The 109151-nt window shown below is 40.1% G+C and overlaps 2 protein-coding genes and 1 pseudogene across 8 annotated transcripts in view; 2 read left to right on the forward strand and 1 right to left on the reverse strand.

The window, feature by feature from the left end:
* Nucleotides 1–2565: 2565 nt before the first annotated feature.
* GTF2I (general transcription factor IIi) lies at nt 2566–98511 on the forward strand (the record flags this gene model as incomplete). 5 transcript variants are annotated; one of them, XM_082670479.1, is made up of 35 exons in its annotated part: nt 2566–2996; nt 20790–20893; nt 25303–25441; nt 28613–28747; nt 30012–30195; nt 30364–30392; nt 33658–33712; nt 34207–34250; nt 42816–42893; nt 51529–51588; nt 53605–53661; nt 55559–55621; nt 63887–63997; nt 65117–65182; nt 68836–69019; nt 73039–73097; nt 73885–73956; nt 78640–78823; nt 79832–79890; nt 82979–83050; nt 84248–84431; nt 85058–85116; nt 85510–85584; nt 88217–88318; nt 88923–88988; nt 89318–89501; nt 91059–91117; nt 91499–91579; nt 91999–92082; nt 92248–92431; nt 93502–93530; nt 95230–95271; nt 96067–96108; nt 96573–96648; nt 97376–98511. In XM_082670479.1, exons 2-34 carry the CDS (start codon nt 20795–20797, stop codon nt 96629–96631), a joined length of 3000 nt encoding a protein of 999 aa, XP_082526605.1. In that variant the 5' UTR covers nt 2566–2996; nt 20790–20794. The 5 variants fall into 5 exon arrangements, with proteins under 5 accessions (XP_082526605.1, XP_082526607.1, XP_082526606.1 ...); XM_082670481.1 differs by lacking the exon at nt 55559–55621; XM_082670480.1 differs by lacking the exon at nt 51529–51588.
* LOC309832205 (elongin-C-like) lies at nt 59059–63846 on the reverse strand (annotated as a pseudogene). Its single transcript has 2 exons — nt 63843–63846; nt 59059–59413 (listed from the first exon to the last, which is right to left on the reverse strand). The product of its transcript is annotated as an elongin-C-like (transcript).
* Nucleotides 98512–107041: 8530 nt separating the features above from the next.
* Nucleotides 107042–109151, forward strand: part of NCF1 (neutrophil cytosolic factor 1) — a 14420-nt gene continuing 12310 nt past the window's right edge. For both annotated transcript variants that reach the window (XM_082670389.1, XM_082670390.1), the window contains exon 1: nt 107042–107119. In XM_082670389.1, the coding sequence (XP_082526515.1) occupies nt 107048–107119 (72 nt within the window). In that variant the 5' untranslated portion in view covers nt 107042–107047. The remainder of the gene's footprint in view (nt 107120–109151) is intronic.

Raw genomic sequence — 109151 nt, forward strand, 5'->3', positions numbered from 1 at the left:
ATAGGAAAAAACATAGTATATTGAGGGTTCAGTATTATCTTTGGTTTCAGGCACCCACTTAGGGGTCTTGGAATGTATCCCCCGCGGATAAGGAGGGGTTACTGTATGCAGTAGAATGGAGTGTCATGTTATTTGGACACTCATCTGCAGGACTGCATCCACTAAGTTAAAGATTAAAAAGAGAGAAATATTTAAAATAATTTGAAATAAGCTGCAAGATTCTGCCAACTGTTGGCCTCCGTGTACTCATGTCTCACGTGAGCTGGAGCCAAGAGCTGGGAATCTTCTTTTCCTGCAATCTCGGTCTCGGTACACACATCTTGTTATGTTGAATGTCATTCTAAACAAAGTTGAGTGTGATTTAAACAAAGGATTCCACACGAAATCATCCCTAAATACAAATCAATGATTTTTTTTTTTTTAAATTTCTTGCTCAACCCGAAAAACAGCAGTGCAATCCTGTGCTGGAAAAACAACTGGCTGTACTGAGCTGGTATCCAAGTGGCTTGTAACTCTGGTCACCGTTAACATAGCATCTGTACCAATGAGGTGAGGGAGAAACTGGCTAACAAGCAGCAACAAGTGTATCACTAGCAGACGAGGTGGCAAGCCAGGCCTCAGGGAAAACTGAAATTGCGTGAGATTTATGACTGTGAGACATGAATTTGAGGGTTACACCTGCCAACAGCCATACACTGGGCAAAAAGCTTGGTCTCTACACACTGTTCACACCACATACCCTTCCACACACTGTTCATTGTCCCCAAAGGGCCAGCTTTCTGTCCAGAGGCAATTCAAAGCCAGCTAAAGTTTTGGGACCTGCGTTAGGATTTGATAGTTTTAGGAACAGCTTCAACCTCCAAGGAAGCTGGAGTTGTTCATGAAGCAGCAGCAAAATTTCACACTGAGCTGTTCAATTCATAAAAAGTGAAGGGACTATCTCCTAAATAAGTCAATGGCAAGGGTAATCTCGACTAAGTGAACTTTTGCTTTACTAACTCACTTTGTGACACCCTTCCAATGCTACTCCATGGCTCCACCATACCCAGTGCATCCTCCCTTCACTGTCCTCAACCTCCCAGTCTTCCCAAGAATCCGTTCAGGACTCCAGTCCCTCTATAAAACATACTCACTGATGCTCACAGCAGCTGAGTTTGCAGCTCGTAGGCTGGCTGCTCTTAGCAGCTGAGTTGTAGGCTTCTCAAGAGTTAATGTTTGTTCCTAAATATGTCAGTTGTACTTGGTATTGGGAAGACGGAATTTAATTAAATATTCCAAAATGTAAAGAAATATGAGGGCAAAAATTGTCCTTAGGAAAAACTAAACGCTGCGGAGAGACTTGACAAAGGAGAGTTCTAATCGATTTAGGCGAAGACAAAATTACTGTAAAAGATTGCAAGGGAAATGGGAAAAATGTGGAAGTCTTCTGTAATCAGATTGCTTCGCAGGGACCTTTAAATTCTCCATCTATTTTAAAGAAATCCAACATGGACATTCTAGACGAGGCATTATGGGTGCGGTCGGTGGAAGAAAGAAGATGGGGAACGCCAATCTGTGAACCCAAATTCAAAGGAAAGGTTTTGGACCTACATCAAAAGACTAGCTGCTCGGAAAGTTTTCTTGCGAGCGACAAAGGCTGGAAAAAGCGCCGTGGTCGCCACCTACCGAGGAGGAGGGGGAGGGGGAGGATGGCCGGCGGGCCCCGAATCTCCGGTGGGGAGAAACATCACAAAATCACTCGATTTTGTTCTTTACATAAACATCTAAAATCTCTGGGCTCGAGTTTTTTGAACTTCTAACTTGGGTGAACAGTAACGTCTCACCATTTTCGAAATTCACGAGCTAATGAAAGTTGAGATGCAAAAAATTATCGGGGGGAGGGGCTTGAGTGAAATTGCCTAGCGGTTGACAGAACAAAACGGGCTGCAAACCACGTTTTCTGTTCCCCTCCATGGCTTTTCCACTTTAACTTTCTAAATGTTGAGTGAAAGTGAGCAAAGCCTGGGGGTTGGAAGGTGAATAAAAACAGAAGGGTGCCTTTCCCTCGCCCGTGCAAAGTTGGGGCAATAGTCTCTTTTGGCCGATTTTGAGGCAAGCTTTCAAAACTAACAGGAGTTCTTTGTGTTCCGGAGGGTGGTGCAGGGCGGAGGAGGTCCCTTGGCGGAGCATGGAAGGCGGCAGGCCGTCCTGGGACTCTCCGGCCTTTGCAGTGGTCCGGCCTCTCAATTTGCAAGGAATCTCGGGTGCAAGAGTGAGTGCGAGCCTTGGACCGTGGCTGAGGCCAGCTGCAGAGCGGCAGGGAGCAGGCTGGAGCTCTCCTGGCCTGGATTTTCATCCCTGCGCCCCGGCTCCCCTCCCCCACCCGAGCAGCAGCGCAGGCCCCAGGTGCAGCCATGTTCCTCGCTCCCACCACCCGCGCCTCCATTGACAGTCCTTGCCCGAGAGGGCCGGGCGCCGCGCTCGCCGCGTCTTCGGGCTCTGGGCTTGTTGGCGCGAGGCTTCCTGGGAGTCGTAGTCCACTGCCCCCGCCGTCGCGTTGGTGGGGACGAATCAGAGACTACAACTCCCGCTGGGCGGTGTTGCAGGTGCGCACGCGCAGCGCGCCTTCGAGGAACAAAAAAAAAAAAAAAAAAAAAAAGAGGAGGAGGGTGAGAGAGAAGCTCGGAGAGCAGAGGAAAGGGGCCGCCGATCGCCCCCCCGCTTTCCCGCACGCGCTCTCTAGCCGTGGCTGCCCGCCTGCCGCGGTTACCCCGGCCTATCCCTCGGTCCCCTGTGAGCGGATCTAGGCGCTGAGCGAGGCCCTGCCGGGGCGGCCATGCGGCGGTGACAGGAGCTCGGCCGAGACGCTCGGGCCCCTCGCCCTCTCACCTCCTGCCCGCTCGCCAGCCAGCCTCAGCCCGAGGGTGCTCCGCCGCAGCCGCAGTTCGCGCGCGGCCCACACTCGCTTCCCTTCAGCACCCCCGGCCCCGGCGCTGCCTGGAGGCGGCTGCACTCGGGTGAGTCCCTGTCGCCTCATCTCCGGTCCCCCGCCCCGGTTGCCATCGCGAGCACGGTCTTTATTTGAGACTCGCTCCCTCCGGGGCCTGCACTGACAGGGGTCCGGGGACCGTCGGCGGCCGTGTTGGGGGCCACAGGTCCCCCCCATCCCGGCCCGCCGGCGTTGGGGGTGGGGCAGGAGCAGACGCGGTCGCGGGGGACGACAGTTGCACGCGCGCGCCTGGGTGCGTGGGGGAGGGGCGCGCGCGCCGGCGCGGCGTGGGGGGGCCCCTCACGCGTGAGGCCCGCGCGCGAGCGAGCCTGCGGGCTGCGCATGCCCGGCCGCTGATTGGCCGGCTCCGGCGATGCGGGTGCGCGCGCGGTGCCAGGCCCGAGCCGTGGGGTCGCGCTCGGCCTGGTGTCTCCGGGGCTCGTGCGCCCGGGCAGCAGACGCGCCGGATTGGCCGGCGGGCGGCGGGGGCGGTGCCGCGCTGCCTGGTAACTGCGGGCCGGCGGGCGGGCCCCGGAGCACCGCCCCTCCTCGCCGCTGCCCCTGCCCGCCCCTACCCGCGCCCAGGTGGAGCCCGGAGTGGGCTTTGTCCCCGGCCCGGCCGGCGCGCCTGCCCCACGGGGCCTGCTCTTTTGGGGAAATAAACACAATGACCGGAAGGAAAACCTCAGACTGCAGGCTGTGAAAATAAGCCGTCTGGATTCTACCAGCACCCGGTCGGGGGTTCAGGGAAGAAGACAAAACTGCCCTCTTTCCCCGCTACTTGTGCTTATCCAAGTTTTGCCTTTTAATAGCGAGTTTCTTTTTTGTGTTTAATGTTACGGTTTTGCGCTCATTTGCGTCTGAGAATGTTCAGATGTTGGGTCCTGTTGGTGTGGTGCTCACTCTTCGGAATGCGGGGCTCCGGTCAGACTTCTCACCTTCCTGCATTCAACTTTGCTGCAGACAATGGCTTGATGGTCCACTGCATAAAAGTGGTCTCCGGGAGTTAAGGAAACAAAAGGGGAAGTTTGCAAATGAGAGTGCCGTAGAGTGCCCTGAGGAGGCCGGGTGTTCCCCCCGCACTCCTCCCCGCTAAGCCCTAGGATTTGGGATATCCGATTTTATTTCCTACTACATATTTTTGCTTTGTCCGTTTTCCAGCCACTGTAGTCTACTGCTTTGCACTTCAGTTTCTCCCGCTTCTTGGGATCTTGGCTCACACCTGTAGGCTGGAATGACTTTTTTTTCGCTTGAGGCTGTGGAACTCTTTTGCTCACATGCAATTACTTTAAAGCCATATCTTTTAACGTTGGGTCAGAATTTGTTGCTTCTTCATACAATCAACTTGTTTGCCCCTCCTAGGCTGGCGTCTTTATTTCCTCTTGGAGTGTGTTTGGTTATGCTTTAGATACACGTGTCTGACCTAGACACTAGGTATTAAACTCCTGGAGCGGGTAGGGATTAAGCCTTTTCCGTCTTTGTCTTTCTCCCCCTTCCAGTCTACAGCCGTCAAAGTGCTTTGTTTATATTACTAGCGACAGCTAACGCTTGAATAATGTTTATATGCCTGGCATCGCTCTTAAGCACTTAAGGTATGTTTTTCTTATTTAATATTCATAACAACCCCGTTCCTATAGATGAGGAACAAGACTAGAGAAGCTGTGTAATTACCTCTTGGTTACCCAGCAAGTAAACCTTGAATCGAATATTTGATACTAGGCAGTATGACTCTTCACCCCTAAGCCAGTGGTTTTGAAAACCCAAGCAAGCATCATCCTCCCCTGGAGGGCTTGTTAAAACACAATAGCTGGGTCCCACCCCAGACATTCTGATTCTGCAGGTCTGGGGTGGGGCCGGAAAATTTGCGTTTCTAACGAGTTCCCAGGTGCTGCTGCCGCTCCCAGGACAGACGCTTTGAGAGCTGTTCACTACCGGAGGAAGTTAAGTTCTGAGGGAAGTTTATTCTAGATGCTTGTTCTTCATTACTTTAAAATGAGATCTTAAAGAACCAAAAGTAATTCGTACTGCTTACTGTAGATTGCTTGGAAAACTGAGAGTTAAGAATTTTTCATAGTGTTGGTTACAAAATTAAACAGGTCTCCAGTTTATAAAGGAGCCCTGGATTTGAGTACAGAATACAATTAGAAATCTAATCTCGGCTTTTTCCCTCTCTCATTCATTTATTTTTTCATGGCACAGGCATTTATGTCTTTCAAGTGATGCCTAAAGCATCCTATCCCCACCAGAGTCTAAAGATAGGGCCTGAGCTTGGAACTGAGGTAGGCTGGGCCAGGCCGGGGCAGGCAGAGCAGCTGGGGCTCCCTAACTCCACCCTCCCGCCAGTTCCATGCACCAAGGATTTGGCTGAGTTTTAAGAAAATGGCTACAAAGACTTTGTCATTAAAATGTAGGCTTTGGGCTTCTTTTTCTTGGGGCACAAGTCTTGGTGAGAATGATTTTTAGTTTTTTTGGTGTAATGGATTTCTGTCGGAGGAAAGTGAGTAAGCTCAAATCAGGTAGGAGTGGGATTAGCTTACGGTAATCTATCATTTTTAAAATTTTGTTTATTTATTTTTTGGCTGCGTTGGGTCTTCGTTGTGGTGCGCAGCTTCTCATTGCGGTGGCTTCTCTTGTGGGGCACAGGCTCTAGGTGCGCGAGCTTCAGTAGTTGCAGTAGGCGGGCTCTAGGGCGCGCGTGGTTTCAGTCGTTGTGGCACGCGGACTTAGTTGTTCCGCGGCATGTGATCCTGGACCAGGGATCGAACCCGTGTCCCCTGCATTGGCAGGTGGATTCTTAACCCCTGCGCTACCAGGGAAGTCTCTCATATCATTTTTTTGATGATCCATAGATCAGTGGTGTGTTCCAAAACATAAAATATAAAAGACGAGGTCCCTGCTCCGGGTTGTTATTATCTGAAGGAGCAGTAAATAAAACACTTAAGCTTTTCTGTTATTACTGGTGTGTAGCTATTTGCATTGCATTCTACCTAATTCAGTTCTACCATTGTTTCTTTCTTCATTGAAAACATGAATTTTTAAAATATTGCAATCCTTTTCATATAACTGCTGTGGTATAATTAACATGAACTTGTCTTAATCACTGGCTTAAACAGATGCTGATAAGTAATTTTTATGTATATCTAAGGGAAAGCATTTTTTGAAGAGTTGTTTGAGAAGTAATACCCTTTGAGCATGGTATTTCACTTTTCCCGAAATGCATTAGAGGTAATCTACCTGAAAGATAAATACCATGAATTTTATTAATAGCAGTTTACCAAAGGTCATTGGTACCATTTTTCTTCAAAAGTTGTCTACATTTATTTGGGTTAAGCTTATTCATTGTTACTAACTGAAAGAAAGTAGGAAATGCAATTAATCAGTTGTTCATTATAATTGTAGAGTTGAGTTTCCTTGTAATCAATGGGCTTTAAATGGCAGCAGAGCAATATGAAGAATAAAATTTGGTTAAACAAAGTGTAACTGAGGCTACCTGCCTGGGAGAGAAAATTAAGCATTAGGATTTTAGAGGATGTACTAAAAATTATGGGAAAATTACAGAAAAGATCACGTGGATAGATCAGAAGCGCTGAAGGCATTATCTTAATATTCTTCATTTTCCATTCTTTCCTCTTTCTTCCTTTACTATTTACCCTCTTTCTTGTCTTTCCTTTACTGGAATGCTCAACGATGCAGTTTCCCTGTTTTTTCTTTTTTCCTCTTTGTTTCTACAATCCTTGTCTTCATATCCCATGCCTGTCTCTGGCACTACTCCTTTGCTTTAAACACTTAGACCTAGTGGGAAAGTAAGAAAGTTCCATACAACCAGGGACTGTCAGAGTTGATGGCGGATTGACTCATGTTCCTTGGTTTAACTTGATGAAATATTATAGAGGATTTTAAAAGAATTAGTTTATTTAAAAAGCAACTTGAGGCAAAATGAATTTATAATTGAGAGAGAGGGAGTATGGCTTAGTGGGTATAGACATAGGTTCTTTTTTTTTAATATTTATTTATTTGGTTGCGCTGGGTTTTAGTTGCGGTAGGCGGACCCCTCAGTTGTCGCTCACCGGCTCCTTAGTTGCGGCACGCGTGTGGGATCTAGTTCCCTGACCAGGGATTGAACCCGGACCCCTGCATTGGGAGGGTGGATTCTTATCCACTGCGCCACGTGGGAAGTCCCTTTATAGTGATGTTTTAAAAATTGTGGTAGGGACTTCCCTGGTAGTCCAGTGGTTAACACTCCGCGCTTCCACTGCAGGGGCCGCGCACACCATGTGGCACGGTCAAAAAAAAAAAAAGTAGCAAAAAATTGGTAAAATATACATAACACAAAACTTAACACAGTGTTAAGTGCACAGTTTGTACAGTCACATTGTTGAGCAGCCATCCCACCATCCATCTCCAGGACTTTTTCATATTCCTAAACTGAAATTGCCCGTTAAAGAGTAATTCCCATTCCCTCTTCCCTCCAGCCCCTGGCACCTGCTGTGAGGCATGTGGGATCTTAGTTCCCTGACCAGGGATGGAACTGGTGCCCCTTACACTGCAAGCGTGAAGTCTTAACCACTGGACCACCAGGGAAGTCCCAAATTTGACTGTTTTAGGTACCTCATACAAGTGGAATTATTTGGACAGTATTTGTCGTTTTGTGATTGGTTTATTTCATTTAGCGTAATGTCCTCATGGTTCATCCACGTTTTAGGATGTGTCAGAATTTCCATCCTTTTTGATTGTTATAGTGATTTTTAAAGTTTTTGTTTTTATAGTATGGCAAAGGAGGTAATTTGTTTAAAGTACTGTGTATGACTGTATCATGGTATAATTATAGAAGTGGAGAGTAATGAAGAGTTTGATCCTATTTAGGGTATTTGGTTAAAATCAGCCCTGGTTAGACTGAGCCTGTGAAGATTTCTGATTGTATAGGTCCCATACTTTTGAAAATTGATGTGTGTTTTGATTCCATTTGCATACACTGTCTCTAGAGACCATAGTATTTTTTATTATATGTTAAAAATTATTTTCTGATTATGTATTTTTGTTGTGTTGATTGCTTCTGTAAAGCTTTTAGAGTACTTTTTCTTAGGGTATGTTGTAAGTGGGGTAGTCACTTTACCCAACTAGATACTCACTTCATAATTTTTTTCTTTATTTGTAGTCTTACGTATAGGAAAATTAGTTTTCTTTATAATAACAAAATGAGTCTTTGAACTGTTGTTCACTATTCATTGTCTATGTTTTAAGCTTTGGAAAAGAAGAGATCCCTTACCACATTTGGAACAGTACTCATTTATCTACTTACCCAACATATTGAAGGCCTTCTGGGTGGGTTAGGTATTGTGTGATGCCCTCAGAACACAACCCCCAGAACACAGTCTATTTCTAGGAGAATGCTGGTATGGGCAAATTCTGTTGTTTGTTGAGAGCTTCACAATAAAGACTCCTTAGTTCAGTTTGTATATTCAGTCTAGTTTACTTTTTTTTGGTATTTAGCGCAAGGTGACTTTTAAACTTAAATTGTAAAGCAATCTTTGAGGAGTAGGTTTGATACAAGCAAATTTTTATGCTTGTTGGATGTATGCTTTAAAAGGTGCACAGACCATATTTCAAAGCAGTGATTTGTTGTTTATCTTAAATTTATACAATATTATAGGTCAATTATATCTCAAAAATAGCTGGGAAAAAAATAAAAATAAATGGTTAAAAAAAAGCAGTGATTTATTTTGACAACTTACTATTTTTCCTGCCCCATCAGAAAATAGGTTATTTTATTTAGCAGTATTAATTAAAGCAGCTAGTTGGGAAATTTTCATTTGTCAGGCTTGGATTTGGAGAGTTTATTGGTAGATAAATAGGTATTACATATATGTGTATTTTAAAAATAAGTAACTAAAAATTTTTTAAATTTACTTTATTTAAATTTTTGGCTGCGTCAGGTCTTTGTTGCTGTGAGTGGGATTTCTCTAGTTGCGGCGAGTGGGGGCTACTCTTTGTGGCGGAGCACAGGCTGTAGGTGCACAGGCTTCAGTAGTTGTGGCGCATGGGCTCGGTAGTTGTGGCCTGCAGGCTCTAGAGCACAAGCTCAGTAGTTGTGGCGCACGGGCTTAGTTGCTCCGTGGCATGTGGGATCTTCCTGGACCAGGGATCGAGCCCATGTCCCCTGCGCTGGCAGGTGGATTCTTAACCACTCTGCCACCAGGGAAATCCCTAATTAAATTTAAAGTTAAGTGCTGGGACTTCCCTGGTGGTTCAGTGGCTAAGACTCCACGCTCCCAGTGCAGGGGGCCCAGGTTCAATCTCTGGTCAGGGAATTAGATCCCACATGCCGCAGCTAAGAGTTTGCATACTGCAACTAAAAATCCCACATGCTGCAACTGTGGATCCCGCATGGATCAACTAAAGATCCTGCATGCTGCAACGAAGATCCCGTGTGCCTCAACTAAGACCCGACGCAGCCAAATAAATAAATATTTAAAAAACCAAAATTAAATGCTTACTCAATTTATTGAATGCTTGTGTTAAGCGCTCTGCCAGGTACTTAATAGCTTCTCATACCAACTTGTGAGGTAAGAACACATATTATTGTCATTTTCCGGATTAGTATATTTGGGATTAAAGAATCCCACAGTCAACCATATCTAATATTGGAGCTAGGACTTGTATTCAGAATTTGGCATGATTCCAAAGCTGCCATTCATAATAGCTTTGCTCCGTTGCCTGCTTTCTGTACACAATACATTAAAAAGATAAAGATGGAACTTTTAGGTCACAGTTACTTGATTTTCATTTCCTCTTCCAATTCATACAAAGTTAGAAAAAGAACAAGTGAGCCAGCTTATCAACTACCAAATGTTTTTTAAATTTGAAGTAAGGACAAAGGGGCACATTCTTTGTGTATTGGCAGAGAAAGCTGCTACTTTTAAAAAATCTGCACTATCAATTTAAAAGTATAACTTACACATTTGTGAAAAATTTCAAACTAGTGCCAAGAAAAGTTGTGGGTCTTCCTGAATAGTTGATAAGGTGTTTGTTTGTTTGTTTGTTTCAGAGACAGTGTTTTGGCTACTGTGACACTCAGTATTGAACTTCTTTGATCCACCTTTGGGCAGATTCTCTTTCCATGCCTTCATTTTAAAAATTTTATCATTCTTCCCTTCACCTGGCTTTTTAAAAAAAGATAAAATTTAGCTATTTTTGTTAGCTGTCTCAACAGTATTTTGGAAATGGGGTGGAGAGGGTATAAAGTTTTAAGTATAAAAATAAACACACTTGGAGATCATTTCAAACCTTAACCTTTCAAATGTATTTTGTTTCTTCTCGAGAGATCACTTGGTGTTTACTGATAAAATTACCAGCTTTATTTCAGCAGAAAGAAAAATTTTAGTATCTTAAAATGTAAGCATAGCCTGCTATGAAAACTTAAAAGCCTTGACTTTTAAAAATCAATCTTGATCAAAGGTTTGTTTTAGGGATTTCTAATTTTCTTTCTAAATGCTCTCTTTGGCTCTATTTCTCTTGTTTGCTGAGGTGTATATGTTAAATATATGTGTTACCATATTAATATAAATTGTGATACTTTGTATTCTTTTATTAAATGTTTGTAAAATGGAACCTCTGACGAAACACCAACCTAATTTATTCCCTTTGAAAATACCTATTAAGCCTATAGAGATAAACTCTTAGAGATGCATATTAAAATATTCCTCTGTGTTAATAGGCAAGGAATAAGGAAATTCTGGGAGTTACAGGTTCTAGTGTAGTCTCTGGCAAACTGATCTTATCCAAAATATTCTGTCCACTTCTGGGACATTGCCTGGACAAACTAGAGAATATCTTGAGAATGGTGCCGCTGAGGAATATTTTGGAAATCATGTTACAGGTAAAGCACAGGACAAACTGGGGATGCTTGGTTTGGAGAAGAGAATTATGGAGCACGATGCATTGAAAGGGCTCTTGTAGAAGAAGGCTCTTTTAGGAGGCAGCAGTGACTGAGACAGATTTGTTTATTTGTTTTTAATATTTATTTATTTGGTTGCACCGGGGCTTAGTTGCTTCAGGTGGGCTCCTTAGGTGCGACATGCAGGCTTCTTAGTTGTGGCATGCGAACTCTTGGTTTTGGCATGCATGTGGGATCTGTTTCCCTGACCAGGGATCGAACCCAGCCCCCTGCATTGGGAGCGTGGAGGCTTAACCACTGTGCCACCAGGGAAATCCCTTGAATTTTCTTCTTTATCTAAGATTGTAAGTTTTGAGATTGAAATGGAGAAATGTTTGTTGCAAATAACAAAATAATAACACAAAAAAGAAATAAGACATAAATGGAATAAAAGAAGCAAGATCAGTGTTATGGGTCCCCACCCACCCCCACCTCCCACGGACTGAAGTCTGACCTGAACCTTAATTTGAAGCAGAAACACGTTGAAAATTTAGAATATTTTAGAAATCAACATAATCAGAAATATTGAGAATCTCAATTTTTTGTTAGAGTGATGATGACCTGTGTGAAAGTGTTCTAATTTATTTATCTATTTTTGGCTCCCTTGGGTCTTCGTTGCTGCACGTGGGCTTTCTCTAGTTGTGGCGAGCCAGGGCTACTCTTCATTGTGGTGCATGGGCTTCTCCTTGCGGTGCCTTCTCTTGTTGCGGAGCACGGGCTCTAGGTGCGCGGGCTTCAGTAGTTGTGGCTTGGGGGCTCTAGAGTGCAGGCCCTGTAGTTGTGGCGCATGGGCTTAGTTGCTCTGCAGCATGTGGGATCTTCCCGGACTGGGGCTCGAACCTGTGCCCCCCTGCATTGGCAGGCGGATTCTTAACAACTGCGCCACCAGGAAGGTCCCTGAAAGTATTTTAGAGTTCTCTTTGACTCACTGTAAAATTTCTTTTTATTGTTTTGCTGTTCAGCATTAACGGCAAGGATCAATAAATTAAAAGCAAAAGTGTGGTCAAATAAAAACACTTACGTGGAATTAATTATGGGCTTATTTTGAGGTAGAATGGATCAGTGCAGTAAGGACACAGATGAACCTAATTCCTGAAATGGATCTCCAATAAGAAACACAAGAGGATTTTAAAGAATGGCTGGAGTCTGTTTTCAGAGACATAAAAGAAGGCATTGCTTCTATTAAACAGTAGCTGACAGGATAAAAGATAAAAAGATGAAACAGCAACAGGCCAATTAAGTTCAGCTTTGAACTTAAAGGAGAATTAAAATCAAATCAGGGAGACAAAAGATGAAGTCAAAAAAAAGTTCAGAATTGAAGAATTAAGGAAATTGAAAAAATGGGAAAGAAAATGGAACGGACTCTGGTAGCTATTATTTCTGTGTACTGGCACACTTTATCAACCCTTTTCTCCTGATAACAGTGTCCTGCTTTGCCTTTTAACTGCTTACCTTCCTATTCCACGTGGTTCTGGCTAGACTGCCAATAACAGTGTATCCCAGGTAATCTTGTTCTGACTAGCCACGTGGGCTTGGGATAGGCTCGTGGCACAAATCCCCAGAACTTTTGTGCAAAAAATATTAGGAAGATATGATAGTACGCTGCCTCTAGGATCACAGTATAGGTGTGTGGTAAGCATAAAGATGCGTGTGGCCATCATTGTCTTAGGAAAGAAACCCATCTGCTCAAGAAGTGAGGCCTGCAGGGAGGGAATAGAGAGAACTCTAAGGATCTCTCTTGTGTTCCTTGATCTAGCTGTGTATAGAATCAGTGCAATGTTTAGGCTGAATAGTTAAATAAAACAATAAAAATTCCTTTGTTCACTTGCGGTGGTTTGAATTGCGTATTTGTAACCTTGCAGTGTAAGATAGTTCTGGCTAATTCATAAATTGTTCTTGAAAATAGAAGACTATTATAAGTCAGTTGTGGTTCCCAGAGTTGGTGGGACTAATAAGAATGTTCTAGAATTATAAAACAAAACTTTTGTAAAAATACCAAGAAGTTGATAAGATAGGAATTTTGAAGAGCTATTATGAGAAGCTAATATTAAAAGGAAAATGAGGGAGTTCCCTGGTGGTCCTGTGGTTAGGATGCCTCACTTTTCTGCTGCAGGGGGCATGGCTTTGGCCAGGAACTAAGATCCTGCAAGTCCTGCAGCGCAGGCAAAATTAAAAAAAAAAAAAAAAAAAGGAAAATGAGAACTAATGGTAGAAGTGGGAATCTCTTTTGCCCTAAGGGCATCTGCCAATTTCACCATATGAACTTGAGTTTTGAAAACCATGTGAGATGAGAGGCTGAAATCAAAGCCCAGAATCTGCACAAAATTCAGGGGACAGATAGACCCTTCCCCTCAATAAGTTGAGACCTCAAATTGGTTAAGGCTGATTAAGAAATAAGCCAGCTTGCATCCCTATTTGTGGTCTGGGTTACCATTTCTGGGTGATTCGAGGAAACTGAAGCTTTGGATTATGGTGATCCCAGGCAGGTATTGTTCCCAGATAATAGGTCTCATATTTAAAACAGTGTTTTAATGTAAAACGACCAGCATACAGTAAAAGACAATCAGGCATACATGGGAACGAGAACCGTGAGTTTGAGCTAGAACTATGAGAAACATCAGAAATACACCTGCAAAGACTTGAGATTTTTGAATTATCATAGACTGTAAAACAACTACCCATACTATGTTTAAAGAAATATGTCAAGCTTGAAAATCTTTAGGGAGTAGGAAACTTTAAATGTGACGTGGCAACAAATAGAAATTGTATAAATGAAAATTATAAACAAAATAAAAAACCTGATGGGTGGTTTTAAGCACAGAAGAAGGAATTAGTGAAATGGAAGATAAGTCAGAAGAAAGATAAGTCAAGAAGGAAAAATGAGAAAAATTCAGAAGAGGGTCAGAGATTTAAGGATTAGCATACATTTAGTCTGCGTCTCTGTGTAGGATAGGAGGTAGACAATGGGACAGAGACAATACCTGAAGAGATAATAGCTGAGAATTTGCCACTACTGAAAGATGACAATCCTTAGCCCAGTGAATGATAAATGTACTGAATAAAAGGAAATGTACACTACACACACACTATACAGAGTGAAACTGTAGAAAGCCATAGACAAAGAAAACATCTTAAAAACAGCGAGGATGAGGATTGGGATTTCCTTTAAAAGAGATTCTAGATGACTTCTGACTGGCAACAATGGAAGCCGAAAGATAATGAAATAACCTCAGTGTGCTGACAGGAAGTATTTGTCAACCCAGATTCTTATCCTAGTTGAAAGTATCTTCCAACAATAAAGAATTTTTAGCAAACAGTAAGTTTGCCATTAGAAAGAAACTGTAAAGGATTAACTTTAGGCAGAAGGAAAATCTGAGATGCAAGAAAGAATGAGCAAAGAATTTCATAAATATGTATGTGGTTAAATCAAAATGAAAATTAAATTGTTCGAAACAAATAATATTGCATTTAAGAATACAGAATTAAAATACACATACACAAAAGCTGAATAATGAAGGAGCTATGTCCACATAATAGTTATCAGAATTCGGACGGTTTATGCAATGTGCAGCCATCATCAGAGACCAGTTTAGTAACGGGCATAGGGCGCTCAGCAGATGAGCCACTCAGGAAGAGACACACATGATAAAACTACGAAAGTGTTTCTTTAGTAAGCAAAGAATTTCAGCTGCTTTAGTAATAATGAGGTATTCATAGTGATTAGGTCATAGTTCTCCAATATGTTGGTGAGACTGATGAATTTAGTGTTTTTAAACATTTCTGGTAGCAATGGGAAAATTTTAGCATTATGTATTAAGAGGTATAAAGATTTTCATGCTATGTTTCAGTATTAAATTTTTAAAATACAGAAATAAAAAGGCAAAAGCCAATTTTATGAAGATGTTGAGAGAAATTGTATGATTCCATTTCGGTGGGCTATTATGCAGCTATTTAAAGAACTTGTTCTGTAAGAATATGTAACATGACAGGTAGATGATGCTAGTTGATCATTAAGGCAAGGTCACTGTACTCATAGTGGGTTAGGCTCTTTGTAATTTTACTAATTTATTCTGAGAATCTGCATCCCAGATGTCTTGTGTATGCATTTTAACTTTACTATATCATAAAACTGTACCTCTCTGTTCCTTTTCTGTGTTCTTTTTCTCAGGCAGGCTACATTGGTACTCTGTTCTATGGGGATACTCTTGTAGCAATAATCCTTGGAGATTGGGACTTCCCTGGTGGTGCAGTGGTTAGGAATCTGTCTGCCAGTGTGGGGGACACGGGTTCAAGCCCATGTGGTCCGGTTGGATCCCGCATGCCGCGGAGCAGCTGGGCCTGTGCGCCACACTACTGAGCCTGCGCTCTGGAGCCTGCGCGCCACAACTACTGAAGCCTGCGTGCCTAGAGCCCGTACTCCTCCGCAACAAGAGAAGCCACCGCAATGAGAAGGCTGCACCCCGCAATGAAGAGTAGCCCCTGCTCGCAGTAACTAGAGAAAGCCTGCGCACAACAACGAAGACCCAACGCAGCCAAATGAATAAATTAATTAAAAAAAAGAATCCTTGGAGATTGGCAGTGAAGAATGCACACACAGTTGGGATTGGCCTTTGTATCCTGGCTCATGTTCCCTTAAGTTTCTTTTCCATTTATTAGTTCATTCTTTTGCTATAGCTGCTACCGTGGTGGCTCAAGAGGTCATGAGAATTTAAAAGTTTACTCAACATAGTTTAATTTCTATAGCAATATAGTTTTTGTGATAATGGAAAAGTTCTGTATCTGTGATTCTTCACTACAAAAGTCGCTAACTACATGTGGTTGCTAAACACTTGAACTGTGGCTAAGACTACTGAGGAACTGAATTTTCAATTTTACTTAATCTCGATTAATTTCAATTTAAGTAACTACCTGTGGTTATTGGCTACCATGTTGGATAGCACATCTCTGGAGGGATACCTTCCAGCTGTTTCCTTGACTGCGGATTTTCTGCCTTGGATTATGGCCTCCTTCCTTACAAAGAGAGATCCCCATTTCTTTCCACACCACCCCTCCTTTACCAAGACAGCATCAGAGATAAGAAAATCGGGAATAAATACATTGTGGTACAAATCCCAGAAGTCGTTTTCTTGTCTAACATTGGGCTCATCTTTTTTTTTTTTTAAGTTAGTTTCCTGTAGTGCGTGTGTGTGTTTCTTTAGTATTTACTTATTTGTTCATTTTTATTTGTTTTGGCTGCAGTAGATCTTAGTTGCGGCACACAGGATCTTTGTTGGGGCACGCAGGATCTTTGTTGCAGCACGTGGGGTCTTTTTTTTTTTAACTGTGGCATGCGGACTCTTAGTTGCGGCATGCAAACTCTTAGTTGAGGCATGCATGTGGGATCTAGTTCCCCAAACAGGGATCAAACCCGGTCTCCCTGCATTGGGAGTGCGGAGTCTTACCCACTGGACCGCCAGGGAAGTCCCTGGGTTCACCTTCTGAATTGTCTCAGTTCAGTTTTTCTTCCTTCTCTGTGTTTAAAAAGATTAAAAGGGATCTACCATTTTTATATTTACTGTTTTATGAAGGACATGATCATTTTGGTCATTTTCCTTTTTGTTCTAAAGAACTAACTGTCCCATTTTAGGTACTTTACATTTTTGTTTCATGGTCACTTTATTTTTATTTTATTTTATTTTATTTTTTTGGCTGTGCTGCGTGGCGTGCGGGATCTTAGTTCCCCAACCAGGGATTGAACCCGGACCCTGGGCAGTGAAAGCGTGGAGTCCTAACCACTGGACTGCCAGGGAGTTCCCCATGATCTATCTTTCTTTTCTTTTCTCTTCTCTTTTCTTTTCTTTCTTTTCCTTCTTTTCTTTCTTTCTTTTTTTTCTTTCTTTCTACCTACCTGCCTATCTATCTGTCGCTGCATTGGGTCTCAGTTGTGGCACGTAGGATTTTCATTGAGGCAGGTGGGATCTTTCATTGAGGCGCATGTGGGCTCTCTGTTGTGGCACGCGGGCTCTAGTCGAGGCCCGCGAGCTCAGTAGTTGTGGAAGTGAAGGTTATTATGGAAAAATAATACGCCTTGTCCATTTTGACTGAGCCACATTTTACTATAAGTTTACTTAAAACTTATTTATCCAAGAGAAAAGAATAGGACCTAGGCTGTTACGGAAAATAATTTCTATCATCTAACCATTCTCTTGCTTGATACTGCCTTTTCTGTTTTGGGAAACAAAATTCTTTTTGTTAACAGATACGGGGATGTGTCAATTTTTTTTATTATAAAATTTTATTTCCTAAGTATGTATACTTCATTAGTTTTTTGCAGTACACGGGCCTCTCACTGTTGTGGCCTCTCCCGTTGCAGAGCACAGGCTTCGAACGGGCAAGCTCTGCGGCATGTGAGATCTTCCCGGACCGGGGCATGAACCCGTGTCCACTGTATTGGCAGGCGGACTCTCAACCACTGCACCACCAGGGAAGCCCACTTCATTAGTTTTTGATGCCCAAATCTAGCCTAGCAGTTAATTCACATGCTAACACATGGTGGAGCTAGATCACAGTTTCATTTATTTATTTATCTATCTATCTATCTATCTATCTATTTATTTATTTATGGCTGTGTCGGGTCTTCGTTTCTGCGCGAGGGCTTTCTCTAGTTGTGGGAAGCGGGGAACACTCTTCATCTCGGTGCGCCGGCCTCTCACTATCGCGGCTTCTCTTGTTGCGGAGCACAGGCTCCAGACGCGCAGGCTCAGTAGTTGTGGCTCACGGGCCCAGTTGTTCCGCGGCGTGTGGGATCTTACCAGACCAGGGCTCGAACCCGTGTCCCCTGCATTGGTAGGCAGATTCTCAACCACTGTGCCACCAGGGAAGCCCCACAGTTTTTAATAATAGGGAAATCATCCTCTTTTTTTTTAATTGAAATTTAGTTGATTTACAATACTATATTAATTTCAGGTGTACAACATAGTGATTCAATATTTTTATAGCTTGTACTCCATTTAAAGTTATTATAAAATATTGACAATATTCTCCTGTGCTGTACAATATATCCTTGTAGCTTATTTAATATAGTAGTTGGTACCTTATAATCCCTTATCCGTATCTTGCCACTCCTCCTTTCCCTGATGATCTTTAATAATAGGGAAAAGGGGGCTTCCCTGGTGGTGCAGTGGTTGGGAGTCCACCTGCCGATGCGGGGGTTGCGGGTTCTTGCCCCGGTCCGGGAGGATCCCATGTGCCGTGGCGCGGCTGGGCCCGTGGGCCATGGCCGCTGGGCCTGCATGTCTGGAGCTTGTGCTCCGCAACGGGAGAGGCCACACCAGTGAAAGGCCCACGTACCACAAAAAAAAAAAAATAATAATAATAGGGAAAAGATGTACATACATTTTTAGCCAAAACGATTTTTCATGCTAACAGCTCAGCATGTTCTCTAATATTGGGCCTTCAGTTAAGGAACACCCAGATGTCTTTAGTAAATTAACTTATATACACAGATTTATTTTTAGAATTTCTGTTTATGCTTCCAGTCATTAATTTTTTAGTCATCCTTTCATATTAGTTTCATTTGATTATTTGGTCTCTTGCTAAAACCTAGAATTAACCAAATTGAAAAGGGGTACTTTTTAATAGGCATCTAATTTGCATGCTATTTATAGAAAGACAGTTCTTTTAGTAATAGAATTTTTAAAAATTTGCTTTAGGTGCTTCCCTGTTGGCGCAGTGGTTGCGAGTCTGCCTGCCGATGCAGGGGACGCGGGTTCTTGCCCCGGTCCGGGAGGATCCCACGTGCCGTGGAGCGGCTGGGCCCGTGGGCCATGGCCGCTGGGCCTGCGCGTCTGGAGCCTGTGCTCCGCAACGGGAAAGGCCACAACAGTGAGGGGCCCGCGTACCGCAAACAAACAAATTTGCTTTAGGTTTTAGCTTCTTAGAATGTCTTTATGGGATGTATTTTTGCCTTTTAATTTTTAAATTTTGATGAAATATATATGACATAAAATTTACCATTTTAACCATTTAAAAATGTACAGTCCCCCTGGCATTGAGTGCATTCACATTGTGGGTTTTTTTTATTCTATTAAAAAAAATTTTTATACATCTTTATTGGAGTATAATTGCTTCACAATGCAGTCTTAGTTTCTGTTGTACAACAAAGTGGATCAGCCATATGCATACATATATCCCCATATCCCCTCCCTCTTGAGCCTCCCTCCCACACTCCCTGTCCCACCCCTCTAGGTCATCGAAAAGCACCGAGCAGGTCTCCCTGTGCTATGCTGCTGCTTCCCACTAGCTAGCTCTTTTACATTTGGTAGTGTATATACATCAATGCTACTCTCACTTCACCCCAGCTTCCCCCCCACCCCTTGTCCTCAAGTCCATTCTGTATGTCTGTGTCTTTATTCCTGCCCTGCCACTAGGTTCATCAGTACCATTTTTTTTAAGACTCCATATATATGCGTTAGCATACGGTATTTGTTTTTCTCTTTCTGACTTCACTCTGTATGACAGACTCTAGGTCCATCCACCTCACTACAAGTAACTCAATTTCGTTTCTTTTTATATCTGAGTAATATTCCATTGTATATATATATGCCGCATCTTCTTTATCCATTCATCTGTCAGTGGACGTTTAGGTTGTTTCCATGTCCTGGCCACCATAAATTGTGCTGCAGTGAACATTGTGGTACATGTCTCTTTTTGACATTCACGTTGTTGTGTGACCATCATCACTATCTATCTCCGGAACTTTTTTGTCATCCCAAACTAAAACTCTGTATACGTTAAATAATAAATTGTCATTGCTCCCTCCTTCTAGACCCTGGCAACCATCATTCTACTTTCTGTCTCTATGAATTTGATTATTATAGGTAATCTCATGTGAGTGGATTACACAACATTTATCCATTTGTGTCTGGATTATCTCATTTAGAATAATATTTTTAAGGTTCATCTATATTGTAGTATGTATCAGAACTTCATTCCTTTTTAAGGCTGAATTACATTCCATTGTATGGATAATATATTTTGTTTATTCATCTGACAGTGGACACTTTGGTTTCTACCTTTTGGCTGTTACGAATAATGCTACTGTGAACTTGAGTGTTCAAATATCTGTTCAAGTTTCAGTTCTCTTGAGTATATACCCGGAAGTAGAATTGCTGCATCATGGTAAATCTGTTTAATTTTTTAGAGAGCTACCAAACTGTTTTCCACAGTGGATGTACCATTTTACACTCCTAAGAGCAGTGCACAGGGGTTCTCATTTCTCCACATCCTTGCCAGCACTTACTATTGAATGGTCTATGTGTTTGTATTTTTATAGTGCTTGAAATTCAGCTGAGCCTCTTTGCTGATGCAAAAGTATCAGACAGTGTTTTCCAAAGAGAATGTATTATAAAGGAATCTTAGCTCTTATTTGTCCTGTAGCCTATTTACTTCTTAATAAGAAAGGAGGAATTCTCTTCACCCAACCTCAGTCTACTTAACCCAGTCTTGAGTAATCAGTGTGCGCATGGGAGAAAGGGGAGGTTGTGTCTATTTCCTATGTGGAACTGTGATAAACTATCACTGGATTGTGAAGTGCATCACCTCTTCCTCATTGGGAAATTTTTAAACTGGTTCTGGGTGACACCTAAATTTATTTTGGGAGGTGATGCTGACCTAGTTTTATGGAACTAAAACTAGATGGAAAGTTGGGGGTTAGAGTCTCTATCTTATAGGATAACAGGAGTTTGGGGCAAATATTGATAGATTACTTGGTTTTTAAGTCTTATTTTTTCTCTTAAGCAAGAAAACTGTAAATTAGGCAATTGATGGAGGACCCTCACAGCTCTAAACATATGTTGAGCAAGACACTGAATTTCTACCACTCACTTTCCTAATACTTCTCTTTCCTAGGGATCATGGCCCAAGTAGCAATGTCTACCCTGCCCGTCGAAGATGAGGAGTCCTCGGAGAGCAGGATGGTGGTGACATTCCTTATGTCTGCTCTTGAGTCCATGGTGAGATGGCTTTGCAGTTCTATAAAGTTTTCCGTAGTTGGATAAGATTGGGCTTGTGAATGAGTTTGATTTGTTTTTGGAAAACACACACTGTGTCTATTATTTTTAATAAATACATACTGTTTTTGCTTGAGTAATAGTTATGGATTTAAGCCTTTCAAATTTTATTGCATGTTTCAGAATGTTCTTAACTTATCCGAATGTGTAATTTTTTACATTTAATTTCAATTTTTTACCTCCCAGTATCTTAGGCAATCCCTTGTTTTGTAAGCATTAACTTTGAATTTAAGTGTAATATTTGAAGTTACTCAGAATGAGTTTGTATGTTATAGTGTGGTGCTGGTGTCTTATTGTATCTCTGTAAAGAACATTACCACAATTTTGGGCCATAAGAGCACATTCACTATTTTACATCTATTCTTTATTTTATTGTGCTGTGCTTCACAATTGTCTGAATTCTGTGATCTTCTACCCAATATGTAGTGTGTTAACTCTTTATTTTTAAAAAAACTTATACACATAATTGCAAAATATTAAGTAGTATTCTTTTGCTGTACTTTTATATTACTATCATGGTAGTAATTCAGTTGGCTTATCATGTTTTTCTGAATATGTATTTGAACTCATAGCTTTAAGAAACATCAGACTTAAGTATTTTCTGACACAATGAAATTATATATTCTAATATATAGAATTATATATTCTAATAGAAATAATATATTCTATTATATATTCTAATTATACATTCTATGGAGGATGCTGTGTATTTCCTGTCTTAAGCATTGACTAGTATTATATAGCATCTAACCTCACAGTTCTCAATATGACATAGTTCGTGGAATCTTTTTTGTTTTTCTGTTAGGGCATTTTTTTCTTCTTTCTGCTGTATAAGAATTAAAAAAATTATCTCCTTAAAGAAAGAAATTTTAGAATGGTTAGTGGCTATATATACTATTACTTTTTTTTTTTTTAAGTATTTGTTTATTTGGCTGCACCAAGTCTTAGTTTCATCATGTGGGCTCTTAGTTGCGGCATGTGGGATCTAGTTCCCCGACCAGGGATCGAACCCAGGCCCCCTGCATTGGGAGCATGGAGTCTTAACCACTGGACGACCGGGGAAGTCCCTACTATTACTTTTTTGTTTTTTTTTTCCTACTATAACTTTCTGACTGTCACTTATTTCTTGCTTTTGGTCATAAAGTTAGCCAAAATTTGTGGCTGTAACGTTAAATAATTCAGAGATTAAATCCTATTCTGTTGATATTAAATAATTTTCTTTAATACTACTCTCTATGTAGAATGAAATAGGGTCACATAGGACCCATTCCCTTCCTTAGAATGTCTTTATAGTTTTCTCATCTTTGGCAGAAGTAAGAGGATCTTTCCTCCTGTTCCCAGTTGTATACTGTGAAGTATAATTTATAGGTGTATAGGTCAGCTTCATCCTTCTTCCTTTGGCCCATAGATTTCTTTGATCTAATCCTTAGACAGTACATGAATCTTGCTTTACTGTTTCGTAAATACTGCCTTTGGAGACAGGGTTGTCCAACTAAGAGTGTGGATAGTGCAGCAAGAATGCACCGTCATTTATCACAAGGTAAGTAAATAATAGTTCCTTACAAGTGAGCAGCCATGGTACATCTCAAAGGTATGTACCGTATAACATATCATAGAAACGTCATATAACAAAATTACAGTACAGCATTGTTTGCCGTGCTGGGAACGATTGTTGGCTCACCTCGGTCACAAGTTTTCTACTGTGGCTTTATTACAGTTCAAAAGATTTCTGATCGTGACAGTAGGTATAAAATTATTTATTTGAGATACTGTTTTTAAGCGATATTATTCAAGTAATTTCCATTTAAGAAATTAGGGGCTTCCCTGGTGGCGCAGTGGTTGAGAGTCCACCTGCCGATGCAGGGGACACGGGTTTGTGCCCCGGTCCGGGAAGATCCCACATGCCGCAGAGCGGCTGGGCCCGTGAGCCATGCCGCTGAGCCTGCGCGTCCAGAGCCTGTGCTCTGCAACGGGAGAGGCCACAACAGGCCTCTTTACGCGTACCGCAAAAAACAAACAAAAAAAAAAGAAATTAGAGGGTGGTAATTGTACAAATCAAAAACAAATGGAGGGGGCTTCCCTGGGTGGCGCAGTGGTTAAGAATCTGCCTTCCAATGCAGAGGACACGGGTTCGAGCCCTGGTCCGGGAAGATCCTACATGCCGCGGAGCAACTAAGCCCGTGCGCCACAACCACTAAGCCTGCGCTCTAGAGCCCGTGAGCCACAACTACTGAGCCTGTGCTCTAGAGCCCACGAGCCACAACTACTGAGGCCCGCGTGCCTAGAGCCCGTGCTCTGCAACAAGAGAAGCCACCGCAATGAGGAGCCCACGCACCGCAATGAACAGTAGCTCCCGCCCACCGCAGCTAGAGAAAGCCCGCGCACAGCAACCAAGACCCAACGCAGCCAAAAATAAATAAATTAAATAAATTAAAAAAACAAAAAACAAATGGAGGAAGCTGTAGTTTTCAACAAATGATGCTGAGAACATAGGTTCTTTGGGGGGGAAAAGTCTTTATTGTGCAAGTTAAACTCTAGATGAGTAAACATTTTTTAAAATTGTCATATTAAGATAAACTAAAAGACCAGAAGAAAATATGTATAATTATGTATTTAATTATGTATTCCATAAACAGCTTTTCTATGCCTAAAATCAGTGAGGCACTGTTATGCATTAATAGAGAAACACTTAACATAGTAGAAAAATAAGCTAAAGTTAGCCTAATTTACAAAAAACTGTCCAAGGTACAACACTCTAATTTATTTTATTTATTTTTATTTATGGCTGTGTTGGGTCTTTGTTGCTGCACACAGGCTTTCTCTAGTCGTGGCGAGCAGGGGCTACTCTTCGTTGCAGTGCGTGGGCTTCTCATTGCAGTGGCTTCTCTTGTTGCAGAGCATGGGCTCTAGGCACGTGGGTTTCAGTAATTGTGGCACGCGGGCTCAGTAGTTGTGGCTCGCGGGCTCTAGAGTACAGGCTCAGTAGTTGTGGCGCACGGGCTTAGTTGCTCCGCGGCTTGCGGGTGGATTCTTAACTACTGCGCCACCAGGGAAGTCCTAAAGTATCCTTTTTAAATGGTTCTGGGAAAGTTGCACAATAACATTTGCTAGGATATTGTGAGTTAGCTCTTCTAGAAGTGCAGATGGGAGTATCAACTGATAGAAACTTCTTAGAAAGCAATTTTTAGTAGGTTTTGAGAACCCTAAAAGTATTTACTTTCAGAGTCAGAGTTTTTTGGCTATGTTGTTTCATGTCTCTGACTCTGTTCTGAGAAAGTCACTCAAGATACACGTTGTTCCCAGATTAGTATTTCATTGTTATTCTTAGGAGTGATAATTAGAATCAGCAACATTTTCAGTAAGGTTTGCACTAAATGAATTATTGTTTATCCATAAAATGGAATGGTATATACTCTATTAAGAGTTTAAAGAATATTTAATCTCATAGGAATATACTCAGTAAAAGTAAACTCATCTAAATGGAATTCCTGGTGTACACATATGGAGATACTTCTGGGGGTGGGATTATGTGATGGAAGTTGTAGTGTGTCTTCCAGACCCCACCTCCCCCATTCAGGACTGATGGCACTAATCCCCCAGTTTCTATGAGTGTCAGAGGCTCCCTTGCCCAGGGTCTTTCCCTTTCCTTGGGGAGGCCTGTCCCAGCTCCAGAATTTCTGCGGTGCATCTGTGGCAGCTGTTGATTCCCCCTTTGCAGAATCCTGCCCCCTCACAGCGCACAGCTGTTGTTATTGGGAGTGCTTGCCATAAGCCTGTGTGCAACTCTGAGTCTGTTTCTTAGGTATTTGACCTATAACAGATTACAAAGGATTTCTGCCTTTTTTCTTATAAATTGTGTGATTTCTTCTGTTTAAAATCAGGGTTGTTGGGACTTCCCTGCTCGTCCAGTGGGTAAGACTTCATGCTCCCAATGCAGGTGGCCTGGGTTCGATCCCTGGTTGGGGAACTAGATCCAGCACGCATGCCACAACTAAGAAGCCCCACATACCACAACTAAAAGCCCTCATGCCGCAACTAAAGGATCCCAGATGCTGCAACGAAGATCATGCATGCCGCAACTAAGACCCGGTGCAGCCAAAATAAATAAATAATAAATATCAAAAAATAAAATAAAATCAGGGTTGTAAACTATCTGTTAGAAAAGAGAGGTCCCTTAAAAAAAATGGGGACTCTGTTGTGTGTATGATAACTTAAGGTCAAAACTAGGAACTTCACCTCGTCCACATTAGGTATTAATGCAGGTCAAGTGATAAGATTTTTTATTCATCCAGCAGAAACAGTGCTTTTAAACATCTGTACATAACATAAGATTTCCTATTTGTGTGTTTCAGTGTAAAGAACTGGCCAAGTCCAAGGCGGAAGTGGCCTGCATCGCAGTGTATGAAACAGACGTATTTGTTGTTGGAACAGAGAGAGGACGCGCTTTTGTCAACACCAGAAAGGATTTTCAGAAAGATTTCGTAAAATACTGTAAGTATTGTATTTTTATCTTTGGTATTTCATAAATATTAAACCTAAATATTTATAGATAGCACATCGTATTTTCTTCTAAAGCTGAATGAGATTTATACCCAAAAAGACTTTCTGAAGTCCATGGAGACATTTCAGAATGCTCAAAGTGAATCACTGACATGGTAACATATTAGGGGAAATACTGAAGAGCTTAAGAAAAATGGTAAATGTTTATTGTACTGTGCTCTTAGCTTGACATTACTCTGGATTAGTGAAACATGTTAGAAGGTAGAGAAATGTCAAACTTATTAAAATTTCTTATTCAGATAAGCAGGTCTTTCCCTGATAGATGTTTGGTGGGTTGGGGAAAAAAAAAGTTTTTGTCTGTGCATTAAATTTGAGTAAGCATGAAGCAAAGTTAAACAGGTCTTCTTGACTCCCTCAGTGGAATCATCTTATCCTCTGTCCTCAGTCAGTTTTGTGATCCTCCATCAGGAGTTCATCCAAGTAGTGTACTTATTTGATACCAGAACAAATGCAGTAGAGAAATTTACTGTAGGGTGTTAATACCTAGGACTTCTCGCAGTGTGACAGTTTTCGTATCTGTGTTTAACCTAACACTCTCCATAGGTTTTATGTTAACTCAGTGATACAGCATTTTCTTAAACATGTCTATCAGCATATAATATGTATGTCTTTAAGATCCAAACTTAAATTTCCATTATCCAGTTAGATCCAATTCATAATACAACAAGCAGATAATGGGTGAATAAAACTAGTTTACTTAATTCATTAATTTCAATTCTCAATTGTATTTTTTTCAATTTTTTTTTTTTGCGGTACGTGGGCCTCTCACTGTTGTGGCCTCTCCCGTTGCGGAGCACAGGCTCCAGATGTGCAGACTCAGCGGCCATGGCTCAAGGGCGCAGCCGCTCCGCGGCATGTGGGATCTTCCCAGACCAGGGCACGAACCAGTGTCCCCTGCATCAGCAGGCGGACTCCCAACCACTGCACCACCAGGGAAGCCCTTCAATTGTATTTTTAAAAAACATATTCCCTCCACTGTGAAACATCCCTCCTCCCCGCCTCCCCACCCCACCCCCCCGCTATAATCTTTTAAGCTTTATGGTAGCAATCTGTTTAAATTTTTTCCATTATTTCTTATCATTTTGAGAATTTTTAAGACTTTGATTATGTTTATGTATTTAAATTTATATTAATAATGTTGCTTTGATTATGTGTATATCAGTTGCCATCTGTCCTATGAATACTGTAATCCAACTGGCAGCTGTGTTTACATTTCAGTTCCCTATACTGTCTTGCTAATGTGGTTCTTCAGTGGTTAGAACTAAGCATTAGGGGAATTGTCCTCAGTTGCAAATTGTAGTCCCTGCCTATTAGTATTCATTCTTTTTTTTGTTACCAATAATTTGATGCCACAGAGAATAATCTTTGGATATAATTCTTAAGTTCCTAATATTTGTTTCTATAAATTATTCTGCAGACAAGGATCAGTAGTTGTCTCCTGCAACTAAATCAATAGGTGTATAAGTCAGTTGTTTTTTTTTTAAATTTATTTATTTATTTTTGGCTGCATTGGGTCTTCGTTGCTGCACGCAGGCTTTCTCTAGTTGTGGTGAGCAGGGGGGCTACTCTTCATTGCAGTGCGTGGGCTTCTCGTTGCAGTGGCTTCTCTTGTTGTGGAGCCTGGGCTCTAGGCGCGTGGGCTTCAGTAGTTGTGGCACGTGGGCTCAGTAGTTGTGGCTCGCGGGCTCTAGAGCGCAGGCTCTGTAGTTGTGGCACACGGGCTTAGTTGCTCCGTGGCATGTGGGATCTTCCCGGACCAGGGCTCAAACCCGTGTCCCCTGCATTGGCAGGCGGATTCTTAACTACTGTACCACCAGGGAAGTCCCTATGAGTCAGTTTTAGAAATTCTTGGAAGAAAATTCTAAGCTCTCTTTCAGAGTTTTGAAAAGCACTGTCCAATAGAAATAATGTAATGTAAATCACTTAGGTAATTTAAAATTTTCTAATAAAAAGTAAGGAGAAACAAATAATTCATTTTAGTCGTTGTATTTTAAACTGGTGTCTAAAACATCATTCAACATGTAATCAATATAAAAAAATTATCAGTGGGGTATTTTGCACACTATTTTTTGTACTGAGTCTTCAAAATCTAGTGTATATTGTAAACTTACAACACATCTTAATTCGGACTGGTCACATTTCAAGTGCTCAGTAACCACAGGTGTTTAGTGGCTATTGTGTTAAACTTTGCAACAAGAATGTTTTTTGTGGTGATAATCTTCCCATATTTAAGTTTGTAGTTAGTCTTAAGGTATCTTTCTATTTTAAAACTACTGTTACCTAATTTTTACTTTGTAGAATGGTTATAGCTACTCTTATTTCAGAGATAATCACCGTTTCTTATTATTTCCATTCAAGTCATTTATGTCTTTTAGGTGTTTATTTATGTTTTATATTTTAATTTTTTTAAAATTTTATTTATTTTTGTTTTGGCTGCGTTGGGTCTTCGTTGCTGTGTGCGGGCTTTTTCTAGTTGCGGCGAGTGGGGGCTACTCTTCGTTGTGGTGCATGGGCTTCTCATTGCAGTGGCCTTTCCCGCTTCGGAGCACAGGCTCAAGGTGTGCGGGCCTCAGCAGTTGCTTGCAGGTGGGCTCCAGAGTGCAGGCTCAGTAGTTGTGGCGCATGGGCTTAGTTGCTCCGTGGTACGTGGGATCTTCTCAGACCAGGGATCGAACGCGTTTCCCCTGCATTGGCAGGTGAGCTCCCACCCACTGCGCCACCAGGGAAGCCCCTAGGTGTTTATTTTATTTATTTATTTATTTATTTTGCGGTATGCGGGCCTCTCACTGTTGTGGCCTCTCCCATTGCGGAGCACAGGCTCCGGACGCGCTGGCTCAGCGGCCATGGCTCACGAGCCTAGCCGCTCCGTGGCATGTGGGATCTTCCCAGACCGGGGCTTGAACCCGTGTCCCCTGCATCGGCAGGCGGACTCTCAACCACTGCGCCACCAGGGAAGCCCTTGGTGTTTATTTTTAAAGTTCTTCCTCCTCCCTTTCCTTTCTGTCAAATCATAAATGTTAGTATTAGGAAAAAATATTCTTAGTAAAAAATCAAATATTGAGATAATGGATATGGACCTTATATATCATTAATATTTTACAGGTGTTGAAGAAGAAGAAAAGGCTGCAGAGATGCATAAAATGAAATCAACAACCCAGGCGAATCGGATGAATGTCGATGCTGTAGAGATTGAAACACTCAGAAAAACAGTTGAGGACTATTTCTGCTTTTGCTATGGTAGGGTTATACACTTGAATTTTCTAAAAGATATGTTATACAGTTGACTTTTCTAAAGGGCAGATCACATAATTGACTTAACATTCATGTAACATACTTTTACAAATGAATGGGTTAATTCCCAAATATTGGGTTAACATTACAAATGACCTTTCTTCCTTTTGTTTTTTTTTGGATAAAGTAGATTTCATGGAAATGACCTTACTTTCTAGTTCCAGTTTGTGGGAGCCCAGAAATAAATGTAGCTGTTAAAGGTTTTTTTTTTTTTTTTTTTCTTTTTTTCTTTTTTCTTTTTTTTTTGTTTTGTTTTTGTTTTGTTTTGTTTTTAATTAAAGAGCAGTTTTAAGGTTCATAGCAAAATTAAGAGGAGGGTACAGAGATTTCCCACATGACCCTGCCCAGCACATGCATAGCTTCCCCACTGTCAGCATCCCCACCAGAGAAACTACAGGACACATGACAGTCACCTAAAGACGGTGGTTTATGTTTGACATGCGTGCTGGTCTTACCAAATCCCTCGGAAAAACCACCTTTTGTTAGTCTAATTATGCAGTAAACAGCTCTTTTTAAGAATAAGGGAAAGAGGGGGAGGATATAGGTTGCACTGTGAGATTGTAGGTAAAACTCAACTCTGGGGAACGGAGTTTCTAGCATGTGTGGGCTCACTGATACAGACAGCTGACAGGATATATTCATTTGTGAATGTAGCATGTGTTTATCTAATAAGTTTTCAATGAGAATATTAGCCAAAAACTGCCTGGTGTGTTATGGTAACACTTGGGTTTGTCAGGGTTGCATGTTCTGAGGCTGAATTGCATATGAAAAGATTGTGTTATACCAGGGTGGGGCCGTTGTTCCTTTCCTTTTGCATGGATTTTATGTAAGTGTTTTATATCACTTTCATTTTGGCCTTTTGAATTCATTTCAGGTTTAGACTTCTGCTAACATGGGAATAGGGCCCTATAGTATTTGAATGTAGTTTTGAAATCAGATATTACAAAAATATGAATGCCGGGGAATTCCCTGGTGGCCTAGTGGTTAGGACTTCGGGCTTTCACCGTCGTGGCCTGGGTTCAATCCCTGGTTGGGGAACTGAGATCTTGTAAGCCACGTGGCCAAAAAACCCCAAAAAACCAAAAACAAAACCCACGAATGCCATCTGTTAAGCCATGATAACTAATGTTGGTTTAGTTTTTTCAAATCTTAACCATTTAATGATTATCCTTTTTTTTTTTTTTACCTCATCCCTGTCTCTTAACCTCAGGGAAAGCTTTAGGCAAATCGACAGTGGTACCTGTTCCATATGAAAAGATGCTACGAGATCAGTCAGCTGTGGTGGTGCAGGGGCTTCCAGAAGGAGTATCCTTTAAACATCCTGAAAACTATGATCTTGCAACCCTGAAGTGGATTTTGGAGAACAAAGCAGGGATTTCATTTATCATTAAGAGGTGAAGTACTTTTTCCCTTGCCCTCAACAGTTTATTCCTATAAAGTTGAATATTTAAGTTATGTTAATATGTTTTAAAAATTCTTCTTTACTGTAGAAGCCATTTAAATTTATGCTTTATGATAATTTTGTATATTTACATATAGTTTTTTGTTTTGTTTTAATGCAGACCTTTCCTAGAGCCAAAGAAGCTCCTAGGTAAGTGATTGTTTTGCTTACATGATAACAGGATGGATTCCTAAACCTGTTGTGTCAAATTTAATACATTTTAATGATTTCTCCTTTATTTTCTTTTTTTTTTTTTTTTGCGGTACGCGGGCCTCTCACTGTTGTGGCCTCTCCCGTTGCGGAGCACAGGCTCCGGACGCGCAGGCTCAGCGGCCATGGCTCACGGGCCCAGCCGCTCCGCGGCATGTGGGATCTTCCCGGACCGGGGCACGAACCCGTGTCCCCTGCATCGGCAGGCGGACTCTCAACCACTGCGCCACCAGGGAAACCCTCCTTTATTTTCTTTGAGAATATGTTGTAAGGCGTTTTGGAGTGGAGTGTTATGGTGTTTATATAAAACCAGTGAAAAGTCATTGAGCTGAAAAACCAGAGACTTGTTTTTTGTTTTCAACTCAGCTGCTTGCTTTATGATGTATTCAAGGTTTTATGTTTGCAATGTGTAAGGTCATATCCTGGATCTGCCCTCATTTCCCAGAATTATGAGTGATTTAATTTACATAGTGTTCACTGAGCAGGCACGGAAATATTGGGGATAAGATTGGGTGAAGAGGGGATACAAAACCATGTATAAGCATTAAAGCTTTTTAGTGCTGGTAGTCTAGTGGTGGAGATAAAAACCTGTAAAGTCACCACAAGGAGAGCACAGCGTACACATTGTAGGAATGGTTAGTGGAAGTTCGTTGGAGGAAGCCCAGGAAGATGTTTATGGGGAAGAGTGCACTTAAGATGGGTCCTTGAAGAAAGAAGAGAATTTCAATAGGACTTCCTTCTGGGAAGGCCAGACATTCCATTTGAAGGGAAAAGGGATATTTAGAAGACTAGTACCCTTTGGAGCCAGGGTTATTTGAGACTTTTAAAAGGAAATAACCGTTGTCATTGGCAACCCCTTAAGCAACGTAAACATGAAAGGGCAAAATAATATATAAACACCCAAGTGTATATTGTTTTCTGATAAGTAACCTTTGTTATTTTCACCATGATGGAAAGATTTATATATATATATATATTTTTAATAAATTTATTTAATTTTTGGCTGCATTGGGTCTTCGCTGCTGCACGTGGGCTTTCTCTAGTTGCAGTGAGCGAGGGCTACTCTTTGTTGCGGTGTGCAGGCTTCTCATTGTGGTGGCTTCTCTTGTTGCAGAGCACAGGCTCTAGGCGCGCAGGCTTCAGTAGTTATGGCACACGGGCTTCAGTAGTTGTGGCTCGCGGGCTCTAGAGCACAGGCTCAGTAGTTGTGGCGCACGGGCTCAGTTGCTCTGTGGCATGTGGGATCTTCCCGGACCAGGGCTCGAACCCATGTCCCCTGCATTGGCAGGCGGATTCTTAACCACTGCGCCACCAGGGAAGCCTGAAAAGATTAATATTTTAGAAGCTTTGTTGAGGTATAGTTGACATGCCATAAAATTCACACATTTTAAGTATATAGTCCCTGTAGTATATGGAATTGCTTTGGCAACTTAGTTGACCCTGTTTATTTCTGGACTTTCTACACAGTGAGTCATGTTGTATGTAAATCAAGATAGTTCACTTTGCAATCTGAATGCTTTTTATTTTTCAATTTTGTTGCTCTGGCAAGGATGTCCAGTGCAGTATTGAGTAGAAGTGGCCATAGCATATATTGCCTTGTTCTTGATACTAGGTGGAAGGCATTCAGGCTTTCACCATTCTGATGTTAGCTGTTGGTTTTTGTATATGCCCATTTTAAGATTGAAAAAGCGTAGATTTATTTGTCATATTTAAATTAAAATTCACTTTTTTTGTGATCAGTATTTTTTTCCCTGAAGTACTCTAAGTATACTAAGTAAACTAAGTATCCTTAGTTTGCTATTTGTATTTTATGAGGTCTTTGATTCTAGAAACTTGTTCTGAAACACTGGGGCCTGGTGGTTAATTAAAGAATATTTCTATAGGGTGTTTTATAATAATGAGTTGTCCAAGTGGGTGGGTTTGTATGACTCAGGTCTTTTGCCTTACCAGCTTTCAAAGTAATTGAAAAGTTGCAATTGTAATGGGATTGTATTTTCCAGTGTAAAAATTTTTTAGCAGGCTTATTGAGATACAATTGACATACAGTAAACTACACTTATTTAAAGTGTACAGTTAAGTTTTGACACATGAATATTCTGTGAAAACCATCACTGCAATCAGGGTAATGAAACATCCTTCACCCACAGGCTTCCTCACACCACACCCCTTGGTAATTCTTCTTTTCTTCTCTCTGCCTCGTCCCCAGGCAATCACTCATCTTCTTGTCATCAGCGTAGATGTGTCTGCATTTTCTAGATTTTTTTTTAATAGAAATGGAACCTTACAGTATGTACTCTTTTTTGTTTGTTTTGCTTCTTGTTTTGCGATTTATCCATGTTTCATGTATCGATAGTTATTTTTTTTTATTGCTGATTAGTGTTCACTGTATAGATATACTACAATTTGTTTACTCATTCACTTGCCCATGAATATTTGGGTTTCCATTTCTTGGCAGTTACAAAGAAAGCCACTATGATATTTGAGGGCAGGTTTTTATGTGGATATATATTTTCATTTCTCTTGGGTAAATACCTGAAAGGGAATAGTGAGATCATATGGTAGTTAGTTACCTATTTACCTTTTTAAGACACTGACAAACTGGTTTTCAATGTGGTTGTTCCAGTTTACGCTCCCACCAGCAGTGTGTGAATTCTAGTTGTTCTACATCTTTGTCATCATTTGGGCGGGGTGGGGGGGGTCAGTCTTTCCTCTTTTATTTTCACAAACATAAAATTCCCTATTTTATGTTGTGTAATTCAGTGGGTTTTAGGATATTTATAAGACGTACAACTATCACCCTGTCTCATCACCTCAAGAACACTGTATCTGTTAGCAGTTACTGTTTTCCAGTTCTTCTGATCCAGATCTACTCTTAATAGAAATCTGGCATCATTTATACATCGGTATTGTCTTATTCAGTAATAGTGTATTGGTGTATTTGTTTCACTGATAAGAATAAGAGCTTTCTCATTAAAGGGAGGGTTCTGGAGGGTTGAGGGGAGAAAAGCTGTTAGATGATTATCATCCCTATTTACCTTCCTTATAGGGGAGAACGAAGGACACTCTTAAACTACCACCATACTCATTCTGATGACCCAGAGCTGTGAACTCCCTTCCCCAGGTCATTCTGTATTTAGGACCTTTGAAAATATTAGTCATACTTCAAGTACTGGAAGAATCTAAATCTAATTTTCTTTGTACATAGGTGCTCGAGTGACGGTAACAGATGCTGAAAGGTCAATGCTATCTCCAGGTGGAAGGTAAAGCATATCTCATCAGTACTAATGAACCTCTACACCTCAGCAAGTTTTAGTGTTTAGATTATTGAGGTATTAGAATATTAAAAAACACTGTGTCACACATCTCAATGTTTAATAATGCAGTCGAATCTTTTGGAGGTCCTGTGAAAATGTACTTTTTGACTTAGTTTTGAATGGTAATAGTTCCTGGGTGAAGTTGATGTGATTGGTCTGAGGACCACGTTGTGAGTAGGAAGGCCTTATAGTAAAAAGACGGGTTTTGCTTTGTTGTTTTATTATACTTTTCCCTCCCATATGGTTGGTTGGAATTAAAGTACTAAATTCAGTTGACAGGTTATTTATGCAAGAAATAAATATGTAAATTTTAAAGTGAGTCAGTTTTGCATTGAGCTTGGTCAGGTGAATGAGTTTATACAGTGAGTTCCAGGACATGTGAGCACTGTGTGAGTGGCCCTCACAATGCAGAACTTCATCAGGGCTTCTTTTCCTTTCAGTTGTGGCCCCATCAAAGTGAAAACTGAACCCACAGAAGATTCTGGTATGTACTTGTGCTTTTAGACTCAATTATGAAATGTAAGAAGCCTTTTCCTTAATGTAGAAGGTTGTATTTTGACTCATTACTTATTGCTTTGGTGAGAAGTAGACAGAACAAATTTATTCCAAAGGTGATGTCGTTAATGTTACTGTATTATACTAAAACCCCAAGATAGTAATTTGTTTGACAAAGTGGTAGCTAGAAATTCATTGCTAATTACACATTTATAGACAAAATTTATTAATAGTTTTTTCCAATTACACAGGAATAATAATAATAAATGTCATCTAGTCCTATAGTGCTTTTTACAATAATCAATATAATATCGTCTTGACTCTGCCTTTTCCCATTGCATTCCCATTTTTTTTTTTTACTCCCCAGGGAAACTGTCTTTAACTCTAAGCTGTTTTTGGTATTTAATTCTTTATTTTCATTTTTATTATTTATTTTAAAAAATTTTATTAGCGTATAGTTGATTTACAATGTTAGTTTTAGGTGTACAGCAAAGTGAATCAGTTATAACATACACATATATCCACTCTTTTTCAGTTTTTTGTTTTTTTTTTTTTATGGCTGTGTTGGGTCTTAGTTGCGGCATGCAGGATCTTTTTTGTTGAGGTGTGCAGGCTCTTCATTGTGGCGTGCGGGCTTCTCTCTAGTTGTGGTGTGCGGGGTTTTTTTTTTTTTCCTGTCTCTCTCTAGTTGTGTGTGGGCTCTAGTCTGCTTCACGCGAGCTCGGTAGTTGTTGCACGTGGCCTTAGTTGCCCAACCAGGGATGGAACCCGCATCCCCTGCATTGGAAGGCAGATTCTTTACCACTGGACCACCAGGGAAATCCCGTTTTTTAGATTCTTTTCCCATATTTAGATCCGTTCCCATTACAAAGTATTGCTTAGTAATTCTTTATTTTTATATGTCATGCTCATACTATTTCATATACTTTTCTTTTTATAAATTTATTTATTTTTGGCTACATTGGGTCTTTGTTGCTGTGTGCGGGCTTTCTCTAGTTGCGGTGAGCGGGGGCTACTCTTCATTGTGGTGCGCGGTATTCTCATTGTGGTGGCTTTTCTTGTTGTGGAGCATGGGCTCTAGGCGCGTGGGCTTCGGTAGTTGTGGCGAGCAGACTCCGTAGTTGTGGCTCGCGGGCTCTAGAGTGCAGGCTCAGTAGTTGTGGCGCACGGGCTTGGTTGCTCCGCGGCATGTGGGATCTTCCCGGACCAGGGCTCGAACCCGTGTCCCCTGCACTGGCAGGCGGATTCTTAACCACTGCGCCACCAGGGAAGTCCTGTGGCTTTTCTTTTCTTAATGATGTCCTTCGAAGCCTAGAAGTTTTTAATTTTGATCCAGTTTTCCAAGTTTTTCTTCTGTCACTTTTTTTTTTTTGTGGTACGCGGGCTTCTTACCGCCGTGGCGTCTCCCGTTGCGGAGCACAGGCTCCGGACGCGCAGGCTCAGTGGCCATGGCTCACGGGCCCAGCCGCTCCGCGGCATGTGGGATCCTTCTGGACCGGGACACGAACCCATGTCCCCTGCATCGGCAGGCGGACTCTCAACCACTGTGCCACCAGGGAAGCCCTCTTCTGTCACTTTTGCCTTTGGTGTTACATCTAGAAAATCTTTGCCCAACCTAAAGTCATAACGATTTTTATACTTACGCTTTCTTCCTGAATTTATAGTTTTAACTCTTATATTTCGGTCTAAGAGCCATTTTAAGTTAATTTCTGTGCATGTTGTGATGTAAGGGTCTAAATTTATCTATCATTTATCACATTTATCATGTGAATATCCTGTTGTCCGAGCATCATTTGTTGAAAAGATACCCTTTCTCCATTGGATTGCCTTATTGGCATGTTTGTCAAAAATCAATTGACCAAGTTTACTTCTGCACGTTCAACTCTATTCCCCTGAACTCTAATGCCTATTCTTAGGCCAGTACCATACTGTATTTCATGTAGGTTTTTTTAAAAAAATTATTTATTTTTGGCTGCATTGGGTCTTCGTTGCTGCACACGGGCTTTCTGTAGTCGCGGCGAGCGGGAGCCATTCTTTGTTGTGGTGCATGGTCTCCTCATTGCGGTGGCTTCTCTTGTTGCGGAACACGGAGCTCTAGGCACGCGGGCTTCAGTAGTTGTGGCATGTAGGCTCTAGAGCGCAGGCTCAGTAGTTGTGGTGCACAGGCTTAGTCGCTTCGTGGCATGTGGGATCTTCCCAGACCAGGGCTTGAACCCGTGTCCCCTGCATTGGCAGGCTGATTCTTAACCACTGTGCCACCAGGGAAGCCCTTCATGTAGTTTTAAGGTTTGGTTTAATTTGTTGCCTATTAACATGGAAAATGAGAATATACTTACTTTACCACTTGTTTCCAATACTTCTTCCCTTTTTCCCACTTTTATCATAGAGGTAAATTGATTTTTACTATTCAGGTTCTTTTAGAACTGAGCATTGTCTTGGACATTTAATGTTTGCTTTCTTGCCATGTTCCATTTCTAGGGCAGAGTATTTTTGCTTATTTTAAAAACATACAGGTCTTCCTGACTTGATTACAATTTCATTGTGATAATTTATTGTTACTCTGTTTCTATGATAAGAGTCAGAATGAAAGCAACTTCATCTTTTAAAAATAATGTATCATTTTTAAAGGTCACCATATTATTACTAGGGATATATTTTTAAATTAGTCTTGGTGATTGGTAAGGAAAAAATGGATTTTTACAGTTTTTTCTTACTAAAGGCACATATAAACTATGATGTCTCCTGTTCGACCTCTTGCAGAGGATGGATGCCAATTGGTATTACGTTGTGTTACATCTGAATTCTCACTGTTGCAGGGCCTGTCACTGTGGGGCTTTTGCTGTACTCTTGGATTACTTCAGAAATTATCTTATGCAGTGAATTTCAGATTTAGAGTTCATCTAGGAACACGAGGATGATTTTATTAGAAAAATCTCTTAATTCACTTGAACTAATTACAAATAATATATCATTTAGGTAGATGATGAAAGGCAGCAGAAATTCTTAACATGATTGGGTGGAATATTATGTATAATTGTAAACGCCACCCCCTCGTGTTTAATAGTGAACCACAGGAAGCACTCCTCGTAAGACACTAGCACATTCTCATGTTTCTTACCAGTGTTCCAGATGACCAAACCATTACAAATAAGAGTAAGTAATTAGAAAATGCAGGGTACCATTAACTTTTACAGGTGATATGATTATGTATACAGAACACTAAAGAGAATCAACTAGAAAACTCCTAAAAACAAAACATCCATAATCTATTCTACTTCAAGAAGTGTTAAAAAGTCTGTGTTAAAAAGATAATAACAACTTAGATTAAAAGTGATTGAAAAAAAATTTAATAATCCTTTGAAAGCTTTCTAAGCAATAAAATTTGACTAGGGAAAAATTCTAAAAATTTTGTATGGCAGAATCAGCCAAAATGTATCAAAGGACATGTAAGAAACAGGGAATGGCTATTTGCAAGACAAATGACAAAGGGTTGTTTTACTTGACTTACAAAGAGCTAATCCAAGAAATAAATGACCAAAGATTCAAGAGAAAATGCTCAGTTTAGTTAAAGAAATGGAGATACAAGTCCAAGAAAGATAAAGTTTTGCACTCAGCAGATGGGCAGACATTAAATTCTGCTTATACCCAGTCTCAGTAAGGGTGTAGAGAAACAGGCAGTTTAAAAAATTCTTGATATGTGTAATAATTATTGCTGTCTTATGGAGGATACTTTGGTAATATCTCTCATTTGGAGATGCACATGTTCTTTGACCCATTGCTGCTTTGCAAAAAGAGCAATTAACCCGCAACTCCATTAGTGAATTCTGTGTTGTCTTTGAACACAGTGAGGCAATAGGTCTGTATCCACTGATGCACAAGTATCTATAAGACAGACTACTTGTTAGCTAGAGAAAAGCTAGATGTGATGAAAGAAATGAACAATATCGTAATGCCTTAAACTTTGTATTTAAAAATGTTACATTTTGAAATTATTGCAAGCTAATAAAAAACCTGCATGTATAACATAAGGACCTTTTTCCTGTGCCAATGTGATACCCTATCTTTTTTTTTTTTGGTGAGGAGGGAAAAGCAAGAACACCAGGTGTGTTTAGTGTGCAGCAGGAACACCAGGGATCTTTCCCAAAGCAGTGTCTCCCCTGTCACTCTTTTAGCTACTTCAGCGTGTGATTCTTAGAAGCAAGGATATTGTCCCACATTACTACAATATAATCATCAAAATAAGGAAGATAAATTACTCCTAATTCTCAAACCCTTTTCAGGTTTTGGGTTTGTTGGTTTGTTTGTTTTCCCATTAATGGCTTCTTCAGCTTTCTCAGGCTTTTCTGGTCTTCTATGACCGTGACACTTTTGAAGGAAGTATCTGATAGTTCCTCATGATTAGATTCATGTAATGCGTTTTTTGCAAAAATAGCACAGAAACGATGCCGTGTTTTTTTTTCTCCTTTCATATCAGATGGAAGTTGTTTTCTATTTATCCCTTTACTGAAGATATTATTTATGTGACCAGAGTTAGTTTTTCTAGGCTTCTCCACTGTAATTTCTTTATATTAATTGTATTTCCTTTGTAATTATTATATTCATGGGAGTTTCTCTGAGACTATGGAAATATATACCACTCATCAAACTTGCACTTGAAATTAATTCATGTATATTAGAGTACACTCTTTCTATTTTATAGTATATTTCTGTCTTATTCAGTATATTACAATTCATTATTATCATTATTTATTTTGATTTGCAAATAGTCCTTGCTTTGGCCATTGGGAACCACTTCAAGATGTCCCCCGTGTCCGTCCTTGTTTGTAAATATCCCCATTGTTTTTAGAGAACTGTTAATTTTTTGCTAAGCAAGGTTGTTAGGGTTCATCTTATTCTTTCCCTAATCCAGCACTAGAGTCAGCCCTGGTTCCTCACTGTGGAGAGTGTTATTTATTAAGAAACCATAACCTAGGTGTTAGATGTTCTTATTGCAGTTGGGATGTCATTGCTTCTAAGTGGACAAAGCTGGGGTATCTGTTTATCTGTATTTACATACACATAATTATATACATACATACATCCATTTACATCTATGTTTTTTTCATGCCCATATCTTCAGTTCCACTCTTGACACCCCAAGGTTTTTTCCCTCCCTTTCCTAGAGAGTATTCTTTGTCGCAGTTAGAATCATAGCAACCAGATATTCTCAGTATGTTTATGTACTTCGTTTAAGCCATGTCTTATTGCCAGCCTCCTTGCCTTGCTGACACTTCGACATTCTTTGTTGGGCTGTCACCACTCCACTCATGCTTGTCCCCCATTTGTCTCAGTCTCCCAGACCTGTTACTCAGTTTCCTCTCCCCCCTCATATAAATAGTCTCATTCTGCTATCCTGCTTTGGACCATCAAACCTCCCCGATGCAGCTGCCTATCTTGGTCAGCGTAATCTAATGGCATTTGGAATGAATTGGTGGGGTAAGGAGAAAGAGAACTCTGTGTGTATGAGTATATGTGAGTGAATGAATGAGACCTATTTATGTATGTTATTTTTAGGGAGGTCTGCAAGACAGGCATTGTTGAATTCTCCTTTTTGGGAATAAGTATTTGAATCTATTACTCTCTTTGTTTTACAGAAGTTTTTTTCTTTCCCCCCTTTTTTCCATGTCACAGGAAATTTCGATTTTCGGTTTAGTTTTTAGTTTATTGTGCTGAAATCACCGTTTCACAGATCTTCTCCCCTTTATTTATATATTCCTTTCCTGAATAGTTTGCATCCAAAAAAAAACATGCTGACTGGAGAAAAATCATATTTTTGGAATTCTTTATCCATCTTAATTATAGATATAATAGTACATATCACTATCATAGAGGTTTATTTTTTCTGCCTTACACTTTGTCTTTATATTCCTTTGTGTGTATGTGTGTCTTAACTTTTCTTGCAGTTTCTTTTAAAATTTCCATTTTATTTTATTTTTTATATTTCTTGAGCATAACAGTTGTGGTCTATTTAGGAGAAAACAGCCATACCAGTTATTTGAACCATACCAGTTATTATTATGGAAAAAATTTACAGATTAATTAGTTGTAATAAAAAGGACTATATACTAAGGTATCATGTAAGTAGTGACTCAAGGAATTGGCTGTCACCCCTAAAACTTCGCTTCTGATTTCTAAGGTGGGATGCTATTTGGATGGTACTGGTGTTATGTGGGGGACATGTTGAAACTGGTTCTGGTTGTGTTGGGAAACTTGTAAGGTGGATCCAGGTGTTGCTATGGGAAGGGTCTGCTTTCACTAGATTAAAGGAATATACCAAGGAGTGAGTGACCCTGATGGGAACAGGATGCAGCAAGCCAAAAGAAAGATGCAAGTTCCTTTTCCGTCTTCTAGCCTTGTAGCCTCCTTATTCTATTCCCTTGTGGCAGAGATTCTCAAGGAACCAACTGTTTTGCAGTCCATGCGTCAGAAGAGTCTAAGAGGGCAGGTCTGGACCTGAGGCAGCAGCTTAATGACTCACGCAGGCTACCCCTTTGGCTACATGGCATCCACACACACCTCCGCATATTTAAACCTTCATGTAACAACTAAACAACGGTTCCATCTGACGGGATGCAACTTTCCCTTCCTACAGAGGGAACCGTTTTCGCCCTTGTTCTAATAGTCATTGTACCGTCTCTGGGAGACTAATTTACTACCCAGTCATGGGCTATGTTAATTACTCCTCAAATATACCCCCAACCTATTTATTCTCTTATCTAAAGGCTAACCGGCAAAGGAAACCTCCAACAAAATTTTTGTAAAATAATAATGGGAAGGAGAAGAGAGAATAGTTAATATAACCAAACATATAATATTTACAGAAACACACATACTCATAACAAGGAAGAAAACATGCAGTGTCCCCATTTCTGCAGCTTGTCACAAGAATTCATACCTTTCTTAATTCATTACCCATTATATTATGTTTTCTTTGCCTTCAGCCAGGACCCTATCTGGTAAGATTCTTTACCTGGTTGAGGTGACCCAAACCTTCATTCCACAATGGATCTGCCTTTTTTGTTTGCTTTGATTTTCTATTAACTTCTGCTAATGAGCATGGAAGTACTAGACACCCCACAGAATCCCAGGGTTTCCAGACAAGTTCCCTACCACCATCTTCTGGCAGCAAACCAACCTTCCATTGGTGATTGCTGTCCATAGAGTAACCCCCTTCTTTGCTTGTGGCTTCAGGGATAAATGTCCTTTATTAGTATATCAAACTAACTCTCTTTTTGAAGTATTTCTTCAGTTGAAAATACTCTGTACAAACCTTCTAAAGTCACATAGCACCAGCTCAATATTAAGTCCATGATGGGACTGGTATGATTATAGCTGATATCTTAGTCTGAACTGTGTACATACACCCATCCACTGTTGATTTCTTAAACTTGTCTGAGAGTATCATCTACTCCTGACATTGCAGATGAGAAAGAGAGAGAGTAGGAACTGCAATCATTTGGTGAAATCAGCCTTTCATTTCTGAAAGCCCCTCCTGTGTAACCCTTTGAGGCTCCCCAGCCAAGGGCTCTTTGTTTTTGAATATATGGGGAATATGTCTTTATTAAGAATTCATTAAAGAATTGGTTAAGAATCTTCTTTCTTAAAACTTTTAATTGAAGTATAATGTATGCAAAGTATAAGTGTATATATGCTCAATAAATAAAAAGTACACACGCCTGTAACCTAACATTCATTGATACAGAACATTAATAACACCCCAAGAAGGTCTTCCCCCTCTCATTACTCTCCTCCCAAAATCAACTGCTTGCCTGAGTGTTTTTTTTTTTAACCTAAGGCTTGTGCATTTTAATTTTTCTTCAGCTTTCTTGAGGGATAATTGACATTACTTGAGTTTTAACAACATAAATTTCTTTTCTCTAATTTTGAACTCCCTCTACATGGAATTGTAAGATATGCACTCATTTATATCTGGCCACAAAGGTGTACGTCAAATTATTTATCCTCATTGTGGGCAAAGTGTTATGCTGAAAGGTATGGTTTGTTACCCTTGTTAAAAAAGGGATATATTAAGAGGGGGGGAAAATTAATGTGTCTCATTATTAAAATGGTTATGCCATATTTACTCTGGAATAGCGAGTTATTAAAATTTATGTTTGCAGGTGATTTTCAGTGATTTATAAAAATACTTTTAATATTGAGTGAAAATAGGGTGTGAGTAATTTTTTTTAATTGCGAAGATCAGAACTTGTTGGAGAACAAATTTAGCGTTAAATAATCCCAGAATATTAGTAGTGTGGTTAAAACTACGACACTAGTAGTTGGTAGTACTATTAGTACTACCACTAGTACTACTAGTAATAGTAGTCTAGGTTGGGTTTTAGGTTGTTTTTGTCCTCCTGACGACGCCTAGCAAACTTTTGTCTTTTGAAAGCCTTTAAAATATGTATGCATTATTCTGCATTATTAGGAGGGCAGAAGGGATTTCCCTATACTGTCTGAATGCCCTGAAGTGTAATTATATAATTTAATTTAAAAAAATAATTTGTTTTTACAGGCATTTCTCTGGAAATGGCAGCTGTGACAGTAAAGGAAGAATCAGAAGATCCTGATTACTATCAATATAACATTCAAGGTAATACTGTTTAATACAGTTTTTCTTTCCAGAAGTTATTGGTGGTTAAAATTAAAATTATTTAATTGCCCGAATTCCTTAGATACTATTTTATTGATTGGTCCTTTGGTCCTTGACTAGCATGTATACTTGTAATTTATCACTGAAATAAAATAGATTTCAAAAACGGGGCACTAAAATAAACTCAGTTTACAGGGGAAATGTTAAATAGTCATTCATATTCTTAAAAGGACAAGCAAAAGTTGTGGCACAATTTAGAATTCAATTTGAATTTTCAGTTATTTGCAAGGCATAAGAGGTCTTCTAAACGTTTAATATCTCTGTGCAATAAAAATAACTTTGCACTATCACTATGTTAAAAATCTATAAAAGATAAGACATTAATTTTAGGTATTTATCATCTTGTTCTGTAGCTGCTTGATTATCAAGAGGGAATTAAAGGTCATAATTTCACAATGCAGTTTGCTTTTATGCTTTGATGGGTTTTAGTTTAGAAGAACATCTATAGTTCATGGTAAGTTTAATTTTTATAGATGCATAAAGTATATTAAACATTTAAAGTATAAGATCTGATTGGTTTTATGTATATACCCATAAAACTATCTTCACTGCAGTCAAGATAATGTCCATAACCCTCAAGTTCCCTTGAGTCTCTTTGTAATTCACAGCCCTCCCCAGCCAACCACTGATCTCTTTTCTTTAATTTTAGATTAATTTGCATTTTTAAGAAATTTATGTAAATGGAATCAGCATAAAGTATGTACTGTTTTCTTGGGGTGGGGAGCTATGACTTCTTAAATTCCACATAATTGTTTTGAAATTTCATCCATAGTGTGGCATTTATCGACGGCTAATTCCATTTTATTGCTGTTATTCCATTGCTCGGCTGTACCACAATTTGTTTATCCCTCTGTCTATTGATGGACATTTTGGTTGTTTCCAGTTTGGGGCTATTAAAAGTAAAGGTGCTGAAACATTTGTTTGGAAATACGCCTTCATTTCTCTTGAGTAGATCCCTAGAACTGGAATAGCTGAGATATATGGTAGGTATTTAAGCTGTTCTCCACTGTGCTTTTACTATTGTACATTTCCATAAGCGGGGACAATAGTTCTAGTGGCTCCACATCCTTACCAGCACTTGTATGGTCCGCATTACTATTTTTAGCCACTTCAGTGGATGTCTTATGATACCTCTTTTTGGTTTTAATTTGCCTTTGCTTAATAGGTTTAGTTCATTTAAAAAGATAAGGCTTTATCAGTTCTGGAGTATTATAAAAAAGTTATGAATAAATTTGTTCTGTTTGTAATCATGTGAATATCTGTATACAGATATTTGAATTTCATAATTTTTATCTGTCAGATTTGAATATTTTATTGCTTGTGATGTTAGTAATCACATGGCTAAAAGGTTGGGTTAATTCTGAGGATTTTTAATTAAAAAGTTAAAAATTTGGGAAATATTTAGCCTTTATAGCAGTTGTTGGTACCTTACTAACATATTTAATAAATATTGTTTAATAAAATCTTTTTAGCACATTATATTTAATTTTTAAAATAAAATGTCTGCCTTTATCTTTGGTATTGCCTTTTTTAACTTCGCTGTTACTAGGCAGGATTATAGAAGCTTTTTTTTCCCCCCTTTGAAATAGGGAGTGTGAGTGATTTAAGTAATGAGTGGAAATCAGATGTTTATAGAGGAAAAGATTGCTGAAATGATAATATTTTAAGCGCAGCTGAAGAAGGTGGGAGCCAGACTATTAGTTTTTCATCTAGGCTGAGAGATACAGTCCATGCAGTTTGGGTACTTCTCTTAATAATTAAGCTTTGGCAATTCTTTGTATATTCTGAATAAAAGTCCTTTGTGATGTGATTTGCAAATAGGTTAATTTGATGGTGTCCAACTTAGTGCTTTTTTTTTTTTTTTTCCCCTTATATGAGTTGTGCTTAAGTATCATAGCTAAGAAATCTTGGTCTGACCCAGTGTCACAGAGATTTTCTTCTGTGTCATATAAAAGTTTTCATAGTTTTACATTTAGGTCTGTGATTGGTTTAGACCTAATTTTTTATAGTGTGCAGAATACCATGTTCAAACTTAAGGCATACAGATATCCAGTTTTTCCAGTACCTTTTGTTGAAATGACTGTTCTTTTTTTTGTTTTGTTTTGTTTAATTTATTTTTGGCTGCGTTGGCAGGCTTTCTCTAGTTGTGGCGAGTGAGGGCTACTCTTCGTTGCGGTCTGCAGGCTTCTCATTGGGGTGGCTTCTCTTTGTTGCAGAGCACGGGCTCTAGGCACGTGGGCTTCAGTAGTTGTGGTGCACAGGTTTCAGTAGTTGTGGCTTGCAGGCTCTAGAGCATAGGCTCAGTAGTTGTGGCGCACAGGCTCAGTAGTTGTGGTGCACAGGCTTAGTTGCTCTGCGGCATGTGGGATCTTCTTGGACCAGGGCTCAAACCCGCGGCCCCTGCATTGGCAGGCAGATTCTTAACCACTGCGCCACCAGGGAAGCCCAACGACTGTTTTTTTTCTATTTTATTACCTTTACATCTCTGTCAGTTTTCTCGAGAATATTCTGTTACATTGATCTGTTTCTATCTTTTTCCAAAATTACATTGTCTTGAGGACTATAGTTTATATAATAAGTCTTAAAATCAGATTGTGAGAGTCCACCAAAATTATCCTTCTTTTTCAACATTATTTTGCCTATTTTAGCTCCTTTTCCTTTTCATATAAATTTTTAAAATCAGCTTATTGATTTGTTCAAAAAGCCCTGTGGGGACTTTTTTTTTTTCGGTACGTGGGCCTCACTGTTGTGGCCTCTCCCGTCGCGGAACACAGGCTCCGGACGCGCAGGCTCAGCGCCCATGGCTCACGGGCCTAGCCGCTCCTTGGCATGTGGGATCTTCTCGGACCGGGACACGAACCCATGTCCCCTGCATCGGCAGGCAGACTCTCAACCACTGAGCCACCAGGGAAGCCCGGCTTCTTTTTTTTTAAGAGTTTTTTTTTTTTAATTATTTTATTTTTGGCTGAGTTGGGTCTTCGTTGCTGCGCGCGGGCTTCTCTAGTTGCGGCAAGCAGGGCTACTCTTTGTTGCAGTGCGTGGGCTTCTCACTGCGGTGGCTTCTCTTGTTGTGGAGCATGGGCTCTAGGCACGCAGGCTTCAGTAGTTGTGGCACATGGGCTTAGTTGCTCCACGGCATGTGGAATCTTCCCGGACCCGGGCTCAAACCTGTGTCCCTTGCCAATGCAAGGCAGGCGGATTCTTAACCACTGCGCCCCCAGGGAAGCCCAAGATTTTTATTTTTATTTTTTTTGATGTGGACCATTTTTAAAGTCTTTACTGAATTTGTTATAATATTGCTTCAGTTTTATGTTTTGTTTTTTTGGCCGGAGGCATGTGGGATCTTCTTACCTCCCCAACCAGGGATCAAACCTGCACCCCCTGCATTGGAAGGCGAAGTCTTAACCACTGGACCACCAGGGAAGTCCTTCCGCCTTCCCCCCACACCACCACCGTGGGGATTTTGATGGAGATTGTGCTGAATCTATAGACTAATTTAGGTTGAATATCTTAATATTGAATCTTCTGATTCATGAGCATGATATATGTATCTTATCTATTTAGTTCTTTCTTGATTCCTTTCATCAGTGCTTTGTTTTCAGCATACAGGTCTTGTACATATTTTGTAAGATTTATATCTAAGTATTTAATGTTTTTCAGTGTTATTGTAAATGGTGTACTGTTCTTTTACAGTTTCAGTTTCCAACTTTATTGCTAATATGTAGAACTACAGTTGGCTTTTACATACGGACCTTGTATCTTGTGACCTAGTTAAAATTCATTTATTAGTATAGCAACTATTTGGGAAAAAAATCTTTGGGATTTTGTAAGTAGACAGTATTATTTCTTCCCTTTCATTTTCTTGTGTTAATTGCACCAGCTCTTCAACATTCCAGTGTTACGTTGAATAGTAGTGAGAGTAGGCATCCTTACCTTGTTTGCAGTTGTAGAAGGAAATCTTTTCTCTGTGAAAGCTGTAGGCTTTTTGTAGTTGCCCTTCATCAGATTGAAGAAATTTTCTTCAGTTCAGAGTTTGTAAAGAGCTTTTATGGTGATTGGTTGTTGAATTTTGTGAAAGGTCTTTTCTGTATCTCTGGAGATGATTACATCATTTTTCTCGTTTAGTCTGTTAAAATGGTCATCAACATTAATTTTCAAATGTTGGTTCTGACTAATATCTCTTAAGAACATTTTCAAATGTTCTTAGGAGATACTAGTTAGAAGTTTCTTTTCTTGTAAATGTCCTTATTTGGTTTTGGTAATACTGGCCTAAGTGAATTGGGAAATGATATATTTGAAGAATTTTTTTGTAGAATTGATATTATTCCATTTCTGTATATTTTTGGTAAAATTTGCCAATGAATCCACCTGAACCTTGAGGTTTCTCTAATGGAAAGTTTAAAAATTTGCTCCATTTTTTAATTTTAAAATTTCTTTTAATCATTGTAGGTCTGCTCGGGTTACAGATTTCTTCTTAAGAGTCGGCAGTTTGTGTCTTTTAAGGAATTTGTCTACTTTGTCTTAAGTTTTCTTTCTTTTTTAAAATTTTAACATTTGCAGGGTCTGTAGTAATTTAATTATAGTGATTTGTGTCTTTTTGTTTGTTTCTTATTGGTCATTCTAGCTCACTCAGGGCTTTGTCGTAAAACTTGGCAATGTTGACATTTTGATCAAACAATTCATTGTTGTCAGTATCTGTCTTATGGTCTGCATTGTAGGATGTTTAGTATCCTCCCTGGCCTCTTCCTGCTAGATGTATACCAGTAGCATCTCCCTAGTTGTAACAATCCACAATGTCTCCAGACGTTGCCATATGTCCCTTGGGGACAGTATCACTTCCAGTGGAGAACCATTGCTCTTGCTCTAGAACTTTCTCAATTTTTTTCTTTCTTCCTCAAAGATCTAGCTTTTACAAAATTTCAGTGATTTTTTGCTCTTATGTTTCTTTCTTTCTTTCTTTTTGGTTGCTTTAATTTTAATTTGGTTTTATTTTATGTTTCTTAAGATGGGAGCTTAAATCATTGAAATATTTTCCAATATAAGTACTTAATGCCGTAAACTTCCCTCTTAAGCATTAGTTAACTGCACCCTATAAACTTTGGTTATTTTCATTCATTTCAAAACATTTTCTAATTTCCCCTTTGTCCTCTGGTTTACATAGAAGTGTAGTCTTTTCTTTTCTTTTCTTTTCTTTTTTTTTTGGCAGCACTGCATGGCTTGTGGGATCCTAGTTCCCTGTCCAGGGATCGAACCCAGGCCCTCGGCAGTGAAAGTGCAGAGCCCTAACCACTGGACAGCCTGGGAATTCCCTGTAGAAGTGTAGTCTTAATCTCCACATACCTGTGGACTTGTCAGGTAGCTTTGTTACTGATTTTTAGTTTATTTCCATTATGGTTGGAGAACATTCTTTGTATAATTTCAGTTATTTCAGCTTTGTTAAGGTTGTTTGATGGTCATTCAGGCCTGCTATATCTGCACTGGCATTTCTCTTTACTTCTATCCACTACAAAAGTATTGAAATCTCCAACTGCCTCTGTCTATTTCTCCTTCCAGTTCTTTCACTTTGCTTCATGCATTCTGAAGATCTGTTGTTAGGGATCACTATGCTAGAAGCTCCTTTTCCCTTGGACTCCTTTCCTGGCAGCCTCTTTCCAGTGCAGACCGTTGTCCTGATTTGTAATAACCTAGGTTAGTTTTGTTTGTTTTTGTAGTTCATATAAATAGAATCCGTCAGCATGTATCAGGCTTCTTCTGTAAACATGTAATTTGTGAGACATTTTGTTGGGTGTACTTGTAGGTCCATTATTTGCATTGCTGTATTGTACAGTCATCCTTTGGTATCCACAGGGGGATTGGTTCCAGGGCCACCCCCCCAGTATCAAAACCCACAGATGATCAAGTCCCTTATATAAAACGGTGTAGTATTTGAATATAACCTACAAACGCCCACCCCTATACTTTATTTAAATCATCTCTAGATAACTTAAATACCTGATACAATGTAAATGCTAAATAGTTGCCAGCATGCTGCAAATTCAAATTTTGCATTTTGGAACTTTCTGGGATTTTTTGTTCCCAATATTTTTGATCCATGGTTGGTTGAATCTTCAGATGCTGAATGCAGGGATACAGATGGCTGGCTGTATTTCTAAAATGCTTTTTTGAAATGTTTAAAACCCACAAACATAATATACATCTGTCCATGTTTACTGAATCTTACATGATATAACATGTTAACTATGTTATTGACACCCTTCTTTAGGCCCTTCCAATTCCCAGTTTTTTCTCTGTTCCTCCTGAGTTAACCATTTTCTTGAAATTGAGGGTTGTCCTTCCTGATAACGATTTTATATTTTAAATGCATATACATTCCCACGGAAATATCTTTGTATGTGTATCCAGGCACCTACATTTTATGTGTTACATTTTCTGTTTTTAAGCGTGACTCAAATGGTATCATACTGTATATGTGTTTTGTATATGTTCTTGTATGTCATTCAGTACAAGTTTTTGAGATTGACCTATTTTTGTCACGTACAAATTTAGTACTATCATTGCGACAGTTACCTGTGTGATTATGCTGAAGTTCATGTGTCCATTCTCGCACTTAAAATCATTTATGTTTTCTTCCAAAACTTTCGGTATTCCAAAATAGGCTTGGACACATCTCTGTGTACCTGTCAGTTTTCCTCTAAGATGTTCTCAGATGTGAGCGTTGGGAAAATGATTTGTCTGCAGTGACTGTTAGACACTCCCGGAGTTGTGCGGGTGAAGTGTGCTGCTGATCTTACGACAGAGTCCAAGTCATTTGCTATTATAACATGTATGGTTAAAAGTAAACAACATAATGTGGTAGTATAGTGATATGTGAAGGTATGCTGGGCAAATATTAACCAAAAGAAACCAAGTTTAGTAATATTAATTTGAGGCCAAAAAAGAAAAAGATAACAAATATGAAGAGTAAGACTATATAATTTATATACTAATAAGTCATTAAGTTAATAGGATAATCATTAATTTGTATATACCTAACAATGTAGCCTCAAAAATCTAAATAAAGAATTGATATAATTTGATACAATTGATAAATTTGTAAATGGAGTCATGTGGGAGATTTTAACAAATGATGAATGCTTATAAATGGTAAATAGAGTATTTGAACTCTGAAATTTACAAACATAAGCTAGTTGTTGTACATCCAGAACTCTTTACCCAGCAAATAAATGTTTATTTACAAAACATGGATCTTTTACAAAAGTTGACTTTATAGTTGTTCACAGGTAGCCTTAAAGAATTCCCCGAATATAATGTAATTAGTTAACTTAGAAGTCAATAATAAGCATGTTATTTAAAATAGAAATTCTATACAGTGGGAATCCTAAGAAATACACTTTTGTTGACTTAAAGAGGACCTAATTAAAATAATTTAGAACAGAACAATATCGATAATGATACATAGCTAGACTTGTGGAAAAGCAGCTAAAGCAGTATTTAGAAGTCAGTTAGTACATTAGCTATCATTTAATTTATTTCTTCTGTATATTTTTACCCAGGATCACATGACTAGGAGGCAGTGAATCTGGCATTTGAATTCAGGTGTCTTTCATTTATCATCTTGCTCTTAGTTGAGATTCCAAATACAAATAATTTTTCTATTTTCTATGAAATTGTTTTCTTCTATGCTGTGTCCTTTATTTATAATGTGTAGTTTTGTGCCTCTTCGTGAAATCCGTCATGCATTTGCAAAGCTTTTCAAAAGTCTTATTTTCCAAAAAATATTCAGAGGTAGTGAAGTGGTTTGTATTCATATTAATGCAAGGACATGTTTATGATAAGTAGTCATTGAAAACACAATGTTTTGTTCTCTTTTAAATCTATTACTTTCACTAAAAGCATAATACATGCAGGTGTGTTGTCAAAATCTATAGTATTCTGTGAAGGTTTAATTAACAACAAAATACGTTGTATGTTAATAATTCGGAAAAACCACGTTAAGTTATTAAAAAGCGTTTATGGATCTTCAGGAAGGGAGGATTCTGAATTAATTGTCATGTTTCTATTTCAGTGGAGATTCAAGCTTATTGATAGGTTAATTGCGTTATTTTAGAGGTTCTGAGGAAGATGTAACAATTTGATTCTGCATTTTTGTTTAGTATGACAAAATATTAAGCCAAATATTTGGTAAGGAAGAAACAAATGCACCTTGTAAGATATATCTGCCCTTATAATCTGTATGAAGTAAAAGTTGCAGTTTGCTGTCATGAACATTACCCATATCCACCATTTTAGACATATTGTTCCCATTCAATTCATGTCGAGTTAGTCATTTTCAAAATTTCTTTTGACTGTCTATATATGAGTTTATCTGAATACACCTTTTCCATTCACTAAGACCATAAATTGACACCATTCATTTTGTCAGTCTTTTTTTTTCTTTTCTTTTCTTTTTTTTTTTGCCTTTTTTGTTCATGAAAAGGCTGTATTATTCCATATCTCTCGCCCAAATTTGTTTGCTGAAGTGACCCAAAATACATTTTTGGGATTACTTTTGAAGTATTATCTTTGTATCCCAAAGCAGGCCCTTCTGAAACTGATGATGTTGATGACAAACTCCCCCTTTCGAAGTCTTTGCAAGGTATAACTTTTTCACTTCCATTTTCCCACATACTGTTCTTATTTAATGTTTCTTTATATTGGACAGACTGTGTTTTAGTATTTATATCTGTATTATTACTTTTCTAAATGGAAAAGGAAAAAGAAATGTATTGGCCTTTTTTTTTTTAAACATATAAATGAACTTCACAAGCAACAATTTTTCAAAACCAATTTTCCCTTTTGTGAATCTAGTAATGAATCTCGAAATGGGTACATGACACACTTTCATATTTAAGGTAAAGTACACATTTATACCTTATATCAGAATAGTCAGAAATAAGGCTTATATTGCATAGTTAGTAATGTAAATATCAATAAGGTCATGTTGATACTTAGTTTTTAGAAAGGTTGTAAGATATCATTTGTAAATCCCTAAGTTTATTGATTGAATACCTCTTTGGGAATTTCTGTGTAGTGTTCCCTAACTTGATGATCATAGGCTGTTTGTGATGGCTTTTACTTTACTTCTGTCTATTCTGGCTTTTAGCTCATAAGATTTATTTTATTTAGCTATACTTTTAATATAAATGTAATTGCTTATTTCAGATTTTTAAAGAACAAAAAGTACACGTAGAATCATTGTTTACATAATACTCTTGTAATATTCTGACCGGGTGGGACAATCACCTTAATTTTTCTTATTCTTACCCAATCTTGCCTTTTTAAGTACTGGCCTCTTCTCCGTTATCTCTCATTGTTTTGACCTCACATTTTTGTTTCTTTGGCATTATAGTCAAAGAACCCAATGCTCCATAAATTCAAATGTTAACGTTTAATTGGGGGGTGGGGACTGTGTGTTGATAAAGTGTATTTAAGAAGTTAAATAAAGAAATAATTCATGGCTACAGATTTATAGATTTATCTAGTGTTTTGAGCTCAGGTGAGTTTTCAGAACATGAAATAAGTGGAAAAGAATCCCAAGATAATTATAGCAGCATAAAGTTAGACATTGAAAACCAAAAACATTTTGTCTTTGCATGGCACTTTAAATTCAGAGGTGCTAGGCACTGAGGGACAGTGTTTGTAGTCAGTGCTCTTTAAAAATCAAGATAAAGTGTATTTGAAACCTGTGTCTGGGAATTGTACCTTTCTTTAATTAGTTACCAATGGATGACAAAATAGACCTGATTTTGCTTCCCCTCCCGCTTTGTGCTTTATTCTTCCTTATAGGTAATATATTTTTATTTATACACGAATGCAGTGATTTTCAATCTTTTCTATGTTAGTAGCTCAGACATTTAAGGACAGGATAAATATTCTGGGGCAGTTTGGGCACTTGTCCTAATTGGCTCTCTTGGGTTTTAGATTACTTCTTTCCTATTTATGAGTAAAGCTTCTTCTCTGGTAGGATGAGCCTGTTTACCTTTTGACTGCCTAACCTGATACATTGCTTTATGTTCCAGTTTTTAGAAGCAGGCAGATTATATTACCTGAATTAAAATGCTTTTGAGACTAAAGGTAGTATCTTAAGTTTTAACTTATGAGTTTCCTTTAAGTGCAACTTTGATTAAATAATGGGGATTGAGTTTCCATAGCTTCCACCATAGTAAAAATGGAAAGCAGGAAACATTTCACAGCCCAACCTGAACTTGTTTATCTAGCCTTGATAGAGTCTATGAGCAAAGAAGAAATTTACTCTGGTGTGTGTTTTTGTGTGTGTGTCATTGACAGATGAGCATGGCACTTTGAAACATACTATTCTACTTCTCAAATTCTAACATCTATCAGTAATTATATTGTGTAGTTCCAGTAACTAATAGTAAATCCCCAAACCTACTTCGGTTTAATCTATATATTTACGTTTTAAAATAATTTTTTGAGCTTTCATACAGAAGTGTTACATGTTTTTCTGAATTAGATAACATTGTTTGTATTAACTGCTAAGGAGTTAAGGAATCAGTTTGTATTCATGTTATTATTTGCATTGTTACCTAGTATCTCTTCTTCCAATATCAGTCTTTATTGGTTTATTATATGTGGTATATTTTCTTTTTAGGAAGCCATCATTCTTCAGAGGGCAATGAAGGAACAGAAATGGAAGTACCAGCAGAAGGTTAGATAAAGGGATTATTACTTTGCTGTATTTGTTGTTCTGTACTATAGAGAATATTATCCTTAAAACACCTTATTTGGAAATGAAATGATGATTGTTATGGTATGCCTTCTTAGCCAACAGGTTGTTTTTTTAGTCCTAAGATGATATTTAATATACCTCTTTTACTATACTGAATAATAGAGCATATGGGGAGGAAAACTTAAGTGGTAAGTACAACTCTTCGTGATGCAAAATGCTGCCCATTTTTTCTTGGTCATTTTTTGCCATATTTTGAAAGAATGGTTTTAATAGTTAGAATTAAAATTATTACTGGCTCTGTTCATATTTCATTTTAAAACATACTATTAGTACCATTTTTTTAAGTAGGGTAATGTATTCTCCATACGATTAATGAAAGAAAGATCTCCTCTCGGCTCATTTTTATATCCACAGCCACTCCGTGGACTGCTTGTCTCTTAGCCAGCCATCCTCCTTTGATTGTAGGATTGAATGGATATTCAACTATGGTACAGCTTTTTTAGTTATTGGAATCTTGAGTTAAACGGTTACCATGCAGAATGGCTTCCTGTTGCTAAGCCGTTTAGATAGTTCCAAAAGAATTTTTGTAGATTTCTTCCAAGGAAAATAACTGGTTAAGGTAACTGGACATTGTTTTAGAATTATTATTTCTCACATAAACTGGTTGTGTCAAGCCTTATTTTTTTAAGAATAAAAAGGAACTCTATTCTGTACCTTTTTATTCCTTATATTTGCTTTTTTGTTTTATTTTTTTAAAATCAGTAATTTGATCGTTTACTTTCTTCGAGTGGAGGGAGTTCTGAAGGTCCCTGGAAAGTTGACTGATCTTTCCGAATTCAGTTGTAGAATTAGAGTATTCTAATTGGAATACATTTCTTGCAGAAGTATTAAAATGCTCATTTTAAATAATATTTTAAATTTCTTGTTGAGTTTTTTTAATAGACGATGGTGTGGATGAAATTTTTTTGTTTTCTTTTACTGTGTATAGGTAATTAGATATTTCCTCTGTAACAAAATCCTCTGTTTTGGATAGGCAGTATTTATAGCAAGGAGATACCTGTATACAAGACAAATTGTACTGGGGTTCATTGGGCAATGTGAATTAGATATTAGGCTTTGAACTACTTTATTTTTGAGGAAATTTTTATTGTCATATTGCAGTGTTAATAGAGTCGAATTGAAGTTCGGTTCTGTTCTTTATTCCTTTACTAACAAGTAAACATAATCTTTGGCAAATCAATTAATCTCTCAACCTTTGCAAAATGAAAAGAGAGTTGATGAAGATACTCTCTAGCTGAGCTTCCAGCACTAACATTCTGATGTACATTTGTTTTGTGTAGTAACACAAATATTCAATTTTGTAAAGTATGTTGCATATAAAGTTAGGTGATACAGTCCTGTGTGCATTTGTTATAGTCACTGTTTTGATATGAAGGTCCCCATTGCAAAAAATTTGATTGTGGTTTTATTTAACATTATAAGCCACTCCTAGGATTGCTGAAAGGAGAGGAGAAATAGTTTAAAAAGAATAATAAAACCTTTGTTTTTATCCTACTGTCTTCTAGTTACAGCAGGAAAATAATTGTGACTTCATTATAATTTTATTCCTCTAAAAATAAAAGTTTTTTGAGTCCATTAATGCAGGTAATTTGGTATTATCTAATAGTTTTCCAGAGTTTCTCTACTTTTTATTTTCTTTTATCCCTACTTACAATGAAAAGGGTCAGATATTTTAACTTAACAAATATGAGATGAATTAAAATGCCAGTAAAATTTTATAGTAGGCTGCTTTTGGAATATCAAATCAGTAAAATGTTGGAACATAATAGAAAGTGCTTTATAATGAATGTCATTTTAGAATTTTATTTTTTTCAAGATTCTACTCAACATGTCCCTTCAGAAACAAGTGAGGACCCCGAAGTTGAGGTGACTATTGAAGGTTAGTTATCTAAAAGCATTGATTCCAAAAGTTTACTTCTGGTCATAAAAATATTTGTCACATTCACATTGCTAAGTATGCATTTCATTCATTTTTAAAGGAAACTTGTGAAAAAAAACTGAAGCATATATGTGTATGTGTGACCAAAGCAGCCCATGTCCCACCAGCACACCCAGTGCTTTGGGAGTTTTAGACAACAAAAGTAAGCCGTGAAAATGAGCAGTGGGCCAACCTATATACTTTCTATCATTGGGAATAGAGAATTTTTAAAAAGCGAAAACTATGACCAGACTGGATGCACACAAAAACAGATTTATAACCTGTTTATTGGGTGTGATACAAGAGACTTAATTAGTACTGGAACCCCTGTGTCTACCTTAGTGAAGTGGAGGAGAAGGTGTTGATAGTTTTCCCCCATAAAATGCAGTTAGAGGCTGGCATATAATCTGTCCTTCAAAACTTTGGAAGCAGCAGCTACAAAAATATTCGAAACTAATCTCTCTATATAGTTAAAGTTGCTTCAAATGTAGTTTTTTCTTCAAAGATAATGCATGAATGCAGATGAGCCAGTTTGTCCTGAATTATTTAAAGATTCAGCTAATTATTAACAGTATCATGCTTTATATTTAATAATTATTAAATGTGTATTGATTTTTTTTTCCTTTGAAGTTATCTCACACTATTCCTCTATAAGTTCTTTTTCCTCAAAGTAGGTTTCTCTAAGGTAAAAATACAGCTCTGTTAACCCCCGCCCTACTCCAGTGACCCTCGACTCAGTGGTAGATGTCACTTTATTGTTTATACATCTAAAAAGAATTTGATGTATATATACACCCATGCATATTTCGTTTTGCGAAAATATATGGGTGTTTTCAGCATACAGCATTATAATGAGCAAATAAAATACACACATATCACATTTTCCGTAGTTTTTTTCCCCATAACTTTACATCTTGGTACTTCATCATTATTATTTTTTTTAACTGCTACATAACCTTTCTTGGTTTGCTATCTTTGTCTTTCCTTTTTTTTTTTTTTTTTAAATAACCTGTCTCCTACTGGTGTCCACTTGGTTATTTATGGTGTTTGGCTACTTCAAGCTATTCAAAGTGTTTGTCTTCATTGCTTCTAAATTATAAGTTGATTGGTGGCTTTTACCTAATATCAGAAATTTTCTCATACTTTGTGTGTTAACATCTCAATTTAAGATACATATTTTATCACTAACATAATTTTACTAACCTAAAAGCAGTTTTGAATTGTTTCTAGTCAAGTAAGTAAGTAATTAACTAATTTGTCCACACCGGGCGGCATGTGGGATCTTAGTTCCCCAACCAGGGATCGAACCCCAGCCTGTTGCAGTCTTAACCGCTGGACTGCTAGGGAAGTCCACAATAATTGAATTCAATTGCATTTTAATTTGTAACTCAACTATGAGAAGAAAATCTATAAATATTATATTATGAACACTAAGAACCTTTTCCTTCCTATAGAGATAAGAAAAATTGATGATTAAAATTATTAGCATAAAGCTTTTAAATAGGACTGATAACCACATGGATTTATCTGAAAACAAATCTTAAAACAGATAAAGGCTATGTTAGAACTGTTTAGAAAATAAACACTTGTTTTTAATAGTATAAGACCTTTAAAGGGATGTCAAGATAATTATGAAATAAATGGCTTATAAACTTGAAATGTGTGTCAATCTTTTCAGTTTTAACTCTTTGGAGGGAGTGATAGATCCATTTCTTTTAAACTGAGACATAGTACCAGAAGTTTGATACATCATCCAAATTTGTCAACAAGTAGAATTTTGCTATTTAGGCTGCTGCCTTATGTTCAGAAGACCAGTGAAGTACCAGGTCTGTGTAACGTAATTACTTTTCAGGGTAGCATTTTCTGTGGGATATGTGTTTATGAACAAACTATTATATACCAACTAATTAAATTGCTAATTAATTGTTATCCATACATTAAAGGAAGGTAAAATGTAATCTGTGATACTAACAAGGCAGGTCAAATGAGAACTCACATGCACATCTTTTTGATAAGTATATTGTATTTTTTTCTGGAAAGATGATTATAAAATCCTAGAAACTAGGAAAATATCCATAGTTAGAAAATTAAATTTTGATACATTCTCATATTAGAAAAAATATATTGGCATTGAAATGGTAGCTTTTTTAAAAAAATATGCAATCTGAAAAAAGACCCCTAGTGTAATATGCTTAGTGGAAAAAAAAAAAAAAAACCTGCCTTTCAAGAACAAGTCACCTTCAAAGGGAAAAGTGTATCTAGAGAACTATGTTAGTTTTGTTTAGGAAAATACTTGTGCTTGGAAGGAAATAAGATAATCCTGCTTGCCTGGGGGTGACTTTTGTTTTCTCATATTGTATCTTTCTGCATTTCCCAAAAAGTTCATAGAAAAGAAAAAAGAAACTTTGTCATCAAGTAAGTTTGTAAGATTTTCCACAGTACTTTAACCTTGATATCTTTATTTGCAATTATGTGACGTTACGAAGGGTTTAATTGAGATCGACGCAGACACGTTAAACTGCAGGAAATAGTCTATTGAGCTGAGATGTGCTCTTCCATTTGTGATGATCAATTTGTTATTGAAGACAGTGGTGCACATGTATAACTTTTGTGACTTAGGTTTGGGAAATACCCCTTGGAGTAATATGGCTGTGCGTGCCTTAATTTCATAAACATCATGACTACATTTCTGGGTAAAATCAGACTGTTGTCAGGTCTCTGACACATGCATGTCTTTGATAAGTGTAGAGACAGTCTTACCTAAGAGTTGTTTGAGGTCTGGCTGTCATGGGTGTGCTAATAACGGGAAGTGTTTTGCTTGAGAAGAGGTCTCCTTACAGTGCAGTTCACTTTCAGTGCATTTTCCCCCGAACTTGAGTCATTCACACATGTTTATCCTGCTGTGGCCTAACCCCCTGATTGTTCCTTAACTTAATTTGTCTTCAAATTGATTTTTAAATTTAATTTATTTATATTTATTTATTTGGCTGTGTCGGGTCTTAGTTGTGGCGCGCGCGGGCTTATCTCTAGTTGTGGTGTGCGGGTGTTCTCTCTCTAGTTGTGGCACGTGGGCTCCGTAGTTTGCGGCACGCGGGCTTAAGTTGCCCCGCAGCATGTGGGATCTTAGTTCTCCGACCAAGGATTGAGCCCGAGTCCCCTGCATTGGAAGGCGGATTCTTTACCACTGGACCACCACGGAAGTCCCTTCAAGTTGATTTTAAATAGATTAAAAAGGTTAATTTTGTGTCTTCTTAATAAGTAAGACTCTTTTTGAAATTTAAAATTTTCTTTCTTAAATAAATTGAAAAATATACATAAATAGTTACACACCGGAATGCAGTTCACAATACCATCTGTATATGGACTATACTTTTTTGGGGTTTTTTAAAATAATTTATTTAACAATCTAGGAAGTTTGCAGCCATCAGCAGTTCCAGTGCAATTTCAGGTGCAGTTGGAATTCAGGAATCTCCATAGAGCTGTCAGTGTAGCAAACCTTGTAGGTAAAATACATGTATACTTTTGATAGCACACATGAAGGGATCTTTCTAAAATTGACTTCGTTAGTTTCGTTCTCAGCAAACTGACCTGGGCCACTCAACATGGCTTTTATTGTTCCTGATGTTAGCGCATGTTCTCTTTTTACAGTAAATTCGTGACCTCCCGAAGATATCAATTTTACATGCGTGGCATCAGGGCCCTCACAGCCACCGTAGGTTTTCTCTTCTCCATTCACTATGTTCTTATGAAATTCTGCTTTGCGTCCACAGGAACTTTAGTAGTTTCTCATCAGCTCCGCAGCAACCACTGTCACCGCACCGGGTCCCCGCACGCCACCACAGCCCTATGGCAGGGCCACTTTGGATAACACTGTTTTAGAGTTTGAATAGTTGGATTTCATCCTCTGATGGTATCCTTTTTAATGAAATTTATGCTTAGGACATTCATAAAAACTTGGCTGCTGCACAAAATTAAGGACTACACTATTCAAATGTTCATTTAATCAGTCCACAAACGCCAGGCACCTTGTATGTGCTGGGGGCTGTACTAGGTGCTAAGGTGTGAACGAGATGGGCAAGTCCATTGGAGAGTTTTGAACAGAGAAGTGATAAGTTCTGTCCTCCTTTTTGAAGAAACAGGGCTGCTGTAAAGACTGAGAGCAGACCATAGTGGAAGCAAAGCTATTGTAGTCATCCAGGGCAGAGAGGGGGGTGCTGTAGAACTGGATGGTGACGGTAGGGGTAAGGAGTGACTGAGTTCTGGGCGTTTCTGAAGATAGAGCAGTCGTCTTTGCTATTTGTCACTGTTTACTTATTATGCTTATCTTATAAATGTCACATGAGAGTTCATAGAATCAATGTAATTGGGTAGGTTATCTTTTGAATACTTTGTATTTTCAACTTTATAGTTGCTGACAATCACTTAGTAAGCATCCAATTATTATGTAAAAATTAGACTTTTGGAGGATTTAGGACCTGGGTCCATGGGTGGGAAATGCCATCTATTAATTTGAAATGTGTAGGGGTAATTAATTAAGAGAAAGAGTGCCTGGTTTATTTTGATTTGTTTCTTTTACTTTGAATAGGTGTCAGATTATTTGATAAAACATTACCAATTTGATTATGTTGAAAAGAGTATCAGAAAAAAATTTTATATGCTATTAATGCGTTCATCAAGAATTGGATGAGTTTAGTAACACATTTTAGCTCTGAGGTCTGTGTTATCTATAGGCATATTTGTAAGTATGTTGCAAAAAGGAAAACAGGATTTTTTTAGATAGTAATTTTGGGTTAGGGTCTGTTACTGCCCTTTTTCAAGGGGTGGGAGGCTTGTTTGTTTTTGGGGTTTTTTGCGGTACGCGGGCCTCTCACTGTTGTGGCCTCTCCCGTTGCGGAGCACAGGCTCCCGACACGCAGGCTCAGCGGCCATGGCTCACGGGCCCAGCCGCTCCACGGCATGTGGGATCCTCCCGGACCGGGTCACGAACCCGTGTCCCCTGCATCGGCAGGCGGACTCTCAACCACTGCACCACCAGGGAAGCCCGAGAGGCTTGGTTTTAAGACTGAGGCATAGCTGTCACATATTCCTCACTGAATCGCAGCTTTTGCATGTTAAAATATCTTGAAATTCATTTTATAAGCTTTTAGTTTTGATGATGTAAATATTTTTAGTTTGGGCTTAAATTGGAAGTGTCCAGAGATATGTGTCTTTTTACACAAAAGTGGTTGTTTATAATGTTGAAGCACCATGATAGTTAGAAAACAGTGCTGCCTGCTGGACTGATTGTTAGAGGCAGACTGGTTTCTGCTGCAGAGAAATAATTTGGATCCTTTGTGAAAGAGATTTTGAGGTCAAGAGTAACAGTTTTTCATACTTTTTCAAAATCAGAGTTTTTTGCTGCAAGAGTCGAAAAAAAAATAGAAGGTGTGGTTGAGTTCATAGCTCTTCTTGATCTAATTCTATGTTTCGTATGAATTAAAACACTCTAAAATCAGGTAATAAATATATGAAATGGGTTAGTCTTTTAATAAAATGTATGTTGTGGTATTTTATCATCACACATGATTAATTTCATCTGTTTACATTTAATAGATTGACTTCATTATTTGTCACTGGAGAAAAATGTGATAATCACTTTTTAATAGTTTACAGTCTTTGTTAAATCATTTGTTATCTTGTTAAAAAACACTCTCCTAGATTTGTCTTTTTTCTATTTATGGTCGATGAGGTTACTTTTATAAAATATATTTAGACTATTAAATCCTTTTGTTTTAAAATGTTAATCTGATTGAACAAATGAGGTCTTGGACACTAAAGAAAAGCTCTCTTGCCCTTTCCCCTTGGCCTCAATTTCAAACCGTTCAGATTACAATTGGGATGGATATAATAGAGCACTGACTTTTCATTACCATCCTAAAGCTATATTTTATTTTATACTCTTTTGGTTTTCATGTTATATAATTCAATTAGCAATAATTTTAAATGATAATCTATAGAGATATTTAGGCTGCATTAACCTGTAAGGAAAATACTTTTGTTTTAAATGTCATTGCTTAATGTTTGTAAAGAAATATTAATACTAAGCATTTAAAATGCTTTGACAATATTCATAGGTGAAATGAGTATATTTCATTTTACCCTTTGCAAATTAGCCTGAAAATACTCTCAGGCGTCTAAAAATCTATTTAGAAATTGGAAAGGGGGGGTTTTGTCAGCTGTGTTCAGAATTGAAAGCCAGACGTTAGAGAAATACCTAATACGTTTTCCAAAATGTATCTACTTAGGTGTGAATCTAATTATTTAATAACCTATTTAAGAATCTTTTGACCATTTTTAATCCTTGTAGTAGTTTACTCATTATGAGCCCATGTTACATAGTCAAGTTTTATTTTACTGGTAGTTTGTCATTTTTAAATTGTTTTTTACTACAAATTTTTTTTTTTTTTCTGGATTTGAACATGGGTTTCTACAGTGGAATTCAACGCGTGAAAGTTTTTGTAGTGTCGTAAGTTGTTTATATGATAACTTGTTCCTGAAATAGTATTCCCTTTCCCAGCACATAAATGGGTCCTAATATGACTTTATCTGGTATCAGTGACATTGATACCTTTTTCTCTTATTGGTTTGAATAGTCAGTCAGTAAATGATTTTAGGTAATCAGAATATCTGTTGACATTACAGTTGGCCCACCGTATCTGCAAGCTTTAAACAACTGCAGATGGAAGGTATTCAGAAAGAGTTTTTTAGAAAATTCTAAAAAGCAAAACTTGAATTTGCCATGTGCCAGACAACTATTTACATAGCACTTACATTGTCTTAGGTATTAGAAGTAATCTAGAGATGATTTAAAGTGTAAGGGAGGATGTGCGTAGGTTGTATGTGAATCATATGCCAATTTATATAAGTGACTTGAGCATCCGTGGATTTTGGTATCCACAGGCTTTGTCTGTAAAGGAAGAACCCAAAGTCAGTGAACAAGGGCAGCCATGTCTGTGTTCTCTGATGCTATGTAGGAATGAGATTTAAGTATTTTAGGCTTTAGTCAGATTTTCCCTTGATTAACATACAAAGTATATAAAAGTTATCCATTGCTGTCCAAGGCATCATTGTATATTAGGCTAAATTTGAATTTCTTATTGTTTTTTGAGAGTTAACCTGTTTAGCTGAAAGAATGATACCCATAATTTCATCTCAGCTTCACTGTCTATCATATGACATGATTAAGTCATATAGCATTCTCTGGTCTTGTTTGTTTAGCTATAAAATGAGAATGAAAATTATACTGAAAAGTGGAACTTAGTGTATCTTATGGTATCTTTTTGTTACTGCTGTTGCCTTTAACCCGGTGATTATTTTCTTCTTCATCCCACATTTTTTTAAAGTATAGATATCTGAAAATGGTATTTTCAATAATTTATAGATGGTGTTTGAGCAGAAATCTCAGTAATGTGCCAACTGATATTTTCAGGGACCAGAAGAAGATGACAGTCGATAGCTTTTCTTACTTGATCCAGTGTCCTTTATTCTAGCACCAGATGTATTGAAGTATCACGGCAGAGTTGAATTGCAGGCACAGCCGCAAAGAACTCTTACTACAAACTCTTGGGTAGCCTATATTCTGTGATTAAATATATGATCGCTCATTTTCTCCATACATGGGTATTGTATTGGATGAATCAACAATACCTGTTTCACAAATAATATAATCTTACTGCTTTTAGTTTTGTTGGTTAAAAGTTTTTAACATACAGTTATCCAACCTCCTTTATGTATGCTTGAATTTTGTATAAGCTTAAATATTTTTCCATTCAAGATATATTTTCTCCCCATTTTCTTATATATTTGTATAGTTGTTGGTAGCTGTCTCCATTAAAACCTTTTTCTTGGAAGACTTAAAATACACTATAATTCTAGACAGCTGTCTGAGAGGAGTTAGGAGAAGGGGAAATTTGTATGACTTAATTCAAATTAAGCAAACTGAAAAAAAAGGAGCAAGACATAGGAAAACGAGGGTTATTCACTTGAGCACCTCCGAAAAGAGTAGGAAAGCTGGAGATGTAACTGGGAAAAAATACGCTGAAAATGTCAACACAGAAATAGCGGTTGCTGTCCCAGTCGCATTTAAATCCCCCCACGTCTTTTGAATGCTGAGAATTTTACAGGCAGTGGCTTTTAGACTCACTCATTTAGACTGTTCCTCCAGTGATGATAGTTTTTTTTTTCAAGATGATGATTATTCTCCACCTACCAAGAGACCAAAGAGCAATGAACCTCCCCAGCCGCCAGTCACAGAACCTGCCAATGCCGGCAAACGGAAAGTGAGGGAGTTCAACTTTGGTAAGTTGTCAGTGAAATGTGGTCCTCTTTTCTTTTTTTTCCTTCCGAACTTTTTCTGTTACTGAAGAGTTACAGCATTCTTTGGGGAGGATGCCTTAAATATATTACTACCTTATAATCTAAGCTGAGGAAAGCCATGGACAGTTTGAAGTAACCTTAAAGACACTGCTTACACGTTTGTGTATACCAAAGCATAAGACATTGTATCTTCTGTTGTTGACTAGAATTGGTAGACTTAAGAGAATTTCCTGGCAGTCCAGTCATTAGGACTCGATGCTTTCACTGCTGGGGCCCAGCTTCCGTCCCTGGTCAGGGAAGTAAGATCCCACAAGCCGTAATGTGGCCAAAAAAAAAGGGTAGACTTAAAAATCAGTGTTAATGACTTAGTAATTCAGTTATTTGTCTGAGATTTGGATCACTTCTTTATTTCAGATACAATTTTTATATTAATTTTTCTTGCTTTGTGTAACTGCTGGCCTCTAATCTAATCAAACCACAGTGGTATCCTTTTGAAGGGACTAAGTAAAATGTTAGTGGCAAGATGTGTTTGTGATCCATATTTTGAATAAATAGAACATTTAGCTTTATACGTTTTTTAAATAGTACTTTAATATTTTAAGTTGTCTTAGTCATAATTACTAAATATAAATTGAAGTTACATATATAGTAAGTTTATATATATTCTTTAGCATGCTATTATAAGTTGCAACTGTATATAAAGTCTTATTTCCGTGCAACTTAGACATGTTTTAGAAGGTTTCCTGCACAGTCTTGGGGACCTTTCTCTTTTTCGCCTCACTTTGAGGTGTTTAATTGACGGGTCTTTTCTGCCCTCCTGCTTTTCGGAATTTATAAGTTTAAAAAGAGGTACTCAGTGTGAAGTGTTCTGAAAATAATTTTTAAACAACCCTACAATCTCTCATTGAACCAATTATAAGAACCGCAAAAAAAGATAAAGTCCTTAGGAAAACAGTAAAATTATATAGACAGGTGGATTATTAAAAATCAGGATATGTTATGTAGAAAATAAGTCGTTAGATGTTGGGTCATCTTAAGAACGTTATTAGTGCCTCCAAACAGGGATTTATCATTGAGTTTTAACTTTCTCTCAATTTTCAGAGAAATGGAATGCTCGAATTACTGACCTGCGTAAACAAGTTGAAGAGTTGTTTGAAAGAAAGTATGGTAAGTCTAAACTCAAAAATTCCTGTAAGGTTTTGTCGGTAAGCTTTTTAACAATGGAATTACTGTTCATCTAATGTGAGCAAGTCCCATTCTACCAGTGTTTGTGCGTTCCTTCCTTATCTGTCGCTGGAAAGGTAATGGATAGTGTCTGTCCAAATATTAGAAATTTTCTTTCCAGATCACAACAAAGCTTTAGAAGTTTCCTTTCTTTAATTATCAATTAATATTTCCGTTAAACTTCCAGCATGCGTGTTTGGGAGTTTATTTATATATTTGTTGCAAAATCTTGAATCTTGGAGATTTAACTGAAGTGTTTTCTTAAGCAATAGTCTTCATTAAACCTGATGTGTTAAATCTTGTATTCATCTAGATGCCCTTATTTTCCCTACTCTCGATAGATACCTGAGTTTGTTAGATCTCAAATTCTCTTTTCCTTTTATTTTAGTATTCCGTCCTATAGCTACCTTTATATAGTAATCAGAGAAACAAGATTTATTATCACCTGGTATCAAATGCTCACCTAGAAATAGCAAAAATTGTTTAAAAATATCTGTTTTGTTGGGTTTTTTAAATGTGGAGAATTCTTTGCAAATGACTGGCGAAGCTGTGAAATTGTATAGTACACTGAATTGTCACTTGAAAGTCTGTAGTACTGTCCTGCATTACTGAGCTTCTCTAAGTGAATTTTTAATTTAATTTTATTTTTTATAAATCTGTTTTATCCATTTTTACTTTTGGCTGCATTGGGTCTTCACCACTGCGCGCAGGCTCTCCCTAGCTGCGGCAAGCGGGGGGCCACTCCTCGCCGCGGTGCGCTGGCCCCTCACCGCGGCAGCCTCCCCTGTTGCGGAGCACGGGCTCTAGGTGAGCAGGCTTCAGCAGTTGTGGTGCGTGGGCTCAGTAGCTGTGGCTCACGGCTCTAGAGCGCAGGCTCAGTAGTTGTGACGCACGGTCCCAGCTGCTCTGTGGCATGTGGGATCCTCCCGGACCAGGGTTCTAACCCGTGTCCCCTGCATTGGCAGGCGGACTCCCAACCACTGCACCACCAGGGAAGCCCCTCTAAGTGAAGTTTTTAAATGATAAACCACATTGGGCTTATTTACTTTAAGTAATTTGAACAGTTCCCTATCACAGATTATAACAGTCCTCAGTGAAGATCTAGAATTAGAGTAGACTTCATGAGGAATTCAGTAACTTTTTCTTTATTTTTTTATTTCTTTATTTTTTTTTTGCGGTACTTGGGCCTTTCACTGTTGTGGCCTCTCCCGCTGCGGAGCACAGGCTCCGGACGCGCACGCTCAGTGGCCATGGGTCACGGGCCTAGCTGCTCCATGGCACGTGGGATCTTCCCGGACTGGGGCACGAACCCGTGTCCCCTGCATCAGCAGGCGGACTCTCAACCACTGCGCCACCAGGGAACCCTTCTTTAATATTTTCAGTTATTTTCTTAAGGTTCTCAGTATTTTTCCCATGTTTCAGTAGTCAGAGTCTACTGCCTGTGATTTTGTTTTATTTTTTTTTTGTTTGTATAAATTTATTTATATTTTATTTTTGGCTGCGTTGGGTCTTCGTTGCTGCGTGCGGGCTTCCTCTAGTTGTGGTGAGCGGTACTCTTCATTGCAGTGCGCGGGCTCTAGGCATGTGGGCTTCAGTAGTTGTGGCTCGCGGGCTCTAGAGTGCAGGCTCAGTAGTTGTGGCGCATGGGCTTAGTTGCTCCGCGGCATGTGGATCTTCCCGGACCAGGCCTCGAACCCATGTCCCCTGCATTGGCAGGTGGATTCTTAACCACAGTGCCATTAGGGAAGTCCTATTGCCTGTGATTTTATTTAGACCATTTCAAAGTAAAAACTCACAACATATTCTTTCTACATGGAAGCACTATATAACGTGGTGGTTAAGATTACAGGCTATGGGGACAGACTGTCTGGCCATGTTCTCTTAGTCCTCTCTGAGCCATTTGTGAAAGGCATGAGAACTATAGCTCTACTCTGAAGATTTGATGAGATAGATGAGATAGTGCTTGTGAAGTGCTTCCTATAATACTTGGGATGTAAGTACGTAAGAAATGCTTGCTGTTTATATTTTTGTTATTGTATTCTTAATTTAGTACTATTATGAATAAAAGTAATTTACTTATCACAGTTTTATAAATTTCTGTGTTTCTCATAGAGAGAAGCAAAGGTTATGTTTTTACTTCTGTTGTGATGATGATATATTTATTTGATTATTTTGCATATAAGAGAATAATGTTTACCAATCATTGTGAAATTATAATAACAATATTCACCTTTCATAATTTCAAAGCATCTTTAATGGTAATTGCCTTTGGGGAAGGTATTTTCATTGCTAAATGTGAATATGCTTTTCAGATGTAGTATATCAATGAAGGATATTAAATCTAACTCAGAATTAATGTGTAATATGGTACACTTGAAACTTGAATACAAAGATTAATGTTTAGCAAATAAACTTCTACATAAAATACCAGCAAAAAAGTGGACCTGTTCTGAGAGGTGATTCCTGAGGGAGCAGGGGCTGAGGGGAGTCCACCGTAGTCATTTTTGCTTTGGAACCTTTCTGGCAAGGTCAGTAGCATCTGTGCTGTTCTGTTCACTGGAAAGCAGTTTATATAACTGTGCTATATGTTAATTACATGAACTAGAAACCTTTGAAAGAATTAGTGGTGTTTGCTATGTAGTCATGGAGAATTTGGCATGGCTTTACTTAGTATCAAAATGTTTGCAGTTTTTAATGCTAGCTAAAAACGTGCTTGTGTTGTAGATGAACGTAAATTGATGCTTTTTGAAACTTTTTATTATGAAATTCATACTTCCAAAGACCCTCTATTTAAATATCCATCACCCAAGTTCAACAGTGTTTAATATTTTATAATATTTTCTTTCTTGTCCTTTCCTGTCCTCTTTGTGATACAAGAACATTTTAAAACTGATGTCCAAGACATCATGTCATTTCACCTCTCAAAACTCTAAATTGTAAAATTCCAAGTTGGGTGAGAGGAATGCATTGTCTTAATCTCAGTTCCATTGTCACACCTAAAAACATTATACTGTTTAATACCCAGTGATATTTAAATGTCCCCTATTGTTTAGAAAAACTGACTCTTTGTAGTTTGTTTAATAAAACTATCAAAGTCTGTTCATTGTATTCGATTCTTAAGATTCCTTGTGCATTTGGCTTGTTGCAGTTGTTGTATTATTTTACTCTCGGTAAATGAATCTTAGAATTTTTACAGTTCAGAAAAATGTTCTGCTTCAGTTATTTTATTAAAAAATCCTTTTTACATGAACATTTATGTTTTTAAAATATTACTTCTCATTATATGCTGTATGTATTAGCTGAAATTAGCTGGTATATTTTTCTGGGGTCATTTATGGTTCAAATTTGAGTAGAAAGTCTGCCTATATCTACATTATTTCAAAATAATATACTATTTCATTGCAGTTTTGACTAAGTAGAGTGCTGGCATCTTTGGTGATATTTTCCTCTTAGTTCTTCTGTACTATTTTGCTTCTGATGCAGTGATAATAAAAGTTACAAAGCAATATGTATGTATTCGATTATTATTCTTTTCTACAAACTGTGCTTAATCCTTGTCATTTCATAATTTTCCCTTTCTCTTTTTACCCTTAAAGCTCAAGCTATAAAAGCCAAAGGTCCTGTGACGATCCCGTACCCTCTTTTCCAGTCCCACGTGGAAGATCTTTATGTAGAAGGACTTCCGGAAGGAATCCCTTTTAGAAGGCCATCTACTTACGGAATTCCTCGCCTTGAGAGGATATTACTTGCAAAGGAAAGGATTCGTTTTGTGATAAAGAAGTAAGACTCTTGGACTTTGGTCTTTGTTCTTGATTAGTGCATCTTTTTATGTTGTTGACAAATATTCACTAACCACTAGGGCTATATTTAAATTAAGTTTGAGTTATTATATGTTGTTTTATTTCTACTTTTCAATGTGTCTATGTCAGTTATGCCAGGGTTGGCTTTTGGAGTATGAACACCTGTCCATGCCTGACTGGCGTACCACTGTTATTTTCTTTTACAATTTTTCTCTACGTGTGCTAAAGAAAATACTGAAGTATCAGTGTCTTATTGTTTTAGGCCTGAATTTTAAAAACCATAGGTGGAAATAAAGTCGATTATAAAATAAAAATAAACAATAGAAGTAAGAATGAAAAGAAAAAAATAGCAGAATGCTATAAATTCTTTAGCACTGACGTAAGGGTTGTAGCAAGGAGCTTTAAACAAAAATTTATGTGCAGCAATTGGAAGTGTAAATGCTTGCATTTAAAAATGGCAGCCACATCACACATTTCCATAATTTCTACTGACTAAAATTCTATTAAGATTATAATAAAAGTTTAAAAAAACTAAGAGGGCATATAACAACATTTCAGCAAATGTTGATATATGAAAACTTTCTAATTAGATGCATGAAGCAAGATGCATTTGTAAACAGGAACAATTGGAGAATAGTTGTCTAGGAAATTATCAAATATAATTGCTAAACTAAAATTTTCAATGCAAGGGCTAAAAGATTGTTAGTATTATAAATTGTAAAGATGATTGTGTATATGAGACATGAGAAAGGATATGAGAAGAAAACAAAGATATATGCCTGGTCACATTTCATAAAGTTTCAGTGTCCTAAGGATAAAGGTAGAAATCATTAGGTTCTAGAGAATAAGACCATGTCATCATAAAGAATGAAAATCACGCAGATATCATATACTTGATTTGAGTAGTAATGGATGTAACGCTATTAAGTCATTCTTTCCAAGTTCGAATTGAAAATGATTTGAACCTTGAATTCTGTAGCCAAACACGCTTGAAAGCAAATAGAGATTGCAGCATGAAAGAGGTTGGGTAGCAGTTGGGATGTCTCCAGCACAAGTAACAAAAACCCTTATTCAAATTGGCTTGTTACAGTAAGATTCTTATCTCACGTAGCAAGGGGGTCAGAGATAGGATGATTAAAACAGTGATACTTGGCAGTCCAGTGGTTAAGACTGTGCGCTTTCACTGCAGGGGGCACAGGCTTGATCCCCCGTCGGGAACTAAGATCCCGCGTGCCGCGGCCAAAAAAAAAAAGTTAAAAAAATTAGGAAATAAATAAAACAGTGATACTTGGGGCTCTGCTTCTGCTCCTTTCCAGATTCTTCCTTCCTTGTGTTGATAGTTTCCTTAGACTAGTGAGCTGGATGCCATAGTTCCAGAACTCACAGCCGGACATGTCTACTAGGAGGGACAGTAGCTACCTGTGTTTCTCTGAGAGAAGGAAACCTTGGAATATGGCCTTACTTCTCTTTGGTTAGGATTATGTCAAGTGCTTATTCCTCAGCCAGGCACAGGCATGGGAAAGATAGCACCATGATGGGTGTAGACCACGTAGCACTCACCCTTCAGTGAGTGGGGGCGGGGCTCACTCCCCCTGAATTGCGTGGCTTTCATTTTAAGTTCTAATATGAATGGATCTTTTTGAGTCACGTGCATCTTATAACTGATTTAATTTTTTCCCACATATCTTTGGGCTATAAATAGTAAAGTCAATAACAGCAGAATGATAGTCATTTGCAGAAGTATTCGTGTTCATTTTTCTGGCAGTGCTCTGATACTGTTGAGAAAGTGGGGAAATTAACAAACACCTTGATCAAAGATTATAACCAAGCAGACTTGCCTCTGTATTGGTATTAAATAAGGGAATGATAGGATTTAACTAAGGATAAAAAGGACCCAAGAAATACCATAGGTAATAGGTGAGCTGTCCTCCACAGAGAAACTTGCTGCTAAGAGATATTTTTCTTTCAAATAAATTGTAGTTTGAAAGATTTTGTCCTCCATTTTTCTGTGAGCAATTCAAGTGAAACTCTCCTTACACAAGACAACGTGGTAGGCCGCCATGCAGACTAGCAGCATTGGCATCACCCGGGAGCTTTCAGAGACACCACATCTTAGATCCTACCTAGATCTACTGGACCCATCCTGCATGTGATGAGGATCCCAGCTGATTCCAGTGCTCATTAAAGTTTGAGACACCCTGGTGTGGAGAACAAGCTTTGAAGTCAGAATAATAATAATGGCAATTCAGCCCGATGTGTCCAGTACAGTCAAGCACTTTATAAATCACCCACACTTTTTTTTAACAGATGAGGAAACAAGGCAATGAGAAGGAAGGAAGAAAGAAGGAAAGAAAGAATGAATGAATGAATATTTTGTAGTCTCTCATGAAATTGAATGGTAAACAAGAGAGGCTTGTTATAAAACCCTGACACCAGTCCTAGTCAGGAATCAAATAACCACTCCTTCCTCCCTACATATTGATATATTAATAAGCCTGTTCTAAGAACTCTTGTACTGTCATTTTCTTACAGTGCTTGCATTTTAATTTGTTAGAAGTTTTGAAAAAAATTTTTGAATGGCTAAGGAAAACATACAAATAATTTTATAGATTTTGCTCATGGTTGCTCATCTTAAAGCATATAAAACTCTATCTTTGTGTATTTAAATGTTTGTGCAAGCTCACCACAAGGTACTCATGCTGTGCAGGTTCTGTTCAAGTCCTTTCGATGTCCTTATTTATGGGAAGCCATCTCTCACATTTGGAAGGGACTTTGTAAGCCTTTCCCCAAAGGTTAATGTGGTTAGTCTTGATAAACAGAAACTAGGATGTTTACTTAGAAGGGTAATGCTATACTTCAGCAAATGTTTTATTTCACAGCTCTTCCATTGACTTAACCCTATATTAGTTTCTAACATTTTCAAGATTATGGTTAATATATGGCCATGATTCTCTGTGATCTCAGTCTCCCCCGCCTTCCCTGTTACTTCAGGATATTACAACAAAATAGAGAGAGACGGGATACATACGTTAGATTGTAAAAATTCTGTGGGGTGTTTGTGTATTCCGAAGAAGTTTTTAAAAGCATGTATACCGTCCTGCAAATGTTAATTTTGAAATATATATGGTTTTTATAACCAGATTATAGATGGGTTTTTCTTGTTGTTGTTGTTGTTGTTGTTTTTGCGGTACGTGGGCCTCTCACTGTTGTGGCCTCTCGTGTTGCGGAGCACAGGCTCCGGACACGCAGGCTCAGCGGCCATGGCTCACGGGCCCAGCCGCTCCGCGGCATGTGGGATTTTCCCGGACCGGGGCACGAACCCGTGTCCCCTGCCTCGGCAGGCGGACTCTCAACCATTGCGCCACCAGGGAAGCCCCTATAGATGTTTTTAAGTAAGGTGGTCTTGAATGTTATGTAAAATTGAAGACTCCCAGTTAAAATTTTTGCAGTTTGCTTCCTTTGGTATTATGCTTTTTTTTTTTTTTTTTTTTTTGCGGTACGCAGGCCTCTTACTGTTGTGGCCTCTCCCGTTGCGGAGCACAGGCTCCGGACGCGCAGGCTCAGCGGCCATGGCTCACGGGCCCAGCCACTCCGCGGCATGTGAGATCTTCCCGGACCGGGGCACGAACCTGTGTCCCCTGCATCGGCAGGCTGACTCTCAACCACCGCGCCACCAGGGAAGCCCTGGTGTTATGCTTTTAAGAAATATCTTTGATTTACAAAGTTTACTCTGTGTGTGTGAGTGTGTGTGTGTATGTGTCTGTGTGTACGCGCGCACGCATACACACACTCCGTGAAGCACATTATGAAGCCATTTGCAGTTACCATTTGGTTTTATTACTCTGGAAATCTCAAGAAATTAGGATTTAGTTGTGCTCAAGAGTTCAGGCTGTCTTTTAAAAACTGGCTTTGATGACTGAATATGACATAAGTACTAGTAGTTATTACTTTTGCTGAATATTATCTGGTAAATATTTAGTAATTTTTCTCACCTTTCAGACATGAACTTTTGAATTCAACACGTGAAGACTTACAGCTTGATAAACCAGCTTCAGGAGGTAGGTCTCCAGACTTGTGTCAAATTGTATGTCAAATCAGAACATGATGTACAAGGAATATTGTCCAGGATTCTCTAGAATAATAAACCCATTTTGTTTTTAATAACCCATTATAAATAAATGTAAACATCACATTTCTGGATAAACTATAAAAGGACCATGTCTGTTCTATGTTTGAGATACAAAATTTTTCTGGCATAATGTATTGAACAGTTTATTATCCTAGTCTGTAGTATCCTAGTCTGTATTAGTATCAGTTGAATGATCATCCATCATTATACCCAGGAGTTAAAAAGACTTATTTCTTAGAGTACGTAGCCATGGGCATCATCACTTGTTGGTTAGATGTATTTTGAAGGAAATCCAATCATGATCTGTTCTCTTAGTTGCTTTTGCTCTGGAGTGGAGGGAGTAGGGTAGGGATATAAAATGGAAATTGCATCACTTAGAGTTGGTGTAATGAAAGGATTGCCAGCATTATTGTGGCCCCAAATTTATCATCACAAAAATCACCTGCTAGCTGATCTTGAGTAAAATGAATTCTATTTCCTAGCTTCAGTGGTGACACTTTCAATTTATCTCTGTAAAATCACTATTGTGAATTTTCATTTTGTTATTGTTTTGTTCTTACACATTTTATTCAATGTCAGCACTGTTTTAATAAACACATTCTAAAATCTTAGAAGTAATTTTAGTTAGAACAGAAAAACAATACCACCTATTTAGTAACATTTAATAATTTATTAATGTCATCAAATTGAAGAATTTGTGTATATTACCCTTACAGTAAAAGAAGAGTGGTATGCCAGAATCACTAAGTTACGAAAGATGGTAGATCAGCTTTTCTGCAAAAAATTCGGTAAGTTTAATTTTCCCCCCTAGCTAAAGTATATTACAGAATAACTTTTCCAGATTTTGCTTTAAGAAAGTAAATACAATGGATGACTCATTTCCAGTTTCCTTTATTGTTGCTTTTTTAACGTATACTATGAAAAGTTTTAAATCTGTACAGAAGGGAAGAGAATACTGTAATGAAAACCCACGTACTCTTGACTAAGTTATTTATACCGTGTACAGGTTATTCGGCACAGGGCATTTCACAGTTTGGGAATCCTTTTGTCTTCGTACCTTTTAATGGTGTACCACAGTGGCATCTAGGGGACCACCAGTAGCAGTGTGTCCCTGGAAGGCAGGCTGCTGCTTAGCAGTGTTTTGGTTGTCTTGTTTGTAGTGCTTGCTGTGCTTGCATCCCTAAACACTTAAAATACTCAGGTTTGGTTTATCATTGCAACATCTTTTGTTGCCAGAAGTAACTCCCTTGCTTTATTGTACTTTTCAGCAGTGTTCAACATAGTTGTCTTATTTTTTTTCTTTCTTAAGCATTTTTTTTTTTTCTTAAGCATTTTAAACTATTCTTACGGAAAGTTTCAAACGTTATTGACTCTTGGTTTGTTCCTGGGTTTCTTCATGTCTTATTGGCTGTCCTCTTCATTCTCTTGTTGGTATCTCCCTTGAGTCCATTCTTTAAATCTTGGGGTGCTACTCTACAGCTCAGTCCTGAGCCCTCCACAGATAGTCCCACTCTATCTTAAAAATAGAGTGTTGTCTATATTCCTGATGACTTTCACATTCAAGTTTCTAGCCCTCTTACACCACACCTTTATATTCACCCAGCCGTTTGACAGCTCTTCAGACTTCACGGGTCCTAGATAGAGTCCTTGATTCCCCCTCCAGCATGTTCCTTTCCCAGTCCTCCCAGTGGCACCACACTCTACGTAGTCTTCCAAGCCAGACCCCCTAGCGGTCACGCTTGATTTCTTCATTTCCACAAGGCCTCCTGCTGACTCTACATTTAAAACACACTGCAAATCCATATCTTTTTCTTCTTCACTGCTGTCTGTCACTGTAGTCAAAGTCAATGCCCCAAAGCAGCCAGATTTTACTGCCTGCCCTTCTAACATAAACCACGAAGCACACTGTATGTCATCACCCTTTAATTTTTCTTAAAGCACTAATGGCTACCTTTTTCCTTCCACTACAACACAGTTCAAACAGCAGCCCAGATCTTGTCTCTCTTGGCTATTAGTAGAACAGTGCTTGGGCAGATACTCAACAAATACTGAATGGACCAGTGTCATTAAAAATTACTCAGAAGGGGGCTTCCCTGGTGGCGCAGTGGTTGAGAGTCCGCCTGCCGATGCAGGGGATGCGGGTTCGTGCCCCGGTCCGGGAGGATCCCACATGCCGCAGAGCGGCTGGGCCCGTGAGCCATGGCCGCTGAGCCTGCGCGTCCGGAGCCTGTGCTCCGCAACGGGAGAGGCCACAGCAGTGAGAGGCCCGCATACCGCAAAAAAAAAAAAAATTACTCAGAAGGACTTCCCTGGAGGGCCAGTGGTTAAGACTGTGCCCTTCCAAAGCAGGGGGCACGGGTTAGATCCCTGGTCAGGGAACTAAGATCACACATACCCCTCGGCAAACAAACAAATAAATAAAAGTGTGACTCAAAAAAATTTTTTTTAATTAAATAAAAATACATGGAACAGTTTTTAAAAATTACTGAGAAATTCCTGAGCCTTGAGAAGAAGTCAGAGTGTAAGTTTTTTCTCATCAATATCCTTGACCACCGAACATGAATGTAGGACCTTAATGAAAATGTATCTCCTCGTACATCTGGTCAGCAATCAGCTAATGAACAATAAACTAGAGAATCTTCACCACTTTAAAAATCATTATATTTCCAAGACATTTAGTGAAATAAGATTATGAACCTTATTTGTCATTTGAGATGCCACCATAGTGTCATCATAATCGTAATTCATGAGTAGCTGACATAGGATAATGTGCATCTGCATTAACAGGCTTAAACTTTGGCCTCACATTTAGTTCTAGAAATTCAGCCTGGGGTAAGAAACAGCCAATCCTATTAGATCATGGGTGCCTGCCAGCCAGCCATGGCACCCATGACTTTTCCCTCATGGAAGGAGAAAGCTGTGTGTGAGATAGTGTACTCATAGAAAGAAAAATTGGCCTGTAGAAAGTATTTTCTCATTGTATCAGAGCTAAGAAAATAGATAACTCCTATGTATTGTTACATTACAAACAGCAAAATCCTGCTTGTGGCCTCAGGTGGGTCATTTGGGACTGGAGTCACTTTAGAGAGTGAGAAGCCAGCAGATTGGTGCTTTCTTTAAGGTTACTGAAAGGGAAAGAAGAAAACGTAAGATTGTCTGTCATATCAGACACAAGTCTTGAAAGTTGTATAGCAGCAGCAGCAGAGTCATTCAGCACCTGTGAACCCCCTAAGTGTCAGGTGCTAAGAACTCAGCAGCACAGAGGATGGTGAATGCTTCCCCTGGGAAGCATTCATTTATAACTTAGGGAAATATGCATAGCAAAGCAACCAGTAAATATGCAGTATATTAGAAGGTGTTAAGTGTTCAGGAAAAAATTAAGCAAAATGAGGGGGATAGGGAGACAGAGGGTTGGTTACTTAATATAGGGGAGACCTCGTAGATGATGTGATGAACACTAATGCACTTGGCCTTCCTCTTTTCTGTAACTTGTGCTGTTTCTCTCTCAATTCCAACAGTTTGGTTCTTTTTTATTTTATAGAAAGTTTGTTAGAATTAGGATTTTGTTCTTTTTTGTTATATTTAACAGAATAATTACAATTAATATTACTCCCAGGTGTGAGTGTGAAAGCCTTTACCATATTTTAAAAGAGAATATTTCTTTTCACAGCCATGATCTAAATTACATTGTATTTGTTTTTTCAAATACACACTCCTTACTATTATCAAAGAGATCCTATACTTGAGCCCTTCAGATTTGGTGCTAATGAAATGAAGGAAGAAATTAAGACAGAAGGCCTTTGAATTTGAGAGGAAAGTCAAACTAACAATCAAAGAAATGCAGATGCTTCAAGGAGCCACTCTTTTTTCAACCATCAGATTGTAAAATGTTTAAATGTAACTCAGAATACGAGGGAGACCATAAGTGCTGATACTTTGTAAATTGTTTGGATCTTTCTTCTTACAAGCTCTGTTTGGATGTGGCTTCATAGTGGGGGTTAGTAATTACATTTTTACATTTTAAAATTTCAATGCCACACCTATTCAAAAGTAGAAAAATAGTACAATGCATTCCCATATACCGATTTTTATAATCAGTGATGTTTAAGATTTTCCACATTTTGTTCATCCTTTCCTCTTTCATTCCCCTTGTAGGAATTTAATAAAGCATATCACAGGCATGGTGTCATTTTCCTTGTTCAGTGTGCGCCATTGAACAACACTTTTATTTATATTATTTTATTTTTGGCTGTGTTGGGTCTTCGTTGCTGCGTGTGCGCTTTCATTGGTTGTGGCAAGCAGGGGCTACTCTTCGTTATGGTGCACAGGCTTCTCACTGTGGTGGCTTCTCTTGTTGCAGAGCATGGGCTCTAGGTGCACGGGCTTCAGTAGTTGTGGCACACGGGCTCAGTAGTTGTGGTGCACGGGCTTAGTTGCTTCACAGCATGTGAGATCTTCCTAGACCAGGGATCGAACCCGTGTCCCCTGCGTTGGCAGGTGGATTCCCAGCCACTGCGCCACCAGAGAAGTCCCAACATTAACGTTTTAAATACAGTCACAGTGTCCTCATCACACACTTGACAGAATTAACAGTCTCTTTGCTCTTATCCAGTCCTTCATTGAGTTTCCTCATTTATCTGAAAAGTATCTTCTAAGTTTTTGCTTCGAACCTGGATTTAAACAATAAAGTTTCGTGCCTTAATTTTGCTTGATATGTCTCTTTTAATCTAAACCAGCCTCTGCTTACTATTTTTATTTGTCATTCCATGAATTATTTCCTTGGAAAATGGTACACTGATGAGGTTTGAGGGGTAAAGAACAGTAATCTTATGGTTGCAATACAGATAGAAGTATAGCCTGAAGTAAGTTAGTGTGCAAGAGCCATAAAAAGTTTATTGTACTCATGAAGCATTAAGTAGCAAAATTCTGCCTCCGGATATTTGAAAAAGTAGTATTTAAGTTGCACTCTTTATTGTTGGTCATGATTTTCTTCTTTTTATTTATTCTCAAAGATACTGAGAATTTTAAAAATAAGATCTTAGAGGGACTTCCCTGGTGGTCCAGTGGCTAAGACTCCACGCTCCCAATGCATGGGGCCCGGGTTCGATCCCTGGTCAGGGAACTAGGTCCCACATGCATGCTGCAACTAAAGATCCCGCATGCCGCAACTGAGACCCAGCGCAGCCAAATAAATATCTTTTAAAAAAGAATACATAAAAATAAGATCTTAGAGCTATTACAATGGCCTTAGTATCAGGAAACTTAAATTCACCAAAAGTTACTTCTTGATCATGGGTCATTTAATATTTGCATTTGCTGTATTAAGTCTATTTCAGTAGTTGCTGTTGATATTTTCAGAGTATACTTTGCTTTTTAAAAAGTTGACATATACTTTGCTATGGATTGTAATAAAATACGATTTCAGCAGAAACTTAATCTCCAGGCTTTTGTATTGCTTTTCTTCTGTAAAGCTGAAGCCTTAGGGAGCACCGAAGCCAAGGCTGTACCTTACCAGAAGTTTGAAGCACATCCTCATGACCTCTATGTGGAAGGACTACCAGAAAACATTCCTTTTAGAAGTCCCTCGTGGTATGGAATCCCAAGGCTGGAAAAAATTATTCAAGTGGGCAATCGAATTAAATTTGTTATTAAAAGGTAGGATTATAATTTGCAGAAACAAATTTAATGTTGTCATTAAGAAAAAATTAATTTTATAAAAATGGGCTTTTCCCCTTCCCAGTTGGACTTACTCTCCATATTTAAGATTAAGGTATTACATTTAGATTCATTTTTTGAGCAAGTGTCTATGCAGTGCCAGGCACCAGATGTACAAAATTGGGTGCACCAGGAATCCTGTCCTTGGGAGGCTTATTATATAGATCAGTGCAGTAAAGTGCTACTTGAACACTTTAGGGGAGAAGGCAAGGGTGGCATGCAGTTTGGTCACTTGTGCATAGAGAACGCAAGAAGGGGGTTCAAATAAAGGAAGTAACATAGGTAGGTAGGTGCAGGGAGGTGTCAGATGTACTCGAATGTTCGGCTAACCACACCATTCTGTATGGAAGGATTGATGACCTTGAGGGTATAGCATGATAGACAGACTGAGGTGGCCCAGTGGAGGAAGGCTTTCTGTCCTTTGCAATCAGCAGAGTATTGAAGGGGTTTTAAAGCTGATTCCTCTTAAAATAATTTGAATTGGACCTTAAGAGGGTTATTTTGGCTTGAGTTTGAAGGCTAGCAGAATGGGTAATTTGAGGGCAGGGAGTGGGAACAGAAGGCCCATTTAATAAAGAAGAATTATCGTTGGGACAGAATTTGTTTGCTGTTTGGGGGTTGTGCATTTGTATGTCTGTTTGTTGGGACATGCTTTAGGGTGACATAGCTAGATATATCTACCTGTATTGTGCTCTAGTTCATCTGAAGTTTCAGAAACAGGAGGTCGAACTGCTTTGGGGCAAAACACAACTGTTTTGCACAAGTTAAGCTTAAAATTCCTTTGAGGACATACAGGTGGTTCCACCTGAATCTTTGTAAATTGCTACTTTAAGAATAATTAAAGTCACCAAAATGATATTGTCACTGCAAATGAAGGTGGAGTGAACCACACTGGAAATTAAAGTGGGCTTAAATGCTCTCATCCTGATGTCAATTGTATTTTTACAGACCAGAGCTCCTGACTCACAGCACTACTGAAGTTACTCAGCCAAGAACGAATACACCAGGTAAGATAGTTGTGAAATCCTTCTTAAAAGCTTAAGTAAGTAGTTTCTAAGCTTTTATTAATCTTTTAAAGCCACGGAATTCCTCTTTTTTCTCCCTTCCACCCAAAAAGTCTTTTGTGGAAGGTCAATACAGGCACTCCTTGATTTATCCACATGAACATAAGCAGTCTGGGGGGAGCTCGAGCTCTGGATTTAGACCGGTGGTATTTAGTAGAAATAGAACGTGCGTCACAAATGCAAGCCATATATGTCATGTAAAATTTTCCAGTAGCCAAATCTGTTTTTCATCCTGTAATCAACATAATACATGATGAGTTAGTTTACATTTTTCATTTCATTTATCTACATTCTTTATTTGAAACTCTGGTGTGTATTATACACTTACAGCACATCTTAATTCAAGTAGCGACATTTCAGGTTGCCCACATGTGGCTAATGTGCCAGACCATGCAGATGTAGGCCTTAATCTATTCACAAGGACCTTGCTTTTAAAATGGCAAATGCTGTGATTGCAGCAGCTGTGCTGACATCATGCCCAATAGAAAAGAACTTTTTAAAAGTCTCGGTCTCAGTTGTCTGAATGGTTTTATTTTCTTTGAGGTATACGTGTGCCTTTATTTCTTTCCCATCTTTTTGTTTTCCATTCCATAATGTCAGAAAAAGTGACCACAACTTGTAGATCTTCTACAACCTTAGGAACTTCTATTGCTAAGAACCAGTGGGTGTTTCTGAATTGTTGCAGTTAATCTTTTCCCTCCCTCTCTCCCCTGCTCCCTCCCTCCCTCCCTCCCTCCCTCCCTCCCTCCCTCCCTCCTTCCTTCCTTCCTTTTCTTTCATTTTTTGCAGTTAATCAATTTTGTAAATGCTAAGGTGAACTACTATACAGGAGGGGTTATTTGTCTGAACTGTAATACTGATTCTTGAGCTTTTAGGGTACCTGGAGGCAACCGGTGAAGGTCACCAGTATGCCAAATAGATTGTATATAATCTTTTGTTTATCATGGCATGAGAAGTATTTGAGAAATACTGTACTAGGGAAACAGACTATCTTGTGCCCAGAATCCTGCCGGGGAGAAGACAGAGTTGAGGCTTAACTTCTCAGGCTGAGCAGCAACATTAACCCAGCAAACTCCCCAGAGTGCTTTTGATCTAGGCAAAGAAACAAAATATTGGCGACAAATTGAAGATTGGACATGACAGACTTTGCTAAGCAAAATAATGCAAAGAAAACTATTCCCAAAGGTAGTGCTTTAACATGTATTAGTCTGAGTATGATGAAAGTCTATGTAGGAGTCTTTGTTTCGCAAGACAGACCTCAAGTTCAAGCTTGTGATTAATGTGATCACTGCTTTTATTAGGAGCAATTCTAATAATGACTGCAAATTGAGGATGTGAAACATGTATTATTGGAACGATCTGTAGGCACCATACAAGTTACTCCGAGGATTTAGTAATATTTTCAGTAGTACTTGATCTACTGTTTTCTAGCATAGATGGTTACAGGCCTATTATCAAAAGACTCTCCATTCTCCCAATTATTAACAATGCTTGGCCTTCTACCATTCGTAGAAGACCTTGGAAAGAATCAAAGGTTGTCCTTCTTCACTGCAACAAAATGTTACTGGGTCTGCCAGTCACCTAGGCGTTAGTCTTGCTGGGCCAGTTCAAGTCCCAGCATACCTGACAGAAGAATTGTATTAGTCCTTGCCATCAGAGACGTCTGCTTAACTCTGAGGTAACAGTTGTATGCTTAAACACACGTGGGTGCACTTTGTTCTCAATTTGGTAAAAGGTAGATGTCACGTGAGAAAGTTGGGGCACTAGCCAGATAGCTGAGCTTTGAAGGGGAAGAATGAGAAGGTACTTGGTTCTTGTGTAGAATGGTACAGAGATCTTTTTGTATTAGAGCAGCAAATACCAGAGAAGGAAGTGCAGGGTGAGGCAGAAGGGCTGACTAAGCACCAGGTTAACAGAAGCCCTTTACCTCGGAGAAGGAGAGTCTAGATATTGTTATAGTAATATTCAAATTTGGTTTATACCAGACTGACTTCGTCTGGTCGAATGGCCGAGTTACCATATTAAACCCTTGAGATGCTGGGTTTTCTTTTAAAGAAAAGGTTTTAAAGTACTTTCACAGTAAAAGTAAAGTGGAAATGAAAGATTTTCTGAGGCTCCGAACCTTTAGCAGTATTTTCAGAACTTCTCCAACGTTTCCTGTCGCCTTGTCCACAGACACAAATGGCTTTCACACGTGGTGCGATTCTTGCACTCTCTACCCTTTCCTCTTACTCTCTCTTTCCCTCCTTTCCTTATCCAATACCTCCAACCATCTTCCATTGTCTCCAAGTCTACCTCCGTCCTCTCCATCCTCAGCTCCAACAAACAAGCCCCGATTATCTGTCCAAGTAAGTGCCACCCTACGTGTCTTTTATAATAGCTTATTTTTTCTTTATTTTTATGTTGTATTTAAAAGGGGATGGTTATCTTATAAATGAGGGGTAAGGAAATAAACTGGATTCTGGATGTGAGTAGTGCTGAGTGACAGCTCCCTAATCACTTTATCATTTATTTCTTGCTGTGATTAGTGAAGTTTTCCTTTGTGTAAATCTGTAGGCACACGTGTTCGATAAAACAAGGAATGCCTGTTTAGAAAGCAAATACAAGTGAAGCTCCTCTGGTTGAACCTGGTATAGGAGGCCTGGATCTTTATATAGCTGGTCCTCCCAACCCTGAGGGTTCTTTGATGTACCTCCAAGAAAAAGTGTTTGAAAACCATTCATTCTAAATACTTACGAACAAGTTCTTCTTTATTTACAATGTAAACTTAAATTTGAATTCTATCTCCCTGTACTTCTGATATTTGACAAGTGCAGGAAATCCTTCTTTTCCTTATCTGAAGTTTTTGCTTTTAAGCAAAATTTTATTAAGAGTGTCACTGGATTGTACATCTAAAACTAATACAGTGTTATATGCCGATTATCTCTCAAGTTTTTAAAAAATAGCATCACTGGAAAGAACAGCGTCCAGTCTGATTTTGTGTCAGCATCCATAAGGGACATTGTTGATTAGGTTTATTTTTCCTTTCTAGTCAAAGAAGATTGGAATGTCAGAATTACCAAGCTACGGAAGCAAGTGGAAGAGATTTTTAATTTGAAATTTGGTAAGTAAAACACAGTGATTATGTCTTAATTTAAAAACATTAATGAAAGACAGTGTTTTGAATGAATATTATAGCAGTTCAGGACCTAAAGAAAGAAGGTCCCAGAAACTGGGTTTGACTTTCTGCTACTACATTCACTACTTAAACTGAGCGAGTTACTTTCTGTCTCCTGGACTCCGTTTTCTCGTGTGTCAGAGTGGGAAAGGAAGGGAGGAGTTGGGGAGGAGTCTCAGTTCCGCTGTCTGTACTTGTAACCTGGCTAACACCTGTGGCAAATAGGTTTCATCGTCTGTTTCAACGTAGATTTGTTGACAGCGGTTTCCTGGAGCGCTGTCTTGAGGATTCTGAGGAGGCTCAGCAAGAGTGTTTCAGTTGATTGGGTGTGTCTGTCATGGAGAAGGAAGTAAGGAGTGGAGTGATATCAATATTCCTGGGGCGTTGCCATCGTCGTTTTAATAACTGGTATTGACGTTTGTGTCCTGGATCAGGAATCTTCAGTACTCTTGACCAGTTCTGCTCAGATGCATCTTATGCACCTCTTATCTTTTTTCTTTTTCTTTCTTTCTTTTTTGTTTTTTTTGGGGGGGCCATGCCCCGCGCAGCTTGTGGGATCTTAGTTCCCGACCAGGGATCGCACCCTGCCCCTCGGCAGTGAAGGCACAGAGTCCTAACCACTGGACCACCGGGGAATTCCCTCTGATCTTTTAAACAGCAAACTTGCACCTAGATGATAACACAAGGGCTGGATAGTTGCCATTTCGGTAGTATGGCAGTGAAATGGCTGTAGTTCATTTCTGCCCAGAGCACAGAGACAATTTTGATTAATTATCCCTTTGCTTTGAAGTGGTAAAATGTTCCTCTTATATTTTAGGCTTCTTCGTCAACTTTACACAATATACTAAGCAAAATACCTATATTACTAAGTGGAAATTGCTAGATTGTTGGGAACTTTTGCACAACGTATTTGAGAATGCCCAGATGTCAACTACACTTAGTATGGCGATCATTTGACAATACATACAAATAGCAAATCATTATATTATACACTTGAAACTAATATAATGTTATATGTTCATTATATCACAATTTAAAAATATATATATATATATTAAAAACATAAACAGAGACTGCTATCAGACAAAACTAAAAGACTATAAAATTTTACCTTCCGTAAGTTATGTTCTCTTACACTTTCAGCTCAAGCTCTTGGACTCACAGAGGCAGTAAAAGTACCATACCCGGTGTTTGAATCAAACCCTGAGTTCCTTTATGTAGAAGGCTTGCCAGAAGGAATTCCCTTTCGAAGCCCTACCTGGTTTGGAATTCCACGACTTGAAAGGATTGTCCGTGGAAGTAATAAAATCAAGTTTGTTGTTAAAAAGTAAGTTCTCTTTGCCAATGTAGCCCTTTCTGGGATTAGAACAATCAAGGCATATTTCTATTTAAATTTTTTTCTAGCTTCAGGTTACGGCTAAGGCTTTGAAGTCCACGATGGAAAGCGTAGCATTGAGCTGCAGTCCTGGCCTTGTCCATTGCCTCCCATCCTTTAACTTGTCCTTGATTTTCTTCATCGGGACAAGGAGAGTTGTACCTGCCTCACATTGGTGGAGGTGAAGTTTGTTAAGAGATGCTATGTTGTCTCTTACTATTGATAGATACTTGAGGGCAGGATGAAAGTGCTGATTCTTATGTGCTCTGTTATTCCTGCTTAAACTTATGGGCAACTGAATTTCAGTGATTAAGTTTCTCATTTATATGTCTGCAGAATTTCAGTAGTTGAAGAAACTAAACTAGTGATAGTTAATTTTCATTTTCATGAAAGGGGTCATTTACTCTTCATAAAATCATTTAGCAGGCATTTGTAGGAAGGAAAAGTGAATTTTTTTGGTCCATAACGAAAGAAACTATTGTTACATTACAGAGTTATCATTGGTCATCACAATTTTTACTAGCTGTGAAGACCAATATTATACTGGCCACTGTAATGTTTCTTGGTTTTTTCTCTAGACCTGAACTAGTTATTTCCTACTTGCCTCCTGGAATGGCTAGTAAAATAAACACTAAAGGTAAGAGATTACGTATACCTTCATTATACTTCAGTGCATTAAAACATACTGAGTCGTTGGCACATATCTTTTGGGGGCTTTCGGTTTGTTTCTTTGCTTTTTAAGGTATTTTGTTTAATGAACCCCCCTCCTCCCTCTCCCTCCCTCCCTCCCTCCCTCCTCTCTGTCTCTTAAAAGTAAACATTTCATTGGCAGTTTCACGTTTGCCATCCTCCTTCATTCATGTTTCCACAGCTTTGTTGAGACTCATGTGGACGATTACACTACCAGTTTAATTCTTCAGGTTTCTTTGAAAAGAGCCAAACTGTATGAATTTTAATACTCTGCTTTTATAAAGCATCTCCTTCTGGATTTTTTACAACATGCAAAAGAAATTATATGCTTACTTTACAGCTTTGCAGTCCCCGAAAAGACCACGAAGCCCTGGGAGTAATTCAAAAGTTCCTGAAATTGAGGTCACTGTTGAAGGTGAGGTTGCTCTGTGGCCCGTTCCTGTCCGTTCTACAATTCACTAGTTAATCTGTTGCTTCTTCACTTTACTATTTATATTTTTATGCAAATGAGTTTTTATAAAACTTGTTTTAGGTGCAGAACACTTAACTGCGATAAAGCTAGATTTCTTTTTTTTTAATTAATTAATTTATTTTTGGGTGCATTGGGTCTTCGTTGCTGTGTGCGGGCTTTCTCTAGTTGCAGCGAGTGGGGGCTGCTCTTCATTGCGGTGCAGTGGCTCCTCTTGTTGCGGCGCACGGGCTCTAGGTGCGCGTGCTTCAGTAGTTGTGGCTCGCAGGCTCTAGAGCGCAGGCTCAGTAGTTGTGGCGCACGGGCTTAGTTGCTTCGGGGCATGTGGGATCTTCCCGGATCAGGGCTCGAACCCGTGTCCCCTGTGTTGGCAGGCGGATTCTTAACCACTGCGCCACCGGGGTAGTCCCAAAGTTAGATTTTCTAAATGTTTCTAATTAACGATTTCAATTACAAGGTGGTATTTCTCCACAGCCTCGCCACCACGTGTTACTTTCTGCTTTTTAGATAATATCCATCCTAATGGGTGTCCGTTCCTTTTTCTTGATGACTAGTATTTCATCGTGTGGATATACCATATTTTGTTTATTCATCGATTGATGGACATTGGTTTGTACTACTTTTTGGCTATTTATGAGTAATGCTGCTCTGAACATTCGTGTACAAGGGCAGTGATGGGTTAATGAAAAATGGTTTTGACCTGCCTTCAGATTAACAGAGAATCTCTTTCTGTTGTCTTACCCAAGCCACGGAGGACCTTGTCCCACAGTAGCTTTCTTTTGCTTAACCAGGGCTATAAATAGACCCCAAATTTAATTTATATTTGTTAAAATACCACAAAATAGTTGTTAGTGGTTTAACACTAACTAATTTGAGTAGTAAAGAGCTGTGTCCATGTTCAGGAACTTTTTGTCAAGAGTGTGATAGCAAGGAGGGACTTTTTTTTTTTCCCACCATACTAGTGTTTTCTTTTAAATTATACATCATGCTTGTAAATGGATTTTTTTATTACTTTAAAAATCAAATTTATTGAGTACACTTTATATGCGATAAAATGCACGCATTTTAATTGTACAGTTTGAGTTTTGAAAAATGCTTGTAACACTGCTTTAGTCAATGGATAGAACATCTCCCTCACCCTAAAACGTCTCACACACGCTCCTTGGCAGTCACTCCCTCACAGGCCAGGCCACAGGCAACCATTGATCCGCCTTTTGTCACCATGGAACACTTCTGCCTGTTGTAGAATTTCATATAAATGGAATCATGTTGTATCTTTTCTTTTTATGGTTGCCTTCTTTTGCTTAGCACAATGTTGTTAGATTTATACTTGCTGCATGTTTCAGTATTTTTTATTGCTGAGTATTACTCCATTGTATGGATTCACCAGAATTAATTTATGCATTTGTCAGTGGGCATTTGGGTTTATTTCCTGTCTTTGTCTAGTAAAGATGCTATATGAACATTTGTGTACGAAACATGGCATATGCTTTCCTTCTCTTGAATAGATATTTAGAGTGGAATTACTGGGTTTTTAACTTTCTAAGAAACAGTTTACCAAACTGATTGTATCGCTTTACACTTCTGCCAGGAATGTATGAGAATTCCAGTTGCTGCACATCCTCACAGTACTTGATATTGTCATTCTTTTTATTTTAGCCGTTCTAGTGGGTGTGTAGTGTCATTCACTTAAGCATAAACCAGAATGCCAGTTTATTGATTTTTGAATCGCAGGTAGATATTTCAGTCAGCTTAATTCTATCAGGTGATCACAAGTCTCTTCCTGTCTTTCCCTGTGATTATTAAAAGGCTGCTTTATGAACATGGAGTATAAAAAGAGATGTTAGTTGAGTGATCTTATAGTAGCCTGTTAAAGAAGTATGGTAATAGGATGTACTGAGTTCCTCTGTCTGGTTATTATACCTGCCAGGTCAACCAGGCTGCTAGATCCAGCTGGTCCAGAAATACTTTGCTTTTATCACTATGCTCTTTAAGGAAGCTGTGTTTTTTATTCGGGAGTTTGAAGTAATTAAAGATTAGAATGTTGAATCTTGATATTTTTTTCGATTCTGAGGCCATAGTCAGGCTTTTAATGGAAAACAACTGATAACCCATAACATTGTTTCTGTATATTACTAAGAATTCAAAGAAAGGATATGTCAGTGTCAGCTAGAGAATCCAAAGGAAAGCTTCATATAGGGGAGATGATATAGTTGTATCTAAAGTCGTGTTTATGTTCAAAGGCCGAAAGAAAAACATAAAAGGCAAGATAGGTAACCAGTGGCTTCAAAATGGCGTAATGAATCATTAAGTGAATTGAAAGTTCCTCAGATCAGCCAGAAAGCTAGATGTGTTTTGGGGGGAAATGCCTGATCATAGGGATGGAAGTAGGAAGATGGATGGAGGTCTGTAACACTGACAGCAGTGGCTGTTTTCATTGCAGAGTGCTTGTATACACACTGAACTGAACTTCTCCAGCACAGGTTGGACCTCAAGAGCATGTCCTAGAGAAATCACGAGCAGTACGTAAGGATGACTGAATATATGTGCTGATTATGTTTTTTGTTTACTTCTTTAGGCCCTAATAACAGCAACCCTCAAACCTCAGCTGTTCGAACCCCTACCCAGACTAATGGTTCTAATGTTCCCTTCAAGCCTCGAGGGAGAGAGTTTTCCTTTGGTAAATACGTGTTATGTTTTTCTTTATTTCATTATTTTAAATAAAAGGAGTTAGTAAAATATTTTACTAGTTGAATTGTTTTCTTTTTTTTATTTGGTGAGTTAGTATATATTAGCAATTCAAGGCACAGATTAGAGCCAGACTGAATTCACATCTGGTGCCAGGACTTTATAATTGTTTGACGTTGAGCAGGCTGCTTAACCTCGCTGTGCCTCAGTTTCCTTATCTATGAGTGGGGATAACATTACTTCCTGTTCCATAGGGTTATTATGAAGATTATAAATACCAGATCATTTAAAGGGTAAAACCGTATCTGGCACGTAGTAGATACTGTAATTGTTTTTTGGGGGGGTATTTTGGTTTTCATTTGTTTTTTTATTTATTCGTAGCCAACATATTAGTAATATAATAAAACAGTTAAATAATGCATCAGGATTAGAGTAGTTATCAAGACATGCCTGTGTTTAAAACCTATATATTTTTTATTTTGTATTGCTTAAAGATGCACAATAAAAGATGAAGAAGTTCCTGCCATTGGATGTATACTAGTAACTGTTACTAACATCTTAATCGCTCTTGTTTTTTGTTTTTTTTTAATATGCAGAGGCCTGGAATGCCAAAATCACTGACCTAAAACAGAAAGTTGAAAATCTTTTCAATGAAAAATGTGGTAAGTTTATTTTGAAATACTGTTATTAAAATATGAGGTAGCTTTTTTATAAAATAGAAAAATGTGAGCATAGTAAGATTGTTCAGCATTTAAATATTACTGTCATCAGAAGTGTGTGGGTTTTGCAGGCATGAATTTTATAATTTCTTCCACATTTCTGAGCACCAAGAAATTGAAGAAATTTTTCTAAAATTAATGTGATTTTTTAAAAAGAAAGGTTTTAGTAGCTGCAAAATGTAATTTAAAATGCGTTTTTTTAAAAAGACTTAGTTTTTTTTAAAGTTATAGATATGAGAACCAGTAAATGTGTTTTGTTTTTGTTTTTTTAGGTGAAGCTCTTGGCCTTAAACAAGCTGTGAAAGTGCCGTTTGCGTTATTTGAGTCTTTCCCTGAAGACTTTTATGTGGAAGGCTTACCCGAGGGTGTGCCATTCCGACGACCATCTACTTTTGGCATTCCAAGGCTGGAGAAGATACTCAGAAACAAAGCCAAAATTAAGTTCATCATTAAAAAGTAAGGAAATGAGATGAAACAAGATTGCCATGAGTTGATACAGTTTGATGCCGGGAGATGGCACATGGATTCTACTTTGGAGCTCAGCCAAACCTTAGGGTCAAAGAAGCTCTTTAAGCTGTACCTTTGTATATATTTTAAATTTTTCGTAACTGGTCAAGAGAGAGAGGGCTGTGGCTTATCAGGGGGATAACAACTTGGTTTAGTGAAGTCTATGCACAGTGACATATATATTTTTTAATATAAATTTTTAAATTTATTTTTGGCTGTGTTGGGTCTTCATTGCTGCGCGCGGGCTTTCTCTAGTTGCAGCAAGCAGGGGCTACTCTTCGTTGCGGTGCGCGGGCTTCTCATTGTGGTGGCTTCTGTTGTTGCGGAGCACGGGCTCTAGGTGTGAGGGCTTCACCTAGAGCCCTCACACTACTGAAGCCCTCACACCTAGAGCCATTACTTCCATTACTTCCATTACTAAGAATGTGTATTTATAGGCGTGTGGACTCTAGAGCATAGGCTCAGTAGTTGTGGCGCATGGGCTTAGTTGCTCTGTGGCATGTGGGATCTTCCCGGACCAGGGCTGGAACCCGTGTCCCCTACACTGGCAGGTGGATTCCTAACCACTGTGCCACCAGGGAAGCCTCACAGTGATATCTTAATGGTTAATACTACTGGAGTCTAGGCAGTGGTTCAGTTGGTTTTTTTTTTTTGCGGTACGTTGGCCTCTCACTGTTGTGGCCTCTCCCGCTGCGGAGCACAGGCTCCGGACGCGCAGGCTCAGCGGCCATGGCTCACGGGCCTAGCTGCTCCCCAGCATGTGGGATCTTCCCGGACCGGGGCACGAACCCGTGTCCCCTCCATTGGCAGGCGGACTCTCAACCACTGCGCCACCAGGGAAGCCCAGTGGTTCAGTTTCATAAAGCCCGTTTATTTCTCCAGCTTACAGAATATTTTAAATTTCTCTGCTGTTTGCTTGGACATCTGTGAATTATGCCAACACAATTGAAGTAAATGGAAATAATTAGAGTTAACAAAATACGTTTGAAATGAATTGAAAGGAATTTTAGGTTTTATTTATTAAAGGTTACTTCTGAGTTCCCTAAGGATGCTGTCAAATAATCAAAGCTGACATTGCCAACCATAATGGCCTCCCTCTGTACCTTCAGCCAGGTCTGTAGAGGCTAAGGCCCCTGCTGCTGCTTCCTAAGAGAGACAGTCTCTTGTGTTCAGGTTTTTACCGCCTGTCTTGTTTCCATGCTACCTGCATTTGGGTCTCTTCCTGTTTCCTTCTCCAGTCTAGCATACACTCTTTCCAGGATATATTGAAACCACAGGAAGAAGCTGTTTATACTAGATGGGGCTGGGGTGGATGTTAAAATCACAATTATAATTAGTCTTTATATGTGTGTTCCTTTAGAGAGCCATGTTACTTCTGTTCTTCCATTACTAAGAATGTGTATTTATAGAAAGTTGCTGGCTTTTTAAATCTCTTACTTGTTTCATTTTTAATGTTTTACTATTGGAATGTTAGCCCAAAAGTCTTTTCTCTTTTCTTGTTCTTAGGCCTGAAATGTTTGAGACGGCAATTAAGGAGAGCACCTCCTCCTCTAAGAGCCCTCCAAGTAAGCATTTGCTGCAGAAAACATGCTGTTAGACACTTACTTTGCAGCACTAATTTAGAAAACTGTTGAAAGAGTGGCTACTGAGACAAAACCAGGAAAGCTCATTCAAGGTTGGGGTTTGGACTAGTTTACGATTTTTAAGTTCTTTAATACCTAAGGATCTCCACATATCTGATGCTCTACGAAGGAAGCACCACAAGGAAGAGAAAAAAGTGAAAAACGTCTTTCAAGAAGCCTAATATCACAGAACAACAAAACATGACATGAAAAGGAACAAAGTTGGGTTAAAATACTATCTTTTGTAGTCTGAATTGTAAGCACTTTATTAGGGAAGATTTAATTACATCTGTATATGTTCTAATCTCAATTCTCTGTTTTAAGGAAAAATAAATTCATCGCCCAATGTTAATACTACTGCATCAGGTGTTGAAGATCTTAACATCATTCAGGTGACAATTCCAGGTATGATCTCTCTGCCTTAATCATAGTTTGTGGGGCTTCATGGATGTTGAATGCACTGCACATTGTATGCTGTCCCCACAAGCCCCTGCGGAAGTTATTAACCAAATACATCAGCTTGTCAGTTTATCGCTAAACAGCTCTTGGCAGTTATTAGACTCGGTATGAGCTAAAACCTGTAGGCCACCCAGGTGCCTGGGGTGTTGTTTAAAAAATTTGTATAAGTCGGCAAGCAAAGCTCTTCATAACTGCAGCATTGTCAGTTTGGTGTTATTATTAAATTGTTTGGTTAAATCATTTCAATCTTGATTCGTTTTTTAAAACATTCCAAAAACAGAAAGTGAAGTTACATAAAGCACTTAAAAATTTATCTGGTATTAAAATCGCATTATTAAGTTACAACTTTCTCTTAACCTTTTTAGATGACGATAATGAAAGACTGTCAAAAGTTGAAAAAGCTAGACAGCTAAGAGAACAAGTTAATGACCTCTTCAGTCGAAAATTTGGTAAGTTTTGCATTTGCATAGTATAGCTTGCAGTAAGCAAGGAAATTTTGTCTCAATAAGATCTTAAACGTAAATCACGCTCAGGTGGTTTTAATCTGTGCTTTTACAACACTCAGCTAAGGCGCCAGGTTCATCTGTGCTTTTATGCCGTTTGTCTTGCTATAGGTGAAGCCATTGGTATGGGTTTCCCTGTGAAAGTTCCCTACAGGAAAATCACAATTAACCCTGGCTGTGTGGTGGTTGATGGCATGCCTCCTGGAGTGTCATTCAAAGCCCCCAGCTATCTGGAAATCAGCTCCATGAGAAGGATCTTAGATTCTGCTGAGTTCATTAAATTCACAGTCATTAGGTACGTGAGAGTTCCTTGCTTGGTCATAAGAATGAACCTGCAGATCATTGAGGCTGAGTCATCTTCCAAAATGTAGTCATATGTAGTAAGTTTACTGTGTAATGAAATGAACTATAGTGAAATTCTTTAGTTACTGTACTATTAGATTCTTTCTTCCTTGTGCTGACTCAGTTCTCTGGTTTTTAAGGCAGGAGATTGTTAGCACACCATGGCCTGTGGACCAGCTCCAGCCTGCCATCTGCTTTTATTTTAGTTTTATGTCTTATTATAACCCAGTCACATCCGTTTGTTTACATATCGTCTGTGGCTGCTTTCATATTGCAGTGGCAAAATTAAGTAGTTGGGACAGAGACAGTGTGGTCTACAGAGCTGGGAATATTACTGTCTGGCCCTTTACAGAAAAATGTTGCCAGCCTCTGCCTCAGCATCTCGTCACAGGCTTTGGATCAGACAGGGATTCGACACTAAGTCACTTCTGTTTCCTTGTCTGTCCGGTGAGATTGTAGTTGTTTCCTTTGAGAGTGTTAGCTCCTTATCCACAGGGTAGGAATGGTGGTTACACCTGCCCTCTAACGGCATTGTGCGAATTACAGTCTTTGATGTGTGCTTGTCACAGTAAGTCTTACGGTATCCTTTTGTCATCCACCTAAGCAGAAGTCCCAAGTGCCCTTCACTCTTTTCTTCCACCTCCCCAAACTTAGCTGTTACTAAATAACACCCATTCATTGTCAAGTTCCCACTGTCTGCATAGGACCAACACTCAGACAGAGCTAATGTATTACCTTCCCAAGGCTTTTTCCTCGTTTCACTAAAATTACTCTATTCCCTTTGCATTGTTCCTATTCTTTTCCCACCATCTTGGTGTAGCATTTTCTAATAATGTGCCATATTAGTTATTCGTATATCTGTCTGTCTGTAGCTTAAAAACTGTAAGATTAAACAGTAGTGGACAGCTTTTCTCATTCTAGCACGTAAGCGACATGGGCTAAATGTTAGCTGAATACACTGAATATACATGTGAGCTCTTGTAGAGTAGAAAAAAAACTTGTGCAATTTGTTTCTCTCTTTAGACCATTTCCAGGACTTGTGATTAATAACCGTGAGTATTTCTTGAAGTCTTCTTGGTTTTGCTCTTTTCTGGGATGTGAGAAGGGGGTGGGCGTGTGGGTGTGTGCACTTGCACGCACACTTGCCTGAGAGTGTAACATTTTATTACTTCGCCTACAGCAGTAATCATTGAAAGTCATCGTTTTAGCCCTCAGTGTGCGAGGCACCAGGCACTTTCTAGATGTAAAACTGGGCGAGTTGCTTCACCTTTTTTAAATCTCAGTTTACTTATCAGGAAAATAGTAATGATATTAGTACCCATTCTGGGAGTTTTAGAGCATTTTAAATGACACATTGTGTGTCAGGCCTCTAAAACAGGGACCAGCAAGCGGCGGCCGTGTAAATAAAGTTTTATTACAGCACTGCCAGGCCCATTTGTTTATGGCAAACTGAACTGACCTGCAAAGCCTGAAATACTTACTGCCTCTTTGTAATAAAGCTTGTTGACCCCTGACCCTAGTATGTGCTCAGTAAGCAAAATCTATATTTGTTACTGTTTTTACTACTACTGTTATTACTTTTACTATTAGTTTGTAATTACTGGGCTGGAAAAAGTAAGTCTTTTAATGTGATTTAGCTACTTCTGTTGATATTTAGGCCTAGTGTCTGGCAGCCACTGGGCCCTCACATACTGTTGCATGAACAAGTGTAAGTGTTCTTCCAGCTCCCTGATGTTCATAACAGTTTAAACAGTGTTTTTTTTCCTAGCAAAACTTAACTATGCTAGTATGTTTTATGTTCTTCTGTTAACTTTGTTAAAAAATTTCAAAAGTGAGAATTATCCTTAACTAATACCATTAGCGTTTGTCTTTTTTCCAACTGGTATTATTCCATCTCTTTAAAATCCATCTGTATTGAGTATTCAATTGTATACTTTATTTGTTGGGAAAGTATTCAGGAGTTTTCAGTGGTCACTGAGCAGCTGAGCCTCGTGAATTGCTGGTTTGCCCCCTGAGCTGAGAATTGGGCCGCTGTTGTGCCTGCCCCCAGCCCCCTGTTCTGCTTCACACTGTTGATGCTGTTTTGTGGCCACCACACCTTCAGTGTCACGGATTTGGTTATACCTCTTCTGCCTCCAAGTTTCGAGTTTCACTTTATCACAAAATATATTTATTTGCTTTTTCCCCCAAACCATGAGTTCTTTTTTTATAGAATCTGTTTTTATATATTATACTGTCTATCTTGGCCAAGTATGTTAGTATCTGGGGATGTCAGTAATGAATGAAAGAGAGGTAAACCTTGCTTCATAGATTTTCGGTCATCTTTGGCATTCAGCTTTAACTACACCCGGGAGCTTTGTCATTTAAAGAAACCCCATGATAAGGTGTGGGGTTTCTTTGGGGGGAAAAATTTATTGATCCCAATTCATCTACCTTCTGTGTAATGTTTAATTTCAAAAGACACTGTATTTTATGCCTCCCTGCTCCTTTACCTTATGTTTAAAATGTTCAGTTTTGTTCTTTTCCTTGTGCCCTAGTCTATTATAGAATTTTATGGTAATTACTCTGAATTAGTTACTTTGATGGGACATACTAGAATTTTTAATATTTGTTCCCTTCTTGTCATAAGGAAGATAGTGCCTGTTATAGCAAAGTTGGAGCATCAGATTAGAGAATGTATGTAAAAGATGCTTTTCAAATATAACAACATACCATTAAATTATTACTTAAATGAATCTGCTTTCTTTTCAGAGTTGGTTGATCAGAGTGAGTCAGAAAGCCCAGTGATCCAAGGTAAATTAAGCATGGTACAATACAGAAGTATTCCTACTTAGTCAATAAAACAGGTCACATAAATTGTGTGGCCTCACATGCTTACATTTACCTAACTTCAAGGGAAGTTAATTCCACAGCACACACGTACACACATATGCACACACTCGTGCACATGCAGACTTGTTTGCTTAGACTCCTTTGTCTGAAAGCCTATATAAGCTCAAGCCATAGGTCCTCACTGAGAACTGGACCACATGCCATTTGTTCCCACCGTCCCAGGTCAGGAACCCTGAGACCAGTGGCGAAGAATGCAGTTGTGGGGTGATGGGGGGAGAAGGTTGTTTTTTAACTTGGCTTCTTATGCCATTTGTTTCCAGTGGTATAAACCAAAATTATGTTGGGCGGAAATGCATGCATTGTAGTTTTAAAAACTCCTTAGAAACAAAGTGTTGAGACCTGCTGTGTGATTCATTGAAAGTAACAAAAGGCTTTTATTAGAAGGGAGCCCACAGAAGAAAGGGTGGAAAGACATAGAGAAAGAAACTCCTACTTTCATGTTAGAGCTATGTTAATTAAGATTGTTATTTAAGATTTCGGTTGTGTAGGCAAATTTAACAGGTTTCAGAAAAGCAGGTTTTTGAGAGTCTGGTTGCGTAGCAGTGTATTTAATCCCAAGAATCTGTGGCTGCTGTCTCACCTAGACCTGGGCTTTGTGTACAACGTCTAGAGAGCTTTCTCCCTCTAGGCTCTTTAAATAACTGAAAGCAACTTTGGAAAAATGTTAAAGTAAAATCTTTATGTATTTCTCTTCAGAATCAGCTGAGCCGAGCCAGTTGGAGGTTCCTGCAACAGAAGGTAAAAAGAGTAGTCTGGTTGTCACAAATAAAGTGCCAAAGACAAAGGATTAATTGTGTTTCTAAAGCTGTTTAACTGGACCTGTGTGGTTGTTTTGTTTCTGGGTGAACTGGATTTGTAGTTTATGCCCAGAAACATTGTGTTTAGAGGTGACTCATGGGTTCTTTTCCTCCATTTTCCCCAGTGACTCTTAATGAATTCTGAAATAGTTGAATGACTGCTATATAACCTAGATACAGCTATTGTGGGTCCTTTACATGCATAATTAATAAAATGTTTGTTACTTTGAAAATCTTAAGTAACAAAATTTAGAACTTACTGCTAGAGAACAGTCTTATCAGTTTTAGTATCTTATAATTCCTGTTAAGTCATTGTAATGAATAGTTTGGTATGAGTAGATTTATAATTGGACAGATTTGCATTAATAGTGCAGTTAATCGGTTCCCTTTTGTTTCACTTGATAGAAATAAAGGAGACTGATGGAAGCTCTCAAATCAAGCAAGAACCAGACCCTACGTGGTAGACCTCTTCCCTCCTAGGGTAAATCACCTTCTGTGTCCAGGATGCCATGTGGTATCTATCTGAACCCACCTGCATATTCATAAGCTGAAGTGTTTCCCCTGCTTCAGCCATAAATGGCGGCCCCGCCTTCAGGGCACGTGAGGACAAAGTACAAGCATACTGGGTGGTTTGAGCTAGAAGATTCAAGCAGAGAGATTTTCCTTGGATCAATGTATGTCAGGCAGAGAAGGTAAAGCGCTTTGCCTCAAATGGAAAATGTTTTGTTTCTAATCTATAGGTTAAATCTTGTCCTTGCCGTTGGAGTTCACTGTGAGTCAGTGTGAACAGACTGACTTTTCCCCCTAATCGTAATAACAGTATTTGCAGAGACTGCCTGAGCTACACAATCCATCGTGCATCTTGCATAATTAAGTTATAAGCCTGATCCAGTTCTTCCGAACATCTTAAACTTGGCCAGGTTACTAGCCAGGAGGGGCAGCTCTAGACCAGGAGTCAGTGAAACTTGGTTTTCATGTCATATTGAACCACATAAGCCCCAGCTGTTGAATGTTTTCATGATAGTTAGAGGATACAGTTAGCTCTCATCTGTACCTGACACTCCAGAGACTTTTTTGGTCATGGAATTGGCCATGTACTGTCAGTCCATGGATTTAAGTGATAATTAAGTTGAGATATTAGTGAGTCACAAATTCCTATAATCAGATTAACCTGTTTTCTTGCTTGTTTGTTTTCTCTCCTATTTTAGCTTAAAGTATCAGTGGGTGAGAAGAGCTTTTCGGACCTGTTACTGCCCCAAGCTGTGTAATATACTTGTATAACAGAAATACCTTCTATACAAACCTTTTTTTCTACTTTTAGATAGAAATGTCTACTTTTTCAGCAGTTCTGTGAATTGAATTAAAGAGCAGAGTGACTGTAGATTTGGAATGGCTGGTTTACTTTGGAATGTATTATAAGGATTTTACAGCAGTGCTGGAAAAACGACAGGGAAAATGACAGGGATGAATCTCATCAGATTTTTTACGTATTCAGCAGAGCCTTCAGCTGTGGTGTTTGTTTCCCAATCAAGTGAAGATCTCTCCTACTGGAACATCTCAGCTTCTGCAGTGAAGAAAATAACCTGTGATAGTTCAGCTCTTTAGTTTTTCTATTTGAAAAGTCACTTAATTGATCCTTTTGTTCACGGTTCTCCTTAATGACTGAGTGAACAGTTAGTATCTGTATATTTGACTAAACCTTTTCCTAAGCTCTCTATCATGGTTCATATGTTTTTTATCGTAATTAAAAACCAACCATCTGGATCACCTAACAGCCAGTAAGAGGTCAGTATCTCAGCGTGTGGCTTATAGATGGAGTACAGAGAACCTCTTCCATCCACATTTACTTTTCATCCAAATAAAATGCATGGTGTAGCAGAAGTTCCAGATGAGGTATAAGTGTTTGGGCAAGCCGAATGACACTAAAGCCTCACAGTCGTGTAACCCGTTGTGGTGTGGAATTCTTTGGAACACTATTCCAGCTCGGATCAGACTCAAGGGCATCTCATTGCCTTCATTACTTTACAGTTCTGCTTGTAACACTGAGGCTCCAGTGTGGGGAGTGAGGGGTCAGCAAGCTGACTAGGCACCCTCGGATATTCTGCGCCATTTGTAGGAGAATCTTACATGTGTTGAGATTTCACAAACAGTAAGAGTTGTAAAATACCAGCTATATGAAAAGCTAGAGTATGTGATGGCATAGAGTTTTCATTAGCTTTATCGCAATATTCACGATGGAGAATTATATTACATGGTAGCAGAAATAGGCATTTTTATGTGTTGCTTATATTTTACCTCAAATTAAATTGTAGATATAGGGTAATAAATAAAATCCATCCATGCCTTTCACACACTAATTCATTTCTTTCTAAGGTGTTTTCATGACTGTGTGGGGAAACCTGGGGTGGCTCGGCGGAATGCAAGGCGAGCTTAGGTGGGCACGGTCCAGAGGCTCAGTCCCTTGTCAGGACACCACTGCTCACGGTGTGTCTGAGACTGCTGTGCCTCTGGGCTGAGCTGGGGCTGGAGCCCCCTAGCTTTTTATCTGTGACATGCCAACTGTATGCAGCAAACGCATGATGTTGGAGGTCAGGGTCCCTCCCCGGGTAGAGCCCGTATGTCAGCCCCTCCCCCATGAAAACCACACACTGGCTCCAGGTCTTCTCTGTCCCTCTCCACCATCACCCTCTGCCTCTCTTTTACAAGTGTGACCTCAGGGAAAGCCAAACTGGTTTGTTCCTAACTTACCAACCGACATTAGGAGGAGACAGCTGCTGCAGTAGAATCTCAGGGTTCCTTTCCCGTGTTCTTAAGGTGTTCACAACCTTGCTGCCTCCACCCACGCTTCCCATCCCAGCCACTGGAGAACCGTAGTCATCCAAAGGCTGCTTTTAAAAGGAGTTAAGCTTGTACATGTAACTCTTCAACAGAAAGTTTGCGGGAGCACAGACTTACAAGGAGATCTGTTTCCCAGTGCAAGTGTATACATCCAGTATGAAAATTCTGTATATATGCATACACACGTCTTTTGTTTTTATATATACTATTAGAAAGCTGCTTTTATATATATATATATATATATATATATATATATATATATATATATATATATAAGTTTCTTAACGTCTAGCAAGTGCATCCGTTTCTGTACTGCGGACAACAGCACAGAACCAGTGCTGCGTCCTCCTCGTGGTGACACGCAAAAGGTTTAAGAATGCTGTCCTGTCCCGTTCTGCCTCTCCTCTAAACAGGCTTATTGGTTCCTATAAGAAATGTTGAACCTCAGGCAAGAGGTGCTGTTCCTGCATCTGTCTTTGAGTGGAAGAGCCTGGAGGTGGAATAAGTCATTTTTATTTATTAACTCACTGTCGTTTTAACACACCTCATTAACCCTGCTTCCCACAGTCGGGCGTCTAAGCAAAGCCTTCCGTAGGACAGCATTGTTTCCTGGCGAGGTGACTGGCTTAGCAATTTGCCTCCTTACCTGCGATGGTCAGATTAGCCCTGGTTTCAGCACCGTGGGCTTGTTTAAAGATGGCTGGAGTGTTGCCCTGGCTTGCTCATTCGGAGCCCAGGAACCACCTACAAGACAAGCCTTCCACCGCCTGTGTTAGTGAACAGGTGGTGCATGCAGAAATGAGACAGTGGATAGATAACGTGATTCCTCACGGGGTGAGGGGTGTTAAAACTTGGCCAGCAAGGTCTTCATTAGATCAGTAAGGACCGGACTGAAAAAACAAACGACAGTCCACACAGGTCTCATCAGTAATTCTAATGTGTTTCTGGAACACGTCCTGATTCCATGATAGTTGATGGTTAAACCTTATTTTACCAGGAAATGCAGCAGAACGACTGGGAACATAGGCCTTGTGACCAAACCCAAGCTCTGCTTTTGGACAGCTGTTAAGATTAAGTAAGATTGCCAACAGAAAAACGGTGGAACCGAAGAAGTGTGTCCATCGCAGGATTGTATGCGTTAAACCCCGCTTGGTGGAGTTGGGCCAAGTGCTAACGACCCCGTGCCCAGCTCTGGGCCTTGGGTGGCGGGGAGAGCTGAGCTCTGTTCATGGGGCAGCCTCTGCCCTCGGGCAGTGGGCAGAGCTGCTGTGGGCACGGCTGTCGGCAGTGCTGAGAGAAATCTCTGCATTTGCAGCCTGCCACCACTCAGACTGTGCGAGTGCACGTAAGCTAACCCTGTTGGGCAGTCAGCACGTCCCAAGAGACCTTTTTATCTTTTCGTTGATCTGAATCATCTGCGATGCGGGAAGTGAGGTTCGGCTTATTCACTGTGCGTTCACGCCCTGTGCCCAGGTCACCTTGGGATTTGAGAGATGAGGAAATAAAGACAAGAAATGAAGTCATTGGCACAGTCTTACCTCCGAGACTGAGGGACGAGACTGGGCCCGGGTCTGTAGCGCCCAGTGTCGCCAGGACAGAGCTGCCTACTATGGCAGGCAGCCAGTGCCCCTTTGAAGTAGGCTGGCTACGTGAGCATCTTCTAGCTTCATTTCTGCCTTTTCTCTTTCCTCCCCACCAGGAACCGGAAAGGTCCGTTGGAGAGGGAGATTGAGAGACCAGACCTCTCCAGTTTCCACACCCCAGGCCCCAGTCTAAATAAACTCAAGGTCCTGGTTGGCTTAACCGTTAGTGGACAGGTAACTGTCACAGCCTGGTCTCGCCTTGCTAAGTGGAAGCCCCACTTTCTGGACTATGTATTTTGAAAGATGTGGTGGTCTCCCAGGGATGCCTCGGTTTCCCTATGATAGGGAAGAAGAGGGAGACAGGATTTGGGGAATTGAGGCAGTCTCTGAGGTCCCTGTTCTACGCAGCTCTGAGTCCAGTAGGATGAGCGCAAGTGGGGCTGTGTAGCCTTCTGGTTAGACCTCCGTAGAGTTGCTCTCCAACCTCTGCAGTTTGGGTTCTGTTTTACTCCACTACCTACTAAAGGGATGGTTAGCTCTCTGTACTTCCCCTCACGGCTGCCAGCTTTCTTGGCTCAGAAGGCAGATAGGAAAGCGGCTTGTAGCAGGTTGTTGAAATCACAAGTTCCTCAGGGTATGGTGGCCCGTTGACGAGTCACAACGGGTGGACCTAGCTGCTGCTCCAGAGGGGCTTTGTAACCCCGGATGCTGGGTGAAAAACGGCAAAGCCCCTTGGCTTCCCAGCTCCCCTGCTCTGGTCAACAATGGTCTTGTGTGTCACCTCCCTCCTGTCCTGTCCCACCCCCCAACCCCCACCCCACCCCGTACCTTGTGGTTTTATTTTGAGGAAGTATCAGGAAAGGTAGCACTGAAAACAAGCTATGGTACAATGCCCATTTGTAACAGTGTTTCCTGTCGGGTTTCCTTCTCAGAAGCAAGAGCAGGTGGTTGATGGGCCTTTTGTAGCATCAACTTCATGCATGATCTCAGGATGCCTGTTTAAAACCCACAGTGCCTCAAGTTGTAGAAAGCAATAATGACCCTCACCAAAGACCATGTGCTTGGCAGTGCCTGGGGGAACCTAGTGAGAGCTGTTCCCACTCGTTTCAGTAAACGAGTAGCCCCGACTCATTCACTGAACGATCCCCAACCGGAGGCAGCAGAAGCGAAAGCCCACCTCCAAGGCTCCTAAGATTTAGATAAATCCTGAAAGGATCTATAGATCTGCATGCTCTGTAATGTAGACAAACTGTCTTCTCCCTGACAACGACCCATCTATCATTATATCCTCTAGGAAAAATAATCCCTAATGAAAAATAGCAAGTGCAGGTTTCCAGAAAGGCAAGGTCAGAGCAGGCACCGTGTGGCATGTGGTCGAAAAGCCGGAGCAAGTGTTGGCTCTTGGCCTTCGGAAGAGGAGCTTTCTGTCTCGGGAGCGGCATCATTACCCCTGGTGCTTGAGGCAAGATGAGACCCTGCCAGGAACCTCTGTAAGCAAGCCATCTGTCTACAGGTGACAAGCCTGTCACCCCAGGCCTGTGCGTCTTTACTGTTCTGCACCGCTGGGCAGTAGCAGAGGTACCGAGCCCTGGGCAGGTCCCAGACGAGCTTCATCACGCCACCAGCTTGCTCCTCTGCGCCGTGTCTGGGCTGGGGAGATGTGGAAATGGCAGCCCAGCCCTGGTGATTGGATTTAGGTGGAAGTTCTCATGACTGGAATTAGCTTCAAGCTCTAGACAAATCACCACAAAAGCCCCTGAGGCGGCAGCACGCTGCTGGATTTAGCCTTGATGGTCGGTAGGTGAGCTTCAAATAGCTCTCGCCGTGTGACACATCAGGCCCCCGGGAGGAAGTGGGGCGGGAGGGTGGGCACAGGCAGTCCCTGGGGGCCGGCGTTGGGCTCCTGGCTTTGGAGTGGGACCAGCTTGCAGAGTTCCTGTCCACCTGGTATTTGTTAAGGGCCCTCTTGGTGTCAGGACCCCTGCCAGACACCGGAGTGCAGAGGGGACAGGCCCAGCCCTGCCCCCCAGAACAAACTGCTGTCCTCCCCAGCCTGGTCTGGGAAGTCCCCATCCCACGCCCACGGCCCCAGGCACTGCTGAGCTCTCCCAGGGCCAGGCCACTGGCTGCGCCACGCACTGACGGCTCCCGTGACGGTTGCGGCAGAGAGCACAAGCCTGCCTTGGGGTCTGAGGCTTGCACAGTTTGCCCCAGCAGCCTGGAGTGCCAGCTCTCATCCGTGAGACACTTCCCTCCTTCAAGGCCCGGTTTAAACGGCAAGAAACTGCCTCGGACCTCCCTAAATCCTCCCAACAGTCCATGGAGTAGGTACGGTTGCTAATGCCATTTTACAGATGGAAAAACAGGCCCGGAGCTTGCCCAAGGGCACACAGTCCTGTGTGGGAGGAGGTCAGTGTGGGCTGGGTTCCGGGCCATGTGCTCATAACCAGCGGTTGGCGTGTACGTGGCCTCCTACAGACCAAAGGCTCAGTCTGATTCCTGTGCGTGTCCAGCTCTGGAACCCTCACTCCTGTGTCCCTAGGCCAAGGACTGGACAGCAGTGTCATCAGGCCCAGGGGAGAAGGAATTCCCACGTGTGGCTGAGGTGTGTCCTAAGCCCCGGTCCTGAGTGCAGGCTCCCGGTTCTTCTGATGAGGCCTCAAGGTCCATCCCTGACCCAGCCCGAGCCCACTCCTGGTCTGATTTGCTGAGAAAGGAAGGCTCAGGGTCCCTTGGGAGGCAGGTTGTGCGTGGCCGGCATTTCCACGCTGACCCCTGCTTGCCCTCAGAGCCCCCGCACAGCCAGCCTCGCCGCTGAGGGCGCCCTCAGCCTACAGGCCAGCAGCGGCCCAGGGCCCGTCCTCCTCCGGGCGCCAGGTGAGAACTGCCTAGCTGGGGGCCAGTGGGAGGGGCTTAATTTAGACTTGGGAAGAAGTGTCCCGTAGCCAGGGCTGCTTTGTACCCATCTTGGGAAGCCTGACAGGAGATCCCAGAGGGCACTGCCTGGGCCTCAGGCCCTCAGGCCAAACCTTTCTCCATGTAGCCTGTCTCCAAGGCCCAGCCTAGGGGATCTCCTGGTTGAGGAACTGCCCAGCCCCGTCCATCTGGGGAAGGCGGCATCTGGAGAGGCCAAGGTCTTTGGGCCAGACTGGGAAGCCCTGCTTCCTGTCCAGTCTGGCCTGTTGTGAGAATCTCCCTCTTTGGGGCATTTGCACAGTCTGGCTCCTTCGTGAACCCCAGTCATCATTCACTCACTCAGGGGAGCCAGTGGTTAAGAGCGTGGGTCCAGGGCTCCCCTGGTGGCGCAGTGGTTAAGAATCCGCCTGCCAATGCAGGGGACACGGGTTTAAGCCCTGGTCCGGGAAGATCCCACATGCCACGGAGCATCTAAGCCCATGTGCCACAACTACTGAGCCCACACGCCACAAATACTGAGGCCCGCGCGCCTAGAGCCCGTGCTTCGCCACAAGAGAAGCCACCGCAATGAGAAGCCTGTGCACTGCAATGAAGAGTATCCCCCGCTCGCCGCAACTAGAGAAGTCCTGCGCGTAGCAACAAAGACCCAACGCAGCCAAAAAAAAAAGAGCGTGGGTCCAGGGTCCAGACTGTCTAGGTCAAGACCCAGCTTTTTGCTTCCCAGTGCTGGCAACCTATTTACCTCTCTGTGCCTCAGTTTTCCCATCTATAAAGTAGGGGGAATAACAGTACCTACCTGATAGTCTCATTGTGAGATTAAGATGTGATCCTAAAGATAAAGCACTCCTGACCCAGGCTAAGTCCTTTGTTAGCGCTCAGTGGGAAGGGGGGGGGTGATTCTGGGGGCTCTGGTATTCATCTAATACCTGGGTGATGGATAACAAGATATCTATAATGTTAGCTAAAATTTTATGTTTAGTTAAACTTCATTTTTCTGCAGTTTTCTATAATTTCACAATTTGAAAGTTCTAAACTTTTTAAGTTGGTATCTCCCCCGCTAAAACAAACTTATTTATTAATTACCTCCAGTTTTGTTCATTTTTTAAAATTAAGCATTTGGTCACTCACTTGTTTCACCCATGCATTCAATTAAATCTATCTCATCCCAACAAAAGGCTGTGAGCCTGCTCACGGAGGTCCTTACAAGGTAAGCATGAGTTCTTAGCACTTCATGGTTTGTACACCTGCGCTCTGCCTGGGCGCAGTAAGGAGCAAGGCGACGTTTGGGGAGACCATAGGAGGGAAGTGGAGAGGTAGCAGCTGATGGCTTGGGCCGCTGAGTTGTGCCTGGTGTCTGCAGGACAGAGCAGCCTGGCCGGGCAATTATGCAAGAGTGGAAAGACCGCTGAGAAGAAGGGAAGGAAGTGCCCGGGCCACGACCAGACCCGGCGCCGGGGGTGGGGTGGGGTGGGGTGGGGTGGGGGGTGGGTACCACTGCAGCCAGCCCCACCAGCCACTTCCTCTACCCTTCCCAGGTGAGCCAGTGCTGCAAGTCTGACCTCTGTGTGGGGACCCCAAGGCAGCACCACATGGGACGGGGAAGACCAGAGACAAGCTGAGCGTCCCTCAGGGAGGGGGCATTTAGTGAGTAATGAAAGGACAGCCACTCAGCCGTGAGCCAAGGGCCTTGTGCTGCAGGGGCCACTGATGTGGAATTAAGTGAGGACTGCCATCCATCATGTGATCCCACTCAATGTTCTTCGCTTTCAACTTTCTTTTGAGGTACAACACACCCACGAAAAAGGGCCGTGCATGAAACTGACGTGCCTGGGGCTGGGTTAATTTTCAGAAAGTGAGTGCACTTGTGGAAATGGCATCCTTATCAACAGAGCAAATCACCTGCCACCTCCTACTTGCCTCCACTCACTGCTGCCCCCACCCACCCACCCCCACGCTGGAGGTCACCCTGGCTTCCAACCCCACTGACTGGCATGGGCAGTTTTTGAGCTTGGTGTCAATGGCATGCTGCAGCAGGTGTGCTTTGTGTCTGCCTTCTCTATCCCCGCATTGTGTCTGGAAGGTTCACCCGTGTTGTGTCCGGTAGTTCCTGCCCATTGCCGAGTAGTGCATCATCCTTCTGTGCAGGAAGATCCTAGATGTGTAAATGGAAATGATCAGAGGAAGGACTTGCAAGGCTGGTCACACCCAGGGCTGGTGACCTCAGGGTGATCGGGGAGCAGCAGTGACCAGAGGGGACCTGCCAAGCAGACCTTTCAGAGCAGAGGAGATGGACGCCAGGCTTCCTAGATAAAATCCCCTGCCAGAGAGCAACCCTCACCCCTGGCGGTCCAGGGGGACCTGTGGCTCTCAGAGTGTTCCCAGTGCTGATGGGCTTTGCCATCATCTCTCCATCTTGGAATCTGGGGATCTGGGCCACAAACTGGCCCTGCCCACCTGAGCCTGCAGCTGAACTGCCTGGGTCTAAGGCCACTTGCTGCGTGACCTTGAACCAGCTCTATAACCTCTGAGCCCCCCAGGCTCCCCATCTACCTGGCCAAGCACCCCAGGCTTTAGTGAGAGAGGCCCCAGCCTCTCCCCCAGCAAGCTGCTGTCCTCCTCACCCCTCCATCCCAAATCTCCTTCTCCCCCTTCTCATCAGAGCTGGGAGCCCCCTTTCACTCAAGAGGAAACCACATCTGCTCTGAGCGGCCATTCTCTGATCAGAATTTGAACACGGTTCTCACTCAGTCTGCCCCGCTGCCCCTGCCCTCAGCCACAGTCACCCGGGATGTACACCTGAGGCTTGCACACGCTCCCCTGGAGGATTCATTCCATCAATCACTTTGTGAGTGATGCAGTTACTACCCGAATACTTACAGAGGGCCCACTGTGTGCCAGGCACCAGCTCTAGGGGTTGGGGCCAGAGCCCTTGTCAAAACAGGCCAAACCCTTCTCTCATGGGGCTCACATTCTGGTAGGGAAAGACACTGTAAAAATAAAAATGTGATGAGTGATCTGGAAAAAAAAAAAGCAGGAAAGAGGGGTGGGGTCCGCATGAAGTTTTGCTATTTTATGTGAAGTTTATATCAAGGAAGGCCTCTCAGAGGAGGTGCCCTTTGAGTAGAAACCTGTAGAAGATGAGGGTGGGAGTTACAGGTGTGTGGGAGACGGGCCAGGTGGAATGGCTTGTGCAAAAGCCCTGAGATGGGAGCACCTGGAACAGAGGGGCCAGCGTGGCTGGTTCAGAGGAGCCAGGAGGAGAGACCAGGGAGTCAGGCAACCCTCCTGCGGGGCCCTGTGGGCCACGGAGGGGACAATGATGGGCGTGTCCCCGCACAACTGCGTGCGTGAGGCCACCCATGTCCGCACCACGGGAACCCGAGGAAGCCCAGAAACTGAAAGAAGAAGCAAAACCCTATCTGCACGTTCCCTGCCCCCTCCTGCCCGCGGCCCCGCCGCGACAGAGGCGACTTCCTTTTTCCAGCCTATTTAAGTCTCAGCCCGCAGCGCCCCGGAGAAGAGGGGGCCGCACGCAGCCCAGCCATGGGGGACCCCTTCATTCGCCACATCGCCCTCCTGGGCTTCGAGAAGCGCTACGTCCCCAGCCAGCACTACGTGAGTACCGGCCTGAGGCGCCCTGCGCGTGGGGACAGGACTGGCGGGGCGCAGGTGCCGGTCCCCGCGCAGCCCCGGGACTCCCGGCCCGACACGCGGGCGGCCGAGGGGTGAGGGGGCGGGGCCGCGGCCAAGGCTCCCCGGCTCTGGGCCTCAGGCCGCCCGCCGGGGCCGCAGTCAATGTGCGCCCTTCAAAAGGTGCGCGCCGCCACCCGGGCCCTCGGTGCGAGGACAGCGGCTTGGCCCCCGGCCCCCGCCCGCCCACCCCACGCCCTGCTTCCCGCCGCAGCCCGGCGTCCCCTCGCCGCGCCCGGCGAGTGTCCCCGCGGCGGGAGAGCGCCCTGGTGGCGATCAGTTACATTAGAGTCGTGACCCCTCCTGTAGGGTGACACCACCACAGGGACCAGAGGAGTCCCCCCTCCTGCCCTGGGGGAGCTGGAGAAGTGCAGGCCCAGACATGGCCATCCCATCACGGGGTCCCCAAACCCAGAGGAAGGCCAGGGAGGGATCCAATTAGTAAATTGGCACTTGGAGTGTATGTGCCAAGACCCTGCTTTTTTAACTTTTAATTTTGAAATAATTTCAAATTTACAGAAATGTCCCCCAAAACACCAATAACTCCAATATTCCTTCACCCACGTTTCCTCTCTCCTTCTCTCACTCTCTGTCTCTCCCCCTCCGTCTCTTTGTCCCTCCTGCTTTCTCTCTCTCTGAATATACATTTTCTGAATCATTTGAGAGTTATTTGGAGACACTGTGTTTCTTTACCTCTAAGTATTTATTACAGGTGTGTATTTCTTAAAACCAAGGACGTTCTTTTACATAACCAAAGGTGTCAAAATGAGGAAATTGACACTGATAAACACTGTTATGCAACCCGCAGACTTTATTCGGATTTTACCAATTGTCCTCTTGTCCCTCCGTAGGAAAATTTTTTCAGGTCAAGGATCCAATCCAAGATCACACAAATTAAAACAAACGAACAAAAACTATCCAGGATCACCTGTTGCATCTGAGTTGTCATGTCTCTTTGGCGTCTTTAAATCCAGATCAGTCTTAATCGGTCTTTGTCCTTCTCAACTTTGACTTTTTGAAGAGAAGGGGCCAGTTATCTTGCAGAACACCCCTCGATTCGGGTGTGTTTGATACTTTGTTAGATCTTAGTAATGCAGGAACACCCCAGAAGTATTGATACGTTCTTTTCATGGATCGTATCAGGTGGCAGGTGATTTTGATTTGTTCCTTTATTGGTGATGTTAACTTTGATCACTGAGTCCTGGATGTGTCCTCCAAGTTTCTCTGCTGTAAAGTTACTCTTTTCCCCTTTGTAATTGATAACTAAACTATGGGGAGGTTATGTAAAGCTGTGTGAATATCCTGTGCCTTATAGTATCTGTGTGACTCTTGCCTGAATCCCATTACTATAATGATTGCCAAATAATGATTTTTAAACTCTATCGGTCCTTCTGCATTTATTAGTTAACATTTTCCTGTGTCTTCCCTTCTTCCTTATTTATGTCAGTATAGATCCATGGATTCCTGTTTTATTCAGTGAGTTATAATCCAATACCATCATTACATATTTTGATGCTCAGAATGTCCCAGATTTGGTGACTGGAGCTCCTTCAGGCTGGCTTCTGTACTTTTTTTTTTTTTTTTTTTTAATATATCCTGTCATTCTTTTTTTTGTGGCAGGGGCGGTGGGGGACAGGGTACCTGGGTACATTCTTATGGCACAAAGTGGGCCAGCTTAACTTGGACTTTCCCAGCCCTAGTCCTGGACTCAAGCATTTCACTAAAGAGCCCTGGTTCTTTTTAGTGGGAGTGATATTAGAACCCAAGATCTGGAAGCCAGGTGTGCTCATTGCCACCAAGGTGTCATGGCTCATGACTGCCTTTCCAGTGGACAGACTGGAGGAAATAGCTATTTCATATCATCCGTGCTTCTCATCACTTTATGTATGTAGCTCCTTTTTCTCACTGCAGGAACCCTGGCTCCCAAAGAGATCAGTATATTCACTCTTCTGCTCAA

The sequence above is a fragment of the Grampus griseus genome (genome assembly GCF_964374135.1).
Source record: "Grampus griseus genome assembly, chromosome: 14".
Taxonomy (NCBI): Eukaryota; Metazoa; Chordata; class Mammalia; order Artiodactyla; family Delphinidae; genus Grampus; species Grampus griseus.